Raw genomic sequence first — 144,179 nt, forward strand, 5'->3', positions numbered from 1 at the left:
AGGGTCACGGGGATCTGCTGGAGCCAATCCCAGCCAACACAGGGCACAAGGCAGGGACCAATCCCGGGCAGGGTGCCAACCCACCGCAGGACACACACAAACACACCAAGCACACACTAGGGCCAATTTAGAATCGCCAATCCACCTAACCTGCATGTCTTTGGACTGTGGGAGGAAACCGGAGCGCCCGGAGGAAACCCACGCAGACACGGGGAGAACATGCAAACTCCACGCATGGAGGACCCGGGAATCGAACCCAGGTCCCCAGATCTCCTAACTGCGAGGCAGCAGCACTACCCACTGTGCCACCGTGCCGCCCTCCACTCATTTTATATATATATATTGTGAATTAGACGCTGTATAGCGCCTGACCCAGCACAGATTCACACCGAGGCACGTGTAAAAAGACACAAAGAGGCACGTGAACCCCCCAGCCGCAACACAGTCCCAAAAGCAAATAAATCACATAACCCTTTCTTCTGGCACCAACACTCCTCCTTGGCAATCTCGTCCTCTTCCTCCCGATTCTGGGTCCTGAGTGGTGGTTGCCGGCCCATTTTATAGCCAACAACAACAACAACAACATTTATTTATATAGCACATTTTCATACAAATAATTTAGCTCAAAGTGCTTTACATGATGAAGAAAAGAAAAATAAAAGACAAAGTAAGAATTAAAATAAGACAACATTAATTAACATAGAGTAAGAGTAAGGTCCGATGGCCAGGGGGGACAGAAAAAACAATAAAAAAACTCCAGAAAAATAAAAAAATCCAGCCCACCCGGACAGCGCTGTAGAGATGTCCAGGCTGGCCCAGGGATCCATGCAGCACCCCCTGGCGGCTACCCCAGATCCCAACAGGGCTGTGGAGAACTCCATGTCCCATGGAGCCCTGCTGGAAACTGAGGCACCATTGTCAGCCAGGGAGGCTGTCACCAAGCGTCCCGGGGAAGGTAATGAGATGCCCATGGTTGCTCCCCCGGAACATATGTGGAAGGTGCGTCCCACCACAATATATATACTGTATATATATATATATATATATATATATATATATATATATGTGTGTGTGTGCGTGTGTGCGTGTGTGTGTGGGTGTGTGGGTGTGTGTGTTACTAGGTCCTTTCTTTTCATACACAAGTATTTGTTTTGCTTACTGTATATATATATCTGTATATATCCGTATGAGGGACATTCAAAAAGTTTCTACACTTTCGTGTTTTCTTTGGAAACCATGAATGTGAGAGGAGTAGTAATTGGGCATTAAAAAGTTGGTACAACGCTGGGAAAATTCTATCGCAAACAAAGGTGACTATGTAGAAAAGTGATGTCAGTTGTTTTTGAACTTTCAATGTCCCTCGTATATATACAATATGTAATCTCTAAACCCGTGTTGGGCGGCACGGTGGCGCAGTGGGTAGCGCTGCTGCCTCGCAGTTGGGAGATCTGGGGACCTGGGTTCACTTCCCGGGTCCTCCCTGCATGGAGTTTGCATGTTCTCCCCGTGTCTGCGTGGGTTTCCTCCCACATTCCAAAGACATGCAGGTTAGGTGGATTGGTGATTCTAAATTGGCCCTAGTGTGTGCTTGGTGTGTGGGTGTGTTTGTGTGTGTCCTGCGGTGGGTTGGCACCCTGCCCAGGATTGGTTCCCTGCCTTGTGCCCTGTGTTGGCTGGGATTGGCTCCAGCAGACCCCCGTGACCCTGTGTTCGGATTCAGCGGGTTGGACAATGGATGGATGGATAGGTAATCCTTTTTGCAATGTTATGACAAAAACAGGTCATGTTGATTCTGTTTTAACTACATATTTTGAAGTAAACCTTTGTATTTCTAGTAATTCAGATTCAATATGATTTTTCATTTGTTCTAATATTTGACTATTGTTTATAGTTTGATGGTTACAGTTGCTTTCTAATTATATTCCCTTTTTCATTATCATTTGTTTTGAATACACAGCATATATATTTTTTATTTTAACTCCCTACTTTTTCTTTTTTTTTTGTAAATGAATGAATGTCTTTAGTATTTAATAACTATGACATATCTTGTTTCATATTGTGTTATTATTACAGTATATAGTTGGCACATACTGTTTCTTTACCCAAAACAATGTGCTACAATAGTATATGCTGGAGTCATTTGTAGTGCATTAACTAGCTTGGGGTTACATAACACATCATGAAACTTGTGCTTTAAAGTCCAATGCTCAATTTACCATGCTCCACTATACTGTAAAATGTTTATTCAGACTGTCTGTAATAAAATAATTTCATAATTAATATTTCAATAATACATTGAAACAAATAATATTTGTCCCACTGTTTAAAGAAACAAATATAATCTTAAACATTTAACAGCTTTTGAGTGTTAGGAAAAAAAAAGATTCATAACTTTTCCTCCCTCCACCCAATTTCTAATAAAATTATTGAAATACATATCTCAACTTAGACATCACTCCCAAAATCCTACGAGATTTTTTACTACATGTGTACACTGACATCATATGTACAAAAATGCAGGTTTTTATGATGTACCGTTTAGTGTTATATTATTATGTGTTAGTGTGGGGCGAGAAGAATCAGAAACTAGGAGACCACATGAGAAGGACCAGATATGATTCAAATTTTGATAACGAACATTTCCAAACTAAGGCAGGTGTACTCATGTAGTCGTTAGAGGACTGCACACCTCATGGAGTTTATTGGAAGGACTTACATTTATCATAAGCAGCGTCAACAACCAGAACGAGTCACTTTGTGACAGAGCTCACCTGAAGTGATTGCTCCAGTTGCTCCCATCCGGTATAGAATTTATAGGGACAACAGACTGTTTTTCTGTTTATTCTTTGGTTACGTTGTGCGTATGCTGAGTGTGGTGATATTGTGGTTAGCACTACTGGCTCATTAATTAGGCATTCTGGTTGGAATCCCGATGCTCACTATGTGGAGTTTACCTGTTCTTCCCATATTTTCCTGGGTTCACATATCTTGTGGTCACTCCAATTGTCCTCCCACATCCCCAAAGATGTGTTGGTTAAGTTAGCTGTAAATTCTATACTGGCCATGTCTGAGGGTGAGTGTGGGTATGTGAAGAGTGAGTCTTGTAATAGACTGGGGTCCCCTTCAGTGTTGGTTCTTGTCTTGAACTCAATGCTGTTAGGACTAGCTTTGACGCCCTGCTACCTTTAACTTGACTAATTAGATCTGGTAATGTGAGAAAACAGTGCCATCATCCTTCCTCAATACAGTCTATATGTTTTTAAAATATCTGGTGTAGCATGGTAGTGCAAGAGTTTGCATGGCTGGCTCCAAAGTGCTGGGTTAATTCATTCTGTGCACTTTGAGATGTTTCAAGAATTCTTCCATTATTCCAAATACATACAGCATATTTTACGTGGACTGGTGACTCTGAGGCTCAGGATCTGCACTGGCAATCGGAAGGATGCCGGTTCGAATCCCGTAAATGCCATTAGGGACTCTGCTCTGTTGGGCCCTTGAGCAAGGCCCTTAACCTGCAATTGCTGAGCGCTTTGAGTAGTGAGAAAAGCACTATATAAATGCAAAGAGTTATTATTATTATTACAGTCGGTTGTCACTTGTGGTAGACTAGTGCCCGATCCTGCCTTGTTCCTGATGTTGTCAGGATTGCCATGTAGGCCTGCATGCCAGTAGGGTCCAATAAAGGCATGAACATATTAGTGTGACATGACCCCGATATTAATTACATTTCATTGAAATCAATCTCAGTTTATCCAAAAGAAACCTCCAAGGAAAGTCTTTAATTGAATTTGAAAATATTTTTGTTCAAGGAAAATGATACAAAAATTATATTTAATATTATGTCAGATATTTCTGAAGTTTTTCTTTAAAAATATTCGAACGTGTTGCAAGCACAACTGCCAAACCTTAAATTATAGCAATCAGCAACCATTTGTTCATTTTTATCTAATTCACCATTGAAATTGAGTACATTAAACTTCGAAATAAGACTGCTTCTTATTTACGATGGCATTGTAAAAAAAAACAATCGACAGCAGTTGCACAGCACTTAACGGAAATTATTATAGATATTATTAGATATGTCTTAATGTGCACAGTTTCAGTATAGAAGGTTCTGTGTTTTAAGGCTGAATTATACATAATTAAGATCACATTGAAGTCTTATTTTTGTATAAACTGCACGTTTAGTAACCTCTTAATTACCGTTTAACAGACATAGTACTGAGATGTATAAAAATCAGTTTGCATTATTGTTCTATTTCACTTGATTTGAAGGAACTAAAAGTACTATATAATATAACACAGGGTCACGGGGGTCTGCTGGAGCCAATCCCAGGGCACAAGGCAGGAACCAATCCCGGGCAGGGTGCCAACCCACTGCAGGACACACACAAACACCAAGCACACACTAGGGCCAATTTAGAATCGCCAATCCACCTAACCTGCATGTCTTTGGTCTGTGGGAGGAAACCGGAACGCCCGGAGGAAACCCACGCAGACAACATGCAAACTCCATGCAGGGAGGACCCAGGAAGCGAACCCAGGTCCCCAAACTGCAAGGCAGCAGCGCTACCAATTGCGCCACCGTGCCGCCCGACTTGACTATTTATGTTGTCTCAATTACAATAAAACTACTGCTGAGTTAACAAGACTTGTATATCATAACAGAGTTATTAGATTAGGTGGCACAGTGGGTAGTGCTGCTGCCTTGCAGTTAGGAGACCCAGGTTCACTTCCTGGGTCCTCCCTGCGTGGAGTTTGTATGTTCTCCCCGTGTCTGTGTGGGTTTCCTCCCACAGTCCAAAGACATGCAGGTTAGGTACATTGGTGATTCCAAATTGTCCCTAGTGTGTGTGGGCTGGCGCCCTACCCGGGGTTTGTTTCCTGCCTTGCACCCTGTGTTGGCTGGGATTGGCTCCAGCAGACCCCTGTGACCCTGTAGTTAGGATATAGCGGGTTGGATAATGGATGGATGGAGTTATTAGATTAGATAAACTTTATTAACCCAATGGAGACTAATTTAGCACACTTCAGATAACAGTTACAGTGCCTCTAAAAAGTATTTATCCCCCCAGAGGTTTTCACACTGTATTGTTTACTCTTTACTCTTACTCTTTGACATTCAACAGTCTTTTTCTGTTGATCAGTGTCAGATTTAACATTGTATTACAATAAAAAACGAAAACTTCCAAGGAGGAAGTGATACGTCGTCTTCTTTAATTTAGCTAGTTACATTGCTTATATGTCCAGGCTGCAGTAGGAGCAATGGTTTGACCCCAGATAGTAACAATCCTAGGTGAATTCTAAAAGGTAAAAGTAATTTAGAAACACATTTGAAAAGGGTTTACTTTTAACCAGAGTGTACATTCTACACGTTTCCACATCAAAGAAGATAGAAATCCTTTTCACAGTACCTTTCTAGAACAGAAGTTGGTGTTTTTTAGGTGTTACTTCAGTGAGGTGCGGCAGCCCCTGCCTTATGACAAGCAGCTGTCACAATGCCATACTGTACAACTGATAGAAAAAGCAAAGAGCCAAAAGAAACATTGAAGGGATCTACTTTTAGGAAAAAATAGTGAATTCAGACGGAAATAGCAAGCAAACCTGAAAACATAATAAAACTGTTTTAATGAAAGTAACAGCCTAGCACTACATTTATTTAAATTGTTAGTTTTGAAAGCCATTGGTGCAAGAAAAAAATGAGAACTACTTCAGAAATCACTGCTTTTTGGTTATCCTGAAGGCCACCTTTATCTGTATTGTTCCTAAACATAGAGGTCTGCTGTTAACCAGCAGAGGCAATGAATGGAAACAAACAGCACGCTGAAAAATTACTATTTTAGATGACATAATAGCTGAATGTACTTAGCCAGCTTTTCCTGTTGACTGGATATGTTTAAAATTGTTGGCTAAGATCAGCTGAAAAAATGAATCAGGATAATCCTGTTGGAAATGCTGCATGATTTAGCTAAGGTTTAATATTTAAAAAATGTTTACATATATTTTTATATTAGAGGTGGAATTTGAGTGGATAAAAAGTTGGGGAAAGTAAGCAAAGACATCAAAGTTTAGCTCTGTATCCATTTGCTTGGTACCCATAGTAGCTTAGCAAACAGTTAACGGAGTCTGAAAAATTCATTATACACCCCATTTACCATTTAATCTATCCATTTTTTTAGTCTGCCTTGTATTTTGATGAATTTGCAAATGCAGACGCTTTGTCTAGGAAACCCTGCAAGGTAGAAGGTACCCAACCATTTGAAGACTTCATGCTGATATTCTGTTGAATTTACTGCACAGGTTGCTCAATCAGTCCTCAGAAGTGTTAATAAATTTGTTGTATTACTTTTTCTCACTACTTCCTTTTTTTCTCAGTTGACAAATAGCAGTTTTCCGATCAGCAACCTCATCGTATTCATTCAGTTAAAAACCACAGTAAGGTCAAACAAGTTCAGAAGCATTGTTTGGACAAAAAATCTTCCCTTGCTTTTCTTTTTTTTCTTGGGTGTGTGTTTACTAGCAATCCTTACAGAATCAGAATTGCATCTGTTGTCTCTAAATTTCCTAAATACATTTTAAAGGATGATTTTACCGATCCCTCTCCCACTTGGACAGAGGCAGTGGTGCTGTAAGAATTATGCTTCTGGACTTCTCTAGTGCCTTCAACACCATCCAACCTCTGCTCCTTAGGGACAAGCTGACAGAGATGGGAGTAGAGTCATACCTGGTGGCATGGATCATGGACTATCTTATAGACAGACCTCAGTATGTGTGTCTCGGGAACTGCAGGTCTGACATTGTGGTCAGCAGCACAGGAGTGCCGCAGGGGACTGTACTTTCTCCGGTCCTGTTCAGCCTATATACATCGGACTTCCAATACAACTCGGAGACCTACAACGTGCAAAAGTTCGCTGACGACACTGCTATCGTGGGCTGCATCAGGAGTGGACAAGAGGAGGAGTACAGGAACCTAATGAAGGACTTTGTTAAATGGTGCGACTCAAACCACCTACAACTGAACACCAGCAAAACCAAGGAGCTGGTGGTGGATTTTAGGAGGACCAGGCCCCTCATGGACCCCGTGATCATCAGAGGTAACTGTGTGCAGAGGGTGCAGACCTATAAATACCTGGGAGTTTAGCTGGATGATAAATTGGACTGGACTGCCAATGCTGATGCTCTGTGCAAAAGAGGACAGAGTCGACTATACTTCCTTAGAAGGCTGGCGTCCTTCAACATCTTCAATAAGATGCTGCAGATGTTCTATCAGACGGCACTGAGCAGACTCCTATCAATCATGGAGAATCCGCTGCATCCACTGAACAGTATCATCTCAAGACAGAGGAGCAGCTTCAGTGATAGACTGCTGTCAATGTCCTGCTCCACTGACAGACTGAGGAGATTGTTCCTCCCCCACACTATGCAACTCTTCAATTCCACCCGGGGGAGTAAACATTAACATTATACAAAGTTATTGTCTGTCTGTATACCTGCATTGTTATCACTCTTTAATTTAATATTTTCTTTATCATTATGCTGCTGCTGGAGTATGTGAATTTCCCCTTGGGGATGCTATTATTGCAGCCATTCCCCAATTTTCTGTGAATGGTACTCATGGCCATTGATCAATGGACAATTTGCATATCATTGATCACATGGCCCATTGTTAGTCAATGGTGCTAGTTTCGGTCATTATGCAAAGGTACTGTTTATAAGGTTGGAGAAACCTGCAGTCAACTGAGATGAAGGAAGTCACTTGGATGAGTGATGTAACGAATCTCCCTGGAAAAGAACTATGTCCAGATGAACTGAGTCAACTTTCTAGAATTTCCTTACGTGGATTATTGAGCATGCACATCGAGATATACAGGAGCAGTGACACACTGGGACAAGTGCATTACATTTCAAGGAGAGGATTTTGAAGGTGGCTAAAAGGAAATTGCTGTAAGTTTTATAATGAAAGGGTTTTTCTAAAAGTTTCAGGAATTCTTGGGTCCCCCCTCGTATAGTTTGTAATAGGCGGTTGGTAAATTTGATATGGATATACAGTACATGATGAATTATGCACATGTCAAGCAGGATTTTCAGCCGGTTTCTTTCATTTATCTTTTTTTTGTTTGCTATCTTTTATCTAATTAATTATTTTTCTGCATTTTGTGAACTCCCAACAAGACATTTATCACATCAATGTTTATCTAAATATTATAAATCCTGTATTAAGGTAGTTTCTATTTGATATACTTTGATGGTCTGTATTGTACTGCGTCACATGCCTGTTGATTCTGCCTAACTGTTTATATGTCTAGGAAGGTTTACTGCCAACACACCCTTTTATTTCTTAAATTGTGCCATCATTAGTACACCTGGGGGCGGCACGGTGGCGCAGTGGGTAGCGCTGCTGCCTCGCAGTTGGGAGACCTGGGGACCTGGGTTCGCTTCCCGGGTCCTCCCTGCGTGGAGTTTGCATGTTCTCCCCGTGTCTGCGTGGGTTTCCTCCGGGTGCTCCGGTTTCCTCCCACAGTCCAAAGACATGCAGGTTAGGTGGATTGGCGATTCTAAATTGGCCCTAGTGTGTGCTTGGTGTGTTTGTGTGTGTCCTGAGGTGGGTTGGCACCCTGCCCAGGATTGGTTCCCCGCCTTGTGCCCTGTGTTGGCTGGGATTGGCTCCAGCAGACCCCCGTGACCCTGTGTTCGGATTCAGCGGGTTGGAAAATGGATGGATGGATAGTACACCTGGTTTTGCCAATCGTTGCTTCATTAATGTGATGCGGGTGTGCTGTTGGTGGAATGTAGCAAATGCAGGAAAGGCTGCCACAAGGAGAGACATCCTTTAATATCAGTAAGGTTTAGGAAAATACAAGAAATTAATTTCTTTAATGTTTTATATCAATTTGTGTTCATTCTACTTGTACTGTATATTGTGCTTTCACAAGCAAATAACCACTTACTAGAAAGATAACTACTTTTAAAAAAGTTTTCTACAATACTCTATATATGTCAGTCAGCCAGTCATCATCCAACCCGCTATATCCTAACACAGGGTCACGGGGGTCCGCTGGAGCCAATCCCAGCCAACACAGGGCGCAAGGCAGGAACAAACCCCAGGCAGGGTGCCAGCCCACCGCAGGGCACACACCTACACACCAAGCACACACTAGGGACAATTTAGGATCACCAAAGCACCTAACCTGCATGTCTTTGGACTGTGGGAGGAAACCGGAGCACCTGGAGGAAACCCATGCAGACACGGGGAGAACATGCAAACTCTACGCAGGGAGAACCCGGGAAGCGAACCCAGGTCTCCTAACCATGAGGCAGCAGCGCTACCACTGTGCCCCTCTATATATGTATACTACAAAATAAATTCACTCTTCAAGTGATAACATAATATGTTTCCTTTCTTCACAAAAGTTGAAATTAATGAAATGTGATTTGATTTGATAAACACGTCAATATAAAGGTCAAAGTTTGGTACAATAATTACATGTAATTGTTAATATCTTGATTATAAGTATATAATAATATTCTGATTTATTATAATTTATTAATACTGGCAAAAGTCCCCCGTGACCCTGTGTTTGGATTCAGCAGGTTGGAAAATGGATGGATGGATGTATGGCAAAAGTCTGCTATATGTTAGTACAAGTAAGCCCGCGATTCACTAGCGAATTGGAAATCCTAGAATGGCAATCAGTTTCTTTTCCGTCCGATATGTGGATGGATGACATATCATGAAGGGCGGGTGCGTCTGGGGAAATGTCATTTAATCCAATCTGTACTAAAGCGGTTTCGTTTTGTGGAGACGTGAGTCTGTTGCCTTCGCTGACACCGACTGCTTGAACAGGTTGTATTGTTTGGGGGCCACCTACTGACTCTAGGAAGCCGCTGCGTCTGACTGTGGGGCGAGCGCCACAGTGCAATATGCGCCTTGGTGGGAAGCCGCTGCGTGAAGACATATCATGAAGGGTATATGCGGTGGTGTGGGCGGTCGCGTCCGGGCGGCCGTACAACCTGGCGTGCACGCTTTACCTCAGGTGTAGTTCACAGGTCGTAGTCTCGTTTCTGTGTTTTCTTTGGTTTGAGTTGCGACTCCTTTCGCAAGCGCGTTTTAGGAGCGCACGTTGTCACAGTTGGTTTGAGCCGTGACTCCTTTCGCAAGCGCGTTGTAGGTGCGCGCATTGTCACAGTTGGTTTGAGCCATGACTCCTTTTGCAAGCGCGTTGTAGGCGCGCGCGTTGTCACAGCATGGACCTTTGGTTTGAGCCGTGACTCCTTTCGCAAGCGCGTTGTAGGCATGCGCGTTGTCACAGTTGGTGTGTGCCATGACTCCTTTCGCAAGCGCGTTGTAGGCGCACGCGTTGTCACAGCATGGACATTTGGGGTTTCCGTACATCCGGTGAGCCCTGCGCCCTGCGCCCATCTGGTTTACAACCTTCAGTTAGTAATATGGATAAGATAATAAGTGCAGCTGTTGTGGACTAACATAACTTTGCAGTACACTTACATTTTGCCAAAATATTCCTCTTACATCATGTATTTGTTATTCTGGCTAATCTTTATACCATATATCCGCATGATCTCTGGGGAATGTTTGTCTGGAGTAATTAATTTTCTTAAATCATATGCTGTAACTGCATCATTCATGTTAGTGTGAAATAGAAAATAAAATAGTTAAGAGTAATGTCAGTCAGTCATTGTCTAACCCGCTATATCCTAACACAGGGTAACGGGGGTCTGCTGGAGCCAATCCCAGCCAGCACAGGGCGCAAGGCAGGAACAAATCCCGGGCAGGGCGCCAGCCCACCGCAGGGCACACACACACCCACACACCAAGCACACACTAGGGACAATTTAGGATCGCCAGTGCACCTAACCTGCATGTCTTTGGACTCTGGGAGGAAACCGGAGCACCCACAGGAAACCCATGCAGACATGGGGAGAACATAAGAGTAATGTGAAACATTTAAATATGTCTCTCCATGTCTGTATGGGTTTTCTCTCTAGGCAATGTGGTTTTACTTGTAAGAAATATGCAAATGTTAAGATATTTCTGAATTAATCTTGAATTGCAGTGTCATAGACTCTGTCCAGGATTGAGTTCTGCTAGGCTCCTGATGCTATCAGAAAAAGCTTCAGACACCCACAACCCTGGCCATGTTATGTTATCCACTGAAAATCATATTTAATTGTATTTCTTATTATTTCTTTTTACATAGAATTGTTTTCCATATTTAAAACTAAAAAAAATATTTTTAATTTTATTCAGTCAGGATTGACTGTGCTTGTAAACGGAGTTCAGATTTCTTATTTTCACACTGAGGTCTCATTTGGATCTGCCCAGAAATATACTTTGAGACACAGATTTAATGGCATAGTTAAAACATTTTGCTTATAACTAAATACATTTGAAATAAGAAGGAATTGTTGAAAACCTTTTCTCAATGTGTCACTGTTTTCTTCCTAGGAGATAGACAAAATTCTTCAGTTGGCATGTGCGTTACAGCAAAATACTAAGAAAATAAAGTTAAACAAGAATCTTCAAGAGGCCATTGTGAACCTTACTGAACTTATTAAAAAGTCCATGAGATGCTCCTGTGAGGAAAGAAAGGTGAGAGGCATGACTACTTTCTTCTTTGAGTTACATTTTACAGCTGTTAGAGTATTCTAGACTTCTCCTGACTAGCAGCGAAATGGAGTTCACTTTAAGTCCTGGAGTCGCAGTACTGCTGACACAGATATGGTTAGGGAGAACACAGCCAAGTGCACAATGCCAGAACATGAGGACAGACCTCTGCATTTACTATATTTTTTTAACAGAATTCTGATCTATTTACATGGAGGAAGGAAGTCAAATATGTACGAGAACAGAATCTGTGACAAATTTAGTAAGGTTAAGCCACAACCTTTGTCTGAGGTATTTATATTAAATATAGCACATTTTTCAAATGTCCCACAGAATCATGCTGTCATCCTACTTATGATCTGGATAATCATGCAGCTACCCACTGTAGACAAATTCTTAGAAAAGTTTTCATCTGTATCAACAACATAATTCATTTTGTGCAACATAACTAAACACAGTATTAGTATGTTTATAAATATTATTGCTGTGTTGTTGTGGAAACACACAATAACCCTTCTCAGTTTGGATATTTGCACTGTGGTAACTGCTAGTGGCCAGCTGTGAATCCGCAATGTCAGGATTACAAAGGCCATCAGGAGCAGCTGCTGTTGCTCATAGCATAAGAAAGATAAGTTTTATGCTTGTGTGTGTAGGACCTGCCTCTAAGCACTACAAGTCGAGCACTTGTACTCTCACTCCCAGCCCACATTTTTTGAGCAACACCAACCACTACACTGTGTCCAAAGTACAAATATTGCCGACTACGCCAAGTGTTTTGACATGGAATCACACTACGATCCATCCCATTCATTTGTAGTGTAGTAACTTCTGGTGGCCAGCTATAAACTCGTGATGTCTGGATTACAAAGGCCCTTTGAAGCAGTTCCTTTACAGTGTAAGGTAGTAGGAGAACTACTTTGCTCATGTGCGCAGGGACTTCTTCTAAACACTGCACCGTGCTTACTGGTGACGTCAATTGAGTGCTTGCTCCTACTCAGTCCCCATCTTTTGCACTGTACCGCCACTTCTCTATCTCAGCTTGTGTTTTGTAACACATGTCATATTGGAAAAAGATTACCGTATTTACGTGTGTACCACGCACACATTTTTTTCTGAAAATTAGCATTAGAAAATCAGGTGCACGTCATACACGAGGAAATTTTTTTCTGGTAATGTTTACTTCTTCTGCTAGGGCTCGCTCGCGCGCTCTCTCTCTCTCTCTCTCTCTCTCTCTCGTGCTCTCTCTCTCTCTCTCTCTCGTGCTCTCTCTCTCTCTCTCTCTCTCTCGCTCGCTCTTTCGTCATGAAACAAAAACAGAAGTGCGTTTTGCGGAAAACATGCCCTAAACGCTTCCTATACAATCACAACGCGCATCATACACGGGGCAAATTTTTTTCGCTATTTTATTTGTAAAAATTAGGGTGCGTGTCTTACACGAGGGTGCGTGGTACATGAGTAAATACGGTAATTCTAAGGTGCAGTAGGTATAAGGTAAGTAAAAAAGTAAAAAATCCAATGTAAAACCACAGTATAATTTCAAATTTCTCAGTCCCACCTCAGAGGACATAAAGAATGGCACAGCAGAAGCCACTCTGCATATCTTGCTCTATAAATCTTCATTCATTCATTTTCCAATTCTGCTAATCAGAAGTGGAGCGCCAGTATATGTATGTATCTCTAAACTAATCAGAGTCCTGATTCCTTAAGGCACCAAACACTTTGATATGTGGATGTCTAGGATCATTAGCCAATCAGAGTGCCAGGAGTGGCCTGACAGTCATCTCCAGCACCTCATGGAGGATCTAGCATTGGCATGACACAACATAATCTCTACATAATCTGGGGTCTGAAACAACAAACGTAGTTGTGTCAATTTATATGGATCAGATGGCTAGATTCCACAAACAGCAGAGGACAAGACTTCTTTTATATTTTCTAATTGTCTGCTACAGTTATTATAACAGTGGTATTACAACACATAAGCATATCTTTCACTCATTTAAATTCTTCTTGCATAGATGACAACTCCACAGGGCTAGAAGACACTCCATCAGAGCCACTCAAATCAAAAAATTTGTATTAATAATAATAATCATAATAATAATTGATTACATTTATATAGCGCTTTTCTCAGTACTCAAAGCGCTATCCACACAGGGAGGAACCGGGAAGCGAACCCACAATCTTCCACAGTCTCCTTACTGCAAAGCAGCACTACCACAGTGCACTGTAGACAATGTGTTATACAGATCAGTGTTATTTCTGAAGTAAACCAGATACAGAGGAAAATAGTGACCAGAAGATAAAAGCATTGAACATGAGCAAAGAGTAAATTTGATAACCAAATGTACATCTTATCCTTAACCAAAAATCATAAAGAAAAATTTGAATTCAGAAAACAAAGCAATATTTCTTTGCATCAAAGAATTAAACACTAAAGCATAAAACCAATAAAGAAGTCTTTTGAGCACCATCACTAACAGTTAGAAATGCGTTAAATTATATGCTCAATTTGTGGAATTTCATTTTTGTGTGATGTGAATTTTGTTTATTTTTTTTGTAAATATTTTATAGCTGTTGAAGCCATCATCATGGGATTATCTCTGTTGCCACTTTTTGTAGTAGCCGCTGTTTTGAGTGTGGTTTTTAGGAGTTCCTGTTACTAGCCTCATGTTTGCAATGGTTAGCGACATGTCACATTGGCCTGTTGCTGCTGTAAAATAGCATCATGCGTTAGAAGACAACTGAACATTGTGATTTAATTCTAAAGAATTTTCAATTTAAAAACTCTGGTGAAAGAATTTTACATTTAGTCTTTCACTTAAGTTTAAACTTTGCTGCTAAAAAAACTTGCTAAAAAAATATTTTGTGTTTTGGGCTATGCAAAAGGACGAAGGTCCAAATCTTTAGAGTCCTGGTGCTTCCTGCCTTGCTACATGACATGGAAGCTGTCCAGTGACCTGAGTTGAAGACTGGACTCCTTTGGTACTGTGTCACTCCGGAAAATCCTTGGGTACCGTTGGTTTGACTTTGTGACGAATGAGCGCTTGCTCATGGAGTCCCGAATGAGGTACATTACCTGCATTGTGAGGGAGCATCAGTTATGGCACTACGGCCATGTGCCGTGTTTCCCCGAAGGTGATGCAGCTCGTAAGATCCTCATTGTTGGGGACCCAAGTGGCTGGACCAAGCCAAGGGGTCACCCATGTAAGAGGGTCATTTCCAGAGGGTGGGGCTGGACCGCGTGTCTGCCTGGAGTGTTGCCAACCAGGATCCCGAGTTGTTTCGTCGTGTAGTGGGTGCGGCAACAGACTGTACCAGTGCATGCTCCCCAACTTGACTTGACTTGACTGTATTTCTGACCTTTGCCTGCTATTTCCTAAAATAACACCTTTGCTACCTTTATTACTGTCATCAAAATTTATTAATGAAATAGGCCACTTGTATACATAATAACCATCACTGAAGTCTAAAATTGCATATCAAAGCTAGTCAGCAATGTCTGCATCACTGAGAGATGCACATTTTTATCAAAATCAGAATTTAAACATCATTCTAGTTCTGTCTTAACTGGAAGTGCTCTGCTGTGTATTCCCTGTTTCAGACCTACCTTTTTCTCAAGGGAAATTTTGCAAGGTGCAATTTTACCTAAAGCAGGCTGTCAAGATGAGCACATTGACATATGCATGTAAAATTACATTTTATAAAAGAAAATTTAAATGTCAAATACAGGTTCACATATTTGTTAAAGTTTGTAGTGAGCGTCACATGTAGTATCAGTCTTTTGTTAGTTTGTTCTCTCCTTAAATCTGTACCTGGGAAAATGGGTTGTTGTGGGTTTGCCTCTTAATGAGGAGCTTTAATTGGGAGACATGGTGCAGACAGGACAGTTGGCCTAAAGGGGATTTAGGTATGAGGACAGAGAGAAACATCTGGACTGAAGCAAAAAGCAACAGTGCACTAGCACAGGAAATTCACAACTGGTGTTCCCTGCTGGAAATGGATATTTTTTTGTTCTGAATTACAACTGACATGCGTCACAGAAGATGAGCCTTTTTGTTTGTATATTTTCTGGAGCACCCAACTACTTTGGACGGAACTTTGATATTATTTGCGTTGGCTGGCTGGGTATTCTGTCCTGCTTCCTTTTTCTGTTGCCCTCTCACTGAACATGGACGACAGTAAAAGAAGACTGGGTTATTTTAGTTGGAATGGGTCAATAATAGCAATTACATCACACACCCAAATTTGTTAATTTCTGGCTTTGTTCTGGCAATGTATGTGATGTTTGGGGTGGGGTTTATATTAAAAAATATATGTAAACTGTAAATACACATTTTTCTTTTCTTTACTGCTGTTTACTGAGTGCTGGTCTGGGATTTGTTGTTAGTGAGTTAAACAAGGACACGTGTTGGTCACTGAACCCTGAACATATTTCTGTTAAGTATGACTGCTGGTACGATAGCAGTATTCTAATCATGCTACTGTGCTGGCCTTAGTTAGACTCCCAAGGTAGCAGTACAAGTTAACACATTAAACAAATCCGCATACCTGTACTAACTAAACTGGGATCAGATTCAGCATGGACTACCAAGAATACTTTGTGACATCTTCCTGCTTTGCCTGCCGTTTATCCATATTTATCCATTTTTTGTTTCTGATGTAAGACCTCATCAGTTTTGTGACAGCCTGGGCTTTTTTCCCAGGCTTGTATTAATTTTCTGTTTAATTTTGTTTTTTGTTATTTTTTTAATTGTTATCACTGCGATTGTTTCCTCCCACTGACTTTATATTTGGATGGAGGATCCCAGCAGTGGAAAAACGAGTTTGTCAGTATTGCCTTTCTTGTTCTCCTGTTTGGGGATTTTGAATTACTGGGTTACATATTGGAACTTAATTGATTTGGACTACTTTTTTGGGATCTATCTTTTTGACTGTTTTTTTTTTTTACTTTCTTGTGTATGAAGTATAGGGAAAGTATTGTAATTGTCCAAAAATTCGACCTCAAGATTTTGATGAATCTCGACTTTTTAGACCTCCCTTAGTCCGATTTACTTTCTCACAGGAAAAGTATTGTAATCGTCCAAAAATTTGACTTTAAGATTTTGAAGAATCTCGACATTTTAAGCCTCTCTGAGTCCGAAAATACCATTTTTGGAATTACGTCTGTGTGTCTGTGTCTGTGTGTGTGTGTAAAGACGATAACTTGAGTACCCTTTGAATTAGATCAACCAAATTTTGCATACAAGTATTAAGTACATAACATAGATTTCTACCAACTTTTGAGCTAATTCCGCTAACCCGGAAGTGGTACTTTTTTATTCATGCAGCTGCAGAGTTTGATTTATTGTTGATGGTTCTTTAATGTGCATAATATAAAAATGTAATCATTGTCTTGTGGTTTACTCCTCAAATATCCTTCCCCATATCTGAGAAAGTCTAGAGGAGACCACTCCCGATTTTTCTTTTTTGGCCTTCTGTGATTTTTGCGTTTGTGTTTATAAAACAAATATCTTAATTTATAAAGATCTCTTAATGGACTTGTCTGATCATGTCAGATGTTTTAATAGTTTATCTCTCACACAAGGCATTTTTATGTATTTTGAACGTTTAAAACCAGCCCCCCATTTTTAGGTCTTTGTAAGCCACATCCTGCAGGTAGTAGCTGGAGGCTGGCTGTCTATGGGTGAGGCTATATTTTTGACAGGCCTGTGGATGTCCTAGAATACCTTGAGGCTTTTGTAGACCTCTCTCACCCCTTTCTGCCATGTTTATGTGTCTTTTAAAATACTCTTAAATGACAGCTGAGTTCACCTCTGCAATGATCTAGGAATCGGACATCCTTTATTATAACATTGGACCCAATGGAGCCTAAAACTGATTTCTCTGTGCAGAATGAAGAATATGACAAAGTAACAATCTTAAGTAAGCTGGGTTCGTTTCCATAACACACTTAAGAAATACATTAGTTGTACCAATCAGAATACAGATAAATGGTGTAATGTATAACACCCCCTATATCTTTGTATATTTAAAGCAGTGGTTCTCAAACTGTGGGGTAAGTAACAAAAAAGGGAGCGCGAATGTTGCCATATGTGGCGTAATTTCGCTATTCGTAGAAAAATTTTAAACTTGTAACGGTGTATCGGCAGCAAAAAATATAGGAATAAATTTTATTAGGGTTTCAAAAAAACGTTAGGGGGCGCAATTAAAACTGTTATGAAAACTCGGGTCGCATGTACTTAAAGGTTGAGAAACGCTGATGTAACAGTTCCAAAATGGTTAAATAGATTTAAAGTCTTTAGCAAACATCTATATCTAAAGAGGAACTTCTTATATAAATTCTTATAGAGGACAAAATGAAAAGAATCAGTTATCATTATCTCATTGTTACCTTGGTTAATGTGCTAGAAAGAAAAGATACAGAAAGTATAGGAAGGGCAAACTCAGTAACACTCACAAACTCACACAGAAACCTTTACCTAACATTATGTCACCCTAATTACAATACCATCAATTGTAAGCTGCATTCTGATCTCAGACATAATAAAATATGGGACAAAAATGTACATCTTAGAACAGATCAGATTATATTAGATGTATACACAAAGGAATGATAAACAAACAAAAACTGTTTTTTTAAACTTTACACACAGTATATATAACCAGACTTTCCATTCAACGGTCTATCTGTCTATCTAGTTATCTGCCTCTGATGAGGATGCCCAGTGAACATCTAGCAGTGTAGATGCACAAGAGACAGCCCAATAGGAGGTGATCATGAACAACCTCAGGACAAATCTGGAAAAATCATATTTATCAGCTTTCCTGGAAATTACTAGAAATCAAACAGAGTCAGTATCAGCTGCTATCAATTGGAAGATATGGTTGCCCTGCAAGCATTTTGCTAAAAGGATACCAACTAGAACAAACAGTTTATGAAAATGGATGGAAGGGATGAATGCAAATAATGGAAAAACAGAACTGAGTTTGTAGAAGCTGATAATGTTGCTTTTTCAAGGTCTCGAGTAAGGCATTTTCTGCATGGAATCTATATGTTCTTCCAGTATCAATAGGGGCTTCCAGAGGACTTGGTTTCCTCTCACAGGCCACTTTCATTCTTTCAGGTTGATTTCCATATATAAAATGCTCATATTTGAGGGTGTGAATAATGGCATAGTCATTAAATACTTAGCATTTCCCCTAACCTCAACCGACACAAACGACCATAAAAAAGAATATTGTGGAAAATGTATGAATGAATACTGTAGAAAGGCAAAAACAAATCCTTGTAAAATGTGTCAGGTTGAGCAAGTACATCTCTGTAAAAATGACATCTTTCTCAGACATTCCAAGATTTAATAAGCAAAATGTTTCAAACTAAGGCTAAAGAAGCCAGCCTTTGGATTCTTCTTTCAGTAATCTTCTATGAGAACTTTCTTGTTCACTATTGAAAATGAGTTTTATGTTATAAACATCTAAACCTCCACCTAAACATCTCATTCTATTGCTCATTGTTAAAATGTTATTACACATTATTTGGGGTCCACCTATCGTCAATTTAATTGATTCTACATGATTAGAAAAGGCTCACACTTGTCTATGGCTAGACCAGGACAAGTTCCAAAGAATCTGTGTGTAGATGGAAGAAACGTCTAGAAGGACAACCATCACTGCAAAATTCTACTAATTTGGGCTTTCTGGCTGAGTGGACTACACATAAGAGCCCACTTGGAGATTACAATACGGCACCTAAAGGACCTCTCAGTCAGTTTGTGAAAAATGAATTTGATGTGATTTAACACCTATTTCGAACTGTTTGGCCTCAGTTGTAAGCACCATGTCTGTAGAAAACCACTCAAACTCTGATTGAGATTCAAGTTGACCTTCCAATGGGACAATGACCCTAAGCACAAAGCAAAGACAACACAGGACTGACTGACGACTCCATGCCCTTAAAATGTCTAGCCAGAGCACGGACGTGAACCCAATCAAACATGTTTGGAGAAATCTGAAAATAGCTTTCCATCGAAAAATCTCCATCCAACCTGACTGACCTTGGGAGGATCTGCAGAGAAGAATGGTACGTGTGCAAAGCTTTTTGCACCATACCGAAGAAGAGTCCATGTCGTGATATAATCACTGCCAAAAGTTCTTCAACTAAGTACCGAGTAAAGGGTCTGAATGCTTGTGTCAATGTGATATTACTTTTATTTTAAAATTTGTAAAAAGTCTAAAATTTTGTTTTTGCTTTGTCATTCAGGGGTATTGAGTGTTGCTTGTTGTGGGAAAAATGAATTTAAACAATTTTAGCATAAGGCTATAAGCGTTGCAAAATGTGTAAAAAATGAAGGCGTTTGAATACTTTCTGAAGCCACTGTAGCTGCCAAAGTTTCTGATCCAAGAAACGATAAACACATTTTATAGCATTGTCTTGAAGATTGATTATTGTGTGTTTTGTTTTTTAAATAGGTTTCTAATCGAGGCTCCCACCTAAAACAGAAGGCACCGAAAATTTGCAGGCTAAAAAGACAGACTGCCCATATTGAACTCTGTTACCAGAAGCTGTATCAAAAAACAAATGAACACTCCTGAGAAGTATTTCAAAACTCTTTTACACAATATTAGTTTGTGATGAGCAGCTACTGGAAACTGTCACTGTCTTACAGTATTAGGGCAGGGTGGGGGATTTCAAATGGGTTTTCTTGGCATCCAAATGAAAAAAATGTAGCATTCTGTCTGTCATAGTAAGAGATTCTCAGTTGGATATCAGTATGATGAATTTTATGCAATACCGTATTCAGGGTTTTGTGAATTAATCTCAGTGGGCAATGAAACAGTATCAATTTTGAGAACTGTACGCCTTCTTCTAAATCTGTTCCCTTTTCACTGCACTTTAATTCAACAAACGTACATTTCTTACATTAAAAGCTGACCATGATTATTAACACCTTGATTAACAAGTATTTTTGCATGCAAATATTATACGGTGCTTTGTTGAATATATATATATGTAATGTTTCTACCTTAGTGATTTATTCTTATTTGTGGCAGACTTCTTGGAAGAGTTCTTTTTAAGCTATATTTGACAGCAAAATTGAATAGAATAATTTGAAAGTCTGGTGTAGGGATGCCATGTGAATTATGTTTGCTTTTCATTGGTACAAGAAGGTGTGTATTTAGAATATAATGATGTTTTGACATGTTTGACCACTAACAACACTGTTCTAATCATTGTCGCGCTTCTTAAATTTACAATATCTCTTTCATTTTATCATCTTTAAAATCATGACTTAAAGAAAAAGACAGCACTATCCTTTGGTTGTGTTTAATAGCAACCGGATAAGATAAGCACCTAAGAATATTAATTCATGAGTGAGTCAGAATGGATCCAGAAGATATGAACATTATGAATATTAGTTTTTATGTCATTTGAGTTATTCACGCGCACCTTATGGTATTTATTAATTCAAAACATTAAGAAAAGAAACCATTGTTCTAAAATGGTTTCTTTAAAAATAACTGAAACAGGATATTTACCTTGAAACTTTTAAAATTAAAGTCATATCAATACATTAGCAAAGTGCAGCTACCACATTGATACAATAAGAAGTGGTCAAGGTATGTCCATCCATTTTCCAACCCGCTGAATCCAGACACAGGGTCACGGGGGTCTGCTGAAGCCAATCCCAGCCAACACAGGGCACAAGGCAGGAACCAATCCTGGGCAGGGTGCCAACCCACCGCAGCGGTCAAGGTATGTGCAAGGTAAAAATAAATTTTAAATCCATAAAATTGGCACACTACCTGTGTTTACCTTTTCAGCTTATTAAAAGAAAAAATAATAATCACAAGATACATTAAATCAGATTGTGAAGTTCACTGCAAAACAGTTAGGCTGAAGAAACACTCTTTACAACCATAACCTTTGTACTGTGCCTGCTCCTCTTTACGGGCACCTTTAAAACTTTTGGTCACTCAAGCAATATTTGAATAGCTATTCTTCGATTCATCCCTCCATTTTCAAACAAATCTAGTTCAAGGTCATGGTGAGAGAATCAGTGCAACCCTGAACGGGTCTTTTATTACATTTCCAAATCCAATATCTGGACACTTGTGGAGTGCGTATGTTCCGCCAATAACTACATGGGGTTTCCTCCCACATACCTCAGATGCATGGGGCTAATTAGAAGTTCTCAACTGGTCTGATGTGATTTAGGTGTGGATGTGTGTTTGCAAAATGAGACAGAGGTGCCTTGTGCAGAGATGGCTTCCACACCTCTGTTATCTAAGCAGGTTAGAAATAAAATTAAATGAAATAACGATATCATATCATCGTTATGGATGGCACAGTAGCGCAGTGGTTAGTACTGTTGTTTCACAGGCCTAGCGTTCTTGTTTTAAGTCTCATGTTTGTTTTTCATTTTTCTGCTGCTTCTGCAGTTTTGCCGAAAGCCATGCAGGTTAGGTTACTTGGTGATTCCAAAACAGACCAAGAGTGACTGTGGGTATGTGCATGAGGGAGGCCTTCTTGCCAAATGAATTAAGCTTATATTATATTATATTATATTATATTATATTATATTATATTATATTATATTATATTATATTATATTATATTATATTATATTATATTATATTATATTATATTATACTAGTGATGAAGTGATTAACAGTGCAGCCTTATAGCTCTAGGAGACTAATTTTAGCTCCAATGCTATCTGTGTGAATCCTTCACTTTTTCCCTGCCACATCCCAGACACACATATGCAAAGGCATTTGCCAGCTATTAAACTGGCCTACTGGGATTGAATATCCACCCCTCTAACAGGCTGTGTTAGGTCTTGCCCTGTACCCTGTGCTCAAGGGACAGGATTTGGGTGCCTGTAAGACTACAATTGGATTAGCCAAGTTCTGCACTGGATATACAATTTAGAAGTAAAATACTGCTTGATAGATTGATTGAAAACTCAACACTGGCCATTTCTGTGAGTAAGGAAATTTGTGTTTAAGTCTGTGTCGCTTTTTTTGCCTTCAGCTCTCACAAAGAAAGTTTGAAAATGGATTGATGAATTAATAATTTCAGGTATTTCAGTATAGTGTTGCTGGGGTTACAGCCATTGCTTCACATCTCTAAGACACTGGGTTCAAATCCAAGCCTTGCTGCTATCTCTAAAGAATTTGCTCATTTTGTCGCTCTCGCTGTCTGTGTGCCAGTTTTCCTCCCATATATAAAGATGTATACATTTGATTAATCGGTTGCTTTACCCTTTGCCAGTGTACCTGTGAGCTCACCCCACGATGGACTAATGATAGATAGATAGATAGATAGATAGATAGATAGATAGATAGATAGATAGATAGATAGATAGATAGATAGATAGATAGATAGATAGATAGATAGATAGATAGATAGATAGATAGATAGATAGATAGATAGATAGATAGATCGATCCCGGGTTGGTTCCGTCTGTACACGCAGCACTGATAAGCAGACACAGCCACGGAAGAAAATGGTAATTGGGCATCTGAAAAACTAGGGATGGTATGGTGTAATAAAGGCCCAACAACTAACAATATACACAACTGAATATGGTTTGGGGCCACTTGGAGCCAGGCTTACCTTTAGGTTACTGTACGAATTTGAACTAGAATATGTTAGTTTCTCAAATGTGGAAACACAGATTTGCCAACTAACATATCATGCGTTACTCTTAAATGTCGCCAGACAGATTGGAAAATCAAGCCAAAAGTTGGACTCATGTCCCTAGAGATGTCAGCCATTAATATAACCCACTGCAGGAATGGACCATCCATTGTGTAACTTAATTCTGATTTGTATTTTTTCCTTCACTACCAAAAATAGGGAAACCATTAATGGTAATCATATAAAACTGAAACCAACAATAGTGATTAAACAGCACAGTTGTACCTGCAAATAAACCTCAGTAATCTAACCATCTTTATTGCATTTTTGAAGTGCACTTTAGATAAAAATTAGAAATGTAGAAACCCTGTAAGGACTGTTAATGCATTGCGTCTGTACAACTCTAGTACTATAGGCTCACAGTAAACATTTTTGAACGGCCCCTCGAAAATTTAAGGTCATTTGATTTATGTTATTTGTCTTTTTGAATGTATGTATTTGCTAAATAACTGCACATGTTCTGTAACAAATCTTTATTCTTTTGTTTATTATGCTGCTATGTGAGTGATTATTTCTTTTTTTTATTCTAAATGAACCTTTGGTATTCTTTCTACGTAAATTTATTTAACAGAAGAATGCAGTATGTGTTACAGTAATAAGGATGATGGAAAAAGCCATGGATTTCTGTTTTGTTTCTGCTGCGTCTATCTCAGTATTAATGTGTTTGATTGATAATAGTAACTTTTTGTTTTGAAATAAAGCATTCAAAGTTTTGTTACATTCGTGGTCACAGGTGATATTACGTTTGAAAAAGTGCAAAAATGTGTATTTTGACCAATTGTTTTTACTTAACATAACTGGAAAAATGTTTATTAAAGAGGGTGTCTGGAAATGAACTTTCTGATTACCAAATGCAATAACGTAATTAACACTGATGGTCACAAACCGCTTTGCTCAGAAACAAAAACAGATTGAAAGTTTCTTTTGTTTGCAACTCATTTCTTTTACATTAGGTGACTTCCTTCCAGACTATCTTGTGAACGACGGTGGTACACTGACTGGAGGTTTTGGTTTTGCTAGCTAAGCAACAAAGTATACTTTCTCAGTGATGGATGCCAGCTTTAATAACACTAATCTGCAAAAACCAAAAACAAACAAAAAGAAAGCTCTAGAAAAAGCCTCGGTGGTTTTCTTCTCCTCTGCCTTCGGTGTTTTTTTATGTTGAGTCCAGATCTGCCAACAGAATTGCTCTGTCATCTCCAGTTTTTGACAGATGAAGGTTTAAAAGAAAAATATATAGAGAGAAATAACATATATTTAAATATATTCTATTTTTTTTAATTTGTTTACTTAGACTTGAAAAAAATTATACATAATATATAATTGTTTTAAATATAATTATTATGTATAAAAAAAGTAATCAACTTGTAATTCTTTTCATCTTATAATTCTGTAAAGTTGTCTTATGGTGGCAATGGCCAACACATGTCTGCTAACACAGACTCGCGTCACTTTCCACTATAACATCTGTCCATTGTCCTCATGTTCATCAGAGTTTGCTCCTACTGTATGTTCTCATGGAAAAAATCCAAATGATTGTTTATATCATAGCTCCAGCTTATTCAAAACTCAGCTGCAAGAGTCCTTACTCGAACCAGCAGCAGCGAGCACATCATATCCATCCTGCTCCGTCTTCACTGGCTCCCTGTGTCTTACAGAATCGAATATAAAATCCTACTAATAACCTACAAAGCCTTAAATAACCTTTCGCCAAACTACATCAGCGACCTTCTCCATCACTATGTGCCTGCCCGCCCACTAAGGTCCTCTGATTCTGGTAATCTTGTTGTGCCCCACACTAATCTACACTCCATGGGTGACAGGGCCTTCAGCTGTATAGCGCCCAGACTCTGGAATGACCTACCAAAATTAATCAGGTCAGCTGACTCCATGAATTCTTTTAAAAAACAACTCAAAACTCATCTGTTCAGGAAGGCGTTTAGCTCTACTTGACTTTATTACCTTTCTCTCAGTTTACGTCTCTGTCAAGATGCTCATGTAACCTGTATGTGTGTGTGTGTGTGTGTGTGCTATGCCATCAATTATGTTGTCTGTTAGGCTTTTCTCTGAATTCACTATCTTACTCTTTTTTATTTATTTATCTGGTTTAATACAATGCTATATACTGTATACCCTGCCGTTCTTTCTTAAACTCTGTAAAGCGCCTTGAGCATGGGAAAGGTGCTATATAAATAAAATGTATTATTATTATTATTGTGTAGGAAATTGATTTTTAATGACAAGTTTCAACCAAGTGCCAAGTAGGAAGGGAGAAGTTCTGTCAATATTCCCTCGTAGTATTGCACCATTGTATTCTCAACTCAATTGGTCAATAAAGGAAAAATATATATTCTTTAATTGTTTGCTCACCTGTTACCTGGTCAAAACAATGAATGGACCAATCCAATGTTGCATATTTTTGTAAAAACCATTTAAACAGCAACTTTTTCTCTTCTGGACAATTAAAGGGCATCTTTCTAACTTTATACAGTAAGTATATTTTCCTAGCTATTCTGAAGGAACAAGAAGGGAGAAAAGAATACCAGATGAGTGTAAAACACATGTAGCAAATATTTCATTTTCAGTTGTTTTCTTCACAGTTAATGTTAAGAATGAGGGTGACTTCCATTTTCCAGCTCAAAATATACTTCAGATAATATTATGAGGATGTAAAATAAGTCAAATTTAAAAAAAAAAAAAATTAAAAATGGCACTTTTTACTAAATCTGATATCTCGTGGAAATTGTTTGTGGAAAAAAAATTCCAAATTCAGAAGTAGATTCAACGCACCTAAACTTATAAGGTACACTTTTTTTGCACAGGAGGATTTTGTTGCTGCAGATGAGTGTAGCCAAGTGCTGTAGTGCTGTACTAGTGGCACATATACTGTATATTTATCAAACATGCAAATGCAAACATTCAGTGTAATATATGCAGAAAGAAACATTCCTTGAATTAGGATAATCCTTTAAGAACAATCCACACAATATATATTCATTTCTTATTTTATTGTACCCTAATTCAACAAAAAAAATGTTTTCATATTTTTCAACATTTTTATATTTTTATATAGTGCTTGAATCTAGTCATCCAGGCCCCAACCACCACAGGCCTAAAAAGGGGCTGTGGTGGTAAACTTCGAAAATATATTTTAAATAGTACCAAAATATATAAAAGGGTGAGGAACATTATAAACTCTAGATGTAAGGTAATCATATAAACTCAAGGTAATCGGTCGTGTTAATTAATACTGTAAGACATGTAAATATGGGCAGACATTGAAAGGAAACAGTACGAGCCCAGTTAAACCGATTAAAGTTCTGCCAGTTTACAAACACTCCTTACCGTGCACATACGCTTTTAACTCCCAAGCTACTGTTTGCATGTCTTGACTAACGTAAAGCTCTCTCTGCTTGATACATGGTATGTGTGGCTGGGATTCATCAATCACGTGTATATAGGTCACAAGAAAAACTCATTTGGCATTGGCCTTTATCACAGTACTCATGATTAATATCAGCAATATTGTGATTATACAATAAAACTGCACTTGCCACTATGGCTGACTTGTCTCATTTCTTTGCACTGTGCTATGCCACCAACATATAGACAGGGTGGTCCAGCTACTACAGAAGGTATCACATTAAACACACACAAAAACCTTATATTTATGGTGAGGTGTAATGCAGTAAAGCTGCAGCCTGGCAGATGAACTACTAGCTGCCAGTGGATAACCGTCCAAATGTTTTGGTTACAGCAGTGAATGTGAGTTTAAAGTTTAATCGCACTCCTGATGGAATGAGTGCTATGTTGAAATAACGACGTCTCAAAGTCTTTCTGTGTTTGTGCCAAAATGTCCGCTAAGAAAAAAAAACACACACACACCCACACACTGCATGTTGGGCAGAGGCTGTCCATACGATAGTTCGTTGTATTTAAGCATTTATTGGAGTCAGCAAAAGAGCCCCAGAAATGTATGAATAAGTGGAACTCCCGACACGCTGACCAGCTGAATTTCCTGAACAAAATAATAAAACTCAAATTTCAACCGAACCTGCTCAATCCAATTCAAGTCATGAATCAAACAAGGGCACATCTGCAGAGGAGAAGAAAACCACAGTGGCTGGACGACAACCCATGCAGATGCAAGGAAAACATGCTTACTCCACACAGACAGTGACTAGTCGTGTCATTTGAACCTAAGATGTTGAAGCTTTGAAATAGCAGTGTAGCTACTGCGCTATCCTATAATAAAGTTTAAGGTAAGAAAAAATGTGTTTTTACACTTGGGAAGTAAAAAATGGTAAATATATTTACACAGGGCGGCACGGTGGTGCAGTGGGTAGCGCTGCTGCCTCGCAGTTAGGAGACCTGTGTTCGCTTCCCGGATCCTCCCTGCGTAGAGTCTGCATGTTCTCCCTGTGTCTGCGTGGGTTTCCTCCCACAGTCCAAAGACATGCAGGTTAGTTGGATTAGCGATTCTAAATTGTCCCTAGTGTGTGCTTGGTGTGTGTGTGTCCTGTGGTGGGCTGGCACCCTGCCCAGGGTTTGTTTCCTGCCTGGCGCCCTGTGTTGGCTGGGATTGGCTCCAGCAGACCCTCGTGACCCTGTAGTTAGGATATAGCGGGTTGGATAATGGATGGATGGATGGATATTTACACAACGACCATTTATAAAAGAAAATTACATGTCCTAGTAGACTCCTCACTTTCCATAACCAGACAAGTGATTAATAAAGCAAACACGATGCATAGTCCTAGTGATAACGTTTCGCTATGATAGGTTTTCTTTATTCTATATATATATCCATCCATCCATTATCCAACTGCAGTAACTGCTTACAGTTACTGAATTCTTATATAATGCACTTTATTTAAACCTTTGAGCTTTAAATTAAATTTAAATAAATTAAAAAATAACATGCAACAAAATACAACACACTATAGAAGCCTTAAATAGAACATGCACATTTTACATACATCGTGGTATATTTTTGTAACACTAGTTTTTCATTTCTAAAATTAAAGTAACATGGCTCTTTGATGCCATTTACACCTTCCAGTTTATGATCGCAGACATGAATCTGTCGAGACACCTTTCACAGCCATCACTGTTCATAAGTCAAATGGCAGCAGGCTCCTCTCTGTCCATTCTGGGAACTCTAAGTAAGCTTTTCTCACTCATGTCCATTCATTTATTAATAAGATGAAGATACGCAGGGGCCACTCTAAGAAGGACGAGGGTGACAGAGTTTGCATCGGAGCAGTTGATGCAGTTTTCAAAGGAATTAATTGCAGAACATACAATGTCTAAAAATGTAAAAGGAGGGTGTGATTGAAATATTCTGTATTATGCAAAACATTGCAAAAGTTGCCAAAATTTCACTTCCTAAAATGCATTTTCCAATGGCCATATTTTTAGTATTTTGTATCTGGTTAGTGGAATTCATTCTGTGGGGTTGTTGCCATCAAAGGAAGCCTGATGAATCAAATGGAGGAATGTGCTAATACAGGAAAACCGAGCATGTGAAGTGATGGTGAAATCACAAAGCTTCAAGTGTTTTATGTCTATGACAATACTATCAATGTAATTTTTTCTGGTTCACATTATTATGCTTTCTCAAATATTACTCATTTGAATGTAATATAACCATTAAAAGAATTTCTATATTTTTAATAATCAAGAGGTGTCTGTGTCATTACTATGTATGGTTTACTAATAGACATTGTGGTTAAGAATACTCAAAGAGATTAATATGCAGGGACTTGGTGAATGGTTTTGAACACAAAAAAAAAACATGAAACCTCCAATGTGGTTGTTATGGCGTATTCAATCTGTATTTTATTCCCCCTCCCGAGTCTGTGCTACAACCCAAATTCCAAAACAGTTGGGATGATGCTAAGAGAAACAAAAAAGCAGTAAACAACTTGACACATCCACATAATAACAACAAGGCAAGGGTGAGCTTTCATGAAGGCTTTTACAGGACGTACCTAATAAACTGAAATATATACAAAAGCAACATACAGGTATTTACAGGCGTACAACCAAAGACAATAAATAAGAAGTAATGATTTACAAAACAGTACATAGCAGACAGTATACATTAAACAATAAAGCTTTCGGTCAGATTGTAACGGGATGCGCGTAAACCACAGGTGTCGAACTCCAGTCCTCGAGGGCCACAGTGGCTGCATGTTTTCATTCTAACCATCTTCTTCATTAGTGAGCCGTTTTTACTGCTAATTAACTTCTTTTGTTTTAGTTTTAATTAACTTGACTCAGGCCCCTTAATTGTCTCTTTTTCCTTAATTAGTAGCCAAACAATAACGAGACATCAAACAAGCCACCACATAACCAGCTCACCTGTGCCCATCACACAATATCTGAAAATAAAGAAAGCTGAAGGTCTCAGTAAGGTTGGTCTCTCAGGTCACCAAAACATTTTGACGGTGTTCTTAGAAAAAACAGAAAAATCAACAAATTTGGAAATATCTGCTGTGGCAGAATGAGAGCAGCAACAAGCCATGGAATTAAATAACATCCTTAATTAAATCAAGAATCAGCTTCTCATTAAGAGACTGTTTGGAGTGAAATTGGTTGGAGTTTGAAATCCCAGTCTGATAAGTCAGAGCCCATTTCAGCAATAATACGCAAAAAATAAATAAATAATACACAGAGAGTATTTTGTTTTGTGCATGTGCTTTGCTCTCTTGCCCAATTTCAACGCCATTCAGAACGTTGTTTATGCAACTCACACACACACAGAAATTCGACGTCAAGTCAACGAGTCTAACAGTCCTCCTAGCAAAGAAGGTCTACCTATAAGGTAACTGTGACTTTTATCCATGTTTACAACTTTTATTGCCCTCTCCATTCATTCTCAACCCCGTCTGTCGACAAAAGTCGACATCCACCCTAATAGAGTTAAGAGATTGGTTGGAGTTTGAAATCCCAATTTAGCTGGTCATCTGTTGGCTCGTTTCACATCTCATTTCTGTTTGGCTGCCATTTAATGAAGAAACAAATCAATTCAGAGGACTGAATCCTTAAAAACAGGGCTATTAAAATGAAGGGAAAAGGAGTTAATTAGCAGTGAAAACTGGTCACTGATTAGGAAAAGGGTTAGAATGAAAACCTGTAGCCACTGCGGCCCTCCAGGCCCGGAGTTCGACACACCTGGCCTAGACAGAAATTCAGATTGCTGCATACCACAACTAACCAGACCCAGGGGTTTTTGTGACTGAAACAAGAGATAAAGGGGTGCCCACGTGGAACACAAGGGGTTCATTGTAATTAAATGTTCACTATGGGACCTGCGCACTTTACATGAGCTTCGTGGACTTTTATAACATCACTGGTATTGCGCGACGTGAGTAACGGGTGTGTTAATAAATGACAAGACAAAGAAGGTGCATAGCAGTGCAACAAATAAGAGTAACAGCTAACAGCACGTGGGGCAGAACGCACTTCAATAACACATATGATTTTTTTTTGTTTGTTTTTTTGAAAATATACACTCATGTCACATCTGATGACTGCAACATGATCTGAAAAAAGTTGGGCCAGTCAAGTGTTTACCACTATGTAACATCACTAATTATTTAATAACTTCCACTAAATGCTTGGTCACTGAAGACCCCAGTTGGTTAAGTTTACCAAGTGGAATTTTCCCCCCATTTATCGGTTATGCAGGTCTTCAGCTGCGTAACTGTATAAGGCCTTCATTGCTGCATTTTGCATTTAATAATGTGCCACACAGGAGTGCAGGCAGTCACTATAATAATGATGAGCATTATTCAGACCAAACAATCAGAAACTGACTTCATGATGGTGGCCTGATGGCCCGACATAACCAAGTGGAATTTTCCCCCCATTTATCGGTTATGCAGGTCTTCAGCTGCATAACTTTATAAGGCCTTCATTGCTGCATTTTGCATTTAATAATGTGCCACACGTTCTTAATCGGAGACAGGTCAGGAGTGCAGGCAGTCACTATAATAATGATGAGCATTATTCAGTGGCACAAATTTACTCAAATTACAGTATGAGGAAGCATTGTTTGGCCATTACGCCCTTATCCCTGTCTCCACATAGCAGACATCTGGCAACAAAATTATTTGCAGAGTTACAGATGTTGTCTATTGAAGTATGATGTTGTATTTTATATTTTCCAACATACGGAATACAAGGTAACCGAGTGTTATTGTGCGTGCTTTTTTGTAGATTTGTGTCCATCTAGTAACTATCCAACTGTTAAAAATACCCCATTACCCACCTACAGTACCAAATCTAACTTCCTACATATTCAAAACTACAGTAGCTGCTGGTCCTCATATTTGTTAAAAATGGGACCATAAATTGATAAACTAATTGTATACTACACAAAAATTAAAGGAACACTTTTTAATCCGAGTACAACTTCAAGTTAATGAAACTTCTGGGCTATTGATCTGGTCAGTTAAGTAGCAGAGGGGGTTGTTAATCAGTTTAATGAAATTAACAACAGGTGCACTATGGGGGCAACAATGAGACGACCCCCAAAACAGGAATGAATGGTTTAACAGGTGGAGGCCTCTGATAGTTTTCCCTCTTCATCTTTTCTGACTGTTTTTTCACTCGTTTTGCCATTTGGCTATGGTCAGTGTCACTACTGGCAGCATGAGGCGATACCTGGACCCTACAGAGTTTGCCCAGGTAGTCCAACTACTCCTGGATGGCACATCAATACGTGCCATTGCCGGAAGGTTTGCTGTCTCTCCCAGCACAGTCTCAAGGGCATGGAGAAGATTCTAGGAGATGGGCAGTTACTCTAGGAGAAGCTGGACAGGGCTGTAGAAGGTCCTTAAACCATCAGCAGGACCGGTATCTGCTCCTTTGGACAAGGAGGAACAGGATGAGCACTGCCAGAGCCTACAAAATGACCTCCAGCAGGCAGGCCACTGGTATGAATGTCTCAGACCAAACAATCAGAAACTGACTTCATGATGGTGGCCTGATGGCCCGACATCCTCTAGTGGGCCCTGTGCTCACTGTCTGGCACCGTGGAGCTCGATTGGCATTTGCCATTGAATACCAGAATTGGCAGGTCAACCACTGGTGCCCTGTGCTTTTCACAGATGAGAGCAGGTTCACACTGAGCACAAATGATAGACGTGAAAGGGTCTGGAGAAGTCATGGAGAACGTTATGCTGCCTGTAACATCGTTCAGCGTGACTGGTTTGGTGGTGGGTCAGTGATGGTCTGGGGAGGCATATCCATGGAGGGACACACAGACCTCTACAGGCTAGACAACAGCACCTTGATTGCCATTAGAATGAAATCCTTGGGCCCATTGTCAGACCCTGTGCTGGTGCAGTGGGTCCTGGGATCCTCCTGGTGCACGACAATGCCAGGCCTCATGTGGTGAGAGTATGCAGGCAGTTCCTGGAGGAGGAAGGAATTGATACCATTGACTGGCCCACATGCTCGCCTGACCTAAATCCAATAGAACACCTCGGGGTCATTATGTTTTGGTCCATCCGACGCCGCCAGGTTGCATCTCAGACTGTCCAGGAGCTCAGTGATGTCCTGGTCCAGATCTGGGAGGAGATCCCCCAGGACATCATCTGTCATCTCGTTAGGAGCATGCCCCCCCACCCCTTGTTGTCAGGCATGTCTACAAGCACGTGGGGGCCATACAAACTGCTGAGTAATGAAATTTCGGCAAAATTAACTAGGCTGCCGCATCAGTTATTCACTTTGATTTTCAGGGTGTCTTTGAATTCAGCCCTCTGTAGGGTTGATAATTTTCATTTCCATCAAACAATATGGCATCATTTCATTCCTAACATATTACCATATCAGTCCATATCAGTAGAGATAGTCAGCAGGATTTTTTCCCATTGAGATCTGATGTGTTTTCAAAGTGTTCCTTTAATTTTTATTAGCATTTTATTTGAAATTAAATTGCAAAATATGTTAGCATTGTAAAAGAATATGCATATGGTCCCACTTTGCTAGGTTTTCAATGGCACACAAGGTCTTCTCAGGTAAAAATAAACAACAGAAATGCAGAAAGCCAGTTGCCCCACTTTCCCAGATTGCTTTCCAGACAGACATGCATTTCAAAGATTTAACTGTTTGGCAGCTATGCCAAACTTTGTTCAGCTTGCTTTCTGCATTTCATCGGATAACCAGAGGTGTTAGTCAAAGATAAGCTGAACTAGGGCTGGGTGATATGGGAAAAAACAAACATTTAAAAATATCTTGATACCTCCTGCCTTACTTGTACCTTCTAAATCCTTGTGTTTCTCAAGCACGTTGATTCTCAGACTCAGTTGAAAGACTTAGCAGCACCTGAAGTTGTACAGAGGAGAGCAACCAAGTGCATCCCAGGACTTAAAAACATTCCAACCTGTTTAGTCTCGAGAAGATGAGACTGCGTGTGGACCTAATCCAGGTATTTAAAATCTTCAAAGGCATTGATAAAGTAGATGCAGCAACATTCTTACGGCTTAAGGGTGAATCACCTACTCAAAATTAAGGGAAAGTCCATTTAAAACTGAAGCCAAGGAAGCACGTTTTTTTGTTGTGGCACAACAGAACAAACTATTGAGACATGGAGTTGAAGCAGAAACCTTGACAACCTTTAAGTGGAATCTGGATGAGACATTAGGACAGCTTAGCTGTTAGCTACACACATTGGCTTTATGGGCTAAAAGGTCTCCTCTCGTTTGTCAAATTTCTTACGTTCTCAAGACTCTGTCATCTCAAGATGCCGTGTTGGCCTCCTGTCTAGTTTTACACATCCCATCTTTGAAGGCGACACTCAGAGGTACATGTTTATTCCACCTCATGTGTTTTTACAGTTTTTGAGGTAGGAAAGAAAGGATTATTGCTTCCTAAAGGGTCATTCCACAGCCAAAACTGTAATCTCCTTCCTCAGCAGCCCCAGTCTTTCAGGGCTCCTTCAAAGCGGCTCCATGCACTCTCATCTGCGTCAAGCACTGGCTGCCTGCTCATTCACACCATTGGTTATGTCCCACAGTGCTAATTTGGGATCAGGGATAACAACTTTTGCTCTCCCCTTCTCTAACTGTGTAAGATAATTGCAGCCTTCTGCAAAGCTCGCTGGCGGCCACACACCCAGACCAGTGCCAAGTGTGAGCAGTACCTCACAAGTGCTTGCAGGTAAGTGCTCTCCAGCTGCGCCCCCTTTCACACTCTGTACCAGAATACATTTGCTTTTGGACACAGAGCAAAAGCTTTCAAATGAGATGAATATATACTGTATGTGCTAATGGTGCAAATTCCACTTTTGGTGAAAAGCAGTTTGTTATGCTTACTTTTTTGAAAAGGCAAATTATAAGTTCTGCTACAAATTCAAATGAGCGTGTCTCTCATTTCATGAGTGAAATGCTTGCATACCCTGTTGGGTGCACTCATACACTTATCATCAGGCCCTGACTTGTACCTAGAAGTCAATATTTCTATTGTAAATTTTGTATAGTTGTCTTTCATTGGGTCACATGAGTTAGAATAGTTCTATTAGTTTAGTAGAATTTCTTGTTACAAACAGAAACTGCATAGTTTCCCTTGATGACTAACATAGTAACAGCAAAAAGCTTTAGATAAAAACTCAATTACCACTATTATTATTATTATTATTATTATTATTAAAAACTGAAAAAAATTAAAGTAGGGGACAAAAAGGGTTTGCACTTATTTGGGATGCGCAAGTATTGGGAAAATGTGTAATCCACACACACAGTCAGTGACTGAGTTGAGATTTGAACCCCAGTTTCTTGATACCTGGTCAGGCACCATGCAGTCCCTACATTGATGGATTGAAGGCCAGATGTCCAGATGACTATCATCATCTAATTCTTCCACGTGAAGCCTGAAAACCTGATTTAGGACTGATTTAGATCATTTATGTTAAGTAGAATGCCCAGAGGGGGATGGGTGGCCTTGTGACCTTGGAACCCCTGCAGATTTTGTTTTTTTTTTTCCTCCAGTACTCTATTTTTTTTTCTGTCCTCTTGGCCATCAGACCTTACTTTATTCTTTGTTAGTTAGCATTGCCTAATCTTTTTTCTTTCTTCATCTTGTAAACCACTTTGAGCTACATCATTTGTATGAAAACGTGCTAAACAAATAAATATTGTTGTTGTTGATATTGTAATACCAGACTGTATATAAAGGGACAGAGTGGACAGTATCTAGTCTTAGGTTCTTGGGTACCTACAGTACATCTCAGATGATCTCACATGGTCAATAAACACAAAGCCACTGGTTCAAAAGGCACAACAGCGACTTTACTTCCTGAGAAATCTCAGGCAGGTTGATCTGTCACTAAAGCTTCTGCCGTCTTTCTATCATTGTTCCACTGAGAGTGTCTTGACTTATGGCACGGGTGTTGAACTCGGGGGGAGTGCTGCAGGTTTTCATACAAACCATCTTCTTCATTAGTGACCAGTTTTTGCTGCTAATTAACTTCTTTTGCCTTAGTTTTAATTAACTTGACTCAGGTCCCTTAGTTGTCTCTTTTTTCTTGAATTAGCAGCCAAACAATAATAAGACACAAAACAAGCCACCACATGACCAGCTCACCTGTGCCCATCACATAATATCTGAAAATAAAGAAAGGTGAAGGTCTCAGTAAGGTTGATCTCTCAGGTCATCAAAACATGTTGACAGTGTACTTCAATCAAATCAACAGCTTCGGAAATGTCTGCTGTGGCAGAATGAGATCAGCAACAAGCCATGGAATTAAATAACGAGTTTAATTAACAGCAAGAATCCACTTCTCATTAACTCTTTTAGGGCTAATTTTTTTTTTTCCTTATGTCCTAGGGCTGAATATTTTTCCAGAAAACTCACACAAAGCACTTCCCTTCCCCACAGGTTAAGAGTCTGGGTGTCATCCTTGACAGTACTCAGTCCCACATCAGTAATATTTCCACCTGCTTAACATTAATCGTATTCGCCCCTCCCTCACTCCCCACACCACTGCTATCCTTGTTCACATCCTTGTCACTTCTCGTCTGGATTATTGCAATTTCCTTTTCTTTGGCCTTTCTCGCAAATCTCTTTATAAGCTTCAACTGGTCCAGAATTCAGCTGCCCGCATCATTACTAGAACCCCCTCTATTCACCGTATCACTCCCGTTTTGCAGCAGCTCCACTGGCTTCTAGTTAGGTTCCACATTCAATTCAAAATTCTTCTGTTAACTTTTAAGACTCTCCACAACCTTGCCCCTCCATATCTGTCTGACCTCCTCCATGTTGCCATTCCCTCCCGTACGCTTAGATCCTCTTCCTCCATCCACTTGACTGTCCCCTTCGTCCGTCTTACCACTATGGGGAGCAGAACATTCAGTTGCTCTGCTCCCCAGCTCTGGAACTCACTACCATCTGAACTTAGAAATACTGAATCATTTTCACTTTTCAGATGTAAACTTAAAACTCATTTAAGACTGCTTTATCTCTTTGATTACAATTGCTCTGTCTGATTTTAGCTTTTGTATTTTACTTTTGTTTATAATCTGTGTTTTGTCTGTTGTTCAGTGTCCTTGAGTGTTTAGAAAGAAGCCTACAAATAAATAAAATGTATTATTATTATTAAATATCACTCTGTTTTATGTTCCTCTACAGTATGTGAATTCACATACTTATTACATACCTGTTTATATAAGGTTGAAAGGCACTTTCTGGAGTGTTGAGTGTCTGGTAATCCATAGTGTCCACCAGCATGCCATGTCATTTGATGAAGTCCAGTAGCCAGCTTGCCTCCCATGGATTTATGTCTTTGTAGCCCTCCCAGGGTGAACGTTGCTGTAGGCGCGTCAGCTACACAAGCGTGTTCAGCACTACGATCATCTGGAGACTGATCAGCTGATGCAGGTACCTGCCTTTTGTTTTTGATTTTCAGATTGTTTGCATCAATGTTGGAGTTCAATAAATGTCTGTGCAGTCATCCTGGGGGAATATTGCCATAGACATGTCAGCTGCATGTTCAACTGGGGACTGATCAACTGATGCAGGTACCTGCCTTCCATTTTCAATATCCAGATCACTTGCCTCAAAATCAGAGTTTGATAAGTCAGAGTCCATTTCAGCAATAATACGCAAAAAATAAATAAATAATATACAGAGAGTATTTTGTTTTGTGCATGTGCTTTGCTCTCTTGCCCAATTTCAACGCCATTCAGAACGCTGTTTATGCAACTCACACACACACAGAAATTCGACGTCAAGTCAACGAGTCTAACAGTCCTCCTAGCAAAGAAGGTCTACCTATAAGGTAACTGTGACTTTTATCCATGTTTACATCTTTTATTGCCCTCTCCATTCATTCTCAACCCTGTGTGTCGACAAAAGTCGACATCCACCCTAAAAGAGTTAAGAGATTGGTTGAAGTTTTAAATCCCAATTTAGCTGGTCCTCTGTTGGCTTGTTTCACATCTCACTTCTGCTTGGCTGTCACTTAAAGAAGAAAGGAATAAATTCAGAGGACTGAATCCTTAAAAACAGGACTATTAAAATGAAGGGAAACAAAGTTAAATAGCAGTGAAAACTGCTCACTGATTAGGAAAAGAGTTAGAATGAAAAGCTGCAGCCACTGCAGCCCTCCAGGCCTGGAGATCGATACTACTGACTTATGGGATACTCATGTGGTACAGCAACAGCTCAGCAGCAGACCAAAAGGCTTTGCAGTGAATCATAAAAACAGAAGAAAAAATTACTAACACATGTTTGCCTACCTTGGAGGACATCCAGCATCATAAAGGACTTACAGTATATCACCCAGCACACAGATTGTTTGAACTTTTCCCCTCAGGGAAGAGATATACTGTATGTCCATTACAGCGCAAACCAGAAGTCTGATGAACAGTTTTTACCCCAAACAAATTGCTACACTAAATTCTGCAATGAAATCACACACCTCATAGAAATAATTGTAAAATATCATATTCATTATTATTTATTGATTATTTTTCTTAACATGTGCAATATTTTTAGAAAAACTTGCATATGCTGACAGTTTTGTAATGTGTGAGCTGTCTATGTGAGAATATTAGATGTGTGGTTTTTAAAAGTATAATTTTGAGCATTGCCTCAGGTAGTGTACTAGAATCTCATTGTATTTGTTAGGCATTGACAATAAAAAAAAATCTTATCTTATGGTATCAGTGCATTTCATGCAGGCAACTGAGAACTTTAAATTAAAGCTCATTGATTATTAAAACATCATAAAAAAGTAGAATACAGTAATCCCTCCTCCATCGCGAGGGTTGTGTTCCAGAGCCACCCGCGAAATAAGAAAATCCGCGAAGTAGAAACCATATGTTCATATGGTTATTTTTATATTGTCATGCTTGGGTCACAGATTTGCACAGAAACACAGGAGAATGTAGAGAGACAGGAACGTTATTCAAACACTGCAAACAAACATTTGTCTCTTTTTCAAAAGTTTAAACTGTGCTCCATGACAAGACAGAGATGACAGTTCTGTCTCACAATTAAAAGAATGCAAACATATCTTCCTCTTCAAAGGAGTGCGCGTCAGGAGCACAGGCTGTCGGAAACAGAGAGGAAAGCAAACAAATCAATAGGGCTGTTTGGTTTTTAACTATGCGAAGCACCGCCAGTACAAAGCTGTTGAAGGCGGCAGCTCACACCCCCTCCGTCAGGAGCAGGAAGAGAGAGAGAGAGAGAGAGATAGAGAGAGAGAGAAAAACAAAACAGTGAAAAATCAATACGTGCCCTTTGAGCTTTTAAGTATGTGAAGCACCGTGCAGCATGTCGCTTCACGAAGCAGCTGCACACAGAAGGTAGCAACGTGAAGATAATCTTTCAGCATTTTTAGACAAGTGTCCGTATCGTCTAGGTGTGCGAACAGCCCCCCTGCTCACACCCCCTACGTCAGAATCAGAGAAAGTCAGTGCAAGAGAGACAGAGAAAAGTAAGTTGGGTAGCTTCTCAGCCATCTGCCAATAGCGTCCCTTGTATGAAATCAACTGGGCAAACCAACTGAGGAAGCATGTACCAGAAATTAAAAGACCCATTGTCCTCAGAAATCCGTGAACCAGCAAAAAATCCGCAATATATATTTAAATATGCTTACATATAAAATCCGCGATAGAGTGAAGCTGCGAAAGGCGAAGCGCGATATAGCGAGGGATCACTGTATATCAAAGTGGATGACAAAACAGGAAAATACAAAAAACAAAAAGGTTAACTACCTTATACTCTCTATGCGCCAATATACAAAAATACACTCATACCTCCATTTCCTGTACACACATTGAATGGGATCTTGATAAGATGTAGCTCTCCCTCCCTGCAGTATTAATCAGAAGGCATGAGAAGGTTCAAACTCCTGTCAGTATGTAAACCTTGGTCCATGGATCTGTGACACTTTAGATACTGATCTGTTTATCCATCTGTTTTCTTCATCCATTCAATGCAATGGAGAGTTGAACTTATTCTAGTAAGAAACAGACTTACAAAGATGTAGATTGTGACTTTTGTGTAGATTATGACACAGGCATGAAGGATAGTGGGAGTTTAGCAGTCATGCCTACAGAGGCTTTGTAGACCACCTAGTGCGCCCATCTGTTTTGAGATGTGGAAGTAAAACCCGAGCACCTGAATAGAAACCCTCATAGACACAGAGGAAAAGAGCAGATAAATTTGGAAGTCAAACCCAGGAAATATTAGCCAACAATGATAGCCACTGTTTCAATAACTCTATTAAACAGCACCAACTCTGACATTGTCTTTATTTAAAAATAACTGCTAACTAACTGCATGATAGCTGCACCAAAGCTGCCAAAAAAGCCCTGCAGTGGATCATAAAAACAGCACAGGACATTACTGGCACTGAACTGCCATCACTTGAACAAAAATAGAAGTCTCGCTGTGTGAGAAGAGCTAGAAATATCATCAAGGATATCACTCATCCTGGACACGACTTGGCTAAGCTCCTCTCATCAGGCAGGCACTTCTGATAAATCTGTAAACTCTCACACATGTGCGTATGGGAGGCAGCTAAAGGGTCCGAAGGAAAGTAACTCCATGCCAGACCAAGGGGCGGCGGTGTGCACTAACTCGTCCTCTCACTTCTCTGCAGACCAGATATGGGAAATTCCGCCTGGGGCTCCATTGATGCCACTTCCGGTCCTAGCCCCCAACTGATGATGCCAGTTCCATTTCCGGGCCTACTGATGACGTTATTTCCAGTCCCGTGCCCAATGACCCCACTTCTGGCCCCATTTTTGACGTCATTTCCTCCGATCTCCCTTAAAGCCGCCATCTTTGTACCAGCAAACCAGTTCAGTTGTGGACCTGTACAAATCTGTACCTTGAATCTATCCATTTACAACCAGGAACATTATACAAGTGGCTGCCCCAAACCTTTTTTTGTTGTGTGACTCTTTGTCATAACTAAAAAATAGTTTCTTCCCAACTGCTAGAAACTTGTTGAACTTGGATATCTCGGAGATCATTTTTCATTGAACAAATGAAATAAGTCATGGAGGTAATGTGTAAAATACTGTTTACTAACATGTACAATAATAATCTATGCTGTTGTACATTTATCCAATAATAATCTGTCCTGGTTACTGATCATTTAACATTTTTATGGCATGTTGCTAATATTTTGAACATGTGTGATCACTCTGTTTTTAGTTCTTACTTGTATTTATTTTTTGTATTATCTATCTGAACAATTTTACTTTGGATTTTAAATGCACCTTGGAGTTGTGTGGTTGAAATCAAACATTACTAAAGAAAGAAACGTATGCCCTAACAAGACAAGTCTGATAACCTTTAGTCAGTAATCAGGCAGGAGAAAAGCTTGCCATCTGCGTCATTTATTACTCTTCAGCTAATGCTTGAACAGGGAGCATTCATTCACAGCGTGATCAGATTGGTCAGAGAAATAAAGGATACAGGTTCATTTTACAAACTACTAGCTGTCCCCCGCAGCTCTGCCTACGTAATAGTGAAACACCACAAACTTCAATTAAAAAAAAAATGTAATTCTGGCCAAGTGGAAGGTAGGTACCCTCCAACGTCAAACATTGGCATTGCATCTGATCGTGTTCAGCTCTGATGGAAGAGCATCCCCCTGTGTGGGGAGAAAAACAAATGGCCGTGATACCTCTGACAATCAGCAGCTACCCTTCAAAACACAAGTCTGATCTCTCTCTCAAAAATGTCAAACGTTACTCCTTAACAATCTGGAGATGATAATGTCTGTTGAACAAACAGGTATTGCTAGCTAAGTGGAGGCAACATGCGTTCTAACACACGACTTGAACCGAGGCTGGCGTGTGAGTGAGGAGGAGGGCCCTCCTCTCCCTCGGCCCGCAGCTGTTCTCTCGGATTCGTGCAAATAAATCAGTACTGCAAGCGAACTGTGATACTTAGCACGATGAGAGAAGTCGCAAAATCAACCGGAATGTTCAAGCAAATTATAGAAAAAAAACCGATCTAAATCCGTTAAGAAGTTCTCTGGTGAAAAGCGGACAGACATAGTGAAAGACAGACAGATGTTGGATTATATATATAGACTGAAGTTACACACAGTGTCAATCAATGCACATTACTCTGGATGGTTCGTTGGCTTAAACCCAAATGATCTATATAAGATAAGAGTTTATTTTGATGCATTCTGGTTCTTCTTATACTCTTTGGGTTGAGCCACCTCCCTTGAAATTTCTGTGTATATAATGACTGTCCAATCTTATTGTCCACAGGACATCCATCTGCTGATTTCTTAGTCATCTTTCAGGACACTTTGTATTTCACTTGACCTTTATCTGGTTTCCTGATAGGTCTGAAGAGGCTTCTGACATGTATTAACCCTTTATTTCTTTAAGATGAATGCTATATTTTAATGTAGAAAGCATATCAAAGCACTTTATCCTAATTGACTATGTCTAGGCGGCGCAGTGGTAGCACTGCTGCCTCGCAGTAAGGAGACCTGGGTTTCGCTTCCCGGGTCCTCCCTGCGTGGAGTTTGCATGTTCTCCCCGTGTCTGCGTGGGTTTCCTCCAGGTGCTCTGGTTTCCTCCCACATTAGGTGCATTGGTGATCCTATACAGTCCCTAGTGTGTGCTTAGGGTGTGTCTGTGTGTGTCTTTGCCCTGCGGTGGGCTGGCACCCTGCCCAGGGTTTGTTCCTGCCTTGCGCACTGTGTTGGCTGGGATTGGCTCCAGCAGACCCCCGTGACCCTGTGTTCGGATATAGCAGGTTGGAAGATGACTGACTGACTGACTGACTGACTGACTATGTCCAATCTTACTTCCACAGTTGTCACAAAAGTAATTTTGTTGTATTATACAGTGACAATAAAGAGCTTGAACTTGAACTTAATCCTTGAATTTTTTAAGCATAGAACTATGAATGGAATGAAAATAATGTATTTGTAATTAAATTGCTAAATATTTTAGCATTGTTACAAATGTCTATAGTTTTTTTTTTTTTTGTCTACTTGCTTTTGACATCAGAGGCTGGAGCAGCACCAAAGAACAAATAGCTCACGGGCTTCCAGGTGGCTCTCAAATCTTTACCAAAACATCTAAAGAAGCAGCCACAACAACAGATGGGCTAACCCTGTCTGGAATGACTTACTGTAAAACCACTGGAAAAAAAAAAAGAAAAAATGTTTTCGTAGCTAATTTTTAGCAAGCAGTTTCGTTAATTGAATAAGTCTGCTTTTTGTGATTGATTTCCTATTTGTTTGCAGCATGCAATGTCTGCTTATGTGGACAATGTGTATGTTTACATTATTACTCTACAGAAAAGGCACACCCAGTAAACTTCAGTATGTCATTATACTGGTTTTACTTAATGATTCAGGAATGTCCTTTTTTATTTAAACATAGATAATAGAGCTTGTATATACAGTATATCACAATGTAAGAATAAGATATCTATAACTTTTATAGTAAAACATGTTTTAAATAATACATTATGAAAGTATAATTATCATTTCTTTCTAAGAATGAAGCAGCACTCCTTTATGTAAGTGTTATTTAATTATGAGTCATTTATTTAAATGGAACACATCCAAATTCCAGTCATAAAGTACTGACAATTACCATTGTTGAATTTTGATGTCTTCTTTTAATGCATGCTATTTACCACTGAAACGCAAAGGACACTGCAGACCTCAGGCAGCCAAGTTTTGATGCCTTTCTTCAAAACAGATCTACTGAGCTTCACAATGAAGAAATATCGTATGCATAGTGTAGGAAGAAATTTTAACTAATACGCCAAGTGCAAGCTTGGCTGGAATGAAAATCAGCAGCTATGAGGGCTTCAAGGAGCCCACTCTGAAACCGAGACCTAAACGATTGTTAGTACAGTTGTACTCTTTACAAAAGACTCTTAAGGAACAAAAAACACTAACTTTAACAAAGCTTAATCTCTGACAAAAATTACAGCACCCTCTACTTGTTTAAAGTTAAATTCTGAAAGCAAAAACAATATAAAACAATAAAGTACTACAAAATCAGTCAAATGTCAGTCAAAACAGATACTGTAGCCTAATGCCATGTTCAACCATAGTCATTTTACAATGAGACTGATATCAGGCAAATTTAAAATGAAGGCAGATATTGTGATGAATATTTAAACAGAAGTATCTTGACATAAGAATAATGTGCTCCACGAACGCCCTAAAGAATCAGTCAAATAAATATGTGGGAAGTTCTAGAAATCTGTTGAACCTGTCAGAATAAGTTCTGTTTGAAGGTTATAATATATCTGATACAACCTCCTCAGGACATAAGACCTCCATTTGCTGGTATGAAACTGAACGCCTGAGACAGCAATGGAAAATACCTCTGTCTCCAAGACAGAGAACTCCAAACTCAAAGCCATGAAGATCATTGTCATTTATTTCATTACTTTCCCAAGGATTGCCATTTCCTGTTTTTGCCTCTATGCCATTAATAAAAGTGGAGAAACTGTGTATCGAATATTGAACCACAGACTGCCAGGCAAGTGATTTTTATCGAAATGGTAACACCATGTTTTTAAGAAACATCCTTTCTGCTCTCTCAGCTTACAAATCTATAGGCTCTTATGAGAAAAATCTAAAGATCCTTAGCTGGGTCTTTTGAACTTTTAAAGGATAAAAGCCTGCTGATGCCTTTTATAAAAGAGGTGAAGGGGCTCAGGATCTTTTTGTGAAAAACAAAGCCTTAGCGTTAATTAATTAGTTAGGCGCCGCCGTGATTGGCAGCCTTTCCAGCAGCTCTGTGTAGGACTTTATCTTCTTTATGTTTCTACCTTTTTCTCTATCTCTCTGATCACTCCTATCAATTTCTTTTATGTGGACTCTTTTCCTGGACACTTTTTACTACTTGGACATGGATTTTGACAAGCAGAGACTCATCTATTCAGGTAGTCAACTTCAAGCGCTTAGAACAAAGGCCCGTGCCGGTGTGGTTCCCTATTTGCCCGACGAGGTAAGAAGGCGGTATCGTGGCAGCAGAGCCGGCACTAAGCTAAAGGCTAAGCGGTTAGCGAGGAAGTGGCGATACAAGCCTTCAGTGCCTTCTGTGATCCTGGGAAATTTGAACTTACTACCAAATAAGATCGACAAACTGTCTGCACTGGTGAAAAATGTCAGGACCTACAGAGAATGCAGTTTGTTGTGTGTTTGTGAAACGTGGCTAACAACTAGCATCCCAGATTTTAACATGGAGCTACCCGGGTTTAGCACAGTTAGAGCGGACAGAGACGCAAATACCTGTGGGAAGTAGAAAGGAGGAGGATTCGCTCTTTATGTGAATACAAGGTGGTGCAACCCTGGACATGTAAACGTCAAAATCTCCACTTGCTGCAGGGACATCGAACTGTTGGCCATAAGTCTGCGTCCCTATTACTTCCCCAGACAGTTTGGACACGTCATTGTTATTGTTTACATCCCTCCTCGGGCAGACGTGGAGATAGCGAGTGACATCATCCACTCCGCTGTTGCTAAACTACAAACACAGCACCCCGAGGCGCTTGTGCTAATCTCTGGAGATTTTAACCATGTGACGCTGGGCAAAACATTACCTGCCTTCTCCCAGTATGTGGATTGTAACACCTGGGGAAATAGGACTATTGACCTTCTGTATGCAAACGTTAAAAATGCATACAGTGCCACCCCGCTGCCTGTGCTTGGGAAAGCCGATCATAACCTGATTCTGCTTCAGCCTCACTACAAACCAAGAGTGAGGGAGCTACCTACAACCACACGCTCATTCAAAAAGTGGTCCCCTGATGCAGAGCAGGCTCTGAGAGACTGCTTTGGAACTACGGACTGGGATATCCTGCAGGGATCATATAGTGCGAACATTGAGGAGGTTGTTGACTGCACTACTGACTATATCAATTTCTTTATGGACATTGTAGTTCCAGTAAGAACAGTACGCTGCTATGCTAACAACAAGCCATGGATTACAAGTGACATCAAGGGCCTTTTGAACCAGAAGAAAAGGGCTTTTAAAGACGATAAAACTAGAGAAAAATTTGCAGAATAACAGCATGAAGGAAGTGTGGGATGGGATGAAGATCATCACTGGCTGCAGCTCGAAACAGGGTGCCTCCATTGAGAGAGACAGGGAGAAAGAAAACCAGATGAACAACTTCTTTAGCAGGTTTGACCACCCTAACACACTCTCACCTCGGAGTACTGCACCCTCCACCCATCCTTCTGCTGATACCAGCATAGGAGAGAGTTTACCCCACCCACAATTACAGGTAAGCAGAGAGCTGAGGAGACTTCATGCCAGCAAAGCAGTGGGTCCAGATGGAGTATCGCCACGACTGTTGAAGGCCTGTGCGTTGGAGCTGGGGAGTCCTCTACAGCGCATCTTCAACCTGAGCCTGAAACAAGGGAGAGTCCCGAGGCTTTGGAAAATATTTTGCATCACCCCAGTCCCAAAGGTATCACATCCTGGTTAGCTGAATGATTTCAGGCCTGTCGCCCTGATGTCACATGTGATGAAAACCATGAAGTGGCTGCTGCTTCACCACCTGAGGCCAGAGTTGCGCCACGCCCTCGACCCTCTGCAGTTCGCATACCAGGAGAAGGTGGGAGCGGATGATGCCATCAACTACATGGTACACTGATCCCTCTCCCATTTTGACAGAGGCAGTGGTGCAGTAAGAATTATGTTTCTGGACTTCTCTAGCGCCTTCAACACAATCCAACCTCTGCTCCTTAGTGACAAACTGACAGAGATGGGAGTAGATTCATACCCGGTGGCATGGATCGAGGACTATCTTACAGACAGACCTCAGTATGTGCGTCTCGGGAACTGCAGGTTTGACATTGTGATCAGCAGTAAGCAGCACAGGAGCACCGTAGGGGACTGTACTTTCTCTGGTCCTGTTCAGCCTATATACATCGGACTTCCAATAACAACTCAGAGTCCTGCCACGTGCAAAAGTTCGCTGATGACACTGCTATTGTGGGCTGCATCAGCAATGGGCAGGAGGAGGAGTATAGGAACCTAATCAAGGACTTTGTTAAATGGTGCGACTCAAACCACCTACACCTGAACACCAGCAAAACCAAGGACCTGGTGGTGGATTTTAGGAGGACCAGGCCCCTCACGGACCCCGTGATTATCAGAGGTGACCGTTTGCAGAGGGTGCAGACCTATAAATACCTGGGAGTGCAGCTGGATGATAAACTGGACTGGACTGCCAATACTGATGCTCTGTGCAAGAGAGGACAGAGCCGACTATACTTCCTTAGAAGGCTGGCGTCTTTAAACATCTGCAATAAGATGTTGCAGATGTTCTATCAGACGGTTGTGGCGAGCACCCTCTTCTACGCGGTGGTGTGCTGGGGAGGCAGCATAAAGAAGAGGGACGCCTCACGCCTGGACAAACTGGTGAGGAAGGCAGGCTCTATTGTAGGCACGGAGCTGGACAGTTTGACATCTCTGGCAGAGCGACGGGCGCTGAGCAGGCTCCTGTCAATCATGGAGAATCCACTGCATCCACTGAACAGGATCATCTCCAGACAGAGGAGCAGCTTCAGCAACAGACTGCTGTCAACATCCTGCTCCACTGACAGACTGAGGAGATCGTTCCTCTCCCACACTATGTGACTCTTCAGTTCCACCCAGGGGGGTAAACGTTAACATTATACAAAGTTACTGTCTGTTATACCTGCCTCGCACTCTCCACCTTGCACTTTTTAACTTGCACTGCGTTTTTATCACTCTTTAATTAATATTGTTTTTATCAGTATGCTGCTGCATGTGAATTTCCCTTTGGTGTTAATAAAGTATCTATCTATCTATCTATCTATCTATCTATCTATCTATCTATAGCTTATGGAATATGCATGTCTTCCGTGTTTATGAGGCATGACAAATAAAATAAACTGAAAAAAATACATTTTATCAGAGACCCCTGGTGCTAATTTGTTGAGGTAAGGATACGTTTCTTGCTCACTTGTCTCCTCGCAGTAGCAGTCCAATCTCCTTCATCCCAGTCACCAAATTGTATGCTGCTGATTATTCCGCTTTTGCTTCTGCAATTCTACTTTTTCAACAGTTATGTTCTGCCATGGCTTGTAACAACAAAAAGATGGGCACTCAAATCACATGATTATTTTTTCCTATCCTGTAGTGCAAGATTCACAGTGTGGTGGTGAACACTTAAGAATTTCATTGTATTTTATACACAACCGTTTTGTCTTGGTAGAGTTCTCTATTACTCTCCTTTCCCCTTTGGTATTATTAATGTGTAGCCTTTGTCAGAATGCCTCAGATCTCACAGACTTACCACTGTTTATAAGATATTGTACCATATAACTTCTCCCCACGCTATCCAGTGGCCGGTGATGAAGACTCGACTCCTTTGGTACTGTGTCTCTTAGGAGAATCCTTGCGTACCATTGGTTTGACTTTGTGTCAAATGAATCATTGCTCATGGAGTCCCGAATGAGGCAGATTACCTGCACTGTCAGGGAGCGTCAGTTTACAGCAATACGGCCATGTGGTACGATTCTCAGAGGGTGATCTGGCTCACAGGATCCTCATGGTTTAGGACGTGAGTGAGTGGACCAAGCCAAATTGACGTCCAGGTAACACCTGGCTGAGGCAGAAAGATGGTCATTTCCCAGGGATGGGACTGGACCACGTGTCTACCTGGGGGGTTGCCAACCAGGATCCTGAGTTGTTTTGTTGTGCAGAGGGTGTGGCAACGCACTGTATCAGTGCATGCTCCCCAATCTAACCTTCACTTTTATTTCAGAACTTATGTAAAAACAGTATTTGGAATCTTTCGAGTTCCAATATGCTCAATCTTTTAAATGAGGTCAGTGAGACATGTGTTTAATGACTTTGTACCATAATTCAGGATAGGTTTCTCTGTTTGGAATTTCAGCACAGACAAAGTGATCTACATCATCAGCAGTTAATAATTTTTTTTTTGCCAAGTAACCAATAAATGCATTTGAGGTAAACTACGCTTTTGAAATACTCTTTAAACTTCAAAGCCTTACAATATTTACATACTTCTGACATATCACCTGTGTCCATATATTCAATCTCTATTCGCCTTTTAGTTATTTCTCCGAGTAATAATCTCTCTTTTTTTGCGCTAATGCGAGGTTTACTTTCTTTTTTTGACATTGTCGTTTTTTTCTGCTTTCATATTCTGTATCTTGCTCTGCATGTGTTTCGCGCCTATGTTTTTTTTTTTTGAGTCTTTTGAATTCCAGTTTTCATTATCTCTAACCTGCTCTGCGTGTGTTTGGCCCCTTTGGTTTTGTAACCTCTTTATGACGCTTTACTTTGTTTTCTACTCTGTCTTTTATTTCTGACCTCGCTTTGTCCTGCTTTTTTTTCAATGACACCTGGTCCGTGGTGATTATTTTCCCTTTTTCGAGTAATAATTTCCATTTGTTTGCGCTACTGCATTCTTTACTTTTTTTTTTATATACTTTCTAATTTTCCTACTTTCATATTCTTCTATTTCTTCACATTTGTATCGTGCATACGTTTTTGTTTTTTTTTTGGAGCCTTTAGAATTCCACTGCTTTCATAATCTCTAACCTGCTCTGCATGTGTATAGTGCCAACGTTTGTGAACGTCTTTATGAAGTTCTAATTTGTCTTTTACTTTGTCTTTTAATTCTGAACCTGATTGGATGTGCTTTGTTTCAATTCCACTTGTTACGGGCTGATTATTACTTGCCTTTTTTTCTGAATTTGCACCTATTTTTTCTTTCCAATGCTTTTGAGTCTCTTTTCTCTGCGCTGCTTTCTTCTTCACTTATTCGTCGATGTTTCATTTATAACGTATTGTCCTTATACACTTTATATGTGCTGAGATCCTGGATCTGTATGTGCTCAAATCTTTCACAAGACTGAATGTTTTGCTGCCCCGTTGTCTTATTTGATATTGATTGTAAGTACGGCGTGTCTTGCAAGAATCTCATGTTCTACGTCATCGCGAGACGGTCCTGGGTTAATCTCTTAGCACAATTTCTCATGTTTAAGGTCCTCGCGGGTCTTTTAACTGTCTTCCGTGATATTAACATACAGATCACGTCTCGACACCCTACTGTTTCTCTCCAGGATTCTTTTTGTATAATAGAGAAATCATTGGTCCTCGGTTATGTCTGCTAGATCAGGGGTCCCCAACCCCCGGTTCGCGGCTGAGAGAACTGCCGGCAACGGCGACTCACTCAGACTTTTCAGAATGCTTGGTGGGCAGGGCTTTGCAGCGGTGCAGAGAGAGGAGAGAGACCGAGGTGAGAGAGTATTACAACAAAGTATTTTTATGGTCCCGACAGTTTCCCCATATGACATATGAGTCTATAGAAATCACGTTACTACGAAGTACATTCAACAGATGCTTTCATTACAACGAAGTGACCTTGAAATGCTTGAACGAATCATCTACAGAACAGTTAGATCTGTGGTCGCAGCTCAGTTGTGCACATTTGCACAACGATCCCCAAACAGAAACATTGTAAAAAAAATCTCTTTCTTCGAACTTTTCTCGTACTGTTTTTTTGGTTTTTTTTGCTGTTTTTGTTTTGTGCGGTTTTCAGTGATACCATGTACTTATTGCTTGTCAACATTTGAAAAACATCCATTGGAATTTAACTCATTGTCACCCTCCTATAGAAACAGCAGACACGAAAAAAAGATAGCAGTGTTAATGTTTGTGATGTGCAATCTGTTGGATTGGCAAATGTAAAGCATATGTCTTTGTTATATGCAAAAAAAGAAGAAAAATCTAAGATTGCAAACGTATGCGAACTGCTTAATAACTTTAATAATAAAAGAAATGTTATGTAAATTGTGTATAAAACTCCCCCCCCCCCCAAAGTGGTCCTTGCTGTCAAAAAGGTTGGGGACCACTGTACTAGATGACAGGTATGCTTTGATATGGCTGAGGAGTCCTGTTCATCATAATCATATTGACATAGTAGTGAACACCTTAAGTCTTACCCATCTTCAGCAAGGTACTGGCATTCAAGGTAATGCTCCTGTTTGGTCCAGGTGATAACAGGCAGGCAGAAGTTTCTCTGTGTGCCTTGGGGATTGCTTCTCCTCTTCTACTCCTCTGACTTGTTGAATCCCCAAAGAGTCCATTCTGGGTCTCATATTATTCTCATTGTACATGCTCCTCTTAGTATACTATATGGTATGGCATTTGTTCACTGTTATGCCGATGACACACATATATATTTACCTTTGAAATGGTGTCACTCTACTCCTAATTGAATTGAGTGAAATACTGCACTTCAAGTATGTCATCACATTTTCTTGATTTTAATGTAAAGAAAGCCAAGATTGTAATATGTGGGCTCTCTGACTTCCATAGTGCTTCCAATTGCAATCTTGGTCCATTAGCACCATACATCAAATCCTGTGCTAGTAATTTAGGTGTGATATTAAAATAGAATATAAATTCTGTTGTTAAGGCCAACTACAAGCGTTAAGTAAAACCAAGCCCTCTTTGTCTATTGCTGATCTTGAAAAGGTGACTTGTGCCTTTACTTCATCATAATTGGACTACTGTAACTCATTATACACCAGAGTTACCCCGTAATCCCTTTCTCATCTACAGCTGGTCCTATACACTGCAGTTGGATTTTTGACAAGCACACAAAAGCATGACCATATTTCTCCTGTATATAAGTTTCGCTTTATTGGCTCCAGTCCATTATAGGGTTGATTTTAAGGTGCCTAAATGGGTTAGCACTTTGATATCTCTCCCACCACTTACACCTTTACATTCCATCTTCTCACCAACTACAGACGCTATTAGTAGTGATGACGGCTTGACTAAAACTTAAACCTGAGCGTGCTACGAACTTCTCTTCTCCTTAGATTTTGATTAAAACTGGTTCCTTTAATGTCTTTATGGTGTTTTTTATGTTTTAATGTCTTTTGTTTAACTTTATCCTGTGTTAGAGTGTAGTTCTTTTTACCTTATTTATTTTAAGGTATATCCTTTTGGTCAACATTTATTATTTACAAAGCACATGTGAAACAAACTATACTAAACTAAGTCACATTTAAATATGAAGAATGGGCGAGATGAACAGCAGTCCTTTTGCCTTGGAACCACCATCTGTGTTGGCTGAAGTTGACATTTTCCACTCATCTCTTACTTTTTCATCATAGCATATATTTGTAAATTTGAATACTGAACGTAGGGATTCATTTTGTTCCTATTTTTATCTGTCATTATTGTAAAGCACTTTGAACTTCACTACTATATGAAACTGTGCCGCATAAACAAATGTTGTTCTTTTTAATGTATTTGACTGCATTGTTTATATTGCACAGTACCTTGAAAAACACGAGTGCCCGGATTCATAGATAAAGCCTAACTATCTGATAACCATCAAATGACAATAAGAACCAATCACACAGAAACAATTTGGGGACCAAATCTGGAGAAAAAAAACAAACGGTGATCAAAGTCTATATTCTATTAACTTAACTTCAAGTTCACTTTCAAGTTTGCTGTTAAAAAACAAGGTAAATATTCTGATCTTTTACTCAAAATAAAGGTAAGTGGAATAATGTCAATGAATTGTATTACCCAAACTATGACAAGTTCCAAATAAGTTGCTAAATGCTTATTGTTTTTGGACAGAAAAAATTGATGAAAAAAGTACTTCCAAAAACAGATACATGCTAAAAAAATTCAAGCAATGTTCTTCTAACAACATTAAATGTAGACGTTTAAAATAATAGTAATCCCTGCAGATGCTTTTTAAAAATAAACCTTCAAGAAAGAAAAAAAAAAGAAAAAACACAAACACAAACACATTTACTTCAGAGCTATAATACTGAAGAAAGTGTGTGCCTGTTCCAGCAGTACTGGCTGCAAAACAGTAACCAGGCCATGTCAGAGCACACTTGTGCAGAAAGTCTTAATAACCAGTGTGGCGGATGGCCGAGGTCCATGCCCCCTTCACTGTATATTCAGGGGGAGCAGCCCTGGAGGGTACAATACCTCCCCCTGGACAGTAGATGGCCGCCCCCCTGGGTTGGAGCAGTGCCTCGGTTTTCCACAGGGCTCCAGGGGAATTGGAGTTGGGTGCAGCCCTGTTGGCTCCCGCAGGTACCGCCAAGGGGTTCTGTAACTGGGAGTTCTGGGCCCGTGTGGGCAGCGTATTCGCCACACTCGGAAGTGCAGCCGGAACTTGCCGATCAAGCACCTGGAGCACTTCTGAGTAGACTATAAAAGGAGCCTGCAACCACCACTCAGCGGCCAGAGTCGGGTGGAGGAGGACAAGGTTGCCTGGAGGAGTGTTGGTAGAAGTGAGGACTGTTTTGGTGTTAGTGTTTAGGACTGTGTTGTGGCTGGGGGGATTATAGGGGAGACGTGCCCTCCAGCTGAAGAAAATAAAAGTTTGTTTTATTTTTCTACGTGCCTCCTGTGTCCAATATGTGTCAGGTCGGGCACAATACAGCACCGTTGTTACACCAGTCAGATTCAGATCAGATAAAATGTAACTGCACAAATTGGAATCAACAGTAAAAGGACTGATTTAGTGATAAAATTAAACAATCTGCTTTATATCAGACTATTCAGCATTTACTTATGATGTAGGACACCAGGATATAGGATAAAGTCGATCTGTTAGTCTAGGCCGTCAAAACTGAGAATTTTCCTGACTTTGACTGTGACTTTGTCTTTAATGAGGGTTATTCTCTTCAAGAAAGTTTCTGACTTTTTACGTTAAGTTTCTGCACTGTCAGCTGGCCGTAGCCCAGCTCAACTTTAAATGACTAAAACAAACAAATTAGTGCAATTAAAACTGTTCCACGGTGTTTGATATAATTTGTGGGTGTATGTAGGTAATTTATTGTTAAATCGATAAAATTTATAAATAGCAGTAAGTGCTATGAACCTATACTGAGTGAAGAGTGCCATACTAGAATAAAGTGAATTATCTGCAGTTACAGGCAAATATCTCAGGCACATTATGAAACATTATCAAAAGGAAGTTTTGCTGTAAAAGCCAGTTAGACTTGAAACAGCTGAAAGCTAAAACACAAAGGAGGAGACAAACAAAATAAACAGCTCGGCACCATCATAAGGAAGATAAGATCTACAAAGTAACCAGCAACTTAAAACAACCTAAATAGACAAATGAGTCATCCAATCACTTAAAAGGATAATGCATTATTTTATTAAGAGTCAGTAGTTTTTGAATATTTATAAAACTTAGCTTAAATACCAGTAAACATAAATTACAGTAAGAAACAAACACACTGAACATTTAAATTTTTCCCCCATTGTTTATATTTAATGTAGCAACAAAATTTTTGGGGAATCTGTACATTAGCAATAAGTGCCAAATATTTACATTAAAAGAATGTAACAGTTATAGTGAGTACTAAATTATATCTGGAACATACAATCAAGCCAAGTGAAGCCTTGCAATTATTAATAATACGTGATACATCTTTTAAATGAATCATGTTTTAATATTAAGGTATGTTCTGTGCAGATAATCTAACATATACCAGCCTCTGTTGAAGGAATCAGGGATATATTCTCTAATGTATGTACAGATTGTTGTGTGGCTGTTGCATTATTATTATTATTAGCAGTTCAAAAGGAGAGTAGTTACAATGTTACAACTGGCAAAGCATCTTTTTTAATGTCGACAATTTAAACCTAATATATTATTTAAAATCCAAAATTATTACTAAATTTTTCAGTGTGTTTGTAAACTGAAGCTATGCTTTCAAAGGAAATTTTTTCCATATTATGCCCTCTCAAAAATAGTTAAGTATTTAGCATAAAGCAGTGTATAATTTTAGTCACCAACTGCTCTATTGCATACAAACAAATGTCAAACAACACTGATTTTATAATCAACTAGAATATTCTTTTTATTACATTTAAAATGTATGCAATTTGTTTTCTCCTCTACTAAATATAAACCATGAAGAAAGGGGTTTTTTAAATATATTTTGGCACTAGAGCAGTGAACATGTTCTCATAAATTCAGAATATATGCAATACTGTAAATAAATGGCTTGTGTTTCTGCCACATATTTCAGTAAACATATTCATTCTGTGATAAATAAGCTAAGAATAACTACCCTAAAATTAAGTTTTACAATATGAATTACATGCATAAAACAGCTTTTGATATACCTTTATATACACATTCTTCTTACTCCGCATTCACAACAGAATTTTGCATGATCTACTGGGTATTTTGTGCCACATTCATGGCAAAATCTGGATAGCTGCTCAGAGACAATTCTGTCACTTCTCCTGTTTGGTACACCACTCAAACAATCCCCTGCCTCCAATCCACTTCTGCCATCTTTCCTGAAAAATTCAATAAAGAAAGTAAATAATACACACAAAATTACAAACAATCAAAGCTGAACAGTGATCAAAGACCTCAGATGTCTTGGGGGTCACATCCGTTTTTTTGTTTGAAATCAGTAAAAGCACCCTAACATTTAATCTGTTCATGATGAAACTTTATGGCTTGTCCTACATTGTCCATAGCACATAAAAACGGGCAGCAGAATCAGCTGAAAAAAAGACCAGGAAGGCACAACATTGAGCCAGCATCTGAAGACGTTGTAAGGGTTAAAACAAGTAACATAAACCATGTTGCGATGAGGTATACTACACCAGGAATAATTAATTTATATAAATATAATTATAAGAGGGCGGCAGGGAGGCACAGTAGTAGCGCTGCTGCCTTGCAGTAAGGAGACCTGGGTTCGCTTCCCGGGTCCTCCCTGCGTGGAGTTTGCATGTTCTCCCCATATCTGCATGGGTTTCCTCCGGGTGCTCTGGTTTCCTCCTGCCTTGCAGTAAGGAGACCTGGGTTCGCTTCCCGGGTCCTCCCTGCGTGGAGTTTGCATGTTCTCCCCATATCTGCATGGGTTTCCTCCGAGTGCTCTGGTTTCCTCCCATAGTCCAAAGACATGCAGGATAGGTGGATTGGCGATTCTAAATTGTCCCTAGTGTGTCCTGGTGTGTGTGTGTGCCCTGTGGTGGGCTGGCACCCTGCCTGGGGTTTGTTCCTGCCTTGCGCCCTGTGTTGGCTGGGATTGGCTCCAGCAGACCCTGTGTTAGGATATAGTGGGTTGGATAATGGATGGATAATTATAAGAGTCATATAAATGTGGTCATCTACATACTGGGCAAGTAATTACATTTCTTTATTTTTAAGAGTGATGGCAGTTGAATTTCTTTCAGTGATTTTAATTTCTGATACAGTAAACAATTAAGTATCCTTATTTTTACTCATAGAATCAATCCATCCATCATCAATAACACTGTCTAATCCAGGTTTGCTTGGTGGGCCAATGGGACTAATCAGCAGAGTTGGGTATAAAACAGGATCCAACCTGTATTGCAGGGCACACTTCCGTCCATATCAAGATTCAATGACTTAAACATGTCTTTGGGATCGGGGGAAAAGGGACAATCCAAAAAAAAAATAAAATAAAAGCACATAAAGAAAGGGAGAACACACAACTCAGTACAAACAGTGTCCACACTAGAAATCAAATCCAAGCAATTTTACCTCAAGTATAACAACATACTGCAGGCTACATCATAAGAAGGTTCAGAAAAATGTAAGCATAAGCATTTTTTTTACAACAATGTAGGACAAGTGGGCATTATCCATTCTTCTAGGCTTTAGTGGCACACCAGGCATGTTAAGAAAGCAGATTTTATCAGGGATGCAGACATCCAGCTGCACAAAACCCCTACTTGCATTCCAAACTAAGTAATTGAACTCCATCTGATAACAAAAGTGTAAATCAGAGATGCATTGACATCTCTCCAGATGCCCCTCTGCAGACGACTTGAGCCAGAATGGACTCAAACAAGGGCAAAGACCTATAATTCAGGGGGTGACAACCAAGATGGACAGAAGAACTCGCCTATTAAAAGACACAGATTTTGTAACTGGAAGAGCCTTTAATCCAATCAGGTGATGGTTCAAACTTTCTTCATAACCACATGCAGCCCATCTCTCAAAGTAAGTGAGAAGAAGAAAATAGAGAACAGAATGGCAAGTTAAGAGAAATTCTGGGATTCTCTCTGGGTGAAGATAAACCTTTAACTTACAGTGTGAATCAAGATCAGGTCAAACTAAACGCTTTCATGTATGAAATGATTGGTATGCAAGTATGCATAAAGATGTATCTGAGGTTAAGGAAAGGTGGTCACACTTTGTGATTATAGCAGTTCTATCTCTTAAATTGGGAAGCACCAGATATATAGATGACCTCTGTGTGTTTTTCAAGATGCCCCGTGTATTAGAGATGTTATTCCCTTTTCAGTTGACAGATTTCAGGGAACATGCCTTAGCCTAAAAGTCTTGACAAGCTAAACAGATGTGCAGTGTACTTTGGGAAAGTTGAAAGGCAAGCCAGGATTCCAAATATCTTACATAGTTATATAGTGAAGCGGTACCTTAGAATGTTTTACTTAGTCTGTTTGAAGCTTCCAGTAGGGAATGAACCTTGGCTGTTGTGATTGTGACTTAGCAACTTTCCTGTGTTTCGGGAAACTGTAAAAATGTTAGCTGTTCTGCTTGCAGATAGGTAGGCAGATGCTTACTTTTTTCTGGTCGTGGCTGACCTTTATCAGACTTTTTTTCCAAAAAGGTTCTCTCAGAATTATTCAGTTGTTGCTTTGCTGCAAAAATGGAGTGTTTAGTTCAGATGTCTTCTGTTGCTTTTGTAAAGAACTCAGTTCAGTTGTAAAAATTGACACTTTAAAATGGAGACATTTCAATAGAGCTTGCTGTTTGCTGTTTTTAGCTGCTGCAAATTTGCAAATGAGTTCTCCCTCTGGCAAGAAATTGCTCTTTTCAGTATAAAATATAAAATGGTACAATAAGGTACTGGACTATCTAGGAAATGTCATCTTGGACTGAATGAAGACTGGATGAACTCACCCAGGAGGTATATAGTAATTCTTTGCATTGCTTATATTTGCTTTTACTGGTTTTCATGTTAACAAATATACCTTTGAAGTGAACACTTCAATCAACATCTCTGTCTGATTAGTAGCAAGCTAACAGCTGGACTGATCATTCCTCATCTAGTTCCGTTTTCTAAAGGGATCAAGGAGATGCTCTCGAGAAGCTCTCTATTGGTGGCAAACTGGGCTGAGGCAAAACATTGAAATTAAAAGACAGTCCTAGTCAGTAAAGCAGTCTGCAGTTAGAGGTCCCTAGGATTGAATATGGGCAGGGAGAGGGGGAAGAAGGTTATGGGTAACAGTTGCATGGTTGGTTTTGTCATTTCTTCCTATCTGCCATTAAGAAAACGCCCAAGTAGTTAGATGGTACCTTTTGTGTTAGGTGCATTTGACGACATGATAAAATAATCTGACTGAACAGCTTGTTAGGTTTTTTTTAGCTCAGCTGTTAATGGTATTATCTTGAGCACGAAGGATGACTGAATTCTTCATTGTAAACAATATTTTCTGTCTCAAAATTACTTTAAACTTTATTCTCAGAAAATATATATAAGCTAGTATTGCTCCTCACAGATAAGCTGATTTAGCCAGCTGTCAGAAATAATGTCATGGGAACTGTTCTCTTTGCGTTGTACTGCCTAATGGACTAATACAACACCATAAACCAATACATGTTTTAATGGGTTCATAATTGACTTGTTTTTCTAATGAATAAATGCATGTCTCCATGCCTTCTTAATCATGCTTTCATCACATAATATACGGAGTATGGCAAGCGGCTGGGGGTGGCACCCAGCCAGGATGCCTGAAAAGGACCAGAGGAGGGATTACACCTCCTCCAGACCACGTGGGGGTGACCGCCCTGGTTGCTTTGGGGACCACGGGAACTGAGCTTGGAAGCTCAACCCTATAGGGGCCCGTGGTCTCCGCCAGGGGGCGCCCTGATGCCTGTGGAGCCCTGGCCCTCAGCACTTCCGCCACACCATGAAGTGCAGGGGGCAAGAAGCTCCAGCGACACCCAGAGTGCTTCCGGGTACGCAGCCGGTACTTCCGTCACACTGGGGAGTGCCGGTGGAAGATTATCGGGAGGCACCTGGAGCATAGCTGGGTGTGTATAAAAGGGGCCGCCTCCCTTCATTCGATGGCTTGAGTCGGGAGTGGAGAAAGACGGAGCTCGGGAGGAGTAGAAAAGAGGTGGCCTGAAGAGAGGCAGCATATTGGAATGGCCTGAACTTTGGGGGAGTTTTGGGGTTGTGTGTGTACCTTGTAAATAGTATATTGTATAATAAACGTGTTGTGGGTGATTATACGATGTCTGCCTGTCTGTGTATCCGGGCCAGCCTCCACAGGAGATAAATGATCATGCCGAGTCTTGTGTGTGCTGGTGTTTTTGTTGGCTGCACAACATGCTGATTAAAAGTAAACAGAAACTGAATTTGCATTTAAAATTTAACTTCAACAATTCAACAATTGTTGCTAAAAACACTGATCAATGTAATGAAGTCTGCAAAACAATTTACAAAATATTTATGCGCAATTTGCCTTTTTAGCAATAATCTATCAACAGCTACTAACTGCAAACAGTGGCATGTAGCCACTCAAATTGTCTCTGAAAAGTAAAGTTATTTTTTTCATAAACAGCTGATACATGTATCTGACTCATATTAAAAGATTAATACTCTGCCGTTTATGCATAAGGGTGTAATTTAAAGAAAAAAAGGAGAATATCTATCTGTACAAGGTAGAAATTTGAAAGGAGACACATTTAACTGCACTTGAAAGACGCATAAACTTTAAGTTTCCTTCAGATGCATATAACTGGTACCAGCAGCTTCATGGTCCCTGGAATATTTCACCCCCTTAGCTAGTTGGTGGATGGCTGTGTTTGGTGTTTATTGGGCTCAAAAGTTTCCATTTTTGTCAGGGTGAAGAATAATCAGTGATTCAAAAACTGTTCAATTTATGGCCACTTTCCAAAATGTCTAACTTTAGACAATAATTAAACTCTTCTGGATTATTTCACATGCATATACTTTAGCGTACCTACAATGGGAAGGTGTGACATTTTGCATGCTTAATCTGGTAATTTTATGTCTTTTATCACAATCCCAGGATTTTTTTTTTTTTCAATTACACTAGGACTTGATCTGTGCAGCTGCTAAGTTGGCAATCCTTAAGATTCTTGACCCAGTTTTGTTTGCACTTACACTCTACCCAGGAGTTTACTGATACATTTATGCAATACTCTGCATATGTGAAACGGCCTTCTGATTTCACATCTTCACTTTTCCCTATAATTCTGAACATGTACAACTCCTAAAAAAATCCAATCTGGTTAAAAGTGAAACAATTCTGGATAGAAAATAACAGCAATAAATTGTATTATACCTCCTCCTGGTATTCTGAGGAATTAAGAAGCAGAGGCAGCTTAAAATACTGGAGTGACCATAAAAGAACATCTGCTTTCATGAGTTCTCAAAAGTATTTCCTAGTAATTTATATAAACATTGCAGGACAAAAATACTGTATATACTGTAACATTCACTGGGATTTCTGCAATCACCGCTTACCCTGTAGAATTGTATTAATTATCAAAGCTTCATTGTTACTTTACTTCTCGCTTTCCCCAACTTGCAGTTAGGCAGCTCTCAGTGAATGCTCTGCTCTTCCTATACTATGCTCTTTATGTCTGAACACACAGTAATTTCTTTAGTACTATTCTGTGCCTTCTGAGCTCTTTAAAATAAACTGCTTTCCTTGTATTTAATCTCCACTGATTACTTTTACTTTTCTTCCTTGCCCTTGTTTAATTAACTCTCCTATTTACTTTACAGTTCCAATGTGTAGCTACACCTATGTCAATTCAAATGACTCTTGCCTTTTAATCTTCTTAAATACTTTTGAAGAATGTTGTCAAACAGCTTACTAGTACCGTGTCAAATAAAACCAAAATTGATTTGATTGTAAGCTACTTACCTTCAGTGCTTACATTCTTAAATTGATTAAAAAGATATGATTAACTGCAAATATATTTCATTTAAATGTAATGAATTTACTTACTTAGAAGTGTAGCTATCAGGATTATATGCCTTTTTCCTATTGGCTGTAACTACTGACGTGTTCTTCAGAGAACCTGGAGAAGATGGTGTTCTAGACTTCATATTAATCCTGTAATTAAATCCAATTCAAAAAAGAACGGTAAGCTTTATCTTTTCTTTTATTTCATTGATAGCATGTTTGAACATGTTTAGTTGTCAGAAACTGCTCATATCAGTGTTATCATTCAAGGCCTCTGATAAACCACAGAAAGTAACAACTTATGCAACTGGTATTGTTTCTGCCATGCAAAACATGCAGTGTTGCAGATGTTGTACGTATTTTAGTGGAAACAACATAATACATAGATGTACATGATACAGGTACATCTTTTAAAGAATAAATAATTTACCCACATTTCAATATTATACAACTGTTTTCTTTTATAGAGAAAAGTTAATATGAACAATAAATGTGCAATTTCAAGTTAAGGTAATTTATTTTTCAAGTTAAGGTAATTTGTTTTTCAGCATTTTATTTATTGGCTCAGGCCAAATTCATTACAAATCTACATTCAACATCCTCTAACATGGGCGTCCATGGAGAAAAGTCAAGTTATGCATTTTAAATTTCAATATGGCACTCTTTGCATTGATGGATTTGGATTGAAACTACCATGACAAATCTAATAATTATACTACATTTTCAATGTTACAATTGTTTCAAGCTCCATTTATTCATACACCAGCTGCATTGCTAGCTTTTATCCATCCATTATCCAACTTGCTATATCCTAACTACAGGGTCACGGGGGTCTACTGGAGCCAATCCCAGCCAACACAGGAAACAAACCCCGGGCAGGGCGCCAGCCCACTGCAGGGCACACACACACATCCACCCACACCAAGCACACACCAGGGACAATTTAGAATCGCCAATCTACCTCACCTGCATGTCTTTGGACTATGTGAGGAAACCCACGCAGACACGGGGAGAACATGCAAACTCCACGCAGGGCGGACCCGGGAAGCGAACCCGGGTCTCCTAACTGCGAGGCAGCAGCGCTACCCACTGCGCCAACGTGCTGCAATTTGCACAAAGAACATCTATATGGTACGGTGATGAGAAAGAAGCCCTTTCTGCACTCATGCCACAAACAGAGTCGCTTGTTGTATGCAAATGCTCATTTAGACAAGCCAGATTCATTTTGGAGCAAAGTGCTTTGGACTGATGAGACAAAAATTGAGTTATTTGGTCGTAACAAAAAGCGCTTTGCATGGCAGAAGAAGAACACCGCATTTCAAGAAAAACACCTGCTACCTACTGTCAAATTTGGTGGAGGTTCCATCATGCTGTGGGGCTGTGTGGCTAGTTCAGGGACTGGGGCCCCTTGTTAAAGTCGAGGGTCGGATGAATTCAACCCAATATCAACAAATTCTTCAGGATAATGTTCAAGTATCAGTCACAAAGTTGAAGTTATGCAGGGGTTGGTTGGATATTCCAACAAGACAATGACCCAAAACATAGTTCGAAATCTACAAAGGCATTCATGCAGAGGAGAAGTACAATGTTCTGGAATGGCCATCACAGTCCCCTAACTTGAATATCATTGAAAATCTATGGGATGATTTGAAGCAGGCTGTCCATGCTTGGCAGCCATCAAATGTAACTGAACTGGAGAGATTTTGTATGGAAGAATGGTCAAAAATACCTCCATCCAGAATCCAGACACTCATCAAAGGCTATAGGAGGACAGCGTCTAGAGGCTGTTATATTTGCAAAAGGAGGCTCAACTAAGTATTGATGTCATATCTCTGTTGGGGTGCCCACATTTATGTACCTGTCTAATTTTGTTATGATACATATTGCATATTTTCTATTAATCCAATAAACTTAATGTCACTGCTGAAATACTACTGTTTCCATAAGGCATGTCATATATTAAAAGGAAGTTGCTACTTTGAAAGCTCAGCCAATGATAAACAAAAATCCAAAGAATTAAGAGGGGTTCCCAAACTTTTTCATATGACTGTATATGTGCAAGGGGCATTTTTTTTAACCCCAGAAAAACTGACTTCTAATGGCACTGAACTTTACTAAAATTAAAGCATGCAAAGTGTCATAGAACAGCAACACCTTTTGGTTGTTTTCCACCACTTTTTTGATATCTGAATCTATTGTTTCCATTGAACTGTTAGAGGGAGGTAGAGCCTATCTTGTCAACAAGGATATGAGGCAGGAACCAAACCTGGACAGGACTTACACTCACATTTAAATTGGCTAATATACTTCTTTAGGATGTTATAAAAAAACAAAAAAAAACAAAAAAAAAAAAACACTTACCCTCCTTGTGGACTTGAATTCAGAGATGGAGGAGAGAAATGTGATGAATTAGTCTTATTTGCAGATGTAGACAATATTCTAGTTGAAGACAGACCTTACATGTGTGGGGGAAAAAAAGGGAGTGTAAGCAAACTTTGGATCTATAATAAAGGTAAGAAACAACTTTTTAATATCAAAACAATTAAAAGATATAAGAAGATGAAGAAAAACATAAAGCCCTAGAAGGTTGTTAGTCTGGAAATCAGTACTTCACGAGTTGAACACAGGGCTCTTAACCAATGACCAATTCACATCGTATTTTAATAATGAATCTTTATATTACCAAAATGACAATTTCCCTTTGAGGATTAACAATGTATATCAAATAAAAAAAATCAAATCAAAATTATTATCATATTATTATAAAACCCCAAATGTGTGTACTGCATAATGTGTACAATCTCGAGATACTACAGTGATTGTAAAGAGCCCAAGAACAAGACATTTAATTTCTTAACAGTAGCTACAGCAACTACAGAAGATATGACCATTGTGAAAACCATATATATATATATATATAATTTATTATATTATTATTATTATATATATTTACTAGCTTTTACCTGCGATTTTGTCTGCGCGGGACTCTGTTTTAATATACTTTTTTTCTGAAATATATATATGAAGTTATAGTTATTGCCCGTGACTTTGTTCGCGTGGAACTTCTGACACCGTGGGAGTGTAAATATTTAATTGGTTTTTAGAGGATTTCTTTATAAACAATGTTTTTTGTTTGTTTATTAGGCGGCACTAATATTATCAGGCTTGTGGGCGAACTTACACGTGAGCAAACTACGTAAAACTGACCGTGGGAGAAACAATCTTCCCTTAAATCTACGCCAGCGTATTTCAAAGTTTGGCCCTGAGACTTATTTATCGTCATGGCGAAGCATACTTTGAGGGGAAATTCCAGTCTCTTAAAGTCAAAGGGGAGGTCATTGGATATTAGAGGAATGCGTGGCACGAACACTTTTTCTCCTTGAGAAAATAATGGCTTTGATTACATTTTTATGCAGGGCTTTGACTTGCAGTCTAGTGCCATTACATAGTTTCGGTTTGAGTTGGTAAAACCTGGTGTAACTCTTGGTTTGACGAAGATGAAAATATGGCGTCAATTTCAGGCATCGGAGATGCGGGTCTTTTTAATCCTTGTGTTGTTATTTTTCTGGTAATAATAACCTTTGGCATAGTTGAAGTCGAAACTTTCAGAAGAGGATACTTTTTTTGTGATGAAACATAAGCATGAAAATGACCACTCGAAAGATTTGCTGTGAACCTAAGCCGTTTTACAGGGTTATCATTTATAGACCGAACTGCATAGCATCAGGTTGCTCACGCAAATGATGCACGGCTGTCGCTCACTTTACCGTCAGGCAGAAATAGAAACATCCCCTTCCTCATTCCACGCATGCGCGCCGTGTCATTCGCCCCTCTTCTCAGTGGCAAGAGAACGGATATAGTTGACACCTCCCAATTCACCCCCTTAGGGATGGAATTTCAAAAAATCCTTTCTTAGCGGTTATCCATGTCATTATAGGAATGCACTGTCAAAATTTCAGCCCTTTAGGTCCAGCGGTTTGGGCTGTGAGTTGTCTGTCAGTCAGTCATGGAACTGTTTTATATATATATATATATATAGATTGTGGCAGACGGCTGGGGTCCATGCCGGGTTGGGACACCCCTTCACTATATGTTCAGAGGAAGTGACCATGGACTGTGCAATACCTCCCCCTGGACGCTAGATGGCCTCCCCCCTGGGTTGAAGCGGTGCCTCGGTTTCCCGCAGGGTTCCATGGGAATTGGAGTTGGGTGCAGCCCTATTGGGTCCCACAGGCGCCGCCAGGGGTTGCTGCAGCTGGGACTCCTGAGCCCAAATGGGCTGTATATTCGCCACACCTGGAAGTGCAGCCGGAACTCGGCAGTCAATGGCCAGAGTCGGGAGAAGGAAGAGGAGGACGAAGCTTGGAGGAGGAGTGGTGATGCCAAAGAAGAGTGTGCTTGTGTGTTACTTGTGGGACTGACTGTGTTGTGCCTATGGGGATCACGGGGAAGACGTGCCTCACAGGTGAAGAAAAATAAAAGTGTTCTTGTTTTTATACGTGCCTCCGATGTGGGTCTGTGTCGGGTCAGGTGCCTATATAGTGCCTTTTACTATAAACACTCAGCTTGAAACAAGAACAGCACGGTTATTTATTGTAGCAGGATCTACCACTCTCCTAAACACAGACACAGCAGTCAGGCAGGGTCGTGGCCAAGTAATACTGTTTCCTGAATTTATAATGTTCCTCGCATCATCCATCGACGACAGGTGCTTCCAGCGCGATTGCGGTTGGCTCGGATTTGCTTTCACGATGAGCCACTGCAGCACTTGGAGGCTACTGTTGCCCTGGCAACAGAAAAGCCATCTTCCACAGACGTGGCGATTGCAGGGTGGGATGCTCTTCGGTGTGTCATCCCATTGAGGCGAGTCCCAAAATAGTTTGCAAACCTTAGAATAGATATGCCGTTAGAAAACATTTCCAGCTCAAACTATTCTGGTTGAAGATACCAGAGTTTTCAGAATGACTCATCTTTAGAATGTTCACAATTAAATGGAGGCAAATACAAGCAGATATTTCTTGGTTAAAGATAAATCTGAAAAGCTAAAAGGTCACCGTTGCCTTTAATGCAAAGATGCGGATATATATGTGAATATTTGCTTTATTTAAAAAAATATATAACAGGTTTAATATATATGACTGCTACATATGGTACAATTAGCTTCTGACTAGATGCATTGTTTATATTAATTTACTGTGTGTATTAATGAAGGATGAAAAAATATTTAGATATATTAAAACACACAATTCTTAATGGTCCAGGAAAAATAAATTTTTACTAGATTATTAAGATTTGTCTATTTTCTCTGACTGCTGAAATCATGCTCTATTTAAAAAAAAAAAAATCAGTGAGTCCTGCCCTGCTGAGGGGTGGGTTCCATTAATCAAAAAAATATAAGTAAATTCATCATGCTCACTTTGATTTTATACAATGACTTGAAAGTTGTATTTCTTTTATGCTAACCTCAGCTACTTGGTGTCTCCTGAAAGAAGCTTGCTGCCCTGCATGCCCCTTTTATAACAAAATGTTGACGTGGACCCACCTCCATCCCCTACTCATTTCCCTTATCAAATACTGTCACAACATTGAGTTCTAAGATTTGCTACCAGGATGTCAATGTGATTTGATAAGCTCTGCCTATATTTTAATCAGAAAATATTAACAAGGGCCACCTGCTTGATTGGCCAAGAAAAACTGAAGTTCAGTATATCAGTTTAAATGTCATCAGCTCAGTTTCTAAAAGCTAGTGTCAAACTCATCCCATGTTCCTTCCAAGTACTGTATGCTCTTCTTACAAAACAACACATGAATAAATGCTTGCTGCATACTTGACAATGATTAAACAGTAAAATATAGCTACTTGTGCAGAAACTGCAAAGCTAAGATCATGTTGTGCTTCATTTCACACAAACATTTCAGTGTTCACTACTGGCATTGAATATTTATTATTAAACTCAAGCAGAGAACTAAGTATTCTTTAACTTGATCTTTCCTTACAGAGTTAACACAGCTTATTCTTCACTATATTTTGGATCTTCCATATTATAAGAAATGTACTGACAAAATTATTTGAAATTCATCTGCTTTGTACTGGAGAAAGTCCTACCTGTTAGCAATATTTCTAAAATGTAGTTTTTAGCTTTCAAGTTAAAAATTATGCTGATTAGAATAATACAACAGAGTGAAGGAGTTAAACATACTTTTCTGAAAAGTATCATATAATGTTCTGAAGATTACTATGAACATATATACATATGTCATCTAGTGTCTTCAAACTAATAACTTTTGAGCTGAAGAGCAGTAGTAAATAGCCAAGTAACAAAAAGCTTGCCAGACAGCCCTACTGTTTTGTGAACTTCATAAATTAAACAATGCACTATATAATGATTGTTAAAAAAAAGCTTATTTGAGATCCTTAATAAAAGATAAAGTATAAAAAGCAGCTCATACCACTTCCAGGAGGCTTAGTAGATGAAGGCTGTGGTAAGCGGGAAGATGGTGACACTACTGATGCTGGTGAGTTTGTCTTTTTTGCTGTTGGAGGCTTAATCTGTATAAAAAAAAGAACAAAACTCTCAATAATACTGTATATACATACATATATATATACATATATACAGTGCATCCGGAAATTATTCACAGCGCATCACTTTTTCCACATTTTGTTATGTTACAGCCTTATTCCAAAATGGATTAAATTTATTTTTTTCCTCAGAATTCTACACACAACACCCCATTAATAACAACCTGAAAAACGTTTACTTGAGATTTTTGCAAATTTATTAAAAATAAAAAAAATGAGAAAGCACATGTACATAAGTGTTCACAGCCTTTGCCATGAAGCTCAAAATTGAGCTCAGGTGCATCCTGTTTCCACTGATCATCCTTGAGATGTTTCTGGAGCTTAATTGGAGTCCACCTGTGGTAAATTCAGTTGACTGGACATGATTTGGAAAGGCACACACCTGTCTATATAAGGTCCCACAGTTGACAGTTCATGTCAGAGCACAAACCAAGCATGAAGTCAAAGGAATTGTCTGTAGACCTCTGAGACACAAATCTGGGGAAGATTACAGAAAAATTTCTGCTGCTTTGAAGGTCCCAATGAGCACAGTGGCCTCCATCATCCGTAAGTGGAAGAAGTTCGGAACCACCAGGACTCTTCCTAGAGCTGTCCGGCCATCTAAACTGAGCGATCGGGGGAGAAGGGCCTTAGTCAGGGAGGTGACCAAGAACCCGATGGTCACAGTGTCAGAGCTCCAGAGGTACTCTGTGGAGAGAGGAGAACCTTCCAGAAGGACAACCATCTCTGCAGCAATCTACCAATCAGGCCTGTATGGTAGAGTGGCCAGAAGGAAGCCACTCCTTAGTAAAAGGCACATGGCAGCCCTCCTGGAGTTTGCCAAAAGGCACCTGAAGGACTCTCAGACCATGAGAAAGAAAATTCTCTGGTCTGATGAGACAAAGATTGAACTCTTTGGTGTGAATGCCAGGCGTCACGTTTGGAGGAAACCAGGCACTGCTCATCACCAGGCCAATACCATCCCTACAGTGAAGCATGGTGGTGGCAGCATCATGCTGTGGGGATGGTTTTCAGCGGCATAAACTGGAGACTAGTCAGGATAAAGGGAAAGATGACTGCAGCAATGTACAGAGACATCCTGGATGAAAACCTGCACCAGAGCGCTCTTGACCTCAGACTGGGGCGACGGTTCATCTTTCAGCAGGACAACGACCCTAAGCACACAGCCAAGATATCAAAGGAGTGGCTTGAGGACAACTCTGTGAATGTCCTAGAGTGGCCCAGCCAGAGCCCAGACTTGAATCCGATTGAACATCTCTGGAGAGATCTTAAAATGGCTGTGCACCGACGCTTCCCATCCAACCTGATGGAGCTTGAGAGGTGCTGCAAAGAGGAATGGGCGAAACTGGCCAAGGATAGGTGTGCCAAGCTTGTGGCATCATATTCAAAAAGACTCGAGGCTGTAATTGCTGCCAAAGGTGCATCGACAAAGTATTGAGCAAAGGCTGTGAATACTTATGTACAAGTGATTTCTCAGTTTTTTTTATTTTTAATAAATTTGCAAAAAAGTCAAGTAAACTTTTTTCACGTTGTCATTATGGGGTGTTGTGTGTAGAATTCTGAGGAAAAAAATGAATTTAATCGATTTTGGAATAAGGCTGTAACATAACAAAATGTGGAAAAAGTGATGCGCTGTGAATACTTTCCGGATGCACTGTATATATACAGTATATATTATGTACAGTATATATATATATATATATATATATATATATACACACACACACACGCAAAAATATATTCATATTAATAAATATAGGACCAGTATGTATGATATATACATTAATCCACTCTAAAACCTGAGGCAATTAAGTTTTTCTAACCCTGCACTTGACGTCGTTTTGCTTAACCTTTGATTATTTAAAGGAGACCTAAGAGCAGCTAAATTTCCAATGCTGCAATCTAATATCAATTAGCTTTTTTATGTAATTATACTTTTAATTTTACTAACACTTCCTACAAACAGGTACTCCACTCCTTTTGTATACATGTATTTTCTACATCTAAATGTATCTTATAATGAAGGGTTATGAAACAATGTGAAGTTGTCTCTTTATAATACATTGCTGTCTTAAAAGAAAAGAAATATAAATCAGTTAACGTGAATGAAAAGAGATTGGGGTCAACAGGGAGATTGGAAAGCATATCTTATACTCTTTTAGTTGCTTCTTTTGTTTTTTACATTTTCTTTCTCTGCTCAAATGTTAGTGTAGTTAAAGTAGTCCTCCTTCCAAGAAATGTATTTCAACTTTAAATATTTTAGTGTGAAGACCAAGCACATCAATCTTTCTGTATGGTTAAGAAAATTACTGTCCTACCCAATAAGGCAAAAACCTATACACTTTCTTCAAATTGACATATTTGTTAATGCATGCATTTCCTAGAGTTTAAATGCTCTATGAATTAAAAGGAAACAATGCATTTCAGCAATGTTTTCTCAAACAAAACAGAAACAAATTTTAAAATTGAACTGGAAGAAAATTTAAAATCAACAGTTTTTAAGACTAAATCAGATTAAAATCAATAATGGCAAAAGAGTGGCATAAAAACTAAACTAAATGATGTCTAAATTACATAAATATTGCAAAACAGAATTACTTTACCTATTACCATTTTTTCCCCCCAAAAGTAACCCGTGGATTATGCTATTGTTGGTTTTTTTTTGCAATAAATGGGAGGGGCATGCAGGTTACTAAGTTTTTGGGTTGTCTAAATATTTGTAAACACAATTATCATTCTCTCTGCAAGTGAAAGATTACCATATGATGTACACAAGGCTCCATTTTATGCTGTACAAGTCCACAATCTGTTATCCACAACTCTGTCAGAAAATCGAGGCTTCACTCCAATGCTTTTTTCATACATCAAAGATCAGCAAATATTTCAAGTAATTATTTTTGTATCAATTGACTTTTGTTTCAATTGCAGCCTGCTCTAAAACCAGCTTAATGTCATAGAATATCCTAATAAATAGTCAAAATCATAATACAGTACTGGTATTGCCGAAAAATCTTGCAATTCAAAATAAAATGCTTTCTTGAATAAAACAAAAAAGCAGTCAGAACGTTCATTGGAATAATTGCTACTATCTGTTTGTGGTGATCCCCCATTTTACAAGTATGAAAAAGTGGGTTTAAAGATATCACAGTGACTTTTATTTCCCTAAGACTAGGTCTAGTGGATTTAGGATACAGAAAGCAATTACTGTGAAATGGATGCAGGCACCATCAGACTGGATAAAGAGTGCTTTGTTTTTAGTGCATAGCAAAAATACCAGTATTAAATTAACAGCTTAAGTGTTGATGTGAAAACAGTTTCTTATGCAATGTACTTAATTTAATACTGTAGGAGTAAATTTAATACTGGCGATTCATTTAACGAAATAATAAAATGCATTTTACTCTTCATTCCCGTTTAATGTCATTCTGCAACTTGTTCACTTTTGTCGGTTAGAGTTTCGTTCCATTGCAGAAACATTGTTCAATCCTTTGAATGCATTGTGGTATGGCTTGGAATTCCAGCAACCAAACCTACTTGCAAGGTTTAAGTGAATCATGTGTATTTTGTTTTATTCTGCCCTGCTGCTTGTGCACCTTCTCATCATCGACTGGCGATCGGGTTGGGGAAAAGGGGTCACTCCTGCTGAGCACACCGAGGAGCAGGAGTGACCCCAGGAGCGACCAAGAGCTCTGAGTGGCCTCACGTTGAAGGCCAAGGAATGGTGAGCAGGAGAAAGAAGCACTACTCAGCATGGAGCCCTGCAAACGGTGAGGGACTGGTGGACGGGAACCCATGGAAGATTTGAAGGGCGACTATGCCTGTCGACATTACTGCAGGGTTCTCTTTGATATATTTTATACTTTATTAATGTCAATCAAAGTCTTTTCGCATGACCTTTGGAGGTCAGAGTGCTGGGTCAACCATTGTACACAAACCCCTGGAGCAATTTTCACTTACAACAGGGTAAGCAGAAGAGATACCAGATTTTAGATAGAAGCACATTGGCTTGATGGGTTTTAATTGGATTTTAACCTCTGCATAACCGCTATAATTATATGGATTATTTATTTATTTATTTATTGTATGAAGAGCACTGTACTATTTTAAACCTTGTTGGATTGAACAAAAGGACTTGAGCACTTGGACCTAGTCTTACTGACTCTGTGTGTGTGTGTGTGTCCTCATTTGCCCAGCTCATCTTTGGTTTCGTAATGGAGCGTTCTGGGTTCAGGCTGCATGATCTTCACAATTTGTTTAAGGTTCGAGTCAGAAAGTTGTTTTCTGATTTTTTTTTTTTTTACTTCCAGCTATATATAAAAGTGCAAATTCTCAGCTTGGTATAAATGTTAAAATTAATAGGCCTATGTCTGTTCTTTTCCTAACAAGACTACCAATACATCTAGAATATGTCTCGGCATATTAACCACTTGTTTCAGTTTAAATCACAAGTATTTATGAGTGTTTAATTTCAGCAATTGCGACATGCACTGTAAAATCTTACTCTCCACCACTGGTAATTTCCACTGTGAATTTTCAACAAATGACAGATTTTTAGGCATCATTGAACTAATATAACCACATTTCTGTGTGTATGTGCGCACACATGTCAGGGTGGAAGTTGAAGAACTGGTTAATCCAAACTAAGCTTATAATTAGGGTTTTGATTAAATTTACTCCAGCAGTTTTTGCTCTAAGTAAATATTGGGTCATTACCGTGACAAAGTCAACATTTTAACTTGAATATTTTCATTGGATTTACAAGTTTAAGTCATCAATGAACATACCTTGATGGCTATCAAAGTAATGTTTTGCCTGTATGTTTTGATAGGGGTCTTGGGATACTATACCTTAACCATTTTCTCTGAAATAAAATTTGTGATTATTAGCTTTGTAAATTATCTTTTTTTATCTTGATGAAAATTGCTCCAGTAGAGTTTACTCTACAAATATAGTTATTTTGTCATATTTTTTGGCCTTGTGAAAAAAAACCAGTTTAAATGTAGATAAAGTATTCTGCTGGATATGTAACATTTTTTGATTCTGGAGAAAATACTATACCATGAGACTGCTTTGCTAATTTTAAGCTTTGAAATACTAGGTAGTGTAATGCCAACTACAAAATATTCATCTGATTTATTTTACAAAGGACAAGACTTGTAAGTACTCAAAAATTTTTCATTTTACTGCTCCTTCAAGTTACCTAGCATTTTGTGTTAAATTCTAGGTCTGTGTTATCTGATTATCTCCTATATTAATTTTTACTCTTCCACTCTTTTTAAATTCACAATTTTGTAAAATCAATTGATTAACTTTTGCAAGATTAACATCATTCTACAGTTGTAATTATTTCCATTAACTCCACCGTTTGGAAAAACACCGGTCCCAAGCCCGGTGTGGTGCCCGGCGGGGGTTCATGCCCAGCCGGGATGCCCAGGAAGACCGGAGGAGGGCTTGTGCCTCCTCCAGAACACGAGGGGGGGTCCTCCCTGGTTGCTTTGGGGGCCACGGGTACAGAGCTTGGAAGCTCAACCCTGTAGGGGCCAGTGGTCACCGGCAGGGGGCGCCCCAATGCCTTGGGAGCCCTGGACCTCAGCACTTCCGCCACACCCGGAAGTGCTGGGGGGAAGAGAATTGGGGACACCCGGAGGACTTCCGGATACACCGACAGAGCTTCCGGCACACAGGGGTGTGGCTACAGAAGCCGTTAAGATGCACCTGGAGTCCATCCGGGGTGTATAAAAGGGGCCGCCTCCCTCCAGTCAGGGGCAAGAGTCGGATGGAAGAGGACGAAGCTTGGTGAAGAGGAGTGGAGGGGTGATTGGTGCTGCGGCACTGGGTATATGCACTGTGCACAGAGTCCGATGAGGAGAGGAATCGTCTTAGCATCATCAACGACAAAACTTGCAACGTGGAATGTTCGCACGTTGTACCAATGCGGAAAAATTGGGACAAATGCTTTGCGAGTTTGACAACTATGGTCTGGACATTTTGGGCATAAGCGAGATGCGATGGACAGGAAATGGACAATTGGCCAGTGAGGGGAAGACCATCCTATACTCCGGCCATATTGAGCAGCATGCGGCTGGCGTTGGGCTCGTCCTGAACCAGATGGCTGCAGAAGCCTTGCTGGGATGGAAGCCAGTTAATGAACGAATCATCACCGCTCGGTTCCAATCGCGGCACTCGAAGACAACCATAGTCCAAGTTTATGCACCAATCGAGGATGCGAGCGACGACGAGAAGGACGCTTTCTACAAACAACTGCATGACACACTCAATGGCATTCCGAAGCACGACGTCCTTATTTTGATGGGAGACCTCAACTCCCAGATCAGCGATGATCGGCGAGGATGGGAACGTGCAGTCGGTCCGCATGGATCGGCGGTGGACACCAACGACAACGAAGATCACCTGTTGTCCCTTTGCAGCCTCCTCGATATCACCGTCGGTAACACGTATCTTGCCCATAAGACCATTCACAAGAAGACTTGGCGCTCACCTGACGGAAACAACAGCAACGAAATCGATTATATCTGCATCGGGAAAATGTGGAGATCATCACTCCGGGACGTGAGGGTCTATCGTGGCGCCGATATTGGATCAGACCACCATCTCCTAGTGGCCGCGGTTCGGTTTAAACTGAAGAAGACACTGGCACAGAAACCTGCCCGACCGTTCGCCATTGAGAAGTTCAAAGATCAAACTTCTAGCGACCTCTTTCAATTGAAATTGAGGAACCGATTCCAGTTGCTGCAAGACGATGTAGGCACCGACATCGAGGGCCAATGGATGCAGATTAGGGACATCATAATTGAAACTGCCGAGGATGTCATCGGACGCAGGCAAGGGACGCAACGCGAATGCTGGATCCGGGACCACACGTGGACGTTGATTGAGAAGACAGGCGAAGCACCACCGTGACCAAGCGAAGACCGCCAGTGAAAAAGAAGCGATTACCGTCAGATATCAAGATCTCGGTCGTCAAGTCAAGTGGGCCTGTCGAGCAGTTAAGAAAGCGTGGATGGAGAAGAAGAGCGCCGAAGCCCAGGAGGCTGCCAACAGAAATGATGCAAAGATGCTCTACCGCATTGTATGAGAATTGTCTGCCGCCAAGAGCAACATCAACATGCCTATTAAGAGCAAGAACGGCGATATCCTCCTCAGCATGGAAGATCAGAACGCCCGTTGGATAGAGCATTTCCGCGAGACCCTCAACCAGCCAGCTCCGGACTCAACCCACGATTTCGATACAATCGTTCCTTCCGAGCCTCTGGAGGTGAGTGTGGACAGAATCACAACGGAGGAAGTCAAGAAGGCGATTCAAAGTCTTAAGAACAATAAGGCCCTGGGGTTAGATAGGATCTCAGCAGAAATGCTGAAGCATGGTGGAGACAAGACGATCTGACAATTGACCCCGACTGCTAGATAGCGTCTGGCGGGAAGAACGGGTCCCGGTGGACTGGAAACGAGGCACCATTGTCAAGCTGCCAAAAAAAGGGACCCTCTCTGACTGTAATAACTGGATAGGAATCGCGCTACTATCGGTGCCTGGAAAAGTGCTTGGCATTATTCTGCTAAACCGACTCATTTGCGCTATAGACCAAATGCTGTGAGAAGAACAAGCGGGGTTCAGGCAAGGACGATCGTGTAGTGAGCAGATATTTTCGCTCAGGAACATTATCGAGCAATGCACCGAATTCCAAAAACCGCTCCTGATAAATTTCATTGATTTCAAAAAAGCCCTTGACAGTATCCACCGTAAATCGTTGTGGTGCATAGCCATACTCTATGGCATACCCCAGCGCTTCATCTCCATCTTCAAGAATCTGTATCAAGGCTCAAGCTGTTGTGAGAAGACCGAAGAGGGCCACACGGATTTCTTTGATATCAAGACGGGCGTCCGCCAAGGTTGCGTCCTATCGCCTTTTCTCTTACTCCTTGCGATTGACTTTGTCACCAAACACGCGATGGACAACGCGGGTTTTGGTATCAGCTGGAAAGCCAAGCTTGCCTCACCAACCTGGATTTCGCGGACGATGTAGTGCTACTAGCCTCGACCAAACCCTCCCTTCAACGAATGACCATCTCACGGAGTGAAGAGGCTTCGAAGGTGCGTCTTCGCATCAGCACTGAAAAGTCGAAGATCATAACCATCAACCGAAGGACCAGCGCAGGAATCAAGATTGACAATAAGCTGGCAGATAAGGTTGACCAGTTTACATACCATGGGAGCGTCGTGGCCAAGGATGGCAGCACGGACGTGGACGTCAGCTACAGAATTGGCAAGGCCTCAGCAGTCTTCCAATGCCGCCGCCAAATTTGGGCATCGGTCAGCACGCCCATCAAGATACGCCTCCTCAACACCATTGTTATTCCGACGGCCATCTATGCTAACGAGATGTGGAAACATACGCAGCGGGTCGCTGGAAAGCTGAACACATTCCAACAACGGTGCCTGAGAAAAATTCTTTGAATCTCCTATCGCGACCGCATCACAAACGATGAAGTTCTAAGAAGAGCCAACACTCGCCGACTGGAAGCGATTGTCACCGAGCGCCGAATGCGCCTTGCAGGGCATGTTCTCCGCCTACCAGAAAATTGGCACCCAAAGATCGCAATGTACTGGGTTTCCCTGGGGGGAAAAAGGAATGCTGGACGACCAAAGATCACCTGGAGAAGAACCCTGCATGAAGATCTCAAGAACATCGACATCAGTTGGCAAAATATGAATGCTATCGCTGAGGATTGACCTCGTTGGCGGACGCTTGTCGCCCGATGTGTGGAAATGCATGGGAGGAACTAAGTCTAAGTAAGTAATTATTTCCATTAAACTTAATCATAAACCTATGACACGATAAAATGGTATATCACAATCATACTTGAAAGCAAAACAGTCAGCACTGTGCAGCGATAATGCTGCTGCATTACACCCTGTTCTCTTGTGTACATTGTATTTACTACAACACACATACAAAAAAAACCCAAAACAAACGAGACACTGATACCAATCATGATACATAAGTAACACTATCAAGCATGCTATCGACTTGTATAGACTTCTTTGCTAGTAGTAAGAAGTGCTCTGCTGCTCAGCTTTTTTTTTTAATGCACAAATTTAATGCACAAGTGACGTGTCCATATAATTACTTACACTTTATTAATGTATCATGTTCAGGTTGGCCAATACTATATCAAAATAATCAAGAATGTAGAATGATTTCCTCAGGTAAAATTTAGCATGAATTTTTTTTTTGACTTCGAAGTATCCATGCATTGCAAAAAAGAACTAATAATTAAAATTTAGAACATAACTATGCAGTTCAAAGGAGACATGGTGATGTATGTAAAAGCAATACTCATTTTTGTTCATCCACTTGTGGATGAAGAAGTGATTGCAGTACTAACTACAGTCAAAAAAGTGCAACATACAGGCAAGATTATCACACATCCACACATATTCTCTGAAACTGTTGAGGTAAAGGTATTCACTCTATCACTCTAAATAGACTGTTCATTTCTAAATTTTGTGGGAAGATTGAGGATAGTGGTGTTACAATATTGAATCTTTTATTTGGAAAAACGGAGTATGAATGCGTTACTGAACTTGAAAAAACAGAGAAAAAAAGATAGTAAAACTCACATGGTATGAAGGACAATATTTTGATAATAAATAGCCAGAATGCTGACAAATACGAATGCTCTTGGGAAGAAGTATGATGGCATTTCAAAAGTCTATGTGAAAAGACTTTTTACAAAATTACACATTTTGTGAAGAAATGGAATGCAGCCTAATTTTCTAATTACAAACTGAAGTCGTGTAGCTATGAAGCAGTCCTGAACAGGAATTCTAAAAAGACTTTAAGTTACAACACTTGGAACAGACTATGAAATTGGTTAGTATATGTGAAGTTTTTTAAGCATAGGGTGTACAGTTTCATGTATTTAATCTCATTTTAATAGTAATGTGAAAACAATCATCATTACTATCTACTTCTGTTAATATACAAATGTTTAAAAAAAAGTTATAAAATTGCAGAGAAATGACGAATTATTTGAGTAGCAAACATTGGGTACATTGTTTTCACATTATCCTCTTTAATAAAATCCCTGTGTGCGTCCGTGTGTCCGTGTGTGTGTGTCTTCTGGTGAAGTGCGCATGCGCGGGGGCACGGTGCGATGCTTCAAAGGCCGCCTGACACGTCACACAAGACAGAGAGAGCGGGACCTATACAATATCGCACGGCCGATCCAATCGGATTTCGGTAAATGAGGTAAACATAACGCACGAAAAATCCAATCGGGTACTGAGACGCGGAGACCAGCTTCCCCAAAGAGGTGGGATTATTGTTTGTTGTTGTGCAAGTGTTCACTCCGAGGATGTCCGATGTGTCAATTTTCATGATATTACAATAGGATGACTTTTAAAAGTAGATTTATTTTCGCGCACATAAAATACGTTGCTAGGGAGACGCCATACATACAATAATCAGCTGCATGCCAGCACAGATTAAAATACTTGCTGGAGAGACGTATTACTGTGAGAGAAAATTAAAGGCATACAATACAGTGACGCATATTACAGCCACATAGAAGCCAGTATTACTGTAACAGAAAATAGACGGTCCTTTGCCATTTAATATAGACTGTTTCCTACTAACGTTTATGCACTACTATTCTAGCGCCCGTTATTGTAACGGGCTTAATGTCTAGTTGCAGTATAAAAATATAGAAATCAACGGAAGAGTAATTTACCACTATTTCATTAATATGTCATTGTAAGAACAGGACACAGCACAAATAGCATTTAAGAAAAGGATAATATCTAAAAATTCAAGAAAATGCATATTCAAAGGCAATTCTGTTAAACATGAGTTGTTTTGATACAAAAGAAAAAAATAAGAGAACACAAAATATACTTTACCTGTGGTCTTGAGGCTGTTTTACCTTTGGAATCAGAAGAAAGCTTGCCTTTATTTCCAATACGTGCAGCCTGCTCTTTGCAGAAATTAATATGTCTTTCTGCAGCATTCTCACTGAATCTCCTTTGACAATATGGGCATTGAATGTAATCTGCAGAACACAAGATTAAAACATGGTATAAAATTAAATATTCATGGAGTAATATTTTCTTAAAAACGCACAGTAAAACAACTAAATGAATATCTTTCATTTTTATTAAATGTGTAACGTATAGTAAATACAGGAATTGACTTTGAAAAGACACAACTAATTGATAGACTTAATATAGCTTAAACTGAACACACATTTTGCAGGAATAAATCAGCTTTGACTAACACGAAATATCTACTATACTATACTTGTATATTTCATTATTCTAAATTCGCAACTGCCTTTCATTATTTCAAAAACCTAATGAAACGTCTGCTTTTGCTTTAAGATTTAAAATCAAGGAATTTTATCTACAGTTTCCCTTTCAAAAAATAGTTATGTAATGAAGTAATGAAATTTCATGGTTTCGCTGAGATTAAAGGTTACTTTAACTCACATAAACAGTAGATACAATACAGAGAAAAGCTAAAACACACCTGACATTACTTTTAAAGTTATGCAAATGAATGAAAGTGGTCGGAAAAATGTTAAGTTACCAAAGATTAAGCAAAATTTCTTGTAATAAGTATACTGTGAAAAATACTAACAATAAATCAAATTGTAGATTCTAGTCTTACTTTGTCATGAGCTGTCAAGTTTTCTTCTAGATAGCTACTGAACATGAAGCTGGAATTACATTATACACAATGTGATCAAAAGAGTGTTTCCTAGCTTTATTTAGACTTCATATCTGTTTTCCTTTTGCCTTGTGTATATTAAAAAATTCACTATCTTTTGCAGCATGTTATTAGTGTCACCTGTACAGGATTTCAGGCCTATGTAAATTGTGAATGCTTCCTAATTTCAATTTTATTAAAATTAAGCATACTTACCAGGGTCATATGATGGAGGTGGTGGAGGAGGAAGAGGACCACCATCTTTTATTGTCTGAGTAAGATTCTTTGCTGCACGAATAGTAGCAATGAAGTCTTCATGTTTCCTACGCCAGTTTGATGATTTCTTAGGTGGTTCTGCCTTTATGGATGAAGAAGAATATACAATTCAAACATTTATCCTAAAATGTTATGAGGACACCTGCCTGAAATTGCATATCTACAGGCTAAACATCACATTATTCTTTACAACCAAATATGAATTATTTAAAATACAAATAAGACAATGCTTTAATTTAAATGGTGTAATGACACAGTGTCTGCTAACGAGCAAACGTCTCTATTCACTATTTATGATCTGAGCATAACAACTATTCTGGATTGCTATGCTTAAGAATTTTGTATATCAGTAACATAGTCTTGAAGATAAATCTGAAAGAGAAAGACAAGGTAGACTAGTTACCAGAATGACCATGATGGCTAAAACATGTAAAACGAAGGACTGAAGACATGTGACAGCAGCTGCACTCTGTTACAATAACTCTTAAAAGAAATCGAGTGAAGACAGCTACTATAGTTAAGTAAGACATATTGTAGGCATGGCAAAGTTCACAGGCATATAAAAAAAGACAGCTAAGACTGCAGTATTGCATTCTGTCTAATTCAATTCAGGAATGCAAGGGGGTTGAGGCAATCTGGCAGCACTGGCCACGAGACAGGAAACAGCTCTGAACAAAGAACAAGTCCTTCATAGGGCTTAACCCCACACACACACAGAGGACCAATTTACATCTGCCAATTGACCAAAAAAAAAAAAAAAAACATAAAGACATGGAAGCTCCATATGGAAAATGACCAAGTGCCATATTCAACTTTGTGTCACTAGATCCAAGAGGTGGCATTGATATCCACAACACCAATAATATCTAAAACAAACTTATTGTATATTGTAAAAAGATATTGTAAAAGATATTGTAATCTTTTTAGTTAGCCAATAAAAGGTGTCATTTTGCTATTCATAATGGCTAACACGGTACAACACCCTAGTACTAAAACAAATTTGTAAAACAGTGATAACAGGTATTGTGCATTCCTGGCTATTCTTCCCTCATAAAACACAAAAGTTTAGATGACATAATGTAGAAAAAAAGTGACTTTAATGGAAATGGTGATACATTTCCCCCATGCCCTCATATCAAACTTCCTGTTCAGCCATGGTCTGCCTTCTCAGGATTGGGAAAATATTCTCTAAAAATTTCCTTTCCAGGTGTACAATGCTTTTCTAGTGTCAAGTGTTTAGCCCAGGAACATTTCAGTTACACCATCATCAAGTTTTTCTCTGCCAAAGTCATTGAAAATCATGTTCTCTTTCAGGTTTAAATTGTATACTGTTTGTGGATTCATTAAAAGGTGAAACATGTATGACAGGTATGGTACTTCACATCACAACAGCTGGTAATCAGACAATTGTTATATCATGAGACTCAGAAACTCGTAAAGCATGCTTTAAAATCTTTTGTAGGTACCTAGGCCTGAGAAAGCATACATGTCAGTGTAGGAGAATTTTTGATATACACTACTAATACATTATTAGCTGAACAACTCTTGAGGGTACAGGTTACCAGCCACTTTGTTAGTCATTATTACATAACAACACAGCACACATAGTCAGGGTGTTCTCATCAGTGCGATGGTTCTAATTTGCTTGTTAGTCACATCAGAACCAATATTTGTCCACACCTCAACAAATCTCTCCCAATTAATTGACTCCACAGTTTCATGCCTTGGATAACTTTTTTCACATGATCATTCTCTACAGTTTATATTTTCAACTCTAAATGAATTGGACATATACCAGGGACTGTACTAATTTCACAAAATGTATGTAATACCTATAGTATATAGATTAAACTTACTTACTTACCTTCACTTAATAAAAGTCAGAGATCTAACTTGGTAACTCATTCCTGCTGGCCTGTTACATTAATGGCACTAGTGTTTTACAATATACAGTGGAACCTCGGTTTGCGAGTAACTTGGTTTACGAGTGTTTTGCAAGACGAGCAAAAATTTTTAATAAATTTTGACTTGATAAACGAGCGAGGTCTTGCAGTACAAGTAGTATGTATACTCTTTGTCTGCTGAGCGTTATGTGATCACAACTGAGCTGAGGGTTCTTCTCTCTCTCGCTGCGGGATTGTGGGCAATCATCTCCTATTCTCCATCTGAGTCGGCGTGCCTCACTCATAGTAAACATCCGTATGAGCGTATACTGTTTACTACATCATTAGCATTGTGACTGTGTGTGCGCGCGCTTGTGTGTGTATGAGTGAGTGTGTGTGTGTGTGTATGTGTATGTGTGTGCACGCGCACGCTCGTGTGTGTGTGTGTGTGTGCTCGCTCGCACACGCGTGTGTGTGCTGTGACGTGCGAGTCCCCGTCTTGCACACTAAAACACACAGCTGAGTCTCAGTATTTTAGCAAAACCAGCTTTATTCAGCTTGAAACAGACACAGCAGTCAGGCAGGGCCCTGCGCATTTATAATGTTCCTTGTTCCTTGTATCACCCATCAACGGCAGGCGCTTATAGCATGTCCGCTATCTTTTCGGATTCGCTTTTACGGCAAACTGCTACAGCACTGGGAGACTGCGATTGCTTTGGGACGCTCTTTCGCGTATCGTCCCGTTGGGTGGAATCCCACAAGAGTTTAGAAACTTACTCACACCAGCCATGATTCTTTTCAAAGGTAAAGTGCAGGTTAATTTGTTTTATGTATTTTTACTTTATATTTTGTATTAATCATTTTTCTATGAATAGTTTTGGGTTGTGGAACAAATCATCTGAGTTTCCATTATTTCTTATGGGGAAATTCACTTTGATATACAAGTGCTTTGGACTACGAGCACGTTTCCGGAACGAATTATGCTCGCAAACCGAGGTTCCACTGTAAATGTGCATTGCAATATTCTGAACTGCTTCAGGAAACCAAGAAAAAAATAACAAGGTGTTTGTACTGAAAGCTGACGATTCTAAAATTGCACTTTACTGGGTTGTGTGGTTCTTTGTATACCCATTACTAAATTGAGTCTTTCAAAAAGGTTCCTAATATCTGGACAAAAGAAGAAAGCTTTAATGTATAGCAGGCTACTTAGCAGATACTGACAGATCAAGTAAACCTGAAGTGTGCCTGTGTTATTGTATGTAGCGAGGGTCCTTTTAAAATCAGAAACCCATTGGCATTTCACAAATATACAACCTATTCATAGTTATTTACATGTGGATGGTTCTTTAAAGAGCCAAAAATGGTTCCCCTATGGCAACACCCTAAAGAACAACTTTGACATCTTTATTTTAAAGAGTGTACCTAGTTAGATGTTAAGATATTTGTAATTTCTATTCAATATTAAGCAGGTTTTCTAAAATATTAAAGCTCTTGCAAGTTTAAAAGCAACAAAGCACCCCCAAACCCACAGGTTCTACAATAAGCTTTTCTTGTTTTTTACTGCTTTTGTTAAGGCAAGGGTTAACAACTCATCCCAAAGTAAAAAATATCTTTAAACAATTTAAAATTCCCAAAGGAACAAAAAGAGTAAAGCAATGCACTAATCAGAACTTCTTTATTATTCTTCTTGATTATTTTTTATGATATGATATGATATTCCACACTGGGTAAGTAAGTTGTGCCCCTTGAAACAGTAACAAGCCCTTTTCACAGAGAAGCTAGGAAAACCATCACAATGTCTACAAAATTGGAGTGTCCGGATATAGAAAGCTGATACAGAGTGGCAGAGCGGGAGAGAGGCATGTCCATTCAGACTCAGTGCTCCCACGGCTGCTACTAAATATACTCAAGTGGAGGAAGTGAATACTTAAAATCATCAATTATTTAGTGTTTTATATTTGTATTTAACTTAGTCAACTTTGAAGAATGGGCATTAAACAGTCTGTTTTTGCTGATCAGTAACAAAAAATCCAAATCCACTGTTTTTCAATGTTGCATAACAATAAATGTGAAAATTTCCAAGGAGGTGAATACTTTTTATAGGCACTGTAGTTTCCTTACATACAGTATATCAGGACTGACACTGCAATATCCAGTGTGTATATACAGACTCAGGTAACGAAACAAGAATACTAAAGGATGCACATAAGTCAATGCCAAGTCAATACAAAGCTGAAAGTAACTAAAGTTGTATGATACCGAATTTGTGCTGCATAAAACTCTGTTTCCACTAGATAAGAATGGACCGCCTCCTGTTTTATCAATGCTTTACAGGAATGCATATCTTTTTCTAACGGGAACAATGTCTGTGAAGTGTATGGAACATAGCCATGTCTACTAATATCCCAGTTTAGCAGTTTCCTCCTTGCATGGCTTAGGAGTACTGCCCCTGTTTTAGAATATAACTAAATAGAAGAAGCTTTTCAGATACTAACCTTTAAAGACAGATTTTGGCAAATTAATTGTAGACTTTTATATTTTAACTCCTTGGTCTCATGATGATTGATACTTGACGCTGAAATAACTTCAATGTGTCATATACATGGCCATTGTGACACTTTACATGTTTATTGCGGCAATTTTCAGGCTTACACATATGCAAACCCTGAAATGTTATGAGGTCTTGCCAGTGAAATTATCAGGTCAAGTGTCCAGAAAATGGTTAACTTTGCAATGTTAACCCATGTTTGTGATTAGAGAATTCCCCTGTAAATTCCTAGGACAAACAGCATGCTCAAAAGTGGATACAGATGCTTTACCAAATACTAGCAGCCTGCTTAGTGTTTAGTCCAGAGTGTTACTTGGGCTATGAAAACCATGCTATAAGTGTTAGTCCTGAGTATCACTCAGGCAACTGTACAGATGTGTCTTGCCTAAGTGTTAGAACCGATAAACACTCGGGCTGTAAAAGTGCTGTCAGTGCTGCCATTCATTGGAGAAATTATGTCCGAGTGTAGGTTTTCACTAATCATGAAATATCTGCACTTTATCACCAATAAAGAAGTTGATGAGAATACCCATCCAGCACCCAAACTGAAGAAAACTTGGGAGATATACCAGGCCATTGTAGCAAAATTTCACAGCATTTACAGTGGCTACGGAAAGTATTCAGACCCCCTTCAATTTTTCACTCTTTGTTATATTGCAGCCATTTGCTAAAATCATTTAAATTCATTTTTTCCTCATTAATGTACACACAGCACCCCATATTGACAGACAAAAAAAAGAATTTTTGAAATTGTTGCAGATTTATTAAAAAAGAAAAACTGAAATATCACATGGTATTCAGACCCTTTGCTCAGTATTTAGTAGAAGCACCCTTTTGAGCTAATACAGCCATGAGTCTTCTTGGGAAAGATGCAACAAGTTTTTCACACCTGGATTTGGGGATTCTCTGCCATTCCTCCTTGCAGATCCTCTCCAGTTCTGTCAGGTTGGATGGTAAACGTTGGTGGACAGCCATTTTTAGGTCTCTCCAGAGATGCTCAATTGGGTTTAAGTTAGGGCTCTGGCTGGGCCATTCAAGAACAGTCACAGAGTTGTTGTGAAGCCACTCCTTCGTTATTTTAGCTGTGTGCTTAGGGTCATTTTCTTGTTGGAAGGTAAACCTTCGGCCAAGTCTGAGGTCCTTAGCACTCTGGAGAAGGTTTTTGTCCAGGATATCCCTGTACTTGGCCGCATTCATCTTTCCCTCGATTGCAACCAGTCGTCCCGTCCCTGCAGCTGAAAAACACCCCCACAGCATGATGCTACCACCGCCATGCTTCACTGTGGGGAATCTATTAGACAAGTGATGAGCAGTGCCTGGTTGTCTCCACACATACCGCTTAGAATTAAGGCCAAAAAGTTCTATCTTGGTCTCATCAGACCAGAGAATCTTATTTCTCACCATCTCAGAGTCCTTCAGGTGTCTTTTAGCAAACTCCATGCGGGCTGTCATGTGTCTTGCACTGAGGAGAGGCTTCCGACAGGCCACTCTGCCATAAAGCCCTGACTGGTGGAGGGCTGCAGTGATGGTTGACTTTGTACAACTTTCTCCCATCTCCTGACTGCATCTCTGGAGCTCAGCCAAAGTGATCTTTGGGTTCTTCTTTACCTCTCTCACCAAGGCTCTTCTCCCCCGGTAGCTCAGCTTGGCCGGACGGCCAGCTCTAGGAAGGGTTCTGGTCGTCCCAAACGTCTTCCATTAAAGGATTATGTGCTCTTGGGAACCTTAAGTGCAGCAGAAATGTTTTTGTAACCTTGGCCAGATCTGTGCCTTGCCACAATTCTGTCTCTGAGCTCTTCAGGCAGTTCCTTTGACCTCATGATTCTCATTTGCTCTGACATGCATTGTGAGCTGTAAGGTCTTATATAGACAGATGTGTGGCTTTCCTAATCAAGTCCAATCAGTATAATCAAACACAGCTGGACTCAAATGAAGGTGATCTCAAGGATGATCAGAAGAAATGGAAAGCACCTGAGTTAAATATATGAGTGTCACAGCAAAGGGTCTGAATACTTAGGACCATGTGATATTTCAGTTTTTCTTTTTTAATAAATCTGCAACAATTTCAAAAATTCTTTTTTTTGTCTGTCAATATGGGGTGCTGTGTGTACATTAATGAGGAAAAAAATGAATTTAAATGATTTTAGCAAATGGCTGCAATATAACAAAGAGTGTAAAATTGAAGGGGGTCTGAATACTTTCCATACCCACTGTATATTCTGGACCGCGATGTCAGCATCGATGAAAGTCTCATGGCTTATAAGGACAGACTGTCATGGATACAGTACATCGTGTCAAAAAGACCAAGATTTGGCATGAAGTTTAATGAGCTTTATGAATCTAAAAACAGGATACATTTGGAATTTGGTTCTGTACACTGAGAAAGGGCCAATATTCGATCCAAAATGCAATTAGTACAGTGTTGCTATATCATCTGTGTGAACTTTGATAGATGCTATGCTGGATCAAGGTTACTGTGTAATCATGGTCAAAATTTGTACTTCACCAGAACTATCTGACATCTTGCTGCAAAGAAAGACTGACGATACAGAACAGTGCATCCCAGCCATCATGGCATGCTGAAAGATTTAGACAGAGCTAAATTACAGTGAGGTTGTGCTAGTAGCTTGGAAAAAGGGTAAAGTGCTTACACTGAAATGGAAAGACAAGAAAGATGTTCATCTTCTTAGCACTGTACATAATGCACCTATAGTCACTGAACAGGCAAAAGGCAACTAGCAGGTTACAAAGCCATGTGCTGTGGTCGACCACAATAGCATGATGGGCGGCGTAGATCGTGCGGATCAAGAATTGACTTTCTATTCCGTTATGTGGAGGCAACAAAAGAAATACTACAAAAAGATAATTCATCATCTGGTGGAACAGTGCATTTGGAATGCATTTGTCTTATACAAACAAACAGCTGGTGAAGCTGTATCTTATTAAAAATTTACATGCCAGCTTGTAGAACAAATCATTGCTGCACATCCACCATCCACACTACCGCTAAAGAGACGTGGTCGACCAAGCACATCATGGATCAATGTTATTGGTAGATATTCATTGATAATATATACAGCAGACCCCAGCATATTCGCAGTTCAGAGTTCGCGGCCTCAGTCATTCACAGATTTTTCCTTAGAACCTATCTAATAATTGTTAACAGAAACCGCAAGTATCCTCCGCAATTTTTATGGCTTTTATCATGGCAATACTGCACTGTAGAGAGACCAGGAAGCAACTGTATTGGAAAACGCGGCTTGGGATGGTGAAAGTAGCCAATAGAATTTGAAACTGCAACTCCCAGCAGTGGCTCCGATTGGTCTTCTGCTGAGGGTGCTGGGGCTATTGGGGTCAAAGGATGTCAGCGCGGCTTTTAAAAAGGGGGCCGGTGACCAAAAGAAAAAAAAATGTTTTTGGAATTTGTGTTACAAGTTCCTGTCTGCCTGCCTTCTGTTGGTTTACCTGTACTTATTTGTTTTGTCCTGGATCGTTTTGTGCGTCTGGATTGTCTGCCGTCTGCCTGTGTACATGAGGACTGTAAGTGGATTCATGACCATCCTGCAAAGAAAAGAGCGCTCCTGAACCCATCCACCAGTCTTCACCATTTCAGGAACTAGCGGTAGGACTATCTTTACATTCCCATTCAACGTGCGGATCTCTGGACTATCTATTTTCATCATTACATTTCATCAATTGCCGTTTTTCATGATTTACTGTGTGTTTTGTTTGTGCTTTATTGTATTTAATGTGTAATCGCCATCAGGGGAACATCATTTATTTCATTTGTTTTCATTGCATTCTTTATTTGCTGTTTGATTACCGGTTTACTTTGTTTTTGTCTCTGTTTGTGAGTGCGTGTGGGTCCGGCCAAGGCTGGGTTCGTCCCTGGAATCTATGCCATAAAAATAAATAAATCTCCGTCTTCTTGACGGTGTGAATCTTAGTGGCACTGGACCACTACAGCGTTATTCATTTCTCCTTGCTGCTGACTGACTGTGATGCATCTCCAACTGAGTGTTCTTGCGTTTTCCATTTTGTTCCCCTTAACCCTAAAACTGCCACAACTGGCTATAGTCATTTCCCAGTGCCATTTGCGAGCACACAGGAGCTGAACAGTCAGTGCTGTACATTCGTTGACCAGCCAGCTCATGACCACTGCCAGCCCCTTGTGAGCAGGGGGCTAAACGCACCCCTAGAAGACACAGATGGTCCTCAAAAAAACCCTCTTAAAAAACGCTGATAGACTACCTTCACATTGCTCCCTTACTTGCTGGGCTTACTTGCGGCTGCTGTGTCGTGTGATATGCTTCTCGCGCTACGCTTACTTAAAAGCCTGAACAGCACGTGTCCTTTTTGGCTGATCGCTTCGTTTCTCTCTCATCCCCCAGACATCCTCTGCTCCTGTTGCGGGTCCCGCTCCCATTGTGCCATTATGACGTTTGCATATTCTTTTAATTGATAACTAACTGCATACTGAGCTTGTTTTACTTCTGAAAGAGACATGTTTGTTTGAAGTGTTTGAATAAAGTTCCTGTCTCTACAATCTCCTGTGATTCTGTGCAACTCTGTGACCCAAGTGTGACACCCTCAGCACTGCAGCCTGACTGTCTCTGGGACTGAGCTGCTGCACTATAGCCTGCCAGCATCAGCGCTTACCTCTGTGTCCTGGCACAGAGTACATATTGTTCCAGTAGTTTTTTTAAATAGTTTTTACAGTTCATTAGCAGTGTGTAAAATGATCAGTGTTGTAGTAATTGTGATGCTCTTTGCATGAAAAAAGTGTTCCATTAAAATTTAACTTTTTCTTTGTGAATTGTGACGTTTACTTGCAGCAAAAACATATTTGGCATCCAGGCATGCATTAATCCAAGTATGTGGCAGTTTAGGGCTTAAAGCCCCAAGATGCCGTTGAAACGCCCTGCACCTTCTAAGGCTTCTGGCAATGAAAACGCACTTGCATGAATTACAGTACATATAGTGGTAACATCGGTATTTTACATTCTAGCACTGCGGGAGACATAGCAGTACAGTACTGCGCAGTATATGGGTTTACCTTTACTTTCTTTTTTTAGGTATTGTATTAAGCTGAGTTTGAAATGAAATTAATGTGCTTTGGGGGCATATTTAGGGTTTAAACTATAAAAATCTGTATTTTTTTTTTTTAACCACATCCAAAATTCGCGAGTGCTCTAGGAACGTAACCCCCATGAATTTTGGAGCTGTACTGTATATCCAACAGAAAAAAAACAATCAAGAGTCCAACTAGTACCTGTGCAGTGTGCTATTCAAAAACTGATAAATCTGGAAAGAAAATCTGAAAAGAAACACGCTATTATTGTCCCGACTGTGACGCTGGATTGTGTCCTTCACCGTGCTTTAAGATTTATCACACAAAGGACTCATTTTGAGATTATACTCTTTTGGCATCAACAGTAGTATTATTATTATTACTGTTATTATTATTTTTGTTATTATTGTTCATTTCATATTATTATTTTTATTCATCATTACTATTATTATTTGTATTATTATTATACTTTTGAGATTTAATAAAAATGTAATTTTTCATGCCAAAAAAAATACAATGCTTTTTACATGTTTTTTTTGGAATAAAATGCAACACTAAGGAGGTTAAGTTGTGCATCTCAATTTCAATTTATAAATTCACAATGCACATCATGTTTTTTTCTTATCTTCCTCATTATCAGCTAGGCAACAGTGTGGTTGTTCATGGGGTACAGTTATAGTTACTTAATTACACATATTGATAGGTAACAAAGACAGAAAGCAATGCAAGCAAATTTTCAGACAATTCATTCTAGGCTTTACTGTACATAGAGGTTTCATACTACATTGGTTAGATGCATTGTTAAGGTTCTATTTCTGTGCTACCTTCTGGGCTTGATTTCAGGTTCAGAATAACCATAACAAGCTGGACTTAGCTTTGTTGCATCTGGACCTGCCTATTTTCTGAGAGTGACAGAAATACAATGAACCCTAATACTGAGATTAAACATTGTATGTGCCCATTACATTTATTAATATGTAAACATAACATGTATTGCTTTTATCTAATGGGGTGGTCTTAATGTTTCTAAATACCTCAAACGGATTATTAGCACTTATAATGGGTACTTTAAAAAGTAATTGGGATGTTCCACTGAATGTTCTACTGTTCACAGCACAACACAATAATTACTTATGAGGGTGAGACAGTAAGAAAACAAAGCCAAAATACAGAAGCATGCATAAACTTAACTTTGTATGATATCATGGAGTTTAGGCAACATAGCAAAAAAAAAAAAAAACACACTAATTAAAAAATATTTGTTAAAACACATTATTCGAAATAAGGATAATGCTTTATGTTTTTTTTTTTTTTTTTTTTTGCAAGGATGAATGTAAGTAGTTTTAAAGCCAAATGTTTGTCTATTTCTAGTGTCATTCAGACAGTTTAGTTTAAAATAAGGGAATAATACAATAGAGAGCAAGAAAAGCATTTTTGAAGAATACTCTATAGTGCTTTGCCAAGTAACAAGAGAAAAATAAACTGTGCAGCATGATGCAATAATAGGAAAGTGTGACTACATTTCAATTACATGATAGCAGGGCATTGAGACAAAGCCTTTTTTTCATTTCATACATTAATCTGTATCATCCATATTACTAACCGAAGGTTAAGGACGCAGGCTCACGGCTCATGGACGCATCGAGGCGCACGCGCACTGCAACTCAGCGCCCCAGAGTCAAACCCAGCATCGAAGCGCACGCGCACCGCCATATTGTGAGTGGCACTGCTGCGGAGTGAAGTAATGAATAATGTACTGCTTGGGATTGTACAAACTGCTGTACGCTCCAAACCAAATCCCGGGGGGATTACATTTCATAGGTAAGGCTGAACAATTGTTGTGGTTATATTTGGCCGTTAGAAAATCCCATAAAAACAAAAACGAGACCAGATGGATCTATATTACTAACCGAAGGTTGTAGATAAAAACAATAAACGAACGCTCCTACAACGCGCTTCAGAAACACCACAAGCAAAGGACTCACGGCTCCAAATAGAAAGAGCTCAACTAACGGAAATACAAACATGAGCCCGCATGGATAAAAACAATGAACGAAGGCGCCTACAACGCGCTTCAGAAACACCAGAAGCAAAGAAGTCATGGCTCCAAAAAGAAAGAGCTCAACTAACGGAAATACAAAAACGAGCCCGTATGGATAAAAACAATGAACAGCAGAAGCAAAGGAGTCACGGCTCCAAATAGAAAGAGCTCAACTAATGGAAATACAAAAATGAGCCCACATGGATAAAAACAATGAACGAAGGCTCCTACAATGCGCTTCAGAAACACCAGAAGCAAAGGAGTCACGGCTCCAAAAACAAAGAGCTCAACTAACGGAAATACAAAAACGAGCACGTATTGATAAACACAATGAACGAAGGCACCTACAAACGCGCTTCTCAAACAGCAGAAGCAAAGGAGTCACGGCTCCAGAAAGAAAGAGCTCAACGATTGGAAGAACAACAGACAGCCGCTGAACAATTCCGCCAGTTAGCTGACAACGGGAAGCAGCTTTACTACAAATATATTTCTTTCATTAAATGAGAACTCTCCCAGGACGCTCCCACCCTCCATGCTCTTACATCCCTACATAGATTGGAAGGAACAGAAAGTAATTGCCATTCTTAGATTTGCGATTCTTTAGAGAATCGGGGATAACTGGTTGTTTAAAAGCTAAAGTTAACCATTTTAGGTCAACATAGAAGATAGTGAGGAAACAGACAGAAGGAAATGAGCCTTTCACAGCAGAAGCTATACCTGCATTAGTATTAAACTGAATGTTGGCAGAGGTAGCTATAAAGAGTAGTACCAAAATGTTCCTGAAAATCAATAATTCCATTAAAACATCAAAAGGAAACCGACAAAAATAGCAGTTACTTTTGATTGTCATTGAGAAAGGAAACCAGCTGCTTCCACCATCCACTTACTGCTTAGACACAGTGTAAACATGCGTCTTCCTCCAGTAGAAGCTGGCACATTTCATTAAGAGATAACTGCAGTGAAAGATGCTACGAAAATGCATATATGGGGAAGAGGATACTACTTTAAGTATATATATTCTCACACAGCCCTGCGGTGGGTTGGCGCCCTGCCCAGGGTTTGTTTCCTGCTTTGCGCCCTGTGTTTTTGCTGGGATTGGCTCCAGCAGACCCCCGTGACCCTGTAGTTAGGATATAGCGGGTTGGATAATGGATGGATGGATGGATATTCTCACACAGGAATTCTTAGTAAGTATATTTGACATTAATCCAACCTGGCATCTTTTCACTAATGACTCATGCAGACTATGCCGAGTATTTTGTGTGGTGGGTCAGGTGTAAGATATTATTTGCTCATTTGCTGTCTCTAAACTGTTGTAACAGAAAAATGTAGTTCAAACTGCCTGCTTGTTTAACCAAGACATTCTGACTTTGTACCACTACATTTAAATTGTTAAATGAGATAATAAACATTTAACATTATATTTTTTTCTCTGTTAATAGATCACATATATGAAATCTTATTTCTTTTAACCAGGTATTCACCCATGACCCTTAATTATTAACTATTTTGGGACTCCACATAATATTTAATAGTAGTGGTGTGTTCTGGACCATGTTGTTTATCTGTACAATAAATATGGTGTATGAAAAGCTTTGATATATTATATATAAATGAACCTAGCTAATTAAAATTAAAATTAGATGACTCAGGTGCTGCCGCAAGTGGCAGCCTTTCCAGCAGGTCCGTGTACGACTATATTTCTACCTTTTTCTCTATCTCTCTGATCACTCCTATCAATTTATTTTATGTGGACTCGCTCCCTGGACACTTTTTACTACTTGGACATGGATTTTTACATGCCGAGACTCGTCGATTCAGGTAGTTAACTTCAAGCGCTGAGAAAAAAGGCCCGTGCTGGTGTGGTTCCCTATTTACCCAACGAGGTAAGAAGGCGGTATCGTGGCAGCCCAGCCGGCGCTAAGCTAAAGGGTAAGTGGCTAGCGAGAAAGTGGCAACATAAGCCTTCGGTGCCTTCTGTGATCCTGGGAAATGTGAACTCACTACCAAATAAGATAGACAAACTGGCTGTGGTGGTGAAAAATGTCAGGACCTACAAAGAATGCAGTTTGTTGTGTTTTTGTGAAACGTGGCTAACAACTAACATCCCAGATGCTATTGTGGAGCTACTCAGGTTTAGCACAGTTAGAGCGGACAGAGACGCAAATACCTGCGGGAAGCAGAAAGGAGGAGGACTCACTCTCTATGTGAATATAAGGTGGTGCAACTCTGGACATGTAAACGTTAAAGTCTCCAGTTCCTGCAGGGACATCGAACTTTTGGCCATAATTCTGCGTCACTACTACTTGCCCAGAGAGTTTGGACACGTCATTGTTGTTACTGTTTACATCTCTCCTCGGGCAGACGTGGAGATAGCGAGTGACATCATCCATTCTGTTATTGCTAAACTGCAAACACAGCACCCCGAGGCGCTTGTGCTAATCTCTGGAGATTTTAACCATATGACGCTGGACAAAACATTACCTGTCTTCTCCCAGTATGTGGATTGTAACACCCGGAGAAATAGGACTATTGTCCTTCTGTATGCAAACGTTAAAGACGCACACAGCACCACCCCGCTGCCTGCGCTTGGGAAAGCAGATCATAACCTGGTTCTGCTTCAGCCTCACTACAAACCAAGAGTGAGGGAGCTACCTACAACCACACGCTCATTCAGGAAGTGGTCCCCTGAGGCAGAGCAGGCTCTGAGAGACTGCTTTGGAACTACACACTGGGATATCCTGCAGGGATCACATAGTGAGAACATTGAGGAGGTTGTTTACTGCACTACTGGATGGATGGATGGATGGATGGATGGATGGATGGATGGATGGATGGATGGATGGATGGATGGATGGATGGATACTTTATTAATCCCAGGGGGAAATTCACAAATTCACATCAACTTCTGTATGGACACTGTAGTTCCAGTAAGAACAGTACGCTGCTATGCTAACTAACAACAAGCCATGGATTACAAGTGACCATCGAGAGAAACGTGGAGAGAGCAAACCTGTTGAACAACTTCTTTAACAGGTTTGACCACCCTAACCCACTCTCACCTCAGAGTACTGCACCCTCCACCCATCCTTCTGCTGATGCCAGCATAGAAGAGACTTTCCCCCACCCACAATTACAGCAGCCCAGGTAAGCAGAGAACTGAGGAGACTTTGTGCCAGCAAAGCAGTGGGTCCAGATGGAGTATCGCCACGACTGCTGAAGGCCTGTGCGTTGGAGCTGGGGAGTCCTCTACAGTGTATCTTCAACCTGAGCCTGGAACAGGGGAGAGTCCTGAGGCTTTGGAAAACTTCTTGTATCACCCCAGTCCCAAAGGTATCACATCCTAGTGAGCTGAATGATTTCAGGCCTGTCACTCTGACGTCACATGTGATGAAGACCATGGAGCGGCTGTTGCTTCACCACCTGAGGCCACAGGTACGCCATGCCCTCGACTCTCTGCAGTTCGCATACCAGGAGAAGGTGGGAGCGGAGGATGCCATCATCTATATGCTACACCGATCCCTCTCCCACTTGGACAGAGGCAGTGGTGCAGTAAGAATTATGTTTCTGGACTTCTCTAGCGCCTTCAACACCATCCAACCTCTGCTCCTTACAGACAAGCTAACAGAGATAGGAGTAGATTTATACCTGGTGGCATGGATCGTGGACTATCTTACAGACAGACCTCAGTATGTACGTCTCGGGAACTGCAGGTCTGACATTGTGGTCAGCAGCACAGGAGTGCCGCAGGGGACTGTACTTTCTCCGGTCCTGTTCAGCCTATATACATCGGACTTCCAATACAACTCGGAGTCCTGCCACATGCAAATGTTCGCTGACGACACTGCTATCGTGGGCTGCATCAGGAGTGGGCAGGAGGAGGTGTATAGGAACCTAATCAAGGACTTTGTTAAATGGTGCGACTCAAACCACCTACAACTGAACACCACCAAAACAAGTAGCTGGTGGTGGATTTTAGGAGGATCAGGCTCCTCATGGACCCCATGATCATCAGAGGTGACCGTGTGCAGAGGATGCAGACCTATAAATACCTGGGAGTGCAGCTGGATGATAAATTGGACTGGACTGATGCTCTGTGCAAGAGAGGACAGAGCCGACTATACTTCCTTAGAAGGCTGGCATCAGACGGTTGTGGCAAGCGCCCTCTTCTACGTGGTGGTGTGCTGGGGAGGCAGCATAAAGAAAAGGGACACCTCACACCTGGACAAACTGGTGAGGAAGGCAGGCTTTATTGTAGGGACGGAGCTGGACAGTTTGACATCCGTGGCAGAGTGACGGGCGCTCAGCAGGCTCCTATTAATTATGGAGAATCCACTGCATCCACTGAACATTATCATCTCCAGACAGAGGAGCAGCTTCAGCGATAGACTGCTGTCACTGTCCTGCTCCACTGGCAGACTGAGGAGATTGTTTCTCCCCCACACTATGCGACTCTTCAATTCCACCCAGGGGGGTAAACGTTAACATTATACAAAGTTACTGTCTGTTGTACCTGCATTTTTATCACTCTTTAACATTGTTTTTATCAGTATGCTGCTGCTCGAGTATGTGAATTTCCCCTTGGGATTAATAAAGTATCTATCTATCTATCTATCTAAAAGATGGTTTCTGTTAAATTTCTTCAGTCTGCGATGGTTCATCAAACAAGGCACATGGAGGCTCCACCAGCTGGTATGAATAAATAATGGTCATATAAATATATTAATAAATTTTCTTCCAGAGGTAGAAGTGAACTGAAGAATATAGAATACTTTTGTAGATCATACATCTCCCCTTTTTAAGTTCAGTATTCTGTTTAAATGAAACTGAAATAGCCAGTGTAAATGGAATACTTGAAGTGCCAATAAAACATATGAAATGAGATATTTGAAAGCTGACACTTTATTTTCTACATTTTTCTATAATCTGGGATGGCAATGAAAAACATACCATATGAGATCAACGAGTAACCTAGCTGGATATCATACAGCAATTATCATTATTTGGCGGAAACTACTGCCAGGATAACATTATTGCTAAAGTAAATATTTGACTTGTAATGCCATTCACATGCAATTAATCCATTAGTACAAAATGAAAATTACTAGTCAAGCATAACAATTAAAGTGCGTTTACTAAACAAGCAAATAATAGTTGCCATGGTACCTCAGTGCCTGTTTTTGCTAACTCACAATACAAGTATAAAATAATGCTGTTACAGCCTGCAACAATAAAATCAAATCTACTGCAACTGAACTAGATTTACTAAATATTGCATAAGCTAGAAGCAAGAACTGCTCAGCAAAGCACATTCTCTTAAAATACTGTATTACCTTGCATAGAGCATAAAGAGGAATGGTTCATTACATCTGTTTGGAATATGAAGAAAATAAGCCTTAATAAATTTGACTGACCACATTTAAACACTCCAGAGTTTAAATAATACTGTAGAGCAGATTATAAATGAATCAGAAAAAGAATAAATGAAATACAAATCAAACCATTAAGATTAGCAAAAGAAAAAACAAACTTCATAGCTTGGTCTTGTTAGGAAAGAACATATGGAGTAACTTAACTGTACTTCAGTTTGAAAAACTAAATGGAATACATATTAAATAATTTAAATCAGTGTACTTTTTATTGTCCTTCAAATAAATAATGCACTTTAAGATGGAAATACTCTACAGAGCAATCAATTTCAATAAAATACTTAGTTGCTGTATAATGAAAACATTACTTTTATATAAAAAAAATGCATCACATACCTTGGGTTTTAAAGGTTTGACTGTAGAAATATCTGTACCCTCAGCCCTCTGTCTGCTTGAGTCAAATATTTTACGTCTTTTAGTAGTATGTGTTTGGCAAATAGTAATGTGCTTTTTCTATACAAAAAAAAAAAAAAATACACAAAAGTAGAAAATAAGGTACTAAGCCTGAAATAATGAATAGATGTCTCCAGTTTTGTAAGAAACAACATCAGAACAGGTTATAAATATTTATTAAAGCCTTATTAAAGATAAAAATATATAAAAACCGCAAATAAACTATACTGAGCAAAAACTGCATCATTTATCACTGAAAAAATTACTTATGTATAAAAAATATAACATATGCACTTCCAACCTGAAAGGGAAGCAGTGATGAATAGTTAAGAGATAACTTGTAACGCAACTCTAAACTTTCAGTGTATTTTTAGATTTGCCAGATTTTCAATTCCTATTCACCCAAAGTTTTCAAAACATAATGAAATACGAAAGTTTCCTCAGGAATAAACAAAGATAAAGATTTTGGCAAAAGTTAAGTAGGAAGAATTTTGGACAACAGGACCTTCTGCCCAAAAGTCCTATTTTCAACCACTCTACATGGTAACCTGTTATAAATTATGTACCTTAATCCTTTAGACAAAATATTTTCTAAAATTGATGTATAATTTAGACTTAACCAGTTTGACTTAATCTGGTCTTAGAATATAGATCTTTTTACCTTAATTAATGTGCCTACCTACCATCTTCAGATCCAATACCTCTTTGTGTAATTATATTGTGACAGGGAAATTGTGTATTTATTTTTTCAGAAAAGCTCTGTGGCTGAAAGAGAGGAGTATTCAATAATTCAAAGCAACTTCTTGTAATGTTTCATTTGTCCCTTGCTGTTGTAAGCACGCTTCTTTGTATTTTAGAAGTCACTTACTTTGTTTGCTCTGACAGTTCTGTTCATGGTGCCATGATGGGGATGTTATCACTCTGTGGTCCTAACCAAACTCCTAACCACAGGTTGCCATTAGTGTGCCTGTGGGAAGGGATTCATTCACAATGGAGACACTTACATTTAAAAGTTAATTTTAACTGTGGGAAAGAAGAGTTTGATGTAGAATAAGGTACCTCATCTTATATACTCACGGATAAGTTCTCCCGCGGTTAAGTCATGCCTTGATTTTACAGTATAATTTCTGGTATTTTATAATGTCGGTTGTATAAGTCAAATGCGAAAAACTCAAAAGCTATTGGTACATGGGATTATGATATGTGAACGCCCACCTGAGAGAGTAACCACGGAGCATACGGCCTTTTTTTCTATGTGGATGCAGCAATGCGCTGTATCAGCGCATGCTCATACTTATCTATCTCTCGCTCTCCATTGTGCCTGTGTAACCACACAGTAATACCCCAACTATTCTGAAGTGACTTTTGCACTGATTTGTGTTTTTTGTATCTCACACCCTCATACATCTCTATCATAAGAGCATCCCTTATCTACGATGGAGCGTTTGATCAGAAGGAAATATGATGCTGGTTTTAAATTAAACGTCGCTGAAGTAACAGAAGAAATTGGTAACTGCGCTACTGCAACAAAATTCAATGTGTCTGAGAAACTGGTACGAGATTGGAGGAGGCAAGAAGATGTAAAAAAAAAAAAAAAAAAAAATTAGGTGTCTCATTTTTGAACAGGCGTATAAGTCAGGTCTGATTTTATAATCGATTTTTCAGGTTTCAAGACCCAACATATAAGAGAGCATATATGGTAATTGTGTAACACTTTCTAAATATGTATATGCTTTTTTAGAATCATTTTAAAATGCATTTCTCTCATAGGTATTATATATAAGATAAATTAAATAATAGATGTGCCTTTTAAAATTCTTCATTTAATGTCAATAGTAAATTCCTGGGAGGACATGGGAGTTTCTACAACATACATGAGTTCAATTTCACAGTTAAAACATGGAACTGTTGAAGTAAGAGATATATAGTGTTAATAGGAATGTAAGAGACTATAAATTAAATTTCTATAGACTTGTATATATGTTTCTACAAAGATTAGATTCATTTTAGATTCATTTTTATGATGTACACTGATTATTCCAGAAGTAACTAACAATATTTTAGCAAGCATGCATTTTGCAAGTTTTGAGTATTGGACTAGATAACAGACATGTCTATTATGAGACACGAATAATGCAAGATTATTTTTCTTTCTTCCCCCCACAGACTTTTTTATTGCCATTGTACAATAGTTGGTCACTACTGGCTTCTAATATGTCATAAATTATTTTCTCTCCATTCTGGATGAAAACAGAAAATTCAATGTTTTTTAGTCACCACTGCAGAGTACATGGAGTAAGTAAAATACATACAATAAAAAATCACTTTTGGGTTATTCCTTTAGGCATATCCTACTTTGACTCGTACTCTGCACATGCTATATAACATTTTGTATGCCTTCTTAATGGCTTCTGAACACTGTCTGGATGTTGATAGTGACAAGTCCATTATGACTCCTAAATCCTTATCATAGCAGTACTTTCAAGTTCAGACCTCCGTTGTGCATTAAAATCTAACATTTTTACTTTCTACGTGTAACACCTTACCTTTAAGTACATTAAATTTCAAGTCTGTATGCCTCTGTAATGATTCAACTGGTTCTAGATCATCTGCCAAGCCACCTACTGCATCTTGGTATCATCTGCTTATTAATCTACTTCTTGCTCATGTTCCTATCCAAATTATTTATATACAACCCCAATTCTGTGTAATAATGCTGTGTAAAATGTAAATAAAACAATGTAAAGATTTACAAATTTCATAAACCCATATTTTATTCACAATAGTACACAGAAAATGTATCAAATGTTTAAACTGAGAAAATGTACCATTTTAAGAAAAGAATAAGGTCATTTTGAATTTGATGGCAGCGACATGTCTTAAAAAAGTTGAGACAGGGCCATGTTCACCACTGTGTAGCATCCCCTCTTCTTTTACCATAAGTATGTGTGATGGACGACCGGCTATGGACTCCGGTCGCCAACCCCAGGCCGCTAGGAGGAGCCCTCCGGACAGCATGATAGTCCATGAGGCCCTGCTGGCATTCGGGGCACCATGTAGTTTTTATACAGTCCTGCTGGATACCTTGGGGGCCACCAGGCGTCGCTGTAGGGGGGCTCGTAGGCTCGCATGTGCCCTATAACCCGGGAGTACGTCACGGTCACGTGACAGGAAGAAACGACGTGCTCCCGGGTTGAAGAAAAGGACTGTTTACCCTGACCCGGAAGGGAAAAGGAACTGTGGACTGTTGAACGGGAACACCTCCGGGTCAGGGTGTATAAAAGGACTCTGGGAAGCCCAGTACACTGAGCTGAGCTGGGAGGAAGGGTGGCAAAGTGTCTGGGAGTGTGGAGGATTATTGATTGTTTATTGATTTATTATTTGAGTATTGTGGAGTGGAGGGTGCTTTGTGCACTGTATTGTCCGAATAAATATAATTATTGGACTTTTACCTGGTGTCTGGAGTTTAGTCTGAGGGTTCAAGAGGACGACAAGGGCCATAATCTATCACATATGTCAACATCTGGGAAATGATGAGACCAGCTGCTGGACTTTAGAAAAGGAATGTTGTCATATTCTTGTCTGACATAGGATTCTAGCTGCTCAATAGTTCTGGGTCTCCCTTGTCATATTTTCCATTTCATGATGTTCCAAATGTTTTCAATTGGTGAATGGTCTGGGCTTCAGGTAGGTCAGTTCAGCACCCGGACTCCTCTACTAATAAGCCATGCTATTGTAATAGATGCAATATGTGGTTTAGCATTCTCATGCTGAAATATGCAAGGTCTTCCCTGAAAAAGACACTGTCTGGATGGGAGCATATCTTGCTCTAAAATCTGTATATACCTTTCAGCATTGATGGTACTTTTCCAGATGTGCAACCTGCCAATTCCATAGGCACTAATGCACCCCCATACCATCACGCTTTTGAACTGAGTGTTGATAGCAAGCCGTATGGTCCTTCTACAATTTAGTCCTAAGCACACACCGTCCATGTTTTCCAAAAAAAATTTCAAATTTCGATTAATCTGACAACAGAGCAGTTTTACACTTTGCCTCAGTCCATTTAAATGAGCTTTGGTCCAGAGAAGACTATGGCGCTTCTGGATCATGTTCACATATGGCTTCTTCTTTGCATGATAGATCTTTAACCTGCATTTGCGGATAGCGAACTGTGTTCACAGACAATGATTTCTGGATGTGTTCCTGAGCCCATACAGTGAATTCCATGACAAAATCAGGCCTGTTTTTAATGTAGAGCCGCCTAAAGGCCAGAAGATCATAGGTATGCAATATTGATTTTTGGCCTGGTCTTTGGCACACAGAGATTTCTCTAGATTTTCTGAATCTTTTGATGATATTACATACTGTAGATGATGAGATATTCAAAGTCTTCGCAATTTTACGCTGAGGAACATTATTCTGAAATTGTTCCAAAATTTGTAGACGCAAGTTTTTTGCAGATTTGTGAATCTCTGCCCATCTTCACTTCTGAGAGACTCTGCCTTTCTAAGATGCTCTTTTTATACCCAACCATGATACTGACCTGTTGTCAGTCATCCTAATTAGTTGAAAAATGATCCTCCAGCTGTTTCTTTTCCAGCCTTTTGTGGCCCCCATCCAAACTTTTTTGAGACGTGTTGCTGCCATCAAATTTAAAATGAGCTAATATTTTTTTTATGAAATAGTAGAGGGTCTGAATTTCAACATTTCATATGTTTTCTATGTACTATTATGAATAAAATATGGGTTTATGAGATTTGCAAATCATTGCATTCTGTTTTTATTTACATTTTACATAGCATCCCAACTTTTCTGGGATTGGGCTACTATTTTAAAAAATATCACAGATCTCTTCCTTCCCGCATGCATTAAAAAACCCCACAAAAACAAAAAAAAACACAAATAAAAACTTGAAATATTTTAATTTCATATATGATCCGTCTTGTTTATACAGCACCAGGAGAATGTGAAACCTCCATGAACAATAGCCAGAACATAGGCTTAGAAACCAAGATGCTGAACACATAAGAAGGAAGTTCTATCCTCTGCACAACCATGCTGCCGTACAGCATGATAAAGTAATGTTTTTAAAGAAACATGAATATATAATGTAAATACTGGGGTGAAAAAGAAATACATGAAACTTTATGGTACCCATACTTACTATAACTGCTTGAAAAAATGTCCTTCCACATATTTTGCAAGGTATAAGGTCTTCATCCGGACCTATGAAAATTACAAAAAAATGTATATATATTTTATATTATATATAAAGATATAAAGCTGTTTGATTAAGAACCTAGGCAGAACAGTTTTACTCATACTGTAGCTTCATAAGGGAACAGGTAGGTAAAACAAACAGAAGCACATTGCAATACACTAGTCTACACAAAAATATTTTTTGTTTGCTTCTGGGAACTTCAGAGCAGTTCTTTATTAAGTTTTTTACACTGATTTCATATATGAAATCAGAATTAAGCTACCTCGTCAGGTTTTTGAAATACACATCATTAACGTTTGAATATCAATATATCAACACGATATCTGGAGTTTGGACTATATCCCACCAAAATTGTTTTGATGCGTTTATTCTGAAAACAAACCAGAAGACAATACCAGAGACACGTTAAAAGAATATTTATGTAAATTGACCTCAATATAAAAGTGAGGTCAGCGTGCCCAAAAATGTTGGAGGCATTCGCTTTGCGCTTGTACTGCACATCCATCTCTCTTTGCAAGAACAAACAGTAGTCACCCATCATGCTCAGAGTGAATTTTTCCCCGATATCAGTTTTCCATCACCTTTATATCTTGATGAAATCTTTCCCCCATGCTCATCTCTGACATCGCTTAGATTTGGTGGAAAAAAGTTGAGATGAGAATGTAAAAAATGCGTCTTCAGTGACATTCTGGCTCCCATAAGCTAATACACTTTCAGCAGGTTCTCCACAAGCTCAGTACAACTCTCTGCTCTGTGACTGTCAAGAAAATTCTGGACAACCTGCACGAATGAGGGTGCTGATTCAGTTGGCTTCAGTTTCCTTTTGAACTCATCATCAAGCAACATTTCACGTATTTCAGGGCCAACAAAAACACCTTCCTTAATTTTGGCTTCACTTTTCTCGAGACCAAACATTTCTTAAATGCTGAAACGCATCACCTTTACTGTCCAGTCACCCTAGCTGTCCAAGACCTGGAACATCAAAAAATGGGACGTGCTGGACGAAAACGGTTTTCAGATTTGGAGTCAGCAAGTGAAATTTGTTAAAGTACAGATGTAGAGAAAAGCCAAGCAAAATGACACCTTTTATTGGCTAACTAAAAAGATTACAATATGCAAGCTTTCGAGGCAACTCAGGCCCCTTCTTCAGGCAAGATGTAATCACAGGTGTCATTTTGCTTGGCTTTTCTCTACATTCATAATGGCTAACACGGTACAACACCCTAGTACTACAGATATTAAAGTACAGATGAAAGAATCCCACTAGCAAAATGATTGTTGACCAGTGTAATCTAAATCGAGAGGTGATGAAAACGTGAATAAGCCTTTCACCAGCAGTTTGTGACAGAATTGGCTAAAGTGTTGTTAACACTACGCAGGCAAAAGAAAGAAATTTTAACAATGTGTTCAATGTGTGTTTCAAATGACAGGTGACTCTTAAAGTAACTCCAGGTTTATGGGCATCAGTGGTAGGTGATACCTGAAAAATATCAACATTTAGGCTAGAATGATTAATCTGATGTATAGAAGGGGGAGTACCAATTACAATAACTTCAGTTTAGTTGAAGGAAGATGAGCTGCTTGCACACCTGATTTTATTTCTTAACTCATTTAGGGCTAATTTTTTTTTTTTGTTTCTTTTTTCCCATGGCTGAATATTTTTCCAAAAACTAACTTTTAAAAAAAAAAAAAAGAACACAAAGCAATTGAAATCAACAAAAAATATTTACTTTTGACAAATGTTACTGTCTTGCATGTTGTATGAGCCTGCATACTCTAGGATTTCACATACATATCACATACATTTTACACAGCAAAGTCCTGCAAAGTCTGATCTCGCTCAAAACAGCCAATTTCAGTCATTGCCACATTGCACTGCTTACAATATGTGTTGCTTTGGTGCCTACTTTTCAATTGTCTGTTGCTGCACTTTCTCACATATATTGTTAGTGTGTACTGTAGAGAGACAAGTCACCCGTTTGCCATCGTGCCATGCCACTGTCACCAAGTTTTCTGCCCGCATGAAAACCGTATTGTCACCTCTTTTCATCTTCAGCCTGTCTGGCTTCAACTGTGAAGCCATGTGAATCCTGTTCACCCTCACTGTGCCACAAGCTCCAATTCCTCTGCTCTGTAGCTCCATGAACAATTCTGGGCATGTATAAAAATTGTCCAAATGTACACAACATGACCCAAATGTTCATAGCCCTGAAGCAGCTCCAGCACAACCTGACTTGTCAAGGGACAGTTCTCTCTTTGAAAGAAATACTTTCCTGTATATGTAATTACTTTCAGGCAGAAACCAGTGTTTGCTTCTGCCAGTACAAAATCCTTTATGCCATACTTTGTGGGCTTGTCTGGCATATATTTGCAGAAAAAAAGGTGTCCCTTTTATTTTATCATAGATCCATGCACAGACATATCACAGCCAGGCTGATAAAATTGTTTCTATGTTGGTTCCACAATGTCAAGCAGGGGCTGAACTTTATGCATGGCGTTACAGCCTGGCTCACCCCATGGGATTTGCTTCTGTTTATTACAGAAGTGAATAAAACTTTGCAGCATCACGTACCTATCATTACGCTGCATAACCTGTCCAAAGCCACCAGGGGACAAAGCACATTTGGACCAATGCTCCCTGAAGTTATATCACCAGTTCTGTCCCATCTCTATTTGTAATGCCACAGCGCGCTTCATCTCGTCTTTTGTTGTGGGTTTCCACTTTCAACAAGAATGCGATGCAAGCGCAGCCTGTGATTCAAAAAATTTCTCTGCCTACCTGTTTGTCTCGTCTGACAGTAGCTGAAAAGCAGCATCAGGAGAGAGCAGCCTGAAGTAGTTCAGCAGCTGGTGATCTGTGGTGTCCAACAGCAAGCCATGCCGTCTTGTTAAGTCCGATAGCCAGTTCAGCTCCCACGGATCAATGTCTGTGTATTCCTCCCACGCGAACCTTGCCGTAGATGCATCGGCTGCGCGAATGCGCTAAGCTGGCAGCGGATCAGCTGGCGCGGCATCGGCTGGTGTCCGATCAGCTGATGCCGGCTTCTCACTCTCTTGTTCGATCTCCTGATCACTGCCAATAAAATCCGATTCTGAAAAATCAGAGTCCGACTCCGCGATAATGCGCAACACATTGTCTGACAAGTGTTTTCTTTTCTGCACTTACTTCGCTCCCTTGTGACATGTCGATGCCATCTTGCCATTGTTTACATTTCGCAACTCACGCACACGCAAGGATTAGTTGCCAAGTCAACGAGTCTAGCATTCCTCCAAGCACAGAGGGAATGCCTGCGATGTGACAGTGAATTTTGTCGCAATTAACAGCTGATTGTCACCCTCTATCCCTGGATGTCGACTTTTGTCGACATTCGCCCTCAACCCCTCCTGTCGACAAAAGTCGACATCCGCCCTAAAAGAGTTAAGAGACAACTGGTATGGAGATGTAGATGCATGTATGTTTCACACCAATACAGATTTAAGTGTCTTCTGCGTAACAAAAAAAAAACAAACCATATTTCCTTACTATTTGCTTTAAGGGAAACATACACAATAGATGCTAAATAGACTAGGCCCCAGTCCTGAACCCTTGGGAACACCATGGCATATTGAGGCAATGAGAGATTTATTATTAACCAAGAAGACAAACTAAGAACAGTCTGATAAATAACACTTATACAGGTCAAGCACTTTATCAGGTAGCCCAGGTCACTCTTCCGAGCAATTGAAATAAAAGGGGCGTGGCAGACCATGTTAAAGGCAGTAATTAGGTCCAGTAGAACTAAGATGGTAAATATTCCTGAATAAGTGGAAATAAGGAGGTCATTCATAACCCTGACTAGGGTAGTTTCGGTGCTGCATCTCTTTCTAAACCCCAATTGAAATGGCTAAAATTACAACAACCATAACCTTTCATACAAAAACATCACGTAGGACTTTTGTCCTTGGTAAAATCTAGGAACTTGCCTCCCTCTACAACACTTTAAAACATTCATATTAAGTTTTCAGCAAAAGAAGAAACATACAAGTAAACTCTACAGTATTTAGTGGTTAGTCACTTCTGATATAACACCACTTTGCTTGCCTTCCATTCTAGGACCTTGCCGTCTATTCTAATCTGCTCATACATTCCCAGTTATTTATAGGATGTTTTATCATATGTCATCAAGAGTCCTGGAAAACTCCTGCACACATGAGAAAAATACTAAGAGTACAAGATATGGTTCAGTGATCTATGAATGGTTGACAGCAAGAGGATGTGTGTTTAAGGTGCTACATGCACTTGTATATATTGCTGGCTTTGAGTCAAAAGAACTTGAAACCAAATTCAATGGGTTGGGAATTGTCAGGGCCACAATGCAATTTACCTTCTCAATTTAAAGTTGAAATTATATCCCTATTATCTTAAATGTCAATCTATGTATTAGTACCTAGTCTGACCCCTTAATTACACTTATATAGTGGTTTTCTAACTACTCAAAACACTTTACATAGATAGTGGGGAATTACTTCAACCACCACCACAATGTGCAGAATCCACCTGGATGATGCGACAGCAGCTATTTATGCACCAAAACACTCATTACACTCATTGCACATTAGCTCTTAGGTGGTGAAGGGGTGAGAAAGACCATTAGCAAATAAGGGACTGGGGATGAAAAGGGGGCCAGAATGACCAGGCAGTAGTGGAAAATCTAGTCAGAATATCAGGCAACACCCTATCCTTCCAGATCCTTTATAACCACAGAGAGTCAGGGTCTCTGTTTCACATCTTATCTGAAGGATGACACCAATTTTTATGGCACAGTGTCCCTCTCACTGCATTGGGACATTGACATCTACACACAGACCACAGATTCAGTGTTCAGTAATGGCCTCACCGACATCTCTTCAAATGGCAACCCAAGCTTTTCCTAGAAAGTCTGCCATCCAGGTACAGTACTGACAGGGTTAAACATACTTAGCTTCAGGTGGATTACCTGTTCTGAAGTGCCCGATGTATGGCTGCTGGGTGCATCTTTTTAGGATAAACTTGTATGGCTATATTCGGGATGGCAGCCAGTAATTAAAATTGGAACATTTCTTATATAAAATATTATTTGAATATATTTTTTAAATTCTTTAGTCTACATATATGTATTTTGCCAGGAGGTATATAAACGTCATCAACTTGCTACTATTCTAAGAATTGTTTTTATTGTCAATAAGCTAAGCAGAAACTAAATACCATAAAGCTTTCAATCTACTTACTTTTTAAGCAAATCTGTATCAAATTAGGGATGTCACATGCAATCAAATTAATTAAAATAAATTATTGATTAAAAATTTACTTCCTTGAGCAATTGGGAAATGCCAGAAAACAAACAAGGCACAGATGAATTCCAGCTGAAAAGCATCAGTGGTTCTGAAGTATTTACATTTAAAATTAAAAAAGCAGCTGTCTGCTAAAACTGTAACAGTAAGCTAGCATAATAAGGCACAACTGCCATGTAGCAGAATATAAAAAGAAAACACCAAAGTTTAACTTGTCTGATTCCATAACGTGAGCTATGGTTAACTGTTGAACGTGTATAGTTGTGGTGTACTCTTAACATTCGGCTTTGTCAGCTTATTATATCGCTATGGATGTCTGCTAGCTCTAGATACTGTATATCTACTGTATAACATAGGCAAATTTAGAAATCTTTACATGTGCCTGTCAACACATTCTTTACTAATGATGAGGACAGCCTCTTGGTGGTTTTCAAAAAAGAATTTTTCCCATAAAGCTGGATTTTTTTTTCAGGTTGCACAATGCTATTGATGAATCTTAAGAATATTTACAACAGAAGCTTGACATTTTCTATAGAATATGAACACAACTTAATGACTTTGCCAACTTGTAGGTAGATTTTATTTTTTTCTCCAGCTTTCTGGAGTTTTTTTTTGTTTTTTCTGTCCACTCTGGCCATCGGACCTTACTCCTTTTCTATGTTAACTAATGTTGCCTTATTTTAATTTCTTATTTTGTCTTATTTTTCTTTTCTTCATTATGTAAAGCACTTTGAGCTACTTTTTGTATGAAAATGTGCTATATAAATAAATGTCGTTGTTGTTATTATTGTTGTAATGTTTGAACATCAATAAATTCATGAAATGTCAGTGCATTGCTCAAAATCAGTCTGAGTTTCTGACAGTGCTACACAGTTACTGCTTGAAATTATTTACAGATTACCAAGAAATTAAAGATTTCATACAAAAGGTGTCTATTACTATCTTGAGAGATGAGGCAAAACTGCATCTAACCAGGATGTAAAAAGGAGAATATCAAGATGTACAACTGCATATGAGGATAAATAGATAGGAGTCTGTAGTTTATGGACCTGTAAAGCATTTGTATTTAAGTAAGAAGACAAACGAGAAACAACCTAAATATCAGTGTCATCTGCAACAATAAAAAGACAATTCCAGGATTCTGGCCTTATAGATGCAGCTTCAAAGAAACATTGACACCTGAAACTATCAAAAAAAATGTTAAAATGGACCAAAAAAAAAAACACAGAGATTGGACTGAAGTGGACTGGGAAACATTACGGTCAGCATCCTGGGGTCATCTTTTCTTTGTTGCAGACAACACTGATATTTGGCTGCTGAAAAGGTGGCTTTGCAGTCATATGCGAATAACAAATTAAAAATTAGCAATTTCAAGCAGTAATAGCTATTAGCAACACTAGCAATGTTTTGGTTGTATTGTTATATACAATAAATGTAATGGTATCATCAGGGCCGGATTTTCCTATAGGCTAACTAGGCTTCAGCCTAGGGCCTCAAGATCAAGAGGGGCCTACATTCAAATTGTTAGCAAAATTAAAATTACACTATTCTAAAAACAGTGAACACTAAAACACTGAACCGAAAATAAGGAGAAATTCTACGCATATGACTAATAAACAAACATAAAAATGTATTGGTTAATCACAGTAACGATGTATTTTATTATCTCTCATGTAATTTACAAACTTAAAAATGGAAGGTGAAAGGGCCTCATAAGTGGAATAGCCTAGGGCCTCTTTTCATATAAATCCGGCCCTGGGTATCATGATAAAAAAAAAAGTATCAACGTCTATCAAAAACATAAACATTTATGGATGAGTTCAGACTTTTGACTGGTAGTGGACATTTATACACTAGCTGTGTTACTCAGCTTTGCATGGAAAATTTTCCAAGTCAATGGGCTTTAGTTACAGTGCTTTTGGTTAATCAAGACCTTTTTTTATTGTCGCATGCGACACACCAACATTCCACCAAAGCAATTATGACAATGCTGTGCAATATTTATCCCAGTTTCTAACTGCTCTCGTTTTAAGCAACTGGACCCCTCCTCCATCCACCAAAACTTTTCGAATCATGCCGGATTCACAAAGGGGGAAAGTATCGCCTCGTCAAATGCAGTCTGTGGGTCATCAAGGAACTTAAGATAAAACTGGGTCCCAAGGCCACAAAGGTTGGGAAACACTGCTCTAAGATAAAGGTGAGAAGATTTAAAAATGGCCAATTTTTGCAAACATGGTATTGAAGAGAGTTACCAAAAGGGTGCAGTGGTGCACAACTACTTCAAGCACCCAGAACCTTGTCAGTTTTCATATAGATTTTGCATATTCTCCACGGGCTTTCCTTAATTAGCGATTGACTCTTGTGATGGCCTGGTATCCTGTTTAGGCCTAATTCCTGCCTTGTGCCCACTGCTGCGGGGAGAAGCTTTGAAACTGAACCGGGCTCAGCACATTTGAGAACTGTATCCTATGACTTATAAGGCCAAAGCAGGAAAAAAAAAAAAAAGCTACACTAAAATTCCAATCAAGAAACAAGCTCAACAGCATTCTATGAACAAAGTTGCAGGAACACAAACATGCTTACACATGACCCTCCACACATTATTTTGCCAAGCTCACCATGAAAGATAAAATACTAATTAGGAGCTTTTGCACTGAAACCATTAAATGTAGAAATAAGAAGATAACAATCTCAATTTCACTTGAAAAGAACTGTAATAGATCAAGGGTCTGAGGTGGACACTGTAGAGTTGATGCAGTTGTCACCACTTTTATCTCAGAGATCCAGAATACCTACTTCTGATATCAAGGCTCTTATTAGTGGTTGCCTTACGGACTTACATAAAGCATATCTATTTATTTGCTGCCAGTAACCTATTCTCCCCTAAGCTTTATGAATACGTAGCCAGAATGAAACTAAGCACTAAACTTCAGGTTTTTGTTTAGACCCCACCCTGGTGCTGCATGCTTGAAGTCTGAATTTTCTCCACATTTCTGTGAGTATTCTTCCCCATCCAAATGACTTGTGAACTGGCACCACGAGTGTGTGATAGCCCTATGACAAGCTGCAATACCATTTAGGTACATTAATACTAATACAGGCCTTATAACTAATTTGTGCAAATATGACTTAACACACAAAAAGCTCTTGCTGTGGAAACAAGGGACCAGAATGGCAGAATCTCTGGGACTTCATACTCCTGCAACACCCTCTATGTCATTTCCCATATTAACAAGAGGATGAGTGTAGATATGTTTTAACCACAGACCTGATCTGTATTAGATAAACAAGGTAGTAAGACTAAAGGTGTTAGTCATAATCTTGTTTCCCATACATCCATATCTAGTATACAATTTGTTCCTGCTAGGTTGAGATTAATGTGTTCAGCGATTTTTTTCAGGTAAGATTTTTCAGGAAAGGTAGCTATACATCCTAATCATGGAGAGCAGCAACATGTTGTACATTGATTAACACATGCAAATAAGAATTTCACTATATTCTGTACATTGTGACCATAGTGGTCACAAAAACCCTACGATTCCTCAAAACATGCAAAAAAAGCAAAGGAATAAGGATTTTGCTGTTCTAGTGATACACACTAAAATACAGTGCCCATCTTAGGCTATCCTCCAAAAATACTCAATAAATTTGGCATCTGCCACAAATCCAGCAATAAAATTATATTCTCTCCCTCCTTTCTTAAAGTCAAACCATGACAAATGAATCCATCCATCCTCTTCCGCTTATCCGAGGTCGGGTCGCGGGGGCAGCAGCTTGAGCAGAGATGCCCAGACTTCACTCTCCCCAGCCACTTCTTCTAGCTCTTCCGGGAGAATCCCGAGGCATTCCCAGGCCAGCCGGGAGACATAGTCCCTCCAGCGTGTCCTGGGTCTTCCCCGGGGCCTCCTCCCAGTTGGACGTGCCCGGAACACCTCACCAGGGAGGCGTCCAGGAGGCATCCTGATCAGATGCCCGAGCCACCTCATCTGACTTCTCTCGATGCGGAGGAGCAGCGGCTCTACTCTGAGCCCTTCCAGGATGACTGAGCTTCTCACCCTATCTTTAAGGGAGAGCCCAGACACCCTGCGGAGAAAGCTCATTTCAGCCGCTTGTATTCGCGATCTCGTTCTTTCGGTCACTACCCATAGCTCATGACCATAGGTGAGGGTGAGAATGAATGAATGTCATGTGAAACTAATTCACACCCCAAAGGTGTGAAAGTGAGATTGACTGGTGCCATGTGAGGGTGTATGCACCCTGTGATGGACTGCCCAAGTTGGACTCCTGCCTTGAGACCACTGTTGGTGGTATAGCTTTCAGCACCCTGTGACCAGGTACTGGACTAAGCAAATCTAAGAATTTTATACTATAATAAAATATTATATATATATATATATATATATATATATATATATTTATATATATATACACACACACTACTAGTCTAATTTAACACCATCTTAAATTTGCCAGCGAACATCTGGGCCTGTACATGTGCCTTCTTGAGCAAGAGGACCTTGCGAGCACTGCAATATGTTACCAATGGTGTTCTTGGCGACTGTGGTCCCAACAACCTTCAGATCATTAACAAGCTCATCCTGTGTAGTTTTGGGCTGATCCCTCACCTTTGCATGGAGCTCTAGACCAAAGGCGATTGATAGTTATTTTATATTTCTTCTATTTCCGAATACTCGCACAAACAGTTGTCACCTTCTCACCAAGCTTCTTGCTGATGGTCTTGTAGCCCATTCGAGCCTTGTGCAGGTCTAAAATTTTGTCCCTGACGTCCTCTGACAGCTCTTTGGTCTTGCCCATGGTGGTGGAGAGGTTGGAATGAAAGAAATTGATCCTGTGGACAGGTGTGCTTTTTACACAGCACACAACGAATGGAGATCAGGAGTATCTCTAATTGATTGATTGATTGTTATCTGTGTGCCACATGGGCACACAGACAATTTGTGGGAGCCAGAATTCTGGCTGGGTTGTAGGGGATCAAATACTTAAAAATTGATTTGAATGTCATTGAGAGAAATAACTTTCATGTAATGTGTTTTTTCTGGATGTTTGGGTGATATTCTGTCTCTCTCCATTAAAATACCATAAAAAATTAGAGACTGTTCATTTCTTTGTAAGTGAGCAAACTTGCAAATTCAGCAGGAAATCAAATACTTATTCCCATACCCACCCCCAAAGAAATTAAATACAATTAAGGAAGTAAACTAAACAGGAAAATGTGAATTAAGAAGAATACAGCAAAACTATTATTAACATTTAAAGATATGCTAATTTCTTAAATTTTGTTAACATACAAATATACTACCACATATTTCTGAATACAACAAATAGAGAATACAAACACTAAACATTTGTGAAAATGGTGGGAATGAAAACCCACAGTGATAGTGGTACCAGAGGGCAGAACTTGGGATCCCCTGGCACAGAATATGATGGACAGATTGGGTAGACTAAGAATTATGCTTACACCAAGACCCTGCAGAGATGATTATGCCCACGCCATCCAAAAAAATAAAATACAGATTAAGTGATTCTGCACTGAAACCATAACATGTAGACATAAGATAACATTCTCAATTTAACTAGTAAGCCGGATTACAGCCTGGAAATACAACCTGACAATAACTGGCAAGAACAAAAAGCATCCTAAAATCCAAGGTCCTCCTGGAGCATGTTTGGAATTTCACGATATAACCAACCAAGAAAAAAAGTCGACCAAAAACAACTGTTGCCAAAAATTACAAGTGACCTTAAAATAAATCCCACTGATGGACAGCCCCGACTGGCAGCGCACTGAGCGCACCATTTGGAGCGTCTGGCACACCAGGCACAAATGACAGTCCATCGACCACGTGACGGCCCATCCTGGTGACATCATCAAAAAAATAAAATAAGAGTTTCTGACCCCGAAATTTAAAAACAAAAAATACTACTAGCAAATGTTTATGATGCACAACACCCTCACTCTCTCTTGCTCGCATATCTTGTGCCACCTCGTTATTTAGATTTAGATAAAGTCTGCAGTGTCACGCTACAGAACTGTCAAGAATCTACTGACCGCTAGTTCTTCTTTCATCACATAACCTGCTTCAAATATGAATTCATTTGCTTTAAAAATTTCACAACATAATGATTTTGATCATCACGGCTTAATAGTCTCCTTCCTCCACCTCCAACCTGCTCTAAACCACTAATCGGGATTCTTTCGTATTATCCACACATAGAAAAACATAAGGAGAGGTCGAAGTCACCCTGGATGTTCTCCCTAGTCAAACAAACAACACCGATGAGGCGAACATCATTTCCAGAAAAACGCAGAGGTTCAATTTAACCTTAAAATGACAAACCTGGGATTTCAAGGTGTTGTGCAAGTGCCATTGACTGCGAACGTTTCGTACGAGATGCGCCTTCTAATGTGGTGGAGTAAATAAAAGGAATTACGTGCTGCTCGCAAGCGCTTAGATCAGCACACTCCGGACGGACATCGCACGCTTTTTTTTTTGGACGAACATCACTTACCCTCCTTCTCCTCCATGTTTGTGTCTCCTCTGCTTCTGTAGCAACAAGGCGGACCGCCCGACAGCGTCGGGGCGCCTCAATATCAGTTAATCTCATTGGCTGCCGCGGCTATTTCTACGAGACTTGTGTACGGGAGGGCTGGCTGTTTTGCCGGAGATCTTGCCTGCCTGCCTGCCGTCTCTCATTCGGCTGGACTGCAGGTGTGGCCGATAGGCGAGACGGTGAACTCATTTTGACAAAACCAGCCACTTCACCCACGTACACGAATTGCGGCGCTAAAACCTCCACACAACCGTGGTCCTAGAAGCCCCACGTCCGACGTGTTCCGTTGCTGATGAAAATTCTAATCTTTATAGCAACGCAGAGTAAAACGGACAGCGTGACCGATTTGTACCGCACGCGAGGCTTTGTTTACGCTTGGGCTTTGCTACCGCAGAGATTCTACTGTGGATATTGGTAAGGCAAGGTCGTTTTGCCGTTAAGCTGCTTGGTTTGTCTATACTGACTGGATATCCTCGGGCCCTGACATCCTAAGTTAAATGGCAGTAGGCGGGTCGAGGCAGGATTTGATGGATTGCTGCTGTCGTGAAGGATCGGGCAGACAATTAATTAATGATAGAAACTTCGTTAATCCCGAAAGCAAATGCATGGATGCAGCAGCAGACATAAAAGGTACAAATACACATGAAATAAGAATTACAATAATCTTGATTGTGTTAAACTTGTACAAATGATTGTGTTAAACTTATACAAAAACAAATAAGAAAAATTGTCTCTTCGTTTGTTAATCAATATATTGATAATTTCCCGTAGGGCAGTGGTCCCCAACCTTTTTGACAGCAAGGACCACTTTATTAGATGCAAAATTTTCCACGGACTGGTCGGTGGGTGGGGGGGGGGGAAATCAGTTTTATACACAATTTACATAACATTTCTATTATTATTAAGGTATTAAGCAGTTCGCATACGTTTGCAACCCGAGATTTTTCTTCTTTATTTGCATATAACAAAGACATATGCTTTGCATTTGCCATTCCAACAGACTGCACATCACAAACATCAACACTGTTACCGTTTTTTTCGTGTCTGCCGTTTCTATAGGAGGGTGACAATGAGTTAAATTCCAATGGATGTTTTTCAGATGTTGACAAGCAATAAGCAAAAGGTATCACTGAAAACCACAGAAAACAAAAACATCAAAAAAAAAAGCAGTACGAGGAAAGTTCAAAGAAATCATTTTTTTTTTTACAATGTTTTTGTTTGGGGATCGTTGTGTAGCCTAAATGTGTACAACTGAGCTGCGGCCACAGATCTAACTGCTCTGTGGATGATTCATTCAAGCATTTCAAGGTCACCTCGTTGTAATGAAAGCATCTGCTGAATGTACTTCGTAGTAACGAGATTTCTATAGTCTCGTTTCATATGGGGAAACTGTCGGGACCATAAAAATACTTTGTTTTAATACTCTCTCACCTCGGTCTCTCTCCTCTGTCTGCGCCGCTGCAAAGCCCCGCCCACCAAGCATTCTGAAAAGTCTGAGTGAGTCGCCGTTATCGGCAGTTGTCTGGCGGCCCGGCTGTCAGACGGCTGCGGCCCGGTAGTGGGTCGCGGACCGGTGGTTGGGGACCCCTGCCGTAGGGGATTAATGAAGTATATCAAATCAAATAAAAAGGGTTTAGTTATTTACTAAGTGTAAAGTGATTTGAATTGTACATACTTAATAAGTACACTTTTACAGTACAGGATGTTAGTCATTTGCTCGGAATAATGGCACAGTATATTGCATGTAGTGTCATTGTTAGGATGTCTGGTAGACCAGCTCCATACCATTCAAGCCTGTGTCATATTTCATGATATTTCCAAGTGGAGACTATAGTTTACATAAACGTTGAGAACCACAGGTGCTCACTACAACCAGTCTGCAGCTCGCTACATTTATATCAAACAGGTCTGATTTTTGTCTTTAGTCGGAAGATGTGTGCAGGATTGTTAACCATCGAATGCTCATCCAGAAGTACAATGCATATAAGGCAGCGACAAGGAATAACCTCACAAACAGATTGGAGTCTCTTCTGTTTAATGTATCCTGTTTTAGGTACTTAAACAGAGATTGGGGGGGAAAAAAAAGGGGGTTCTTGTTCAGAAAGCGGACGCCACTTGGTTGTTTCACAATAATTAAGATTAGGTATATAAGAAGGTTTCACATTTCTGTTACCATTTTAGCCCTAAAATAGGTCCCTGATGTCAAGTCACTATGTTATTGACCTTAAGGTTAGTGTTTGGGCGAGGGGAAGGCCATCTCAAGTGGCGTCTGCTTTCTGAACGAGACCCAAAAAAGGCAGGTACTCACTGTATCTATCTGTCCTACTTGTGATGGCTTTGTTAAGGTATCAGAGGGGCTTTGTACCTCACAAACGGAAGAGAGACTCCTCTTGTCTGATGCCTTGTATTTAACTAAAGGGAAAAAAGAAATAAAGGGCCACGATTGCTACTAACCTAGCTGCAGCTCTTAACCCATCCCTTCATACAACATTGGCTCTGTCAGAAAAAGGGGTGAGTATGCAATTACTAAATGTGACATACAGTAGGCAGCCATTTCCAGTCATTTCAATTGACATGGTCTGGTCATGAGATTAGGGACTGCGGTCAGCTAATCTGACATACCTAGTATCTGGAAGTCAGTACTTCCTCAGATGAGAGGTGACTCATTATGGAGACTGATGGCAGAGGGTTGAAGTGACATTAAATAACACTCCTTGGAACAACAAAGTTCTTACTGAATGTTCTCCTCTGTTTAGCCAAGCTGTATGCAGGGAGTGAGAGTCATTGTCCAGGATAGTGACCTCTGTTTCACCACCACCTCCTCCATTAAGTCCAGCTTGACTCCCAAAGCTGAACCAGCTTTTTCTGGTGGGTTTATTTAGTCTGTTAGCATCACATGGACTAATGCCATTTCCCCAGCACGGTACTGCATAGAAAAATACATTGGCACTGAACATAAAAACAATTATCTATGTGGAAAAACTAAGAAGGGGGGAGGCCCTGGGCTTGTGCCATTGTTCTCCACCCCCAAACCATAAAGAACAATGAAAAAACTAGTATGTAATGTCAAAGCTCAAGAATCACCTGAACTAGAATTGGTTCTACATGAAAGCAGCAAGTAATATGGGAGTATGCAATAGGTGTATAGATAGAATCAAAAACCACAGAAACAGATGATGAGTTATATACACTCACCGGCTACTTTATTAGGTACACCTTGCTTAGTACCAGTTTGGACCCACTTTTGCCTTCAGAACTGCTGTGGCCTAGATTCAACATGGTGCTGGAAACATCCATTTTCCAACCCGCTGAATCCGAACACAGGGTCACGGGGGGTCTGCTGGAGCCAATCCCAGCCAACACAGGGCACAAGGCAGGAAACAATCCTGGGCAGGGTGCCAACCCACCACAGGACACACACAAACACACCCACACACCAAGCACACACTAGGGCCAATTTAGAATCGCCAATCCACCTAACCTGCATGTCTTTGGAATGTGGGAGGAAACCCACGCAGACACGGGGAGAACATGCAAACTCCACGCAGGGAGGACCCGGGAATCGAATCCAGGTCCCCAGATCTCCCAACTGCGAGGCAGCAGCGCTACCCACTGTGCCACCGTGCCGCCGTGCTGGAAACATTCTTCATGGATTTTGGTCCATATTGACATGATAAAATCATGTAGTTGCTGCAGATTTGTCAGAGGCATAACCATGATGCAAATTTCCCATTCCACCACATCCCAAAGGTGTTCTGTTGGAGTGTGGCCTGGTGTCAATGAAGGTTGTTAGTGTACAGTGAAGTCATTGTCATGTTCAAGAAACTAGATTGAGATGATCTGAGCTTTGTGACATGGCACATTATTCTATTGGAAGTAGCCATCAGAAGATGGGTACTCTGTGGTCATAAAGGTATGCACGTGGTCATCAACAATACTCAGGTAATCTGTAGCATTTAAACAATGCTCAGTTGGAACTAAGGGGCCCAAGGAGTGCAGCAGAAATCAAGACTCATCAGACTGGGCAACATTTTTCCAGTCTTATGTTGTCCAGTTTTGGTGAGCCCATGCAATTGTAGCCTTAGTTGTCTGTTCTTAGCTGACAGGAGCTGCACCCGGTGTGGTCTTCTGTCATTGTAACCCATCTGCCTCAAGTTTCAATGTGTTGTGCGTTCAGAGATGCTCTTCTTTATACCTCAGTTGTAACGAGTGGTTGAGTTACTGTTGCCTTTCTATCGGCTCAAACCAGTCCGGCCATTTTCCTCTGAACTCTGGCAGCAACAAGGCATTTTTGCCCAAAGAACTGCCAGTCACTGGATATCTTCCTTTTTTCAGAGCATTCTCTGTAAACCATAGAGATGGTTGTGTGTGAAATTCCCAGTAAATCAGCAGTTTCTGAAATACTCAGACCAGCCCATCTGGTGCTAACAATCATGCCATGTTCAAAGTCACTTAAATCACCTTTCTTCCCCATTCTGATGCTCGGTTGAACTTCAGCAGGTCATCTTGACAATGTCTATAGGCTTTAACACATTGAGTTGCTGCCGTGTGATTGGCTGATTAGATATTTGTGTTAAAACAAGAAATGGTATGATATACAGTTTGTTGTTTCTCAACAACAACATTCTGCTCAGGTATGTTATGTTACGGAAGGATTTTATTTTTAAAAGGTATTTCTCACTGCTGTACAAAGTGACAGGTAAGTTTTTGTCAACAAAGTGGCAATACCTGACAAGTAAGGTGAAACATTTTTCACTTGTGATCCATATCCAGGGCAGTCCGTAAGAAGTTTTAAGTAAAGGTGTTGTTGATTAATATAATTCATTGTCAGACGTTAAAAGTATAATGTACAATAAGTGCAGAAAAAGACAACAGCTTTTGATAACTGACATCACACCAAATGAGCAGACTGGGATTTTGTTTTAGAATACCAGGACATCTTCAGTGGCCTTTGAGAAGTGAGCTTTGCTGCTCTTTAATTTAGGGAGGTTTATAAGGCCATTTACACACTAGTTGAACCCATCATTATGCATTCAGAAGAATTACAAATAAAGGATATTCAAGACAGATGGCTTTCCCAGAAAATTAATACAAAGATGAGTTAATGTGACATTATGAGATACTATAACACACCTAGAGATCAATGGGTATACAAAGGAAGAGACCAATGGACTTAAAAAAGGAAAAAAAAACTGATGAAGTGGTTTCACAAGTTACTAAATCCAAGAGTTTACCAAATTTCTGCACTTGATTTCTTCACAGTTTGTCAAATGTTGCTGAATAAATCATCCATCCATCCATCCATTTCTCAACCCGCTGAAACCTAATTACAGGGTCATGGGGTTCTGCTGGAGCCAGTCCCAGCCAACGCAGGGTGCAAGGCAGGAACCAATCCTGGGCAGGGTGCCAACCCACCACAGTGAATAAATAATGAAAAAATAAAATATGTTAATGTGTTCTTCTTAACGAAGGATTAGGTGATCGTCCTTGGTCATGTTATGTAAAGCAATAAGTTGAGAGTGGCTGTCCTTTTCTTTTTTTATATCACTGCAAAATATCAGAATTGGTCCACTGTATTGCATACTGAGCAAGAATGTGCCACATTTGCCACTGAATTAGACCTGGCAAAAACCTACCACAATTTGGAGAAAGGAATATTTGTTGGCACACAACTGAGAAAATTAAAGGGACCCATCATAGTTAAACTTTTTGAGTAGACGTTAAATAGCATAGTCCATTGTTGTGTAAGTGTGAGTACGCCAGCTTTGACCGTTAATTGGATTAGTGTACCAAAGTTGGGCAGAATACACTAGTAAATGTTCTGTTTCACTGCACATCAAAAGTTTAACTTCTGCCTTATTAAGGTAAAGGGGCTGCAATGGTCTAGGCAGTAAGTGTGACACGATCATTCCAAATCCTTTTGAAATGGTGAGGCAGGTGCTTGATCTTAAATCTACAATCTTTTAGTGTGTGAATCTTTATTTCACCTTTCACAACTTGCCAAATATTGTGTTAGTATGCATATGAAGGCATTAATACTGAATATTTTAAATGAAATAAAAATTGCCCAGGAGTGAGAAACCCTTGTATTTTCTTTTAAAATAAAATAAAAGTGCCTGATGTTAAATTCACAAATGACAGTTTTTATATCTGTTTCCACCACTTTTTAAATATACTTGTGCATATACCTACAGTCATATGAAAAAGTTTGAGAACCCCGCTCAGCCTGTATAATAATGTACTTTCAACAAAAAAGATAACAGTGGTATGTCTTTCATTTCCTAGGAACATCTGAGTACTGCGGTGTTTTCCGAACAAAGATTTTTTAGTGAAGCAGTATTTAGTTGTATGAAATTAAATCAAATGTGAAAAACTGGCTGTGCATAAATGTGGGTCCCCTTGTAATTTTGCTGATTTGAATGCCTGTCACGGCTCAATGCTGATTACTTACAACACCAAATTGGTTGGATTAGCTCGTTAAGCCTTGAACTTCATAGACAGGTGTGTCCAATCACGAGAAAAGGTATTTAAGGTGGCCAATTGCAAGTTGTGCTTCCCTTTGACTCTCCTCTGAAGAGTGGCAGCATGGGATCCTCAAAGCAACTCTCAAAAGATCTGAAAACATAGATTGTCCAGTCTCATGGTTTAGGGAAAGGCTACAAAAAGCTATCTCAGAGGTTTAAACTGTCAGTCTCAACTGTAAGAAATGGAATCAGGAAATGGAAGGCCACAGGCCAGTTGCTGTTAAACCCAGCAGGTCTAGCAGGCCAAGAAACATACAGGAGCGGCATATGCACAGGATTTTGAGAATAGTTACAGACAACCCACAGATCACCTCCAAAGACCTGCAAGAACATGTTGCTGCAGATGGTGTATCTGTACATTGTTCTACAATTCAGCGCAATTTGCACAAAGAACATCTGTATGGCAGGGTGATGAGACAGAAGCCCTTTCTGCACTCACGCCACAAACAGAGTCGCTTGTTGTATGCAAATGATCATATAAACATGTCAGATTCATTTTGGAACAAAGTGCTTTGGACTGATGAGACAAAAATGGAGTTATTTTGGTCACAACAAAAAGCACTTTGCATGGCGGAAGAAGAACACCGCATTCCAAGAAAAACGCCTGCTACCTACTGTCAAATTTGGTGGAGGTTCCATCATGCTGTGTGGCTAGTTCAGGGTCTGGGGCCCTTGTCAAAGTCGACGGTCGGATGAATTCAACCCAATATCAACAAATTCTTCAGGATAATGTTCAAGTATCAGTCACAAAGTTGAAGTTACGCAAGGGTTGGATATTCCAACAAGACAATGACCCAAAACACATTTCGAAATCTACAAAGGCGTTCATGCAGAGGGAGAAGTACAATGTTCTGGAATGGCCATCACAGTCCCCTGACTGGAATATAATGGAAAATCTATGGGATGATTCGAAGCAGGCTGTCCATGCTCGGCAGCCATCAAATTGAACTGACCTGGAGAGGTTTTGTATGGAAGAATTGTCAGAAATACCTCCATCCAGAATCCAGACACTCATCAAAGTGAGGACAGCGTCTAGAGGCTGTTAGATTTACAAAAGGAGGCTCAACTAAGTATTGATGTCATATCTCTGTTGGGGCACCCACATTTATGCACCTGTCTAATTTTGTTATAATGCATATTGCATATTTTCTACAAATCCAATAAACTTAATGTCACTGCTGAAATACTACTGTTTCCATAAGGCATGTCATATATTAAAAGGAAGTTGCTACTTTGAAAGCTCAGCCAATGATAAATAAAAATCCAAAAAATTAAGAGGGGTTCCCAAACTTTTTCATATGACTATTAAGGGCATACACCAAATTTTTTCTAGTAGTTTAATATTGTCCACAAATGACATACCCTTTTAATTTATTTTAAAACAGTAACTTGAAGACCTGGTGTTGAATTCCTGCACTTAATTTGGTACTTTTTAGCTGTGTCAAATTTTACACTACTGTGCATCAATAGGCAGATGAGAGGACTGGGGATCTGAAATTCAATAAAAGTGTCTAAATGTGACATCTCTTTTACATCACTTGCTTAATTTTTGAATATTATTTAATTTTCACAGCTTGTCAAATATTTCATATTTTATGAATGTACAGGAATGGAATTTTAGTAATTAAATATAATTGTCCTAGAATGACACATCTTTCTATTTCCTATAGAAGAATTAAAAATGCTCAATAAATTTAGAAGTTTTCCAATTTATTTTCATTTAATGCTGCTCTCCGATTCTTTCATAGTCACCCATATTATTATGACATTTGCATTGACTAAGTGATCGTTAATTTGCTATTGGTAAGCACACTGCTGTGATGTAAAATAATGGTCGTGGAAGAAGAAAGACAAAGCTTCACTGCTGATCATCAAATGCTTAAACATCTGAAGAACTTAATTGGTTTTTTTGCAGTAGGAGTTATCATAAGTGCCTGATGTGCCATTTCAGAACAATTTTAATCTAATGTAAAATTTCAACCTATGCACAGTAACATTGGGATGCCTAAAAATGAAAAACATAATGTGCTGTGAAAAGTAAACTAAAAGGCTTACAAATTAAATATGTGTTGTGGATTCAAGAGAAGACCTTTTTTTCCTGTTTCAAAAGGAGTCTGACTGAGTTATAATTTTTGGACAAAAGAATTCTATTACAAATCCCCATAATTCTTCAGACATGAAAACACAGAAATATTGTCAAGAGAGAAATGAAAGATTGTCAAATTAAGTGCAGGTTATGAATTCAAGATGAAAAGGAGTCAAAGTGCTCCATTATTTCTCATTAATTTTATACCATTATATGTGTTGCCCCAAAAGTGTACCCCCGTAGGGGAGCATAAGTGTGTAATTTGTGACAAATTGTGAGGAGTTAATATAAAGGTATTAACAAAATAAATAAGGGCTACAATTTCAGGATAAGGAACTCTCATTACTGTCTTAATAGGAACTGATATATTTTTCATGAACAGTTTAAAAACTGTTTAAACATCAATGTCTGAGAAGCAGTGAAAAATAAAATGAAAGATTCACATATTAAATAAAGGTTGTAAATTTAACATCAACTATGGCTGAAGTTGCTATTTTAATAGGAATTAAAATGCTGGGTTGTCACCACACTCTCATTGCACTGGAGAACTTCAGACCATTCCATTTATAAACTTAGACACATGAAATATGAAGTAAAAAGATTTTTGGTAAAAGCTTGAGGCCTCATTTATAAGGCTTGTGGACGCACAAAAATTGGGCTCGAAATGTGAGTACGCAACTTCCTACACAGTGTTTGAATTTATAGAAGAAAACTTGATGGAGGAACATCAGTAAATTTACAGCAACTCTTTCCCTTGCTTATGTGACATTTCAGAGAAACTGATTAATGACGACATATTTGATCAAGCAGGAAAATGAAGCCAAACCATCTAAATGATTATTCGTGTTCAATATTGTATTATACTGTAATAACAGTTTGGTGATATGAATTATAATAATTCATATCACAGAGCCATTATTGTTGTGTGCATTGACATGACAACATTTTAAACCTCAAAAATGTTAAGTATAATGCACAGACTGTATTTCAGTTCCCTTTTAAGAGGGGCCAGTGATGTGCATTTGCACTGAAGAACTTTTTTGTTTTTTTGTCAGTTTATATTGTTTACCTGCTGTCATTTCTCAGGGAACTGGCCAATCCGTTAGGAATATCTCAGCTCTTAGCTGACCGAGGAGGCATTACATTCAGTTTTTGTAAGCTGTGGGTGTACATACAGTCAATCATTGTCCAACCCGCTAACACTGGGCGCAAGGCAGTAACAAATCTCCGGGCAGGGCACCAGCCCACTGCAGGGCACACACACCCACACACCAAGCACACACTAGGGACAATTTAGGATCACCAATGCACCTAACCTGTATGTCTTTGGACTGTGGGAGGAATCCGGAGCACCCGGAGGAAACCCACACAGACACGGGGAGAACATGCAAACTCCACGCATGGAGGACCCAGGAAGCGAACCCAGATCTCCAAACTGCGAGGCAGCAGCCGCCGTGTACGTACATAAAATATAATATATGTTTGCCAACATTAAAAAGCAATTTGCAACAGTACCTGGCTCTCTAAATGTAATTGGATCGCTTTACAGCACTTATATTGTGATAAGGGCACATAACAAGAATTAAGCTACTTTGGTTAACTGTAAGCTGTTACATTTAGAAGGAGGATGCCTCACGCCTGGACAAACTAGTGAGGAAGACAGGCTCTATTGTTGGCATGGAGCTGGACAGCTTGACATCTGTGGCAGAGCGACGGGCGCTCAGCAGGCTCCTATCAATTATGGAGAATCCACTGCATAGACTAAACAGTGTCATCTCCAGACAGAAGAGCAGCTTCAGCGACAGACTGCTGTCACTGTCCTGCTCCACTGACAGACTGAGAAGATCGTTCCTCCCCCAAACTATGCGACTCTTCAATTCCACCCGGGAGGGTAAACGTTAACATTATACAAAGTTATTGTCTGTTTTTACCTGCATTGTTATCAATCTTTAATTTAATATCGTTTTTTGTATCAGTATGCTGCTGCTGGAGTATGTGAATTTCACTTTGGGATTAATAAAGTATCTATCTATCTATCTATCTATCTATCTATCTATCTATCTATCTATCTATCTATCTATCTATCTATCTATCTATCTATCTATCTATCTATCTATCTATCTATCTATCTATCTATCTATCTATCTTCATTAATACCTCAGTCATATGTTCTGCCAGCATTTCTCAACCTTTAAGTATTTGCGACCCAAATTTTCATAACAGTTTTAATGGCGCCCCCCCCTAACTTTTTTTGAAAGGAGCCCACTAATACCAATTTGTTCTTTTTTAATTAATGATATATCATAGATGCATATTTTATTATACCTACTTAACTTTTATCGACATTTATCTAACTCTGTATTTATTTTTCTAGTATCAGAATGTAGTTTAAGTTTGGTTTCAATAGTGTATTTTTCATATTTTTGATTCTTGTTTTCTGTTTTTCACATCTTCATGCCCCCCCTTTTTGTTACTTCTTGCCCCCATAGGGCCCCCCCACACACACACACAGATTGAGAACCACTGTGTTATGCCAAGATGAGGCTGTCAAACATCACATTTCCATGGTTTTGGTAAACTTGTGATTCATTTATTTTGAGGCAAACTAGTTTTGGCATACCTCAGTTTTTCATAAGTTCTATACCATTCTTTGAATCAGCAATCGTGTCATTACATGTGCCAGGTAGTAGCAGCAACCTGCTCAGACACTGGCACCTATACCTTTCATGGATAACCAGAACGCAGAGGAGGTTCACTATAATGCTATTCATGATTTTGCACACTCAGTGACGGAGCTCAGGCAGCTATTCTTGAATGCAGGTTACAGGGCTGCTCTACCGGCCAATGAATATCGACAGCATTGTGATTGTATATGTATAAGGTTGATTAGCATTGAGGCACGTTCAGGAACACACATTTACAAGGTGATTGTGATTTATGAAGGGTTTGTTATGTATGTACCATATGAAGATTGTGACCTGTAGAGGGTACACCTGCACCCCAAATACCCAGACACAACCAAACCACACAGTCACAGGTTTGGGGAAAAAAGTTTTTATTCAAAGTAAATTCCTTCTACAAGTTTTTATCATCTGATAAATTAGTCACAATTCTATTTCTTTTCTTTTCCTCCTTCACTCATCTCTGAGCAAGCCTTGTCCACCTCCTCCCAACTCAGAATGCTGGATGAGGTGGAGCAGCTGCTTTTCAACACACACCTGAGAGTACTTACAGTGCAACAGGATTGCCTCCTAGAAGCACTTCCGGGGTCCGGTGGAACCGCTCCGTAATAGGGGAGCTACCCCTAGTGGCACAAAGGAACCCTAACAAGACTGCCCAGGAAAACTACAACTCTTCTGCAGCCCTGCAGTTATCCAAACGAGAGCCATACCAGAGGGACACTATCACCCGATGTGTACTGGGGGAACACAAATCCTTGAGAGGAAATCTCCCTCAGTCCATTCCTCAGAATGGCCTCCCAACCAGGAAAGGTACCAGTAACCAGCCCAGTCGGGATGACCGTCTATCCATGTCCTTAATTTATCATGGCTACCAGGATAAAAAAGGAACAATCCAGCTGTGACTGAGATGCCAGTCAACCCGTGTTTTCAATGACAAGGTATGCGTTAAATGATTCATGAAGGTAGAATTACCACAAAATCAATTTATTTACATTTTGAATAATTCCATCTCACCTTCATGTTGCCACCCTAGGACAAGAGGGGTGTAGCACTGAAAGGCCACCAATATTGATACCTAGCTTCACCCACAAGCCTCAAAGAAGACTCTGCCACTTCTGGCAACAATGATATAAACAGGGATGAACGTGGCATCACTGACCTGCTTGTGAGGAAGACAGAGCTTCAACTCCATAGCCCACTTGACTTCTAAAACAACGCTGTTAAGAGCCATATTTAATTACGTGGTTTTTGTTGTTGTTTTAAGCAGATGGGAAGACCGAGCTGGTGCCCATCTTTTTGCTTGCCTTTACTAGATTCCTGGCAACGTTATAGTATCTAACAAAAAATGACATTTTTGAAAGTATTGACTGCTACAGAAATGAGTTCTAATGAATGTGTTTGGTATGTGAGAAAGTCTGTTTTATTTGCTACTTTCGATATTCGAGCAACATTTCCAGAGTCATACAATATTTATTTATTTGTTAATATCATAGCTGCAAAAACATTTAGCTAACGACTTAAAATAGCATGGAGGATGTGTGAATACAATGAAAGTTAATTGTATGAACAAAGAAAATGCATCCCTAAATATTTCAACAGGGTTGTGAAGAAAGGCTGTCAAGAGAAGCAATGCCTTTAACAATAATGAAATGGAAATCTTACTAAATAATGAGTCTGTTCAATACGACATTTTCTGAAACAAGGCTACTGTTGTTATAACTCAGCTGAGCCCTGGCTTGGGTTCAAATGTCTGTTTTGTGTTTTTGTTGTATATTTTTTTCTTTATTTGTATGTCTTACTATTTCTTTTGTTTATGATTCAAACTATTCTTTATGTTTTATGTATCTGTATCTAAGCCTGTGCTAAGTTCCATGTGCCAATCATCACCAAGGACTGCCCTGTGCCATATAAATCCAGAGGGCCTTGCATGGTTCCTGGAAGTTCATTTTGAATGCAGTTAGGAGTAGTGAATTCCTGCACTTTTTGTGTTTGTTTTTTTAATTTAATGTACTTTGTGATTTTCTGGAGTTTTTCAACCTTCTGCTCAGTGTTTTGACCTTGCTATTGGAATCTGTACTGGTTTGGGTTGACTTCTTGTTAAAGTCAGTTCCTTTTTGCCTTTGTGCTCCACATAATTTCATCCATCCATCCATCCATTATCCAACCTGCTATATCCTAACTACAGGGTCACAGGGGTCTGCTGGTGCCAATCCCAGCCAACACAGGGCGCAAGGCAGGAAACAAACCCTGGGCAGTGTGCCAGCTCACCTCAGACATTGTTTCATTGATATTGTATATAATATTGATATTTTGTGAATTTCCCCCTGGGATTAATAAAGTATCTATCTATCTATCTATCTATCTATCTATCTATCTATCTATCTATCTATCTATCTATCTATCTATCTATTGAAAAACATTTTTGTGATGAATAAATCTTTTACTTTTTCAAAAAGATTCTACAAGGACCTTTTTGTGTCTAGTTGGGGCATTCTTAGAAGTTCTTTCGGGACTTACTTACATTAGGACTCTTAGTGGATAGCAATTGTCTGATTTTAAAATCTTTTTCTTCTCTCCATTATAGAATGCACTGACATTTTAAATGAAATCCAGCAGAGGGCAGTGTTTTTCACAAAGAGACAGGGATAAGAGTACAGTAGTAAATCCAATAGACTCTAGCTGTGGACCTCCAGCTCTCCACTCCAATACGGAGGTTGTCGCTTTATCGTGTATGTCGGTGATAACAACTGGTTACACTGTGGTTAAGATTAGGGTTGATGTAGGGTTGTCTGACTCAAGTCATGTAAACTAAATGATAAAAACCTACAATTCAGTTGGCTGTCCAGCACAACTACTGAATCATGGAGCTGCACAGGTCTGTAATTGTGTACATTATAGAGAAGGACACACAGTAACATGAACAGTTTATAGATTTATAGGGTTATTATTTCCACATGTACAAAGTACAGTGAAATTCTCAGTTGCATGTGCTAATTAATAGTCAAAGTGGAGATATGGAAGTGATGTATTAGAATGAATCAAATTTGCATTTGTACTTTAAAGTAAATGTTTACTACCAAAAATTACAACCATTTGTTTTTAATTTATTTTAATGTTCTTAGGTTAAATGGAACATCTATGCTTCTTTATTTTTATAGTTCCAGTTATGTTAGCACAGACATCTTATGTAGCTGTTAGGCAGAGTCATTTTTAATAATTTAGAACTTGTTTAAGCTAATGTGCTGTATCTTGCCAGCCAGACCAACCTAGTGCAGGCACTGCAATTTGGTGCCCACAAATAACACTTTGTAAAATAAATCAGAGTGCTTGAGTCTGCAACCATGGATTTTGACCTGAAGGGGGTGTCTTGTCCGGGTTTCTGCACCTCTGGCATCTCCTTGAACCTGCTTACTCGATCGTAATGACCAGGATGGCTAGAGCAATGAGGACACAAACAACAAGAAGTTTGGTGCATCAAAGTGCTCAGTGCATTTTATTCCAACAAATTAGTATCTGTGTGAATGGTGCAGTTGCCTGTATTTTTAAATAAGTAACTGATAAATAATCCATGATAAAAACAAGTGTGCTCAGTGGGAGTTAAAATCAATCCATTAATAAATAAAGAAATAATCAAAACAAGGGTTACAGTCAGATTTAAAATCCAAGAGATAATTCGGCTTGTTTTCTTCTCCTGTTCTGAGGACCAGTGCTTCTCTCTCTCTCTCTCTTTCTCACTTGTCTCCTCCCTTCTCATCCATTGGTAGTAGTGTCAACAATCATCGTTCTCACTCCGACTCTCATCCCAATCACCTCATCTGGTCCAGTAGGACCCCTGGTGCACTCGATCACTCCTGTTCCTACAGATCGCACTGTAGAATTACCCCGCCCTTGGAGCATCATACTCCTTGTTCCCTTGCACATCCATTCCATTCTCTGCTGTTTCCCCAAATTGTTCTTTTGATTTTACTCCTGTGATTCTTTCTTTTTCTTTCTCGATCCTTCCCTTTCTTCTTTCGCTGTCCTTTATTTCTCTACTCAGGCTCTTTTTATAACTTTGTAGGTGCATGTGCTTTGCCTAATGATCTGCGGAGTGTCGGTGAGGAGCAGCTGAGCAGATCACGTCTGCACACTAACAAGTAATCAGCTCGTTTCCTCATTGAACGCCCAGTGGCTTCATGGCTTAGCAGTAGCACACAACTTATACCCACAAGCATGAGCCACACTGTTTTACTTTCTAAAATCCCACACCACTACTGACACCCTGCAGCACCACACTTGGAACTTATAGTATTTTTGCAATACAGGGTGGCTGAGTGGATAGCCCTGCTCTTTCACCCCCCGCCATACTGCAGGGTTCAAGTGCCAGGCCAGGCCGTGGCTGTAAGAAGTTCTTGAACAGTAGGGTATTTTGTATATTTTCTGGATTATTTCATTCTGGTGTTTGGATACTTCCTGCCTGGTCTTGCACCCTGTTTAGATCTATGATGGAGTAAATGGCAAAGTGAAAGCTATGCATGCATAGTCCAGTATCAGTTGTTTATTTTATTCATAAACTTAAAATTGTATTTAATGTGATATAATAAACAGTCTTAGTTGAAGTTCATAGGTATATCCCCCTCTTCTTAGAAAGAGCCCATATAATTGTCAGAGGAGGGACGGTCCACTGAGAATGCTGCCAAGACACTCGGACAGAGCACAGAGGCTCGTAGGCAGACAAGGGTACCTGGCTGGTACGACGTGAGGCACAAGGATGGCAACACTTACTTCCAGGGAGGAGGAGACAGCTCCACAAGGAGACGCCAGTTGTGGGTCCAGCGAGAGAGGGAAGCCGCATAAAAGGACCAAGCAAAGCTGGCAGACGAGAAATGAGGCGTGCCTAGGTCACAGCAACACAAGGAGCCCAGAGTGGAAAAAAAGGAACGACAAAGAGATGCTGACAAGCATCAAGTGTACGGTGAAAAGAGTGCATCCGTGGACAGTTGAACGATTAAGTGTTGGGGTAACACAGTGCGCAAACTGGACTCTGCACCACTAAAGGTTGTATCCTCCAATTCTTGTTTTTAACGGACTTTTAGAGTGTGGACTGTGCGCTTTCCTTTTTTAAAAAAAAGGAATTTCGTACCTGATATTGTTAATGTTACTGTTGCTTTTCCTGAAATTACTGTTGCGTCTTGTGTTTCTTTCATTGTGTGTTTACTCCCCACCCAATTTAAAGAACCCTGTGTGCTATTTTCTGTAAATCTTAAGAGTTCCCAGTCTCTTAATAAAACTGGGTGGCGTAGTCGGATATTTTAAATGGTGTCTAAGTTAGATTTCCTGTGAGTGTGACCAGACACCTGTCACATAATGCTAACTTTGCTGTAAGTGTCTCTGTTTAACTACAAGTTAGTGAAGTCTGACTTAATTTTGTGATTTCTAATTCATTAGGTGGCTTAGAATAGAGTGACTGTCCCAGCGACTAAGCAGGTGTAATAAGTTTTAACCTTTCAACATTATTTGATTAGCTAGTGCCACAAATAAAGGTAGAATATAATGTGGCAATTTACACTATACAACCTGGATTGTCCTGTAGTTCTGTAAAGCAGATGTAGATCTGTAACACATATAGTATATGTGCCATTTGTCATGGTTCAGCCAGCATATTCCCCTGGCTGGTTTTCAAAGTTGTGTTTCTTGTTTGTTTCGTGTTATGCCATTTATTAGTATTCATGTTTATTTTGTTTATTATGTACATTTTTCTTTGTGTTCATTTGCCCTTTTTTATGTCCCTCGTGTTTTGTGGGTAGCTCCCCAAGGGGCAGGGGCCACCTGCCAATCACCACCAGGAATGGCCTTTATCCTATTTAAGGGAGGGCCTCTCATGGTTCCTGGCAGTTTATTGAACGTGTTTAGAGTGGAGTGTTACTTGTGTGACTGTGTCTTTTTGCTTTACCTCTCCGACCCTGTACTCTGTTTTTCGACTACGTCTTTAGTTTTCGTATTGGGACTGTGTTTATTGTTATTTTAACCTCTGCTCTGTTTTTTGACCTCAGTTTTTAATTTCTATTTGGGACATTGTTTTCTGTGTCTTCCTTGCCTCTTCAGGCATCTCCTTTTTTGTTCTTCAGATCAGTCAGTCCAAATAATTATCTCAGACAAGAAAACAGCTTTGCTCCTTTCTTATACAGCAGCCAAGTAAGATGACACTCCATTGTGAAATGATCATCTTTTTTATTTCAAGCTGATAGGCTTTTACTTTGTATACTTTTTATAATGATTTTTAGCATCTTTAAATACAAACTTACCAGAGTAAAAGAATAGGTTGTTTCCTTCTGAGCAACAGAGACACTTCAATACCGTGCCCAACATTTTTAAAAAGTGTTCTAGCAATGTTAAGACAACAGACTCGGTTTGTACTGTACATGAATGATTGTGTTCACAAACTGTAACAATGTACTGAGACACAAAATGAAACTTCATTTCACCACAGGGACCCATCAAACTTTGCACCAGCATCCATATAATTATTACAGTATGTGTACATTTTCAATTCCTTGACCAGAGATTGTGGAGCAAACAGATCTGGAGGACAACAGGCCGATAATGATGATGATGAGTGACATTTCAAAACATGAACTATTGTAACCCTGATCATAGTGGGGATGCATCAGTTCTCAGATGCTTTTGGAGCTCGGACTTTAGCAACTAAACAATGCCTCAATTGTCACAAAATGGCTTTGTTTACATACCTTAGCAACAGTCCATACATTGGACTAACTGTCAGCAGTGTTCATGGATATTGCACTAAACATTTCACTGTAACAAGATACAACTGTACTTCTGCATACCAACATGGTTTACGACTAGAATGATTGGGGTCATGCTGCCCCATAAGGCTGCTTAAAATTCTTGGCACCTTCAATGCAAATGGATGTAGGAACATTTCAGAAGAAACAAGCTGCGGTCTCGTTTTAATAGATGGATTAAATTCAGAGAGCACTTTGTTGATTCTGTGGCACAGTGGTAGCCAGTAAGGAGATCAGGGTTCATGTCCCGGGTCCTTGCTCTTTGGAGTTTGAATGTTCTTCCTGTGTCTGCATGGGTTTCCTCCCACAGTCCAAAGATATGAGGATTAGGTAGATTGGTGATCCTAAATTAGACCTAGTGTGTGGTTGATGTGTGTGCCTTCACCCTGTGATGGACCACTTCCCAGTCCAGGGTTTGTTCCTGCCTTGCATCCTGTGTTGGCTGGGATAGGCTCCAGCATCCCCTGTGACCGTCTTCAGATCTAAGCAGGTTAGAAAATGTCTGACTTTGAATATACACAAGCCTGGTCTGCAATAGAAATAAAATCTTACTGTACTTCTTTATATGCCCTGCAATGTGCCCCAGTAAATGATAATTATCTTCAGTATACCAATAATCCAATTGTTCATCAATCGCTCAGATTATGGAATCAATGCAGGAAACACTTCAAGGCAGAGAAGCTTTTATCTGTTTCACCTTTACATGATAATCACCTTTTCTACCCTCTCAAACCTACACAGCATTTAATGTTTCGAAAATGTCTGGGATTAAAACACTTAGAGAAATGTATATAGGTTATGTCTTTATGGTGTAATGGTTAAGGGTTTGGACTTCAAACCATGAGGTTGTGAATTCAAAGCCCACCACTGACACCATGTGACCCTACGCAAGTCACTTCACCTGCCTATGCTCCAATTGGAAAACACAAAAAAAAAAGAAATTTCACAAATTGTATCTCAAATGTGGAAAGTCTCTTTGAATAAAAGCACTGGCCAAATAAATAAATGTAAATGCCTTTGTATTTTATGAACAATTACACTTTAAGATCGGGGCTGAGAGAACGAGTAGTGAGTGCTTTTGACTGAACTGGAAAGTAGAGCAGGTGGTTGAGCCATCTCTGTAGCAAGACATTGACCTGACACCTGTGTGGTCAATCCCAGAGTAGCAGCAGGCTTTTGTTTGTGTCCTCTTTGACTTTGTATTTTGTATTCTTCTTGTGTTTATCTGACCCTTATGTTAATTTTAAATAGACCAGCCTCTTCTTGAACATGTTGGATACATTGTATTATCTTCAAAACTTTACTACTGAATTAACAAAGCTGTTTATCAATCATCATTATTACCTGTCAGACCACTAAGACTGTGCAAGGCTGACCTTCTCACAGCCCAGAACTTTTTTAAGCATTTTATTGATTTTATTAAAATCAAGTAACATTCCATTCAAGCAAGTCAAGTTTAACAAAACTATGTTCAAAACAAATCAACCCCTACCCATGAGAAAGAGAGCTAGGCCAACAGACTGAAATTTTAAACTAGTAAAAATAAGTAAATAGATAAATTAATAAAAATAAATAGATTTAAAAAGAGGGGAAATAATCCGCTTCCTCAATTTAAATGCTTATTCTAAAATATTATTGATTAGATCCTGCCAAGTTTTGAAAAAGTTTTGCACAGATCCTTTAAGTGAGAACTTGATTTTTTCCAGTTTCAGATAATATAAAACATCAGTTACCCACTGAGTTAAAAGGGGAGAGTTAGGATTCTTCCAGTTGAGCGAGATAAGGCTACGTGCCAATAGTGAAGTAAAGGCAATTCCAGTTTGTTTGTCCTTCTCCACTTTAAGCCCATCTGGCAGTCTGCCAAACACAGCTGTTAGTGGATTAGGAGGGATTGTGACGCCAAGGTTGTCTGAAAGGCATCTAAAGGTTTTTGTCCAGAATGATGTTAATTTGGTGCAGGCCCAAAACATGTGGCCCAGTGAGGCTGGAGCTCGATTGCAACGTTCACAGGTTGGATCTTGCACTGCAAACGTTTTGGATAATTTTAAACGAGACAGATGTGCTCGATATTTAATTTTAAGTTCAATAATTGTATCCTTTGCGCATATGGAGCTCAAGTGAATTCTGTGCATGGCTACCTTCCACTCCTTTTCTGAGATGTTGAGTGAGACATCCTTTTCCCACTGTACTCTAGGATCTTTGAAAGGGAGGGACTATAAAATGTTTTCATATATTACGGAGATGCTGTCTGAGTCCTCAAGATTGATCAATATTTTTTCCGGCATAAAGGTAGGTCGGAAGTGAGGAAAATTAGGCAGGTTTTGTTTAACAAAGTTTCTAATTTGAAGATAATGAAAGAAATGTGTTGCTGGAAAGTTAACTTTGGAGTGTAATTGTTCATAGGATTCAAAGACATTGTCTGTGTACAGATCTCTAAGTGATTTAATCCCAGATGTTTTCCAGACATTTAAAAAATGCATACGTTTGAGAGGGTGGAAAAAAAGGTGGTTCTCATGCAGAGGTGCCACAGATAAAGCTTCTCTATCTTAAAATACTTTCAACATTGGTTCCATATTCTAAATGAGTGAAGCACTATTGGGTTGTTAGTAGATTAATTTTGCATCACTTGGCAAACATTCATTTAGATTTATAGCTCTTATTTTTGGAGCCTCTCTAGGTCTATTCATAAAGCTTAATTATTGGTCAAATGTATGCTTAAAAGACCACCTTTAATCACTTTGATTTTAGTCAGCTATACCTATAATTATGTTATAACTAGACAAAGAGCCTGTTTCGACAACGTAAGATGAAACAGGAACGAGTTTGTGTCAGCAGTGTATGAAGAACAAATGATAAGTAACAAAGAAGTTGTTTTGTAATGATTGTAGTACGCTTTACTCATTACTGTACAGGCTTGTACTGTTAGTTGATGAATTTTCCAGGCCTATAGTATAATATTGAATGATGAATGTTCCAGTACAATATGGAATAGTAATAAGTATAAGCACCACAAACCTGATATAGGTGTATTGAATGAATGCGTAATTGAATCAGAATGCGTAATTAGGCCTCGAGCTGTAGTCGAAATCGCCTTTCAGGCCTCTAGAGCTTTAATCGAAGTCGCCTTTCTCTTTGAATTTTTGAGGCCGTAAATCCGCTGCCTGCCGCAATGTTGGGATTGGATGTCGGTCTTATAAGGTTTTTCGGGCGCATTCGGCTTCGGACGGACGTGAGTGAGTGAGTGAGGAGGCAGGTGAATTATGTATTAAGATGTGAATCCTGTTTACCTTCTGTATTCATTTAATGGACACTGAATTGTATTTTAATGCTTCCAGTCTACTCCCACATATTATCATTTCATATATATTTACTTAATTACCTATGTAAACTTTTTAAAGTTTGTCCTCTTAAATTGATCTCACATCATCTCATCTTGTTATTCTCATGATCTGGAAAAAACAAGATATACTTTTGTTTAGTTTTCTTTAAACTCTATAAATGTGTTACTGCTGTATCCATTTTTATCATTGTTTCATGTATATTTTGTTGTTTTTTGTTGTTGGCTGATGATATCTCCAACGTTTCCGTTCTGATGTAAGTGTAATGGAAATAGTTGAGACCATTACTAATGTCTCTATCTTCTGGACATCTTTTATTACAACAAGCATGAGGGAGCCTGCCGTGTGCACCAGTGTTCACCATGACAAGACTGAAGAATATAACAAAGCAGTGAAGTTCATTTTCATAACATGGCCAATCAGCATACAGATAAATGGTACTATCTTTAGCACTCCTATGTCTTAATATCGTCTAAAGGTCCCAAAAGAGTTAAACAGATTAAAAGTCATTGGTAAATATATACAGTGTACCTTAATAAGAACTTCTTATAAAAATGCGTATCGAGAACATAATAAAAAGTACTGTCATTATCTCACTGTTCTTCTGGTAATTGTCTTAATGTTAAGTTAAATGTCTTAAGTTAAACAGGTCGTCACAGTCCAATGCACTTTACACATTCATACAGAAAGTGTTTTCTTTTTTCTTTAACAGTTACATTTTTCATGGCAAACTTTATATTTAAGGGTGCACTGCATATTAGAGTGTATATTAGAGTATAACTCTTCACAATTTTCTTAAAAAAAGACTTGAAACAATATTTTTTGCCAATTGAATTTGAGGATTAAGGATTGAATTCTGAACTGGAAGAATCCCAATCCACCTTCTATAACTGAGTGGGAAAAGGATGCTGTATTTTATCTCAAATTAGAAAACATCAAATTTTCTTCTCCAAGGATTTGTTCAGAATTCTTGGGAAATAACTCATTTATGTAGTTCTAAAGTAAGCATGACAGGCCTGAGCTGAACCTTTTCACTTTACTTGTTGTCCTACTCTATATGTAGATGGGGTTATCATCTCAAACCTCTCTATTTCCTTTAGAACATATTGGGTTTTTTTTTTATCTGATTGGATTATGTTTTGTTATTGTGTTTTTTCAAGACTAGAGCACCCTCACTCTTTGCAGCTCCAAATCACCTCCCCTACTTTGAATGTCACCTTCATGAGACATTGGATTGGTTTAGAAACGTGGGACTTAGTGAGCTGTCTAATTGTCTCCACCCAGTTTTACATAAACTTCACTAGTAGTTGTCAAGCAACACTACATCATTCAAGTCATTAATTTAGGAGACAAAACCTACCTGTCCCAGTTTTAGTAGCAGGTAATGATGCAAGGTCCAGACAATACTCAACTCTCCATTTTTTATTTGGTTCTTTGAAAGGGTTATCAGCTGGAAGATTGTATAGTGTCGTACACGGCTGGGCGTCAGACCCGGCCGGGAAGCCTGGAAGGACTTGGTGCTGGCATATTTGTCCTCCGGGCCATGAGGGGGCAACCACCCTGGAGTAGAAGAGGCCCACGGAAAGGGAGCAGGGAGGCTCAAGACCATTGGGGCCTCTGGGTGCCCCGAGCCTCATGGAGCCTGGGACTTATTCACTTCTGCCACACCCATGGAGGACAATCCTTCCAGGGTCACCCGGAGTGCTTCCGGGTGCTCTCTTGATGCTTCCGCCACACCGGGATGTGACGTCAGATAGAGCACCTGGAGCTCATCCAAGTGAGGATAAAGGGGGCCGCCTCCCTCCTGTCAGTGAGCTGGAGTCGGGAGCAGGAACAGGACGAAGCTCCTGGAGAGAGGAGACAGGTGGCCCAGGGATGAGGAGAGAGAAGGCCCAGGAGAAAGGTGACTGGGGCTAAAGACATTATTCTTGTGCGGGACTGAGTAGTGTGTTGTGGGAAGACAAAATAAAAGTACATATGATAAAGATGTGGTCTCCGACTGGTGGTGTCCGGGCAAATATCACAATAGTGACCCAGTGCATTATACCATGTTGGTGTGTCAATTTCATGTTTAATACACTGAGCAGTCTGGGAGGAGCATTAGTTATTTTTAGAGTCACCTTTTTTGTGTTAAATTGGTATTTTTTCATTTCATTTTTTGTATTTAGTAGATTTTTGAGTTCTTAATGGATATTTTCTTCATTTAATTTAATGAACTATTTACAATTTTGTTTGTTTTTGCCAGGGGTTTTAGCTGATCCCCTTTTACTTTTAAAGATTTTGGGCTTTACACCTTTTTGAGATGTTAGACCTCACATCTGTTTAGAGCACGGGTGGGTAAAGTCAGTCCTGGAGGGCCGCAGTGGTTGCAGGTTTTTGTTCCAACCCAGTTGTTTAATTAAAAACCAATCCTTGTCATTTATTTAATTTCATGGCTTGCTAGTGCTTTAACTTTTCCATGTCAAGTCATTCTCATATCGTAGATTTTTTTTCCTTTCTAAGGATATCATCCAAATGATTTGAAGTCTAAAACAGATAAGTTATTCTCAGTGCTTCACTTTTTTCTCTTCACTTTCCTTCCAAGTATTTCATTAAATCCAATAGTGCACGATAAATACACACAGTGGTGTAAATGGTAACAAACTAAATGGAGAAATTCTGGTTTCTTTTGTCATTTGCATCTTATTAATTAGGAGAAATTAAAAGCCAAGACTACAGCTGTTTAACACTAAAATAAGCAATAAGGGTTCAAAATCTTAACAAGCGAGATAACTAAAGTGAAGCAGAAGTGTTACTTGAGCAAATTATTAAGCAATTGGGTTGGAGCAAATCCTGCAGCTACTGCGGCCCTCCAGGACTGAATCTGCCCAGCCCTGGATTAGAGGCATTCAAGTCTTCTTTAAGTTTGTCACCCTGCATCCTAACGCCTGATGCTTTAAGGGTAGACTCTGGTCTTTGGGATCTGAACTGGAGTAAGCAGGTTCAGTAATGGATGGATAGTTGAAACAGACCATAAGGGTGGTTTATTAAAGTCTTTAACTTTGAGTCTTTCATTTAAATAGTTGAATTATACCACTGTCAAGCAATCTTTAAATATTCTTGATACTCCAAAGAGATGTAATAGGAAACAGAATTTTGGCTTTCCATGAAAATTACTTGTCTTAGTTAAGCAATTTTGCAAAATTACATCATTAAAAATGTACAGAGTTCTACTTTGTCAGGAAATCATTTCTCCAATTAGGAGCTGATGCATTTTGAAAAGCATATTAGTCTGTTATTTCTCAGTTTGTGTAATGTAAATAATTGATTATATTCAAGCTTTCTGAAGTGATCACCACAGGAAATATAACTCATAAAAAATTCAAAGGTTGTAAGGAAATAATACATTATCTTAATACATTTTATACCAATTATTAAGCAATATAAACATAAAAGTTAGCTTGGCTCTTGTGTTGAGATAAAAGTGAGGAAACAGTAATTGTTTTATTTGAAAGCTATCTTCTCTTTTGTTAAATTTTATGCAATTTAATTAAATTACCATCATATTACCAACTGTACTTTTGTAATATTTACAAGTACTTATTTTGATTATTGCAAACATAATGGTGCACCAGTCAGTGCTGATCCCTCTGGACCCGAAGAGACAAGGTTAACATCTCCATCCCTATCACCCTCCATGTGGAATTTGCAGATTTTTCCAGTGGCTGCTTAGGTTCTTCTCTGGGTGCTCTGGTTTTCCATCAACATTCAAAGACGTGTATTAGGTGGAATGGTGACTTTAAATTGTATCTGTATGGTTGAGTAGGAGCGAGTGCCCTGAGATAAACTGGTATCCTAAAGTCAGGGGTTAGTTTTCCGCTTACATACAAAACTGCCTCATCTGTGACTCCATTAATTGACAATGCTGCTGTGTCTAAGGATACATCCACATTACTTTGTTTCTGTTTAAAAGTGCAGACATTTGTCTTTGTTTTTCACTTTTTTCTCCACAGTACACTCTTAAAAATGATGGTTCTTTAATAGCATTTTATGTTTATTAATTGGGTTGTGAGGTTCTTTGTTGAACCTTTGCTTGAGAAAGTACCATTTCATTTTTGGAAGGGTTCTTTGCATAGGAAGTTGGTTCTTTGTACTTTGAAAAATATCCTAATACACTGTACAAAAAAGTTAATGAAATTCAAATAAGTTAGTAAACTGCAGAAGATGGCAGTTCCATTTTACTACTTAAAATTTCAAGTTGAGAAAACTCAAATACACTTTTATGAGGTACGTGAAAGCTGTGCCTACTCAGCTGAGATTCACTGCACCAGAAGAAAAATAAGTGCCTCCGCTTCCGGGCATCAAAATGGCCGCCACTACATCACTTCCGGGCATCCTCAATGACATCACTTCTGGCTCTTCAAGATCACATCACTTCTGACTCATTAAGATGACATTATTTCCAGTTCCTGTTTCTAACGCCCCTTCCTGCCAACAACTTATTTTTCCCATAATCCTTCTTGTATAAAAATGATCCATTTCTCAAAGTAAACTGTCAATTGTGCTTTGCAAATTTAAAGTCTTTTGATCTGTTTTTTCATATATATTGTCTTAGGGCAATATACGGGGACGGTCCCCAAACCTTTTTCATTGTTTTTGACTTGTTTTTTTGGGATATTCCCACAATAGATAGATAGATAGATAGATAGATAGATAGATAGATATTTTATTGATCCCAAGGGGAAATTGATTTTGATGTGTTATTTTACAATGTATCACTGAATATATTTAATGAAACACAGTTACTTTAAAAATATTATGTTAGTTGTCAGTTTGTCATTGTTTTGGTCTATTTTTGTCATAAGCGGAATGATCCCACAAACATGCACACAGTAGCCCCATGTCAGCAGACTATGGGCAGCATGTGTTAAGAATGTTTCTCAACCTAATTTTCCCCGGGTGTCTCCATGGTGAATCGAGCATGAGCCTTGGACTGTGGGGGGTGTTTCTTCAAAGAATACGACTCACTACCATATCAAACATGGCAACTGGTCGACAGCACCTCGTGACCGGAGTGCTTGATAATGTCACATTATTGAATGTAACATTTGATTTCTCAAAGTGCATGTGCACAAATGTTCCTTTTTTCATTCATAAACGAAAGTTTTATGAATTTTCTAAACATATGAGGCACTGTCTCCACACAGGTATAGTTTTCATTTGCATAATTGCATAGTTTATTTGTATATTGTGGGCTATGTAGATACTGTTTTAAGTAGTACTGTTAAGAATTTATTTTTATTTTAAAAGAATTGATCTGTTACATTTATAATGTGAGTTTTAGTTGTATTTTTTCAATAAATCTGAAAATTTAAGTGTTTGGTGTGAATACACTCTCATGTTTACAATACAGCCCTAAGTCAAAATTGGCTATGGGACAAGTGCAATATGACATATGTATGAATGGATAATTTTAGTTTTAACTTGAGTAATTGTGTGTTGTTTTTATTCTATTTTTGCATTGGAAAATTGCATCTAAATTTCATTGTACAATGTCTCATTGCTACAATAACAATAATGATTTTGATTTTTTTTTTATTTTGATTTTTGATTTTACTGGACTAAAGCAAATTAGTGCAAGATAAGCACTCACCCCACAACACAAACTCAAAAGTCATAGTAACTTAAATGTATAATTACATAGAATTTAAAACATTGAGTTTTAAGTTAATGCAACTGAGTTGTGTCAACCTAAGTTATAAAGTACAGGGGACTTAAAATATTTAGTTTATGTAACACACGTTAAGTTTGTTATGCTTGTGGTAAAAATGTATATTTTGAGTTGAATGTTGACTTTTTTTGTCGAAACTGTAGCAGTCTGAAAAAGACCCATCTAAAATTCACACTGCTTATTGACAATGATTTTTTTTTTTTTTTTGGACGCACCCAGCCTTGGCCCAACTCACTCACACACCCTCACAGAGTCAAAGAAGCAACGACAATATAACAGAAATTGAAGAATGTATTAAACAACATTAAATGAAATCTAACTACACAAACTAAAACAATCCCACCCCAGTTCCCTTTCTGGCGAATACACAATAAAAATGAACTCAGAAACAATAAACAACTAACATAAACTACACATGATGAAGTCCATAACAAAGTCCATAGGACACGACAACCAGTGTAGTGTAATGATGGAGACTGAATAATCCAGAGATCAGCTCGCTGTAAGTAAATGTAAAGAACAGTCCTACCGGTATATCCTGATGATGAAGGGTGATGAGTTTGGGAGCGCTCCTTCTCTGACGGTCGATGAACAATTCAATTCAGTCCTCACGCAGCAGGCAGACATCAGACAGTCCATACACACGAACAGGAGATAATGCAGGACAAGAACAATAATCCAAAGGCAAGAAGCGGGAAGACAAAACAGACGGGTAACTCCAGACATAACACAGCCTCCTTTTCTGTATACCAGGCCTCCTTTTAAAACTTGCGCTGTCCTTCTTGTCCCCAGCAGCCTCTGTGACCTTGGCAGGCATCCAATCAGAGCCACTGCAGGGACTTCTGGAAGATTAAGTTTTTCCTCCTTGGTAGCACTGCTACAAAGTCAGTAAAAATTGTTTATAGTGATATGTAATAAAACAAACTGAAATCTTTATAGTAGGCTACAAAGCAGGAGACTAATAGATTAGAAAACCTGGATTTGGCCTGTGTTACTGCATGCAGCGAGAGTCCTTTTAAAATCGGAACCCATCTGTATTTCACAAATCTGTTACCAATTATTCATGGTTATTTACTGTATTGGGCCTGTTATGGATCTAAATAAATAAAGGTTCTTTCTGGACCCTTCATGTAGATGGGTCTTTTGGGAAGCAAAACTGGTTCCACTATGGCATTGCTCCAAAGAACCACTCTGACACTATAGAAATTAAAACTATCTATATATATAAAATCCCTATGTGCGTCCAGGTGTCCGTGTGTGGGTGTCTTCTGATGAAGTGCGCATGCGCGGGGCACGGTGCGATGCGCGATATTACTCTCAGAGAAAGAGGCGTTTTACGGAAATACAAACCAGTATTACTGCAAGAGGAAATTAAAAGTACACAATACAGTGACGCGTATTTCAGCCACATACAAGCCAGTATTACTGTCAGAGGAGATTAAAGGCATATTACCGACACGCACGCCTGTATTACCACCAGAGAAAATTAAAGGTATATTATGGACGTACAAGCCAGCGGACATACAAGATGGTATCCTTCAATAAGGGCGCGCACAAAAAGGCGAGCCTCAAAAGGGCGACCTCAATTGGGCGCAGCGAATAAAGGCGCGTTCAATTGAGGTCACCTTTTTGAAGCTCGCCTTTTTGTGTGCGCCCTTATTGAATAGAGCTGTACAAGACAGTATTACTGTCACAGAAAATTAAAGACACACAATACACGGTGGCAGCCCACGAAGAACGGTCAGCTCAGCAAGTAAACATCAACAAAAGAAAGGCTGAAAGAAAGATAAATACGACCAACAAAAAGAATGAGGTCAAAGTCCCTTGCCATTTAATATAGACTGTTCCTACTAATGTTTATGCACTACTGTTCTAGCGCCCGTTATTGTAATGGGCTAAATGACTAGTAAGTAATGAAATTCTTAGTTCAAATAAAAAGTAAAATCATACATTGCAATAGGTAGCTTCAGCATGTAGTGAGTGTAACTGGTAGCATCGGGCAGTGTAAGATATAAATACTAAAGCTCATACCTTTTCTGTAAAGTAATCTGGAAGGCCACCACTAGTTACAAAACCAAGGTTTTGGAATGAGCCAAGTAAATAAGAGATGGACACTCCTGTTGCTGGAGGGCAGAAATATATTTTTTAGGTCATAAGATAATGGTGGAAAGGCAATCATGTCCTTTTGGAGATTATTTGTGCCCATTAAGAACAAGAATACATTGGTAAAATTTATAGGTTAGAGAGAAGGAATGTGACAGGTGAATAGAAGATGGGGGTCACTCCTTCAGCCAGGTGGCCAATGTGCCCTTTGGGTCAAGGTAATGTTGGCTGATAATGGGGCAATTACATCCATTTAGAAACTTATCAATGTTTATTAGGCATAAGAAAATATTGGTGACTAAGCAAAAAACAGAGGAATGTTGGAGTCAGATAATGACGAGAAAAATATACAAGAGTGAGGTAATCTTATGGCAAGAAATTGTATTAAAATGAGGCATTGCCAGACTTAGGACGCTCACTTCATTGAACTGAGACGACTTTTGTGCATCTATGCAATAAAGTCTGAATTCTGATTGCCCATCCAGAAACACTATGTATTTTATTCCAAGAGGGAACGAATCTTTCTCTACAACAACACCCCAGCATTTTTAACCCCAGATAACTGAAGCTTTTGAAAACACCCTCCAGAGCTGTATATATCTCAAATCCCTGGCTCAGAATTGTCATGTGGAGAGATAAAAATGGAGAGCTTTGAAAATTCAGACTCTTATAATGCTTCTAACATGACCCTTCCTTGATTGGATCCCGTTAAAATTTCTTCAACTGCTTTTCGCCCCTTATACTCGTGAGTTACTCTCAATCATCAGTTGGAACAAAACTATATATATATATATATATATATATATATATATAATATAATATATATATATATATTGTGGGGTTTGACCCCTGGACATAGACGGACTCAGAATTACTTTTCTGCACACACAACACCAACATAAATCTTTTTCTTCACCGCCTCCACTCCTCTCCTGCAAGCTCCATCCTCTTCCACCCGACTTCAGCTCCCTGAGTAGAGTGAGGTGGCCCCTTTTATACCACACCCGGAAGTACTCCAGGTGTTCCTCAATTAAGTTCTGGCAGCACTCCCTGGTGTGGTGGAAGTGCTGCA

General features: G+C 39.5%; 1 protein-coding gene across 1 annotated transcript; it reads right to left on the minus strand.

Moving 5' to 3' along the window:
- Window positions 1–53,991: 53,991 nt before the first annotated feature.
- On the minus strand, window positions 53,992–114,216 carry zc2hc1a (zinc finger, C2HC-type containing 1A). Its single transcript, XM_028803436.2, has 9 exons — window positions 113,839–114,216; window positions 101,938–101,999; window positions 96,714–96,830; window positions 79,346–79,487; window positions 78,325–78,473; window positions 67,271–67,370; window positions 63,182–63,275; window positions 60,863–60,970; window positions 53,992–55,171 (listed from the first exon to the last, which is right to left on the minus strand). Exons 1-9 carry the CDS (start codon window positions 113,852–113,854, stop codon window positions 54,994–54,996), a joined length of 966 nt encoding a protein of 321 aa, XP_028659269.1. The 5' UTR covers window positions 113,855–114,216; the 3' UTR covers window positions 53,992–54,993.
- Between the last annotated feature and the right edge of the window lie 29,963 nt (window positions 114,217–144,179).

Source organism: Erpetoichthys calabaricus, chromosome 6, assembly GCF_900747795.2.
Source record: "Erpetoichthys calabaricus chromosome 6, fErpCal1.3, whole genome shotgun sequence".
NCBI lineage: Eukaryota > Metazoa > Chordata > Cladistia > Polypteriformes > Polypteridae > Erpetoichthys > Erpetoichthys calabaricus.

What these genes read in the sequence shown, in the direction of transcription:
- zc2hc1a (XM_028803436.2), bottom strand. An exon ending in TCAAACCTTTAAAACCCAAG is followed by an intron (nt 79,488 to 96,713) that starts GTATGTGATGCA and finishes TCATCCATAAAG; the next exon opens with GCAGAACCACCTAAGAAATC. An exon ending in CCTGATAGCTACACTTCTAA is followed by an intron (nt 55,172 to 60,862) that starts GTAAGTAAATTC and finishes TGAATTTTTCAG; the next exon opens with GAAAGATGGCAGAAGTGGAT.